This window comes from Oncorhynchus keta, unplaced genomic scaffold (genome assembly GCF_023373465.1).
Source record: "Oncorhynchus keta strain PuntledgeMale-10-30-2019 unplaced genomic scaffold, Oket_V2 Un_contig_21492_pilon_pilon, whole genome shotgun sequence".
Classification (NCBI taxonomy): domain Eukaryota; kingdom Metazoa; phylum Chordata; class Actinopteri; order Salmoniformes; family Salmonidae; genus Oncorhynchus; species Oncorhynchus keta.
In genome coordinates this window covers 1-122,025 of record NW_026282477.1, presented here as the reverse complement: position 1 = coordinate 122,025, position 122,025 = coordinate 1, and the positions used below count along the sequence as shown (strand labels likewise).

Here is a 122,025-nt window from a genome sequence, read left to right as displayed (position 1 = left end):
ACAGTGGGTTAACTACCTTGTTCAGGGGCAGAACGACAGATGTTTACCTTGTCAGCTCTGGGATTCGGTCCAGAAACCTTTCGGTTACTGGCCCTACACTCTAACCACTAGGTTACCTGCCTCCTCTACACTCTAACCACTAGGTTACCTGCCTCCTCTACACTCTAACCACTAGGTTACCTGCCTCCTCTACACTCTAACCACTAGGTTACCTGTCTCCTCTACACTCTAACCACTAGGTTACCTGCCTCCTCTACACTCTAACCACTAGGTTACCTGTCTCCTCTCTACACTCTAACCACTAGGTTACCTGCCTCCTCTACACTCTAACCACTAGGTTACCTGCCTCCTCTACACTCTAACCACTAGGTTACCTGCCTCCTCTACACTCTAACCACTAGACTACCTGCCTCCTCTACACTCTAACCACTAGGTTACCTGCCTCCTCTACACTCTAACCACTAGGTTACCTGCCTCCTCTACACTCTAACCACTAGGTTACCTGCCTCCTCTACACTCTAACCACTAGGTTACCTGCCTCCTCTACACTCTAACCACTAGGTTACCTGCCTCCTCTACACTCTAACCACTAGGTTACCTGCCTCCTCTACACTCTAACCACTAGACTACCTACCTCCTCTACACTCTAACCACTAGGCTACCTGCCTCCTCTACACTCTAACCACTAGGTTACCTGCCTCCTCTATAATATAACCATAATAATATATGCCATTTAGCAGACTTTTATCCTCGACTTACAGTCATGTGTGCATACATTCTACGTATGGTGGTACCTCGCCCACTACCCTGGCGTTACAAGCGCCATGCTCTACCACTAGCTTACCTGCCTCCTCTACACTCTAACCACTAGACTACCTGCCTCCTCTACACTCTAACCACTAGACTACCTGCCTCCTCTACACTCTAACCACTAGGTTACCTGCCTCCTCTACACTCTAACCACTAGGTTACCTGCCTCCTCTACACTCTAACCACTAGGTTACCTGCCTCCTCTACACTCTAACCACTAGGTTACCTGCCTCCTCTACACTCTAACCACTAGGTTACCTGCCTCCTCTACACTCTAACCACTAGGTTACCTGCCTCCTCTACACTCTAACCACTAGGCTACCTGCCTCCTCTACACTCTAACCACTAGGTTACCTGCCACCCCGTCTTCTACAGGACTGTGTGAACACAAACCTCTGGTCTTAATCACACACTGCAGCCGCAGCGGTGTTTCACCCTTTGACCCTGACATCCCTGGACACGCCCACAGGTGGCGTTGGTGATGACCACGTGGTTCTTACCTCAGGGAATGGTACTCTGGAGTGCAGGGGCATGCAGCGTCGGTGGGGGCAGTGGTGTCTGTGGTACCTTCTGCGTATGTTCAACATTTCTGGAGAGAGAGAGAGATTAAGGGTCCATTTGAATTAGGACTAAAGGTCAGAAATACCACGTAGTCGCTGCCTGGCCTGCACTCTACCTTCTGTAGTCCATTTGAGCATGTCAACAGCTTTTTTTCCATCTACGTAACATTGCAAAAATCAGAAACTTTCTGTCCAAAAATGATGCAGAAAAATTAATCCATGCTTTTGTCACTTCTAGGTTAGACTACTGCAATGCTCTATTTTCCGGCTGCCCGGATAAAGCACTAAATAAACTTCAGTTAGTGTTAAATACGGCTGCTAGAATCCTGACTAGAACCAAAAAATTTGATCATATTACTCCAGTGCTAGCCTCTCTACACTGGCTTCCTGTCAAAGCAAGGGCTGATTTCAGGGTTTTACTGCTAACCTGCAAAGCATGACATGGGCTTGCTCCTACCTACCTCTCTGATTTGGTCCTGCCGTACATACCTACACGTACGCTACGGTCACAAGACGCAGGCCTCCTAATTGTCCCTAGAATTTCTAAGCAAACAGCTGGAGGCAGGGCTTTCTCCTAAAGAGCTCCATTTTTATGGAATGATCTGCCTACCCATGTAAGAGACGCTACCTGCCTGTTGTCAACCTTTAAGTCTTTACTGAAGACTCATCTCTTCAGTGGGTCATATGATTGAGTGTAGTCTGGCCCAGGAGTGGGAAGGTGAACGGAAAGGCTCTGGAGCAACGAACCGCCCTTGCTGTCTCTGCCTGGCCGGTTCCCCTCTTTCCACTGGGATTCTCTGCCTCTAACCCTATTACAGGGGCTGAGTCACTGGCTTACTGGGGCTCTCTCATGCCGTCCCTGGAAGGGTGAGTCACTGATGTGGTCATCCTGTCTAGGTTGGCGCCCCCCTTGGGTTGTGCCATGGCAGAGATCTTTGTGGGCTATACTCAGCCTTGTCTCAGGATGGTAAGTTGGTGGTTGAAGATATCCCTCTAGTGGTGTGGGGGGCTGTGCTTTGGCAAAGTGGGTGGGGTTATATCCTTCCTGTTTGGCCCTGTCTGGGGTGTCCTCGGATGGGGCCACAGTGTCTCCTGACCCCTCCTGTCTCAGCCTCCAGTATTTATGCTGCAGTAGTTTATGTGTCGGGGGCTAGGGTCAGTTTGTTATATCTGGAGTACTTCTCCTGTGTGAATCTAAGTGTGCGTTCTCTAATTCTCTCCTTCTCTCTTTCTTTCTCTCTCTCTCGGAGGACCTGAGCCCTAGGACCATGCCCCAGGACTACCTGACATGATGACTCCTTGCTGTCCCCAGTCCACCTGACCGTGCTGCTGCTCCAGTTTCAACTGTTCTGCCTTATTACTATTTGACCATGCTGGTCATTTATGAAGACATTTGAACATCTTGGCCATGTTCTGTTATAATCTCCACCCGGCACAGCCAGAAGGGACTGGCCACCCCACATAGCTTGGTTCCTCTCTAGGTTTCTTCCTAGGTTTGGCCTTTCTAGGGAGTTTTCCTAGCCACCGTGCTTCTACACCTGCATTGCTTGCTGTTTGGGGTTTGAGGCTGGGTTTCTGTACAGCACTTTGAGATATCAGCTGATGTACGAAGGGCTATATAAATACATTTGATTTGATGGTTAAGGCCAGAGACATGTTGGTCACTGAGCTGTTGTAAGTTCTCCAGTTATAGCTAGGCTACTACAACTAGTCTTAGTTTATCAGTCTACCTGCCTGTTGTTAATTTATCAGCCAGGTTCAGTCTACCTGCCTGTTGTTAATTTATCAGCCAGGTTCAGTCTACCTGCCTGTTGTTAATTTATCAGCCAGGATCAGTCTACCTGCCTGTTGTTAATTTATCAGCCAGGTTCAGTCTACCTGCCTGTTGTTAATTTACCAGCCAGGTTCAGTCTACCTGCCTGTTGTTAATTTATCAGCCAGGTTATCAGTCTACCTGCCTGTTGTTAATTTATCAGCCAGTTCAGTCTACCTGCCTGTTGTTAATTTATCAGCCAGGTTCAGTCTACCTGCCTGTTGTTAATTTATCAGCCAGGTTCAGTCTACCTGCCTGTTGTTAATTTATCAGCCAGGTTCAGTCTACCTGCCTGTTGTTAATTTATCAGCCAGGTTCAGTCTACCTGCCTGTTGTTAATTTATCAGCCAGGTTCAGTCTACCTGCCTGTTGTTAATTTATCAGCCAGGTTCAGTCTACCTGCCTGTTGTTAATTTATCAGCCAGGTTCAGTCTACCTGCCTGTTGTTAATTTATCAGCCAGGTTCAGTCTACCTGCCTGTTGTAAATTTATCAGCCAGGTTCAGTCTACCTGCCTGTTGTTACCTGCCTGTTGTTAATTTATCAGCCAGGTTCAGTCTACCTGCCTGTTGTTAATTTACCAGCCAGGTTCAGTCTACCTGCCTGTTGTTAATTTACAGCCAGGTTCAGTCTACCTGCCTGTTGTTAATTTATCAGCCAGGTTCAGTCTACCTGCCTGTTGTTAATTTACCAGCCAGGTTCAGTCTACCTGCCTGTTGTTAATTTATCAGCCAGGTTCAGTCTACCTGCCTGTTGTTAATTTATCAGCCAGGTTCAGTCTACCTGCCTGTCGTGCATTTATCAGCCAGGTTCAGTCTACCTGCCTGTTGTTAATTTATCAGCCAGGTTCAGTCTACCTGCCTGTTGTTAATTTACCAGCCAGGTTCAGTCTACCTGCCTGTTGTTAATTTATCAGCCAGGTTCAGTCTACCTGCCTGTTGTTAATTTATCAGCCAGGTTCAGTCTACCTGCCTGTTGTTAATTTATCAGCCAGGTTCAGTCTACCTGCCTGTTGTTAATTTATCAGCCAGGTTCAGTCTACCTGCCTGTTGTTAATTTATCAGCCAGGTTCAGTCTACCTGCCTGTTGTTAATTTATCAGCCAGGTTCAGTCTACCTGCCTGTTGTTAATTTACCAGCCAGGTTCAGTCTACCTGCCTGTTGTTAATTTATCAGCCAGGTTCAGTCTACCTGCCTGTTGTTAATTTATCAGCCAGGTTCAGTCTACCTGCCTGTTGTTAATTTATCAGCCAGGTTCAGTCTACCTGCCTGTTGTTAATTTATCAGCCAGGTTCAGTCTACCTGCCTGTTGTTAATTTATCAGCCAGGTTCAGTCTACCTGCCTGTTGTTAATTTATCAGCCAGGTTCAGTCTACCTGCCCATAAACCTCTTAGTTCCTTTGTATCCTTCCTTCCACATCCTGCCTCACCTGCAGGGAACCTCTGTAGGGTAATTGTACCTGCCCGGTGGACCACCTGTATTCCCTATTAGGATATAGCTACTATAGTGTAGGCTATAAGCCCATTGACCTCTGAAGATAACCAGCGGTCTCTTTCTCTAATAAACCACCGTTTTAATGATGACTTTAAACCTCCCGCTGCCATAAAGCGCCTTTCTACCGCCTGTTCCGAGGACAGACCGGCAGGAAGAGATAAAAACTCACCGATGCCTTTATGACCGAAAGTGAACCCCCCCGCAATGGGCTCTCTCTCCCTCTCTCTCTTCTTCTTCCCCCCCAATGGGCTCTTCTTCCTCCCCCTCTTCTTCCTCCCCCTCTTCCCTGGGCTCTCTCTCCCTCCCTCTCTTCCCTTCTTCTTCCCCCCCCCCAATGGGCTCTCTCTCCTCCCTCCCTTCCCTTCTCTTCCCTCCCTCCCTCCCTCCCTTCCTTCTCTTCCTCCCCCCTCTTCCCTTTTCCTTCCTTCCTTCCCCACCCCCACCCCACCCCCTGTACCCCTCCCCTCTCTTCCTTCTCCTCCCTCCCTCCCTCTCTTCCCTTCTACCCCCCACCCCCCGTACCCCTCCCCTCTCTTCCCTTCTCCTCCCTCCCTCCATCTCTTCCCTTCTACCCCCCACCCCACCCCGGCCCTCCCCTCTCTTCCCTTCTCCTCCCTCCCTCCCTCCCTCCCTCTCTTCCCTTCTACCCCCCCACCCCCACCCCACCCCCATGTACCCCTCCCCTCTCTTCCCTTCTCCTCCCTCCCTCCCTCTCTTCCCTTCTCCCCCCACCCCACCCCCCTGTACCCCTCCCCGGATTATTCTCCTTTCCAGGCGCTCCGTGTTAATCAGGCTCGCGCATTAGCATTCCGTTATACACGGTGATTAACAATATCGCAGCGCGCGGAACTCCGCCGACCAGACAATAGACCGGTGGACCTGCGGCTGAGCCCCGGTCTCTCTCACTCACCCCCACCCAGTCATAAAGGCCCTGTAAAGTATCGGGTCGCAGAGTGTTCTGGTGAATTAACGCACTTCAGCCAAATCTCGACTCATTACTGCAGTGACTGCACGCACTAAATCACCCGAGGTCGTAAACCCGTGGCGGTATAGCGCACGCTGCAGCTGTGTTTCCATCACTCGGCCCTAATTCTATAGGCCTACGCTCCAATTATTGTTGTGTTATGTAAACTTTAGATTGAAATCCATCCAATCAGAAGACCAGGATGTTGTATAGGCCATGTTGATATAGATATAGTTCTATGTTGATGTAATAGGCTCTATAGTGTGTAATATAGTGTGATGTAATATAGTGTGATGTGTGAATATAGTTCTAGAGTGGAATGTAATATAGTGTGATGTAATATAGGTCTATAGTGGAATGTAATATAGTGTGATGTAATATAGGTCTATAGTGGAATGTAATATAGTGTGATGTAATATAGGTCTATAGTGTAATATAGTTCTATAGCAGAGTGTAATATAGTGTGATGTAATATAGGTCTATTGGAATGTAATATAGTGTGATGTAATATAGGTCTATAGTGGAATGTAATATAGTGTGATGTAATATAGGTCTATAGTGGAATATAGTTCTATAGTGTGATGTAATATAGGTCTATAGTGTAATATAGTTCTATAGTGTGATGTAATATAGGTCTATAGTGTGAATGTAATATAGTTCTATAGTGATGTAATATAGGTCTATAGTGGAATGTAATATAGTGTGATGTAATATAGGTCTATAGTGGAATGTAATATAGTGTGATGTAATATAGGTCTATAGTGTAATATAGTTCTATAGCAGAGTGTAATATAGTGTGATGTAATATAGGTCTATAGTGTAATATAGTTCTATAGTGTGATGTAATATAGGTCTATAGTGGAATGTAATATAGTGTGATGTAATATAGTTCTATAGTGTAATATAGTGTGATGTAATATAGTTCTATAGTGTAATATAGTTCTATAGTGTGATGTAATATAGTTCTATAGTGTGATGTAATATAGGTCTATAGTGTAATATAGTTCTATAGTGTGATGTAATATAGGTCTATAGTGTAATATAGTTCTATAGTGTGATGTAATATAGGTCTATAGTGTAATATAGTTCTATAGCAGAGTGTAATATAGTGTGATGTAATATAGGTCTATAGTGTAATATAGTTCTATAGTGTGATGTAATATAGTTCTATAGTGTAATATAGTTCTATAGTGTAATATAGTTCTATAGTGTGATGTAATATAGTTCTATGTCTATAGTGTAATATAGTTCTATAGTGTGATGTAATATAGGTCTATAGTGTAATATAGTTCTATAGTGTGATGTAATATAGGTCTATAGTGTAATATAGTTCTATAGTGTGATGTAATATAGTTCTATAGTGTAATATAGTTCTATAGTGTAATATAGTTCTATAGTGTGATGTAATAGAGTTCTATAGTGTAATATAGTTCTATAGTGTGATATAGTTCTATAGTGGAATGTAATATAGTGCGATGTAATATAGTTCTATAGTGTAATATAGTGTGATGTAATATAGTTAATAGAGTTCTATAGTGTAATATAGTTCTATAGTGTAATATAGTTCTATAGTGTGATGTAATATAGGTCTATAGTGTAATATAGTTCTATAGTGTGATGTAATATAGTTCTATAGTGTAATATAGTTCTATAGTGTAATATAGTTCTATAGTGTGATGTAATATAGTTCTATAGTGTAATATAGTTCTATAGTGTGATGTAATATAGGTCTATAGTGTAATATAGTTCTATAGTGTGATGTAATATAGGTCTATAGTGTAATATAGTTCTATAGTGTGATGTAATATAGTTCTATAGTGTAATATAGTTCTATAGTGTAATATAGTTCTATAGTGGTCTCACTGTATTGTAATGTCTTTGTGCTGTCCTACCTGGTCTCACTGAATAGGAAGGGTCTGGAGCTCCTAGAACAGTTACTAGCTCTGGGCAGGATGCTGTGGTGCTGTGATCCCTCATGGCTGGATAGGAAGGGTCTGGAGCTCCTCTCTCTACCCAGGAATCAGTCTCTCTCTCTGGGCAGGATGCTGTGGTGCTGTGGGTCCCTCTCAGGATAGGAAGGGTCTGGAGCTCCTCTCTCTACCCAGGAATCAGTCTCTCTTTCTCTGGGCAGGATGCTGTGGTGCTGTGGGTCCCTCTCAGGATAGGAAGGGTCTGGAGCTCCTCTCTCTACCCAGGAATCAGTCTCTCTTTCTCTGGGCAGGATGCTGTGGGTCCCTCTCAGGATCTCTTCTCTGTTAATGAATGTGTGTCTTCAGTGTGTGTGTCCGTCGTGGGTGTTTGTCCAGAGAGTGATTGTCTCTGTGAATGAGAGCAAAGTGACAAAGCTCCCTCCACCCCTCTGCCTCTTATACAGCCTGCCCTGCCCCCGACTGTTCCTTCTATTGACACCACATGTAGTAGGTGATGCTGACAGGAAGCCCCCACCCCCCACATGTGCCTTCAGAAAGTTTTCACACCCCTTGACTTTTTCATCATTTTGTGGTGTTAAAGCCTAGTGCTAGCCATATTAATACCTATGCAAAGTGAGGGTTCATTAGCGTGTGTGCTAACGGCCGGCTCTGCAGTTTGTGGCTGTCCATTCACATGCTATATGTCCCATTACATGTGAATGAGGATTAGAGAAACCGCAGGACACTAATGGATCTCAGACACAAGATGCCCGACAAGACTTTGAACAAATACCTGGAACCATTAGACCGCTCTACAAAATCAATACACCCTTAACCCTGTACCATCAATACACCCTGTACCATCAATACACCCTTAACCCTGTACCATCAATACACCCTTAACCCTGTACCATCAATACACCCTGTACCATCAATACACCCTGTACCATCAATACACCCTGTACCATCAATACACCCTGTACCATCAATACACCCTGTACCATCAATACACCCTGTACCATCAATACACCCTGTACCATCAATACACCCTGTACCATCAATACACCCTGTACCATCAATACACCCTGTACCATCAATACACCCTGTACCATCAATACACCCCTAACCCTGTACCATCAATACACCCTGTACCATCAATACACCCTGTACCATCAATACACCCTGTACCATCAATACACCCTGTACCATCAATACACCCTGTACCATCAATACACCCTGTACCATCAATACACCCCTAACCCTGTACTATCTATCAATACACCCTGTACCATCAATACACCCTGTACCATCAATACACCCTGTACAATAACCCTGTACCATCAATATACCCTGTACCATCAATACACCCTGTACCATCAATACACCCTTAACCCTGTACCATCAATACACCCTGTACCATCAATACACCCTGTACCATCAATACACCCTGTACCATCAATACACACCGTGTACCATCAATACACCCTGTACCATCAATACACCCTGTACCATCAATACACCCTTACCACCCTGTACCATCAATACACCCTGTACCATCAATACACCCTGTACCATCAATACACCCTGTACCATCAATACACCCTGTACAATACACCCTGTACCATCAATACACCCTGTACCATCAATACACCCTGTACCATCAATACACCCTGTACCATCAATAATACCCCTGTACCATCAATACACCCTGTACCATCAATACACCCTGTACCATCAATACACCCTGTACCATCAATACACCCTGTACCATCAATACACCCTGTAACAATAACCCTGTACCATCAATACACCCTGTACCATCAATACACCCTGTACCATCAATACACCCTGTACCATCAATACACCCTGTACCATCAATACACCCTGTACCATCAATACACCCTGTACCATCAATACACCCTTAACCCTGTACCATCAATACACCCTGTACCATCAATACACCCTGTACCATCAATACACCCTGTACCATCAATACACCCTGTACCATCAATACACCCTTAACCCTGTACCATCAATACACCCTGTACCATCAATACACCCTTAACCCTGTACCATCAATACACCCTGTACCATCAATACACCCTGTACCATCAATACACCCTGTACCATCAATACACCCTTAACCCTGTACCATCAATACACCCTGTACCATCAATACACCCTTAACCCTGTACCATCAATACACCCTGTACCATCAATACACCCTGTACCATCAATACACCCTGTACCATCAATACACCCTGTACCATCAATACACCCTGTACCATCAATACACCCTGTACCACCCTGTACCATCAATACACCCTGTACCATCCCTGTACCATCAATACACCCTTCAATACCCTGTACCATCAATACACCCCTTAACCCTGTACCATCAATACACCCCCTGTACCACAATACACCCTGTACCATCAATACACCCTGTACCATCAATACACCCTTAACCCTGTACCATCAATACACCCTTAACCCTGTACCATCAATACACCCTGTACTATCAATACACCCTGTACCATCAATACACCCTGTACCATCAATAACCCTGTACCATCAATACACCCTGTACCACAATACACCCTGTACCATCAATACACCCCCTGTACCATCAATACACCCTGTACCAATACACCATTACACCTGTACCATCAATACACCCTGTACCATCAATACACCCTGTACCATCAATACACCCTGTACCATCAATACACCCTGTACCATCAATACATCAATACACCCTGTACCATCAATACACCCTGTACCATCAATACACCACCATCAATACACCCTGTACCATCAATACACCCTGTACCATCAATACACCCTGTACCATCAATACACCCTGTACCATCAATACACCCTGTACCATCAATACCCCTGTACCATCAATACACCTACAATAACCCTGTACCATCAATACACCCTGTACCATCAATACACCCTGTACCATCAATACGACCTGTACCATCAATACACCCTGTTACCACCCTCAATACACCCTGTACCATCAATACACCCTGTAGCATCAATACACCCTGTACCATCAATACACCCTGTACCATCAATACACCCTGTACCATCAATACACCCTGTACCATCAATACACCCTGTACCATCAATACACCCTGTACCATCAATACACCCTGTACCATCAATACACCCTGTACCATCAATACACCCTGTACTATCAATACACCCTGTACCATCAATACACCCTGTACCATCAATACACCCTGTACCATCAATACACCCCTGTCAATACAATACCATCAATACACCCCATCAATACACCCTGTACCATCAATACCCAATAACCCTGTACCATCAATACACCCTGTACCATCAATACACCCTGTACCATCAATACACCCTGTACCACACCCTGTACCATCAATACCCCTGTACCATCAATACACCCTCATGTACTATCACCATCAATACACCCTGTACCATCAATACACCCTGTACTATCAATACACCCTGTACCATCAATACACCCTGTACCATCAATCAATCAATACACCCTGTACTATCAACCATCAATACACCCTGTACTATCAATACACCACCATCAATAACCCTGTACTATCAATACACCCTGTACATTCAATACACCCTGTACCATCAATACACCATCAATACTGTACCATCAATACACCCTGTACCATCAATACACCCTGTACCCTCAATACACCCTGTACCATCAATACACCCTGTACTATCAATACACCCTGTACCATCAATACACCCTGTACCATCAATACACCCTGTACCATCAATACACCCTTAACTCTGTACTATCAATACACCCTGTACCATCAATACACCCTGTACCATCAATACACCCTGTACCATCAATACACCCTTAACCCTGTACCATCAATACACCCTGTACCATCAATACACCCTGTACCATCAATACACCCTGTACCATCAATACACCCTGTACCATCAATACACCCTGTACCATCAATACACCCTGTACCATCAATACACCCTGTACCATCAATACACCCTGTACCATCAATACACCCTGTACCATCAATACACCCTGTACCATCAATACACCCTGTACCATCAATACACCCTGTACCATCAATACACCCCTGTACCATCAATACACCCTTAACCCTGTACCATCAATACACCCTGTACCATCAATACACCCTGTACCATCAATACACCCTGTACCATCAATACACCCTGTACCATCAATACACCCTGTACTTAACCCTGTACCATCAATACACCCTGTACCATCAATACACCCTGTACCATCAATACACCCTGCCATCAATACACCCTGTACCATCAATATACCCTGTACCATCAATACACCCTGTACAAATCAATACACCCCCTAACCCTGTACCATCAATACACCCTGTACCATCAATCAACACCCTGTACCATCAATACACCCTGTACCATCAATACACCCTGTACCATCAATACACCCTGTACCATCAATACACCCTGTACCATCAATACACCCTGTACCATCAAATACCCTGTACTCAATACACCCTGTACCATCAATACACCATTAACCCTGTACCATCAATACACCCTGTACCATCAATACACCCATTAACCCTGTACCATCAATACACCCTGTACCATCAATACACCCTGTACCATCAATACACCCTGTACCATCAATACACCCCTGTACCATCAATACACCCTGTTCCATCAATACACCCTTAACCCTGTACCAGAATACACCCTGTACCATCAATACACCCTGTACCATCAATACACCCTGTACCATCAATACACCCTGTACCATCAATATACCCTGTACCATCAATACACCCTGTAGCATCAATACACCCCTTAACCCTGTACCATCAATATACCCTGTACCATCAATACACCCTGTACCATCAATACACCCCATCAATAACCCTGTACCATCAATACACCCTGTACCATCAATACACCCTGTACCATCAATACACCCTGTACCATCAATACACCCTGTAGCATCAATACACCAGTACCATCAATACACCCTGTACCATCAATACACCCTGTACCATCAATACACCCTGTACCATCAATACACCCTGTACCATCAATACACCCTTAACCCTGTACCATCAATACACCCTGTACCATCCACCCTGTACCATCAATACACCCTGGAACCCTGTACCATCAATACACCCTGTACCATCAATACACCCTGTACCATCAATACACCCTGTACCATCAATACACCCTTAACCCTGTACCATCAATACACCCTGTACCATCAATACACCCTGTACTAAATACACCCTGTACCATCCACCCTGTACCATCAATACACCCTGTACCATCAATACACCCTGTACCATCAATACACCCTGTACTATCAATACACCTGTACCATCAATACACCCTGTACCATCAATACACCCTGTACCATCAATACACCCTGTACCATCAATACACCCTGTACCATCAATACACCCTGTACCATCAATACACCCTTAACCCTGTACCATCAATACACCCCCATCAATACACCTGTACTATCAATACACCCTGTACCATCAATACACCCTGTACCATCAATACACCCTGTACCATCAATACACCCTGTACCTCAATACACCCTGTACCATCAATACACCCTGTAGCATCAATACACCCTTAACCCTGTACCATCAATATTGTACCATCAATACACCCTGTACCATCAATACACCCTGTACCAGGAATACACCCTGTACCATCAATACACCCTGTACATCAATCAATAATACACCCTGTACATCAATACACCCTGTACCATCAATACACCCTGTACCATCAATACACCCTGTACCATCAATACACCCTGTACCATCAATATACCCTGTACCATCAATACACCCTGTACAGATCAATACACCCTTAACCCTGTACCATCAATACACCCTGTACCATCAATATACCCTGTACCATCAATACACCCTGTACCATCAATACACCCTAACCCTGTGCCATCAATACACCCTGTACCATCAATACACCCTGTACCATCAATACACCCTGTACCATCAATACACCCTTAACCCTGTACCATCAATACACCCTGTACCATCAATACACCCTGTACCATCAATACACCCTGTACCATCAATACACCCTGTACCATCAATACACCCTGTACCATCAATACACCCTGTAGCATCAATACACCCTGTACCATCAATACACCCTGTACCATCAATACACCCTGTACCATCAATACACCCTTAACCCCCTGTACCATCAATACACCCTGTACCATCAATACACCCTCAATAACCCTGTACCATCAATACACCCTGTACCATCAATACACCCTGTACCATCAATACACCCTGTACCATCAATACACCCTTAACCCTGTACCATCAATACACCCTGTACCATCAATACACCCTTAACCCTGTACCATCAATACACCCTCAACCCTGTACCATCAATACACCCTGTACCATCAATACACCCTTAACCCTGTACCATCAATACACCCTTAACCAATGTACTGTAGCATCAATACACCCTGTAACCCCATCAATATACCCTGTACCATCAATACACCCTGTGGACCATCAATATACCCTGAACCCTGTACCATCAATACACAACCCTGTACCATCAATACACCCTGTACCATCAATACACCCTGTACCATCAATACACCCTGTACCATCAATACACCCTTAGTAGGATCAATACACCCTGTACCATCAATACACCCTGTACCATCAATACACCATTAACCCTGTACCATCAATACACCCTGTACCATCAATACACCCTGTACCATCAATACACCCTGTACCATCAATACACCATTAACCCTGTACCATCAATACACCCTGTACCATCAATACACCCTGTACCATCAATACACCCTGTACCATCAATACACCCTGTACCATCAATACACCCTGTACCATCAATACAATACATCAATACACCCTGTACCATCAATACACCCTGTACTATCAATACACCCTGTACCATCAATACACCCTGTACCATCAATACACCCTGTACCATCAATACACCCTTAACAATACCTGTACCATCAATACACCCTGTACCATCAATACACCCTGTACCATAATACTGGTCAATACACCCTGTACCATCAATACACCCCCTTGTACCATCAATACACCCTGTACCATCAATACACCCTGTACCATCAATACACCCTGTACCATTAACCCTGTACTATCAATACACCCTGTACCATCAATACACCATTAACCCTGTACTCAATACACCCTGTACCATCAATACACCCTGTACCATCAATACACCATTAACCCTGTACCATCAATACACCCTGTACTATCAATACACCATTAACCCTGTACTATCAATACACCCTGTACCATTCAATACACCCTGTACCATCAATACACCCTGTACCATCAATACACCCTGTACCATCAATACACCCTGTACCATCAATACACCCTCAATACACCCTGTACTATCAATACACCCTGTACCATCAATACACCCTGTACCATCAATACACCCTGTACCATCAATACACCTGTATCAATACACCCTTCATACACCCTGTACCATCAATACACCCTGTACCATCAATACACCCTGTACCATCAATACACCCTGTACCATCAATACACCCTGTACCATCAATACACCCTGTACCATCAATACACCCTGTACCATCAATAATACACCCTGTAGCCATCAATAATACACCCTGTACCATCAATACACCCTGTACCATCAATACACCCTGTACCATCAATACACCCTGTACCATCAATACACCCTGTACCATCAATACACCCTGTACCATCAATACACCCTGTACCATCAATACACCCTGTACCATCAATACACCCTGTACCATCAATACACCCTGTACCATCAATACACCCTTAACCCTGTACCATCAATACACCCTGTACCATCAATACACCCTGTACCATCAATACACCCTGAACCCTGTACCATCAATACACCCTGTACTAAATACACCCTGTAGCATCAATACACCCTGTACCATCAATACACCCTGTACCATCAATACACCCTGTACCATCAATACACCCCTTAACCCTGTACCATCAATACACCCTGTACCATCAATACACCCTGTACCATCAATACACCTGTACCATCAATACACCCTTACCATCAATACACCCTGTACCATCAATACAATCAATACACCTGTACCATCAATACACCCTTAACCCTGTACCATCAATACACCCTGTACCATCAATACACCCATGTACCATCAATACACCCTGTACTCAATACAATACACCTGTAGCCATCAATACACCCTGTACCATCAATACACCCTGTACCATCAATACACCAATACACCCTGTACCATCAATACACCCTGTACTATCAATACATGCCCTGTACCATCAATACCCTGTACCATCAATACACCCTGTACCATCAATACACCCTGTACCATCAATACACCCTACCATCAATACACCTGTACCATCAATTAATACACCCTGTACCATCAATACACCCTACACCCTGTACCATCAATACAATCAATACACCCTGTACCATCAATACACCCTGTACTATCAATACACCCTGTACCAATACAATACACAATACCTGTACCATCAATACACCCTGTACTCATCAATACACCCTGTACCATCAATACACCCTGTACCATCAATACACCCTGTACCATCAATACACCCCTGTACCATCAATACACCCTGTACCATCAATACACCCTGTACCATCAATACACCCTGTACCAATACACCCTGTACCATCAATACACCCTGTACCATCAATACACCCTGTACCATCAATACACCCTGTACCATCAATCAATCAATACACCCTGTAATCAATACACCCTGTACCATCAATACACCCTGTACCATAATACAAGATCAATACACCCTGTAGGTCAATACACCCTGTACCATCAATACACCCTGCCATCAATACACCCTGTACCATCAATACACCCTGTACCATCAATACACCCTGTACCATCAATACACCCTGTACCATCAATACACCCTGTACCATCAATACACCCTGTACCATCAATACACCCTGTAACCCCCTGTACCATCAATACACCCTGTACCATCAATACACCCTGTACCATCAATACCCTTAACCCTGTACCATCAATACACCCTGTACCATCAATACACCCTGTACCATCAATACACCCTGTACCATCAATACACCCTGTACCATCAATACACCCTGTACCATCAATACACCAATACTGTACCATCAATACACCCTCAATAACCCTGTACCATCAATACACCCTGTACCATCAATACACCCTCCATCAATACACCCTGTACCATCAATACACCCTGTACCATCAATACACTGTACCATCAATACACCCTGTACCATCAATACACCCTTAAATACCCTGTACCATCAATACACCCCCTGTACCATCAATACACCCAATGTACCATCAATACACCCTGTACCACAATACACCCCTGTACTATCATACAATCACACCCTGTACCAATACACCCTGTACCATCAATACACCCTGTACCATCAATACACCCTGTACTATCAATACACCCTGTACCATCAATACACCCTGTACCATCAATACAATGTACCATCAATACCCCTGTACTATCAATACACCCTGTACTATCAATACCCCTGTACCATCAATACACCCTGTACCATCAATACACCCTGTACCATCAATACACCCTGTACTATCAATACACCCTGTACCATCACACCCTGTACCATCAATACACCCTGTAGGACACCCTGTACCATCAATACACCCTGTACCATCAATACACCCTGTACCATCAATACACCCTGTACCATCAATACACCCTGTACCATCAATACACCCTGTACTATCAATACACTCAATACACCCTGTACTATCAATACACCCTGTACCATCAATACACCCTGTACCATCAATACACCCTGTACCATCAATACACCCTGTACCATCAATACACCCTGTACTATCAATACACCCTGTACCATCAATCAATACACCCTGTACCATCAATACACCCTGTACCATCAATACACCTGTACCATCTGTACCATCAATACACCCTGTACCATCAACCCTGTACCATCAATACACCCTGTACTACCATCAATACACCCTGTACCATCAATACACCCTGTACCATCAATACACCCTGTACCATCAATACACCCCTGTACTATCAATACACCCTGTACCATCAATACACCCTGTATCAATACACCCTGTACCATCAATACACCCTGTACCATCAATACACCCTGTACCAATACACCCTGTACCATCACACCCTGTACCATCAATACACCCTGTACCATCAATACACCCTGTACCATCAATACACCCTGTACCATCAATCAATCAATACACCCTGTACCATCAATACCTGTACCATCAATACACCCTGTACTATCAATACACCCTGTACCATCAATACACCCTGTACCATCAATACACCCTGTACCATCAATACACCCTGTACCATCAATACACCCTGTACCATCAATACACCCTGTACCATCAATACACCCTGTACCAATCAATATCAATACCCTGTACCATCAATACACCCTGTACCATCAATACACCCTGTACCAATACACCCCCTGTACCATCAATACACCCTGTACCATCAATACACCCTGTACCATCAATACACCCTGTACCATCAATACACCCTTAACCCTGTACCATCAATACACCCTGTACCATCCCTGTACCATCAATACACCCTGTACCATCAATACACCCTGTACCATCAATACACCCTGTACCATCAATACACCCTGTACCATCAATACACCCTGTACCATCAATACACCCTGTACCATCAATACACCCTGTACCATCAATACACCCTGTACCATCAATACACCCTGTACCATCAATACACCCTGTACCATCAATACACCCTGTACCATCAATACACCCTGTACCATCAATACACCCTGTACCATCAATACACCCTGTACCATCAATACACCCTTAACCCTGTACCATCAATACACCCTGTACCATCAATACACCCTGTACAATACCCATGTACCATCAATACACCCTGTACCATCAATACACCCTGTACCATCAATCACCCTGTACCATCAATACACCCTGTACTATCCCTGTACCATCAATACACCCTGTACCATCAATACACCCTAATCAATACACCCTGTACCATCAATACACCCTGTAACCATCAATACACCCTGTACCATCAATACACCCTGTACCATCAATACACCCTGTACCATCAATACACCCTGTACCATCAATACACCCTGTACCATCAATACACCCTGTACCATCAATACACCCTGTACCATCAATACCCTGTACCATCAATACACCCTGTACCATCAATACACCCTGTACCATCAATACACCCTTAACCCTGTACCATCAATACACCCTGTACCATCAATACACCCTGTACCATCAATACACCCTGTACCATCAATACACCCTGTACCATCAATACACCCTGTACCATCAATACACCCTGTACCATCAATACACCCTGTACCATCAATACACCCTGTACCATCAATACACCCTGTACCATCAATACACCCTGTACCATCAATACACCCTGTACCATCAATACACCCTGTACCATCAATACACCCTGTACCATCAATACACCCTGTACCATCAATACACCCTTAACCCTGTACCATCAATACACCCTGTACCATCAATACACCCTGTACCATCAATACACCCTGTACCACAATACCATCAATACACCTGTACCATCAATACACCCTTAACCCTGTACCATCAATACACCCTGTACCATCAATACACCCTGTACCATCAATACACCCTGTACCATCAATACACCCTGTACCATCATCACCATCAATACACCCTGTACCATCAATACACCCTGTACCACCCTGTACCATCAATACACCCTGTACCATAATACACCCTTAACCCTGATCAATACACCCTTAACCCTGTACCATCAATACACCCTGTACCATCAATACACCCTGTACCATCAATAACCCTGTACCATCAATCACCTATGGTAATATCACCTCAGAGGAGGGAGTCACCTGTACCATCAATACACCCTGTACCATCAATACACCTAGAGGGAGGGAGTCACCTATGGTAGATCACCTAGAGGAGGGAGTCCATGGTAGATCACCTAGAGGGAGGGAGTGGTAGTCACCTATGAGATCACCTATAGGGAGGGAGTCACCTATGGTAGATCACCTAGAGGGAGGGAGTCACCTATGGTAGATCACCTAGAGGGAGGGAGTCACCTATGGTAGATCACCTAGAGGAGGGAGTCACCTATGGTAGATCACCTAGAGGGAGGAGTCACCTATGGTAGATCACCTAGAGGGAGGGAGTCACCTATGGTAGATCACCTAGAGGGAGGGAGTCACCTTTGGTAGATCACCTAGAGGGAGGGAGTCACCTATGGTAGATCACCTAGAGGGAGGGAGTCACCTATGGTAGATCACCTAGAGGGAGGGAGTCACCTATGGTAGATCACCTAGAGGGAGGGAGTCACCTATGGTAGATCACCTAGAAGGACGGAGTCACCTAAGGTAGATCACCTAGAGGGAGGGAGTCACCTATGGTAGATCACCTAGAGGGAGGGAGTCACCTATGGTAGATCACCTAGAGGGAGTCACCCATGGTAGATCACCTAGAGGGAGGGAGGGAGTCACCTATGGTAGATCACCTAGAGGGAGGGAGGGAGTCACCTATGGTAGATCACCTAGAGGGAGGGAGGGAGTCACCTATGATAGATCACCTAGAGGGAGGGAGGGAGTCACCTATGGTAGATCACCTAGAGGGAGGGAGTCACCTATGGTAGATCACCTAGAGGGAGGGAGTCACCTATGGTAGATCACCTAGAGGGAGGGAGTCACCTATGGTAGATCACCTAGAGGGAGGGAGTCATCTATGGTAGATCACCTAGAGGGAGGGAGTCACCTATGGTAGATCACCTAGAGGGAGGGAGTCACCTATGATAGATCACCTATAGGGAGTCACCTATGATAGATCACCTAGAGGGAGTCACCTATGGTAGATCACCTAGAGGGAGGGAGTCACCTATGATAGATCACCTATAGGGAGTCACCTATGATAGATCACCTAGAGGGGAGTCACCTATGGTAGATCACCTAGAGGGAGGAGTCACCTATGATAGATCACCTAGAGGGAGTCACCTATGGTAGATCACCTAGAGGGAGGGAGTCACCTATGGTAGATCACCTAGAGGGAGGGAGTCACCTATGGTAGATCACCTAGAGGGAGGGAGTCACCTATGATAGATCACCTATAGGGAGGGAGTCACCTATGGTAGATCACCTAGAGGGAGGAGTCACCTATGGTAGATCACCTAGAGGGAGGAGTCACCTATGGTAGATCACCTAGAGGGAGGGAGTCACCTATTGGTAGATCACCTATAGGGAGGGAGTCACCTATGGTAGATCACCTAGAGGGAGGGAGTCACCTATGGTAGATCACCTAGAGGGAGGGAGTCACCTATGGTAGATCACCTAGAAGGACGGAGTCACCTAAGGTAGATCACCTAGAGGGAGGGAGTCACCTATGGTAGATCACCTAGAGGGAGGGAGTCGCCTATGGTAGATCACCTAGAGGGAGTCACCCATGGTAGATCACCTAGAGGGAGGGAGGGAGTCACCTATGGTAGATCACCTAGAGGGAGGGAGGGAGTCACCTATGGTAGATCACCTAGAGGGAGGGAGTCACCTATGGTAGATCACCTAGAGGAGGGAGTCATCTATGGTAGATCACCTAGAGGGAGGGAGGGAGTCACCTATGGTAGATCACCTAGAGGGAGGGAGTCACCTATGGTAGATCACCTAGAGGGAGGGAGTCACCTATGGTAGATCACCTAGAGGGAGGGAGGGAGTCACCTATGATAGATCACCTAGAGGGAGGGAGTCACCTATGGTAGATCACCTAGAGGGAGGGAGTCACCTATGGTAGATCACCTAGAGGGAGGGAGTCGCCTATGGTAGATCACCTAGAGGGAGGGAGTCGCCTATGGTAGATCACCTAGAGGGAGGGAGTCACCTATGGTAGATCACCTAGAGGGAGTCACCTATGGTAGATCACCTAGAGGGAGGGAGTCACCTATGGTAGATCACCTAGAGGGAGGGAGTCACCTATGATAGATCACCTAGAGGGAGGGAGGGAGTCACCTATGGTAGATCACCTAGAGGGAGGGAGGGAGTCACCTATGGTAGATCACCTAGAGGGAGGGAGTCACCTATGGTAGATCACCTAGAGGGAGGGAGTCACCTATGGTAGATCACCTAGAGGGAGGGAGTCACCTATGATAGATCACCTAGAGGGAGGGAGTCACCTATGGTAGATCACCTAGAGGGAGGGAGTCACCTATTGGTAGATCACCTAGAGGGAGGGAGTCACCTATGGTAGATCACCTAGAGGGAGGGAGTCACCTATGGTAGATCACCTAGAGGGAGGGAGTCACCTATGGTAGATCACCTAGAGGGAGGGAGGGAGTCACCTATGATAGATCACCTAGAGGGAGGGAGGGAGTCACCTATGGTAGATCACCTAGAGGGAGGGAGTCACCTATGGTAGATCACCTAGAGGGAGGGAGTCACCTATGGTAGATCACCTAGAGGGAGGGAGTCACCTATGGTAGATCACCTAGAGGGAGGGAGTCACCTATGGTAGATCACCTAGAGGGAGGGAGTCATCTATGGTAGATCACCTAGAGGGAGGGAGTCATCTATGGTAGATCACCTAGAGGGAATGTTTCCCAAGGAGATTGGCATTTTTATTACTTGATGATGTTTGCAAAAATGTTGCTCTGACTGCCACACATTCCTCATGGAACTGAACAAAACACACACACACACACACACACACACACACACACACACACACACTGAGGCTGTGCTACAGAGAAGCTTTTGTCTTGAAAACGTTTATATTCCCTAATTTGCATATGTTAATGAGACATCTTTGTAATTCAGAACCACCTGGTATCAATGAGGACCTCACTGGTAATCTCTCTTTCTCTGTGTGTCTCTCTCTCGCTCTCTCTCTCTCTCTTTCTCTCTTTCTCTCTCTCAATTCAATTCAAGGGCTTTATTGGCATGAGAAACGTGTTAACATTGCCAAATGTTTCTCTCCTCTCTCTCTCTCTCTCTCTCTCTCTTTGTCTCTCTCTTTTTCTCTCTCTCTCTCTCTCTCTTTTTCTCTCTCTCTCTCTCTCTCTCTTCACTCTCTCTCTCTTTATGTGTGTCTGTCTCTCTCTCTGTGTGTGTGTGTGCCCTGTCTCTCTCTCTCTCTCTCTCTCTCTCTCTCTCTCTCTCTCACACTCTCTCTCTCTCTCTCTCTCTCTCTCCCTGTCTCTCTCTCTCTTTTTCTCTCTCTCTGTCCCTGTCCCTGTCCCTCTCTCTCTCTCTCTCTCTCTCTCTCTCTGTGTCCCTGTCTCTCTCTCTCTTTTTCTCTCTCTCTGTCCCTGTCCCTGTCCCTCTCTCTGTGTCCCTGTCTCTCTCTCTCTTTTTCTCTCTCTCTGTCCCTGTCCCTGTCCCTCTCTCTCTCTCTCTCTCTCTCTCTCTCTGTGTCCCTGTCTCTCTCTCTCTTTTTCTCTCTGTCCCTGTCCCTGTCCCTCTCTCTCTCTCTTTTCTCTCTCTCTGTCCCTCTCCTCTCTCTCTTTCTCTCTCTCTCTCTCTCTCTATATATATATACAGTGTTGTAATGATGTGCAAATAGTTAAATTACAAAAGGTAAAATAAATAAACATAAATATGGGTTGTTGTTCACTGGTTGCCCTTTTCTCGTGGCAACAGGTCACACATCTTGCTGCTGTGATGTCACACTGTGGAGTTTCACCCAGTAGATATGGGAGTTTATCAAAATTGGATTTGTTTTGGAATTCTTTGTGGTTCTGAGTAATCTGAGGGAAATATGTGTCTCTAATATACATTGGGCAGGAGGTTAGGAAGTGCAGCTCAGTTCCACCTCATTTTGTGGCCAGTGAGCACATAGCCTGTCTTCTCTTGAGAGCCATGTCTGCCTACAGCGGCCTTTCTCAATAGCAAGGCTATGGTTACTGAGTCTGTACATAGTCAAAGCTTTCCTTGAATTTGGGTCAGTCACAGTGGTCAGGTATTCTGCCACTCTCTGTTTAGGGACAAATAGCATTCTAGTTTGCTCTGTTTTTTTTGTTAATTCTTTCCAATGTGTCAAGTAATTATCTGTTTGTTTTCTCATGATTTGGTTGGGTCTAATTGTGTTGCTGTCCTGGGGCTCTGTGGGGTCTGTTTGTGTTTGTGAACAGAGCCCCAGGACCAGCTTGCTTAGGCACTATTTTCCACGTTCATCTCTCAGTCATCTCTTTGTTATGGAAGGTTTGGGAATCGCTTCCTTTTAGTTATAGAATTTAATGGCTCTTTTCTGCTCTGCATTATTTGGTGTTTTACGTTGTACACTGAGGATATTTTTGCAGATTTCTGTATCCAGAGTCTCAATTTGGTGTTTGTCCAATTTTGTGAATTCTTAGTTGGTGAGCGGACCCCAGACCTCACAACCATAAAGCGCAATGGGCTCTCTCTCCCTCTCTCTCTTCCCTTCTTCTTCCTCTCTCTCTCTCTCTCTCTCTTCCTCCCTCTCTCTCCTCCTTCTCCTTCCTTCCTTTCCCTCCCTCTCTCCCTCGCTCTCTTCCCTTCTCCCTCCCTCCCTCCCTCCCTCTTCTTCCCTTCTCCCTCCCTCCCTCCCTCCCTCCCTCGCTCTCTTCCCTTCTCCCTCCCTCCCTCCCTCCCTCTATACACGTATAGAGATTGTGTGTGTTGTAATGTTTGCTCTCCGAAGGGATTAGACATCCTTACAGGGATTACTCTGACTTCTCAAACACTCCCCACGGCTGCAGAACACACACACACACAGCTCTGACCCCCACACCTGCCCTTTGACCCCTCTTTAGTTTCTAACCTACTCAGCCAGTCAGATTGTGTGTGAGCCTTAGAGAACGCTGTCTGTCAGCTAACTCGTGTGTGTGTGTGTGTGTGTGTGTGTGTGTGTGTGTGTGTGTGTGTGTGTGTGTGTGTGTGTGTGTGTGTGTGTGTGTGTGTGTGTGTGTGTGTTGTGTGTGTGTGTGTGTGTGTGTGTGTGTGTGTGTGTGTGTGTGTGTGTGTGTGTGTGTGTTGATTGTGGTCAGATGGGCCAGTCCGATTCCCCATCATTAGGCTCAGAGTGCTGCTGTTGTCCTGCCAACAAGGGCGTCAGTCCTAACTATTGTCAAGGGGCCTAGTCAGGCTAATGAGTCTTAAGACCCTTCATCTCTGATTGGCCAATACAGAAACCAATAGACGCACATTCAATACGTACAGACACACAGACACATACAGACTCGATACACACAGTCTGAGATTTCATACCAACTATATAGTAATATATATATATATATATACATTGGGCAGGAGGTTAGGAAGTGCAGCTCAGTTCCACCTCATTTTGTGGGCAGTGAGCACATAGCCTGTCTTCTCTTGAGAGCCATGTCTGCCTACGGCGGCCTTTCTCAATAGCAAGGCTATGCTCACTGAGTCTGTACATAGTCAAAGCTTTCCTTAAGTTTGGGTCAGTCACAGTGGTCAGGTATATATATATATTACTATATAGTTGGTATGAAATCTCAGACTGTGTGTATCGAGTCTGTATGTGTCTGTGTGTCTGTACGTATTGAATGTGCGTATATAATAATCATATCAATGTCACATTATTTACTATTTAAACGTTAAATCGCTGTAAAAGTACCACAAGACACAAGGATCAACAATTAGTTATAAAAAGTAAGTGATATTGTCAAGTCGATATTTGTGAAATAATATTTTTATTTTATTTTAACAGACATTGTTGATTGTACATTAAAATATGTTATTGATTCTTAACATTGCCAACTGTTTTTATTTAGAAAAAAAATCTACCTTTTGTGATTAGGAGGCTGTTAATTGTTATGATCTCAAATCGGTGACAGGGTATTGGTACCACCTAGTGGTCATCAACAGTACTACACCCCCAGAGATATACAGGGTATTGGTTCCACCTAGTGGTCATCAACACTACTACACCCCCAGAGAGATACAGGGTATTGGTACCACCTAGTGGTCATCAACAGTATTACACCCCCAGAGAGATACAGGGTATTGGTTCCACCTAGTGGTCATCAACACTACTACACCCCCAGAGAGATACAGGGTATTGGTACCACCTAGTGGTCATCAACAGCATTACAGTCTCCTCAGAGAGATACAGGGTATTGGTTCCACCTAGTGGTCATCAACAGTACTACACCCCCAGAGAGATACAGGGTATTGGTACCACCTAGTGGTCATCAACAGTATTACACCCCCAGAGATATACAGGGTATTGGTACCACCTAGTGGTCATCAACACTACTACACCCCTAGAGAAATACAGGGTATTGGTACCACCTAGTGGTCATCAACAGTATTACAGTCTCCTCAGAGAGATACAGGGTATTGGCACCACCTAGTGGTCATCAACACTACTACACCCCCAGAGAGATACAGGGTATTGGCACCACCTAGTGGTCATCAACACTACTACACCCCCAGAGAGATACAGGGTATTGGTACCACCTAGTGGTCATCAACAGTATTACAGTCTCCTCAGAGAGATACAGGGTATTGGCACCACCTAGTGGTCATCAACACTACTACACCCCCAGAGAGATACAGGGTATTGGTACCACCTAGTGGTCATCAACAGTATTAGTCTCCTCAGAGAGATACAGGGTATTGGTACCACCTAGTGGTCATCAACAGTACTACACCCCCAGAGAGATACAGGGTATTGGTTCCACCTAGTGGTCATCAACACTACTACACCCCCAGAGAGATACAGGGTATTGGTACCACCTAGTGGTCATCAACAGTACTACACCCCCAGAGATATACAGGGTATTGGTTCCACCTAGTGGTCATCAACACTACTACACCCCCAGAGAGATACAGGGTATTGGTACCACCTAGTGGTCATCAACAGCATTACAGTCTCCTCAGAGAGATACAGGGTATTGGTTCCACCTAGTGGTCATCAACACTACTACACCCCCAGAAAGATACAGGGTATTGGTACCACCTAGTGGTCATCAACAGTATTACACCCCCAGAGAGATACAGGGTATTGGTTCCACCTAGTGGTCATCAACAGTACTACACCCCCAGAGATATACAGGGTATTGGTTCCACCTAGTGGTCATCAACACTACTACACCCCAGAGAGATACAGGGTATTGGTACCACCTAGTGGTCATCAACACTACTACACCCCCAGAGAGATACAGGGTATTGGTACCACCTAGTGGGCATCAACACTACTACACCCCCAGACAGATACAGGGTATTGGTACCACCTAGTGGTCATTAACAGTATTACAGTCTCCTCAGAGAGATACAGGGTATTGGTACCACCTAGTGGTCATCAACACTACTACACCCCCAGAGAGATACAGGGTATTGGTACCACCTAGTGGTCATCAACACTACTACACCCCAGAGAGATACAGGGTATTGGTTCCACCTAGTGGGCATCAACAGTATTACAGTCTCCTCAGAGAGATACAGGGTATTGGTACCACCTAGTGGGCATCAACAGTATTACAGTCTCCTCAGAGAGATACAGGGTATTGGTACCACCTAGTGGTCATCAACAGTATTACAGTCTCCTATTACAGAGAGAGATACAGGGTATTGGTACCACCTAGTGGTCATCAACAGTATTACAGTCTCCTCAGAGAGATACAGGGTCATCAACACTGAGATACAGGGTATTGGTACCACCTAGTGGTCATCAACAGTATTACAGTCTCCTCAGAGAGATACAGGGTATTGGCACCACCTAGTGGTCATCAACACTACTACACCCCCAGAGAGATACAGGGTATTGGTACCACCTAGTGGTCATCAACACTACTACACCCCCAGAGAGATACAGGGTGTTGTTACCACCTAGTGGTCATCAACAGTATTACAGTCTCAGAGAGATACAGGGTATTGGTACCCTATTGGTCCTTCTGTAGCTCAGTTGGTAGAGCATGGCGCTTGTAACGCCAGGGTCAGTGGGTTCGATCAGAGAGATACGGGACCACCCATACGTAGAATGTATGCACACATGACTGTAAGTCGCTTTGGATAAAAGCGTCTGCTAAATGGCATATATTATTATTATTATATTATGGTACCACCTAGTGGTCATCAACAGCACTACAGTCCCAGAGAGACACAGGGTATTGGCACCACCTAGTGGTCATCAACAGTACTACAGTTTCAGCTAGACACAGGGTATTGGAACCACCTAGTGGACACCAACAGTACTACAGTTTCAGCTAGATACAGGGTATTGGAACCACCTAGGGACACCAACAGTACTACAGACTCAGATAGATACAGGGCATTGGAACCACCTAGGGGTGATCAACAGTACTACAGACTCAGATAGATACAGGGTATTGGTACCACCTAGGGGTGATCAACAGTACTACAGACTCAGACAGATACAGGGTATTGGAACCACCTAGAGGTGATCAACAGTACTACAGACTCAGATAGATACAGGGTATTGGAACCACCTAGAGGTGATCAACAGTACTACAGACTCAGATAGATACAGGGTATTGGAACCACCTAGGGGTGATCAACAGTACTACAGACTCAGATAGATACAGGGTATTGGAACCACCTAGTGGACACCAACAGTACTACAGACTCAGATAGATACAGGGTATTGGAATCACCTAGTGGTGACCAACAGTACTACAGACTCAGATAGATACAGGGCATTGGAACACCTAGGGGTGATCAACAGTACTACAGACTCAGATAGATACAGGGCATTGGAACTACCTAGGGGTGATCAACAGTACTACAGACTCAGATAGATACAGGGTATTGGAACCACCTAGGGGTGATCAACAGTACTACAGACTCAGATAGATACAGGGTATTGGAACCACCTAGGGTGATCTACAGTACTACAGACTCAGATAGATACAGGGTATTGGAACCACCTAGGTAGGGTGATCAACAGTACTACAGACTCAGATAGATACAGGGTATTGGAACCACCTAGGTAGGGGTGATCAACAGTACTACAGACTCAGACAGATACAGGGTATTGGAACCACCTAGAGGTGATCAACAGTACTACAGACTCAGATAGATACAGGGTATTGGTACCACCTAGTGGTCATCAACAGTATTGCAGCCTCCTCAGAGACACAAGGCAGGTTAAAACACAATAGTGGTATTTCGGATTAACCAACATCGAATTTACATTGTCACATACAGTTGAAGTGGGAAGTTTACATACACCTTAGCCAAATACATTTAAACTCAGTTTTTTCACAATTCCTGACATTTAATCCTAGAAAATTCCCTGTCTTAGGTCAGTTAGGATCACCACTTTATTTAAAGAATGTGAAATGTCAGAATAATAGTAGAGAGAATGGTTAATTTCAGCTTTGGTTTCTTTCATCACATTCCCAGTGGGTCAGAAGTTTACATACACTCAATTAATATTTGGTAGCATTGCCTTTAAATTGTATATTTAGGTCAAACATTTCAGGTAGCCATCAACCAGCTTCCCACAATAAGTTGGGTGAATTTTGGCCCATTCCTCCTGACAGAGCTGGTGTAACTGAGTCAGGTTTGTAGGCCTCCTTACTCGCAAACACTTTTCAGTTCTGCCCACAAATGTTCTATAGGATTGAGGTCAGAGCTTTGTGATGGCCACTCCAATACCTTGACTTTGTTGAAGCCATTTTGCCACAACTTTGGAAGTATGCTTGGGGTCATTGTCCATTTGGAAGGCCCACTCTGTCAATCACAACATTCTTATTGGCAGACTCGACAGCCTTGGTTTCTCAAATGATTGCCTTGCCTGGTTTACCAACTACTTCTCTGACCATTTGGAAGACCCATTTGCGACTAAGCTTTAACTTCCTAACTAATATCTTGAGATGTTGCTTCAGTATATCCACATAATTTTCCATCCTCATGATGCCATCTATTTTGTGAAGTGCACCAGTCCCTCCTGCAGCAAAGCACCGCCACAACATGATGCTACCACCCCCGTGCTTCACGGTTGGGATGGTGTTCTTCGGCTTGCAAGCCTCCCCTTTTCCTCCAAACATAACAATGGTCATTAGGGCTAAACAGTTCTATTTTTGTTTCATCAGACCAGAGGACATTTCTCCAAAAGTACGATCTTTGTCCCCATGTGCAGTTGCAAACTGTAGTCTGGCTATTTTATGGTGGTTTTGGAGCAGTGGCTTCTTCCTTGCTGAGCGGCCTTTCAGGTTATATCGATATAGGACTCGTTTTACTGTGGATATAGATAGTTTTGTACCTGTTTCCTCCAGTATCTTCACAAGGTCCTTTGCTGTTGTTCTGGGATTGATTACATTTACATTTACATTTAAGTCATTTAGCAGACGCTCTTATCCAGAGCGACTTACAAATTGGTGCATTCACCTTATGACATCCAGTAGAACAGTCACTTTACAATAGTGCATCTAAATCTTAAAGGGGGGTGAGAAGATGTTGTAGAGCATGAACCTACAGGAACGGGCCACCGCCTTGATGTTAGTTGAGAACGACAGGGTGTTGTCCAGGATCACGCCAAGGTTCTTAGCGCTCTGGGAGGAGGACACAATGGAGTTGTCAACCGTGATGGCGAGATCATGGAACGGGCAGTCCTTCCCGGGAGGAAGAGCAGCTCCGTCTTGCCGAGGTTCAGCTTGAGGTGGTGATCCGTCATCCACACTGATATGTCTGCCAGACATGCAGAGATGCGATTCGCCACCTGGTCATCAGAAGGGGGAAAGGAGAAGATTAATTGTGTGTCGTCTGCATAGCAATGATAGGAGAGACCATGTGAGGTTATGACAGAGCCAAGTGACTTGGTGTATAGCGAGAATAGGAGAGGGCCTAGAACAGAGCCCTGGGGGACACCAGTGGTGAGAGCGCGTGGTGAGGAGACAGATTCTCGCCACGCCACCTGGTAGGAGCGACCTGTCAGGTAGGACGCAATCAAGCGTGGGCCGCGCCGGAGATGCCCAACTCGGAGAGGGTGGAGAGGAGGATCTGATGGTTCACAGTATCGAAGGCAGCCGATAGGTCTAGAAGGATGAGAGCAGAGGAGAGAGAGTTAGCTTTAGCAGTGCGGAGCGCCTCCGTGATACAGAGAAGAGCAGTCTCAGTTGAATGACTAGTCTTGAAACCTGACTGATTTGGATCAAGAAGGTCATTCAGAGAGAGATAGCGGGAGAGCTGGCCAAGGACGGCACGTTCAAGAGTTTTGGAGAGAAAAGAAAGAAGGGATACTGGTCTGTAGTTGTTGACATCGGAGGGATCGAGTGTAGGTTTTTTCAGAAGGGGTGCAACTCTCGCTCTCTTGAAGACGGAAGGGACGTAGCCAGCGGTCAGGGATGAGTTGATGAGCGAGGTGAGGTAAGGGAGAAGGTCTCCGGAAATGGTCTGGAGAAGAGAGGAGGGGATAGGGTCAAGCGGGCAGGTTGTTGGGCGGCCGGCCGTCACAAGACGAGAGATTTCATCTGGAGAGAGAGGGGAGAAAGAGGTCAGAGCACAGGGTAGGGCAGTGTGAGCAGAACCAGCGGTGTCGTTTGACTTAGCAAATGAGGATCGGATGTCGTCGACCTTCTTTTCAAAATGGTTGACGAAGTCATCTGCAGAGAGGGAGGAGGGGGGAGGGGGAGGAGGATTCAGGAGGGAGGAGAAGGTGGCAAAGAGCTTCCTAGGGTTAGAGGCAGATGCTTGGAATTTAGAGTGGTAGAAAATGGCTTTAGCAGCAGAGACAGAGGAGGAAAATGTAGAGAGGAGGGAGTGAAAGGATGCCAGGTCCGCAGGGAGGCGAGTTTTCCTCCATTTCCGCTCGGCTGCCCGGAGCCCTGTTCTGTGAGCTCGCAATGAGTCGTCGAGCCACGGGGCGGGAGGGGAGGACCGAGCCGGCCTGGAGGATAGGGGACATAGAGAGTCAAAGGATGCAGAAAGGGAGGAGAGGAGGGTTGAGGAGGCAGAATCAGGAGATAGGTTGGAGAAGGTTTGAGCAGAGGGAAGAGATGATAGGATGGAAGAGGAGAGAGTAGTGGGGAGAGAGAGCGAAGGTTGGGACGGCGCGATACCATCCGAGTAGGGGCAGTGTGGGAGGTGTTGGATGAGAGCGAGAGGGAAAAGGATACAAGGTAGTGGTCGGAGACTTGGAGGGGAGTTGCAATGAGGTTAGTGGAAGAACAGCATCTAGTAAAGATGAGGTCGAGCGTATTGCCTGCCTTGTGAGTAGGGGGAAGGTGAGAGGGTGAGGTCAAAAGAGGAGAGGAGTGGAAAGAAGGAGGCAGAGAGGAATGAGTCAAAGGTAGACGTGGGGAGGTTAAAGTCGCCCAGCACTGTGAGAGGTGAGCCGTCCTCAGGAAAGGAGCTTATCAAGGTATCAAGCTCATTGATGAACTCTCCGAGGGAACCTGGAGGGCGATAAATGATAAGGATGTTAAGCTTGAAAGGGCTGGTAACTGTGACAGCATGGAATTCAAAGGAGGCGATAGACAGATGGGTAAGGGGAGAAAGAGAGAATGACCACTTGGGAGAGATGAGGATCCCGGTGCCACCACCCCGCTGACCAGAAGCTCTCGGGGTGTGCGAGAACACGTGGGCGGACGAAGAGAGAGCAGTAGGAGTAGCAGTGTTGTCTGTGGTGATCCATGTTTCCGTCAGTGCCAAGAAGTCGAGGGACTGGAGGGAGGCATAGGCTGAGATGAACTCTGCCTTGTTGGCCGCAGATCGGCAGTTCCAGAGGCTACCGGAGACCTGGAACTCCACGTGGGTCGTGCGCGCTGGGACCACCAGATTAGGTGGCCGCGGCCACGCGGTGTGGAGCGTTTGTATGGTCTGTGCAGAGAGGAGAGAACAGGGATAGACAGACACATAGTTGACAGGCTACAGAAGAGGCTACGCTAATGCAAAGGAGATTGGAATGACAAGTGGACTACACGTCTCGAATGTTCAGAAAGTTAAGCTTACGTAGCAAGAATCTTATTGACTAAAATGATTCAAATGATACAGTATTGCTGAAGTAGGCTAGCTGGCAGTGGCTGCGTTGTTGACTTTGTAGGCTAGCTGGCAGTGGCTGCGTTGTTTACACTACACTAATCAAGTCGTTCCGTTGAGTGTAATAGTTTCTGCAGTGCTGCTATTCGGGGCTAGCTGGCTAGCTAGCAGTGTTGTTTACGTTACGTTGCGTTAAAAGAACGACAATAGCTGGCTAGCTAACCTAGAAAATCGCTCTAGACTACACAATTATCTTTGATACAAAGACGGCTATGTAGCTAGCTGTGTAGCTAGCTACGATCAAACAAATCAAACCGTTGTACTGTAATGAAATGAAATGAAAATGTGATACTACCTGTGAATGCGACCGGGTTGTTGAGTCCTATTCGGTAGACGTTAGGTTGTTGGGTCCTATTCGGTAGACGTTGGCTAGCTGTCGGCTAGCTGTTGGCTAGCTGTTGGCTAGCTGTTGGCTAGCTAGCAGAGTCTCCTACGTTAAGGACGACAAATAGCTGCGACTAAGTATGTTCATCTCTAGGAGACAGAACGTGTCTGCTTCCTGAGTGGTATGATGGCTGCGTGGTCCCATGGTGTTTATACTTGCGTACTATTGTTTGTACAGATGAATGTGGTACCTTCAGGCATTTGGAAATTGCTCCCAAGGATGAACCAGACTTGTGGAGGTCTACAATTTTGTTTCTGAGGTCTTTGCTGATTTCTTTTGATTTTCCCATGATGTCAAGCAAAGAGACACTGAGTTTGAAGGTAAGCCTTGAAATACACCCACAAGTCCACCTCCAATTGACTCAAATGATGTCAATTAGCCTATCAGAAGCTTCTAAAACCATGACATAATTTTCTGTAATTTTCCAAGCCATTTAAAGACACAGTCAACTTAGTGTATGTAAACTTCTGACCCCCATGGAATAGCGATACAGTGAATTATTAGTGAAATAATCTGTCTGTAAACAATTGTTGGAAAAATTACTTGTGTCATGCACAAAATAGATGTCCTAACCGACTTGCCAAAACTGTAGCTTGTCAACAAGACGTGTGCAGTGGTTGAAAAACAAGTTTTAAAGACTCCAACCTAAGTGTATGTAAACTTCTGACTTCAACTGTCCTTCCTTTTCTATTACACCTCTATTGAATGATACCAAATCATGGACATTAGAGAGAGAAGAATATAATAAAATAGTTTATTATCCATCAGGAAACAGACAGACAGACAGACAGACAGACAGACACTACATTATCCATCAGGAAACAGAAAGATAGACAGACACTACATTATCCATCAGGAAAAAGACAGACACTACATTATCCATCAGGAAACAGAAAGATAGACAGACACTACATTATCCATCAGGAAAAAGACAGACAGACAGACACTACATTATCCATCAGGAAACCGACAGACAGACAGACACTACATTATCCATCAGGAAACAAACAGACAGACAGACACTACATTATCCATCAGGAAACCGACAGACAGACAGACACTACATTATCCATCAGGAAACAGTGTTTAGGGTTCTTCCTGAGGCCAGTTTGGGACAGTGTTTAGGGTTCTTTCTGAGAGGCCAGTTTGGGACAGTGTTTAGGGTTCTTTCTGAGAGGCCAGTTTGGGACAGTGTTTAGGGTTCTTTCTGAGAGGCCAGTTTGGGACAGTGTTTAGGGTTCTTTCTGAGAAGCCAGTTTGAGACAGTGTTTAGGGTTCTTTCTGAGAGGCCAGTTTGGGACAGTGTTTAGGGTTCTTTCTGAGGCCAGTTTGGGACAGTGTTTAGGGTTCTTTCTGAGAGGCCAGTTTGGGACAGTGTTTAGGGTTCTTTCTGAGAGGCCAGTTTGGGACAGTGTTTAGGGTTCTTTCTGAGAGGCCAGTTTGGGACAGTGTTTAGGGTTCTTTCTGAGAGGCCAGTTTGGGACAGTGTTTAGGGTTCTTTCTGAGAGGCCAGTTTGGGACAGTGTTTAGGGTTCTTTCTGAGAGGCCAGTTTGGGACAGTGTTTAGGGTTCTTTCTGAGAGGCCAGTTTGGGACAGTGTTTAGGGTTCTTTCTGAGGCCAGTTTGGGACAGTGTTTAGCGTTCTTTCTGAGAAGCCAGTTTGGGACAGTGTTTAGGGTTCTTTCTGAGAGGCCAGTTTGGGACAGTGTTTAGGGTTCTTTCTGAGGCCAGTTTGGGACAGTGTTTAGGGTTCTTTCTGAGGGGCCAGTTTGGGACAGTGTTTAGGGTTCTTTCTGAGAGGCCAGTTTGGGACAGTGTTTAGGGTTCTTTCTGAGAGGCAAGTTTGGGACAGTGTTTAGGGTTCTTTCTGAGAGGCCAGTTTGGGACAGTGTTTAGGGTTCTTTCTGAGAGGCCAGTTTGGGACAGTGTTTAGGGTTCTTTCTGAGAGGCCAGTTTGGGACAGTGTTTAGCGTTCTTTCTGAGAGGCCAGTTTGGGACAGTGTTTAGGGTTCTTTCTGAGAGGCCAGTTTGGGACAGTGTTTAGGGTTCTTTCTGAGAGGCCAGTTTGGGACAGTGTTTAGGGTTCTTTCTGAGAGGCCAGTTTGGGACAGTGTTTAGGGTTCTTTCTGAGAGGCCAGTTTGGGACAGTGTTTAGGGTTCTTTCTGAGAGGCCAGTTTGGGACAGTGTTTAGGGTTCTTTCTGAGAGGCCAGTTTGGGACAGTGTTTAGGTTCTTTCTGAGGCCAGTTTGGGACAGTGTTTAGGGTTCTTTCTGAGAGGCCAGTTTGGGACAGTGTTTAGGGTTCTTTCTGAGAGGCCAGTTTGGGACAGTGTTTAGGGTTCTTTCTGAGAGGCCAGTTTGGGACAGTGTTTAGGGTTCTTTCTGAGAGGCCAGTTTGGGACAGTGTTTAGGGTTCTTTCTGAGAGGCCAGTTTGGGACAGTGTTTAGGGTTCTTTCTGAGGCCAGTTTGGGACAGTGTTTAGCGTTCTTTCTGAGAAGCCAGTTTGGGACAGTGTTTAGAGAGAGCCAGGGTTCTTTCTGAGAGGCCAGTTTGGGACAGTGTTTAGGGTTCTTTCTGAGGCCAGTTTGGGACAGTGTTTAGGGTTCTTTCTGAGGGGCCAGTTTGGGACAGTGTTTAGGGTTCTTTCTGAGAGGCCAGTTTGGGACAGTGTTTAGGGTTCTTTCTGAGAGGCAAGTTTGGGACAGTGTTTAGGGTTCTTTCTGAGAGGCCAGTTTGGGACAGTGTTTAGGGTTCTTTCTGAGAGGCCAGTTTGGGACAGTGTTTAGGGTTCTTTCTGAGAGGCCAGTTTGGGACAGTGTTTAGCGTTCTTTCTGAGAGGCCAGTTTGGGACAGTGTTTAGGGTTCTTTCTGAGAGGCCAGTTTGGGACAGTGTTTAGGGTTCTTTCTGAGAGGCCAGTTTGGGACAGTGTTTAGGGTTCTTTCTGAGAGGCCAGTTTGGGACAGTGTTTAGGGTTCTTTCTGAGAGGCCAGTTTGGGACAGTGTTTAGGGTTCTTTCTGAGAGGCCAGTTTGGGACAGTGTTTAGGGTTCTTTCTGAGAGGCCAGTTTGGGACAGTGTTTAGGGTTCTTTCTGAGGCCAGTTTGGGACAGTGTTTAGGGTTCTTTCTGAGAGGCCAGTTTGGGACAGTGTTTAGGGTTCTTTCTGAGAGGCCAGTTTGGGACAGTGTTTAGGGTTCTTTCTGAGAGGCCAGTTTGGGACAGTGTTTAGGGTTCTTTCTGAGAGGCCAGTTTGGGACAGTGTTTAGGGTTCTTTCTGAGGCCAGTTTGGGACAGTGTTTAGGGTTCTTTCTGAGAGGCCAGTTTGGGACAGTGTTTAGGGTTCTTTCTGAGAGGCCAGTTTGGGACAGTGTTTAGGGTTCTTTCTGAGAGGCCAGTTTGGGACAGTGTTTAGGGTTCTTTCTGAGAGGCCAGTTTGGGACAGTGTTTAGGGTTCTTTCTGAGAGGCCAGTTTGGGACAGTGTTTAGGGTTCTTTCTGAGAGGCCAGTTTGGGACAGTGTTTAGGGTTCTTTCTGAGAGGCCAGTTTGGGACAGTGTATAGGGTTCTTTCTGAGAGGCCAGTTTGGGACAGTGTTTAGGGTTCTTTCTGAGAGGCCAGTTTGGGACAGTGTTTAGGTTCTTTCTGAGAGGCCAGTTTGGGACAGTGTTTAGGATTCTTTCTGAGAGGCCAGTTTGGGACAGTGTTTAGGGTTCTTTCTGAGAGGCCAGTTTGGGACAGTGTTTGGGGTTCTTTCTGAGAGGCCAGTTTGGGACAGTGTTTAGGGTTCTTTCTGAGAGGCCAGTTTGGGACAGTGTTTAGGGTTCTTTCTGAGAGGCCAGTTTGGGACAGTGTTTAGGGTTCTTTCTGAGGCCAGTTTGGGACAGTGTTTAGGGTTCTCCCTGAGGCCAGTTTGGGACAGTGTTTAGGGTTCTTTCTGAGAGGCCAGTTTGGGACAGTGTTTAGGGTTCTTTCTGAGGCCAGTTTGGGACAGTGTTCAGGGTTCTTTCTGAGAGGCCAGTTTGGGACAGTGTTTAGGGTTCTTTCTGAGAGGCCAGTTTGGGACAGTGTTTAGGGTTCTTTCTGAGAGGCCAGTTTGGGACAGTGTTTAGGGTTCTTTCTGAGAGGCCAGTTTGGGACAGTGTTTAGGGTTCTTTCTGAGGCCAGTTTGGGACAGTATTTAGCGTTCTTTCTGAGAAGCCAGTTTGGGACAGTGTTTAGGTTCTTTCTGAGAGGCCAGTTTGGGACAGTGTTTAGGGTTCTTTCTGAGGCCAGTTTGGGACAGTGTTTAGGGTTCTTTCTGAGGGGCCAGTTTGGGACAGTGTTTAGGGTTCTTTCTGAGGCCAGTTTGGGACAGTATTTAGCGTTCTTTCTGAGAAGCCAGTTTGGGACAGTGTTTAGGGTTCTTTCTGAGAGGCCAGTTTGGGACAGTGTTTAGGGTTCTTTCTGAGGCCAGTTTGGGACAGTGTTTAGGGTTCTTTCTGAGAGGCCAGTTTGGGACAGTGTTTAGGTTCTTTCTGAGGCCAGTTTGGGACAGTATTTAGCGTTCTTTCTGAGAAGCCAGTTTGGGACAGTGTTTAGGGTTCTTTCTGAGAGGCCAGTTTGGGACAGTGTTTAGGGTTCTTTCTGAGGCCAGTTTGGGACAGTGTTTAGGTTCTTTCTGAGGGGCCAGTTTGGGACAGTGTTTAGGGTTCTTTCTGAGAGGCCAGTTTGGGACAGTGTTTAGGTTCTTTCTGAGAGGCCAGTTTGGGACAGTGTTTAGGGTTCTTTCTGAGAGGCCAGTTTGGGACAGTGTTTAGGGTTCTTTCTGAGGCCAGTTTGGGACAGTGTTTAGGGTTCTCCCTGAGGCCAGTTTGGGACAGTGTTTAGGGTTCTTTCTGAGAGGCCAGTTTGGGACAGTGTTTAGGGTTCTTTGTGAGGCCAGTTTGGGACAGTGTTCAGGGTTCTTTCTGAGAGGCCAGTTTGGGACAGTGTTTAGGGTTCTTTCTGAGAGGCCAGTTTGGGACAGTGTTTAGGGTTCTTTCTGAGAGGCCAGTTTGGGACAGTGTTTAGGGTTCTTTCTGAGAGGCCAGTTTGGGACAGTGTTTAGGGTTCTTTCTGAGGCCAGTTTGGGACAGTATTTAGCGTTCTTTCTGAGAAGCCAGTTTGGGACAGTGTTTAGGGTTCTTTCTGAGAGGCCAGTTTGGGACAGTGTTTAGGGTTCTTTCTGAGGGCCAGTTTGGGACAGTGTTTAGGGTTCTTTCTGAGGGGCCAGTTTGGGACAGTGTTTAGGTTCTTTCTGAGGCCAGTTTGGGACAGTATTTAGCGTTCTTTCTGAGAAGCCAGTTTGGGACAGTGTTTAGGGTTCTTTCTGAGAGGCCAGTTTGGGACAGTGTTTAGGGTTCTTTCTGAGGCCAGTTTGGGACAGTGTTTAGGGTTCTTTCTGAGAGGCCAGTTTGGGACAGTGTTTAGGGTTCTTTCTGAGGCCAGTTTGGGACAGTATTTAGCGTTCTTTCTGAGAAGCCAGTTTGGGACAGTGTTTAGGGTTCTTTCTGAGAGGCCAGTTTGGGACAGTGTTTAGGGTTCTTTCTGAGGCCAGTTTGGGACAGTGTTTAGGGTTCTTTCTGAGGGGCCAGTTTGGGACAGTGTTTAGGGTTCTTTCTGAGAGGCCAGTTTGGGACAGTGTTTAGGGTTCTTTCTGAGAGGCCAGTTTGGGACAGTGTTTAGGGTTCTTTCTGAGAGGCCAGTTTGGGACAGTGTTTAGGGTTCTTTCTGAGGCCAGTTTGGGACAGTGTTTAGGGTTCTTTCTGAGAGGCCAGTTTGGGACAGTGTTTAGGGTTCTTTCTGAGAGGCCAGTTTGGGACAGTGTTTAGGGTTCTTTCTGAGAGGCCAGTTTGGGACAGTGTTTAGGTTCTTTCTGAGAGGCCAGTTTGGGACAGTGTTTAGGTTCTTTCTGAGAGGCCAGTTTTCGACAGTGTTTAGGGTTCTTTCTGAGGCCAGTTTGGGACAGTGTTTAGGGTTCTTTCTGAGAGGCCAGTTTGGGACAGTGTTTAGGGTTCTTTCTGAGAGGCCAGTTTGGGACAGTGTTTAGGGTTCTTTCTGAGAGGCCAGTTTGGGACAGTGTTTAGGGTTCTTTCTGAGAGGCCAGTTTGGGACAGTGTTTAGGGTTCTTTCTGAGAGGCCAGTTTGGGACAGTGTTTAGGGTTCTTTCTGAGAGGCCAGTTTGGGACAGTGTTTAGGGTTCTTTCTGAGAGGCCAGTTTGGGACAGTGTTTAGGGTTCTTTCTGAGAGGCCAGTTTGGGACAGTGTTTAGGGTTCTTTCTGAGAGGCCAGTTTGGGACAGTGTTCAGGGTTCTTTCTGAGAGGCCAGTTTGGGACAGTGTTTAGGGTTCTTTCTGAGAGGCCAGTTTGGGACAGTGTTCAGGGTTCTTTCTGAGGGGCCAGTTTGGGACAGTGTTCAGGGTTCTTTCTGAGAGGCCAGTTTGGGACAGTGTTCAGGGTTCTTTCTGAGAGGCCAGTTTGGGACAGTGTTTAGGGTTCTTTCTGAGAGGCCAGTTTGGGACAGTGTTTAGGGTTCTTTCTGAGAGGCCAGTTTGACGATGACACGTTGCTTCCTCTCTGGTCTCCTTCGGAACCTCTTCTCTTCACACACAGCTTCCTCTGCCACACACCACACACCACACCACACACCACACACCACACCACACCACACCACACACCACACCACACCACACACACACCACACACCACACACCACACACCACACCACACACCACACACCACACACCACACACACCACACACCACACACACCACACACCACACACCACACACACACACACACACCACACACCACACACACCACACACCACACACACCACACACCACACACACCACACACACCACACACCACACACACCACACACACACACACCACACACCACACACACACACACACACCACACACCACACACACACACACACACACACCACACACCACACACACCACACACACACACACCACACACCACACACCACACACACACCACACACCACACACCACACACACACCACACACCACACACACACACACACACACCACACACCACACACCACACACACACACACACACACACACACACACACACACCACACACCACACACCACACACACCACACACACCACACACCACACACACACCACACACACCACACACACACCACACACACATTAACAGAAATCTTTATACTTTTATTGAACCATTATTTAACCAGGTGTGTGTGTGTGTACCTGTGTCTGGCTGAGTACAGACTGAGGCCAGGCTGAAGAGAGAGAATATGATGAAGGCGATCATGATGAAGGTCAACTCCAGACCAGAGAACGGCAGCTCCATCTATACAAATCCACATATTAATTTGACAGGAACTATAATGGCAGATAGTGTTGGAGCTAGGAGCACAAGCATTTCACTACTCTACTTATTAACCATCAGCAATATCCCCAGTTACTACTCCTGCAATAACATCTGATAAACATGTGACCGATTTGATTTGGTCATACCATTATTAACCACACCATGTTACAATATCCCCAGTTGTTGCTGGGAAGCAGGTAGCCTGCCGGGTAGGAGCATTGGGACGCTAACCGAATGGTTGCCGGATTGAATCCCAGAGCCAACAAGGTAAAATCTGTCGCTCTGCCCTCAGAAAGGCAGTTAACCCCAACAACAACTGCTCGGGTGCCAATGACGTTGACGTCGATTAAGGGAGCCCCCACACCTCTCTGATTCAGAGGAAGAAACATTTCAGTTAAGTGCATTCAGTTGAACAACTAACTAGGCATCTTCCCCCCTTTCCCTAAGTGCCTTGTGCATCTCTGAGGATGGCTGTAGTGCTGTTGATGACCACTAGGTGGTACCAATACCCTGTATCTCTCTGAGGATGGCTGTTGTACTGTTGATGACCACTAGGTGGTACCAATACCCTGTATCTCTCTGAGGATGGCTGTTGTACTGTTGATGACCACTAGGTGGTACCAATACCCTGTATCTCTCTGAGGATGGCTGTTGTACTGTTGATGACCACTAGGTGGTACCAATACCCTGTATCGCTCTGAGGGTGTAGTACTGTTGATGACCACTAGGTGGTACCAATACCCTGTATCTCTCTGGGGGTGTAGTAGTGTTGATGACCACTAGGTGGTACCAATACCCTGTATCGCTCTGAGGGTGTAGTAGTGTTGATGACCACTAGGTGGTACCAATACCCTGTATCTCTCTGGGGGTGTAGTAGTGTTGATGACCACTAGGTGGTACCAATACCCTGTATCTCTCTGAGGGTGTAGTCCTGTTGATGACCACTAGGTGGTATCAATACCATATTTTATCCCTTCATGGAGACATTGGCTGTGTCCGAATACCTGTACGTGGGTCCTAAGGAGCCTTTTGGACCCAGACTTGGCACTCCAGTACCACTTCCCGAGTGGCAGCAGAGAGAACAGTCTATGACTGGGGTGGCTGGAGTCTTTGACAATATTTAGGGCCTTCCTCTGACACCGCCTGGTATATAGGTCCTGGATGGCAGGAAGCTTGGCCCCAGTAATGTACTGGACCGTACGCACTACCCTCTGTAGCGCCTTGCGGTCGGATGCTGAGCGGTTGCCGTACTGTACCAGGCAATGATGCAACCAGTCAGGATGCTCTCGATGGTACAGTTGTATAACCTTTTGAGGATCTGAGAACCCATGCCAAATCTTTTCAGTCTCCTGAGGGGGAAAAGGTGTTGTCGTGCCCTCTTCACAACTATCTTGGTGTGTTTGGACCATAATAGTTTGTTGGTGATGTGGACACCAAGGAGTCGTGGGTGAACAGGGTTTATAGGAGGGGACTAAGCACGCTCCCCTGAGGGGCCCCCGTGTTGAGGATCAGCGTGGCAGATGTGTTGTTGCCTACCCTTACCACCTGGAGGTGGCCCATCAGGAAGTCCAGGATCCATTGTAGAGGGAGGTATTAAATCTCAGGGTCCTTAGCTTAGGGATGAGCTTTGAGGGCACTATGGTATTAAACGCTGAGCTGTAGTCAATCAGAGCCGGTGTCGTAAGATTCAATCTTAGTCCTGGATTTACGCCTTGCCTGTTTGATGGTTCGTCAGAGGGCATAGTGGGATTTTTTTAAAAACGTCCAAAGTTGTGTCCCGCTCCTTGAAAGCGGCAGCCTTTAGCTCAGTGCGGATGTGTCCTGTAATTCATGGCTTCTGGTTGGGATATGTACATACGGTCACTGTGTGGACGACGTCATCGATGCACTTATGGATGAAGCCTGTTTGCTAGCAAAACAGTCCTGTAGCTTAGCATCTGTGTCATCTGACCATTTCTGTATTGAGCGAGTCACTGGTACTTCCTGCTTTAGTTTTTGCTTGTAAGCAGGAATCAGGAGGATATAATTATGGTCAGATTTGCCAAATGGAGGGCGAGGGAGAGCTTTATATGCATCGCTGTGTGTGGAGTAAAGGTGGTCTAGAGATATTTTTTCTCTGGTTGCACATGTGACATTTGGTAGAAATGAGGTAAAACGGATGTAAGTTTTCCTGCATTAAAGTCCCCGGCCACTAGGAGCACCGCTTCTGGATGAGCATGTTCTTCTTTGCTTATGGCCTTAAACAGCTGGCTGAATGCGGTCTTAGTGCCAGCATCGATTTGTGGTGGTAAATAGACGGCTACGAAAATATAGATGAAAACTTTCTTGGTAGATAGTGTGGTCCACAACGTATCATGAGGTACTCTACCTCAGGCCAGCAAAACCTTGAGACTTCCTTAATAGATTGCGCACCAGCTGTTGTTGACAAATAGACACAGACCACCACCTCTCGTCTTAGGTAGCTGTTCTGTCTGTCCCTCTCCATCTCCCTGACCGCCTTCCTCTGATCAAGACATCAACCGTCCCTCTCCATCTCCCTGACCAACTTCCTCTGATCAAGACATGAACCGTCCCTCTCCATCTCCCTGACCGCCTTCCTCTGATCAAGACATCAACTGTCCCTCTCCATCTCCCTGACCGCCTTCCTCTGATCAAGACATCAACTGTCCCTCTCCATCTCCCTGACCGCCTTCCTCTGATCAAGACATCAACTGTCCCTCTCCATCTCCCAGACCGACTTCCTCTGATCAAGACATCAACTGTCCCTCTCCATCTCCCTGACCGCCTTCCTCTGATCAAGACATCAACTGTCCCTCTCCATCTCCCTGACCGCCTTCCTCTGATCAAGACATCAACTGTCCCTCTCCATCTCCCTGACCGCCTTCCTCTGATCAAGACATCAACTGTCCCTCTCCATCTCCCTGACCGACTTCCTCTGATCAAAACATCAACTGTCCCTCTCCATCTCCCTGACCGCCTTCCTCTGATCAAGACATCAACTGTCCCTCTCCATCTCCCTGACCGCCTTCCTCTGATCAAGACATCAACTGTCCCTCTCCATCTCCCTGACCGCCTTCCTCTGATCAAGACATCAACTGTCCCTCTCCATCTCCCTGACCGCCTTCCTCTGATCAAGACATCAACCGTCCCTCTCCATCTCCCTGACCGCCTTCCTCTGATCAAGACATCAACTGTCCCTCTCCATCTCCCTGACCGCCTTCCTCTGATCAAGACATCAACTGTCCTTCTCCATCTCCCTGACCGCCTTCCTCTGATCAAAACATCAACTGTCCCTCTCCCTGACCACCTTCCTCTGATCAAGACATCAACCGTCCCTCTCCATCTCCCTGACCGCCTTCCTCTGATCAAGACATCAACTGTCCCTCTCCATCTCCCTGACCGACTTCCTCTGATCAAGACATCAACTGTCCCTCTCCATCTCCCTGACCACCTTCCTCTGATCAAGACATCAACTGTCCCTCTCCATCTCCCTGACCGCCTTCCTCTGATCAAGACATGAACCGTCCCTCTGCTGGGTTTTCCACCCTCAACAGTTTCCTGTGTGTATCAAGAATGGTCCATAACCCAAAGGACATCCAGCCAACTTGACACAACTTTGGGAAGCTTTGGAGTCAACAGCCATCTCTGTGGAGCCCTTTCTGAGGACAAAACTAAATATTAGGAAGTTGTTCCTAATGTTTTGTCCACCCAGTGTATGTCCACTATAACCCCTCTATCTACTGTACTGTGGTTGAGATACAATCATCATGTAACCCACCCAGTGTATATCCACTATAACCCCTCTATCTACTGTACTGTGGTTGAGATACAATCATCATGTAACCCACCCAGTGTATATCCACTATAACCCCTCTATCTACTGTACTGTGGTTGAGATACAATCATCATGTAACCCACCCTGTGTATATCCACTATAACCCCTCTATCTACTGTACTGTGGTTGAGATACAATCATCATGTAACCCACCCTGTGTATGTCCACTATAACCCCTCTATCTACTGTAATGTGGTTGAGATACAATCATCATGTAACCCACCCTGTGTATGTCCACTATAACCCACTGAATGGGTATCTATAACCACTGAACGGGTATCTAACCACTGAATGGGTATCTAACCACTGAATGGGTATCTAACCACTGAATGGGTATCTATAACCACTGAACGGGTATCTAACCACTGAATGGGTATCTAACCACTGAATGGGTATCTAACCACTATCTAACCCCTGAACGGGTATCTAACCCACTGAATGGGTATCTATAACCACCACTGAATGGGTATCTGAATGGGTATCTAACCACTGAATGGGTATCTAACCACTGAACGGGTATCTAACCACTGAATGTATCTAACCACTGAAACCACTGAATGGGTATCTAACCACTGAATGGGTATCGAATGGGTATCTAACCACTGAATGGGTATCTAACCACTGAATGGGTATCTAACCACTGAACCTAACCACTGAATGGGTATCTAACCACTGAATGGGTATCTAACCACTGAACCTAACCACTGAATGGGTATCTAACCACTGAATGGGTATCTAACCACTGAACGGGTATCTAACCACTGAATGGGTATCTAACCACTGAATGGGTATCTAACCACTGAATGGGTATCTAACCACTGAACCTACCACTGAATATCTAACCACTGAATGGTATCTAACCACTGAACCACTGAATGGGTATCTAACCACTGAATGGGTATCTAACCACTGAATGGGTATCTAACCACTAACCAACCACTGAATGGGTATCTAAACCACTGAATGGGTATCTAACCACTGAATGGGTATCTAACCACTGAATGGGTATCTAACCACTGAATGGGTATCTAAACCACTGAATGGGTATCTAACCACTGAATGGGTATCTAACCACTGAATGGGTATCTAAATGGGTATCCCACTGAATGGGTATCTAACCACTGGGTATCTAACCACTGAATGGGTATCTAACCACTGAATGGGTATCTAACCACTGAATGGGTATCTAACCACTGAATGGGTATCTATGAATGGGTATCTAACCACTGAATGGGTATCTAACCACTGAATGGGTATCTAACCACTGAATGGGTATCTAACCACTGAATGGGTATCTATAACCACTGAATGAATGGTATCTAACCACTGAATGGGTATCTAAACCACTGAATGGGTATCTAAACCACTGAATGGGTATCTAACCACTGAATGGGTATCTAACCACTGAATGGGTATCTATAACCACTGAATGGGTATCTATAACCACTGAATGGGTATCTAACCACTGAATGGGTATCTAACCACTGAATGGGTATCTAACCACTGAATCTAACCACTGAATGGGTATCTAACCTAACCACTGAACGGGTATCTAACCACTGAACGGGTATCTATAACCACTGAATGGGTATCTAACCACTGAATGGGTAACCACTCTATAACCACTGAATGGGTATCTATAACCACTGAACGGGTATCTATAACCACTGAATGGGTATCTAACCACTGAATGGGTATCTAACCACTGAATGGGTATCTAACCACTGAACGGGTATCTAACCACTGAATGGGTATCTAACCACTAACCACTGAATGGGTATCTAACCACTGAATGGGTATCTAACCACTGAAACCACTGGGGTATCTAACCACTGAATGGGTATCTAACCACTGAATGGATATCTAACCACTGAATGGGTATCTATAACCACCACTGAACGGGTATCTATAACCACTGAATGGGTATCTAACCACTGAATGGGTATCAATGAATGGGTTCTAACCACTTATCTATAACCACTTGGGTATCAAACCACTGAATGGGTATTTAATTTGAATGGGTATCTATAACCACTGAATTATCTAACCACTGAATGGGTATCTAACCACTGATGAATATCTGATTAACCACTGAATTATCTAAACAACGTATCTAACCACTGAACGGGTATCTAACCACTGAACGGGTATCTATAACCACTGTGGGTATCTAAACCAATGGATATCTAACCACTGAATGGGTATCTATAACCACTTATCTATAACCACTGAATGATCTAACAGTGGGTATCTAACCACTGAACGGGTATCTAACCACTGAACGGGTATCTATAACCACTGAATGGGTATACTGAATGGGTATCTAACCACTGTTATTAACCACTGAATGGGTATCTAACCACTGAATGGGTATCTAACCACTGAATGGGTATCTATAACCACTGAACGGGTGAATGGTTATCTCTATAACCACTGAATTGGTATCTAACCACTGTTTAAACCGAACGCTATTTGTGATAGTTATTCCACAACAATGGGTTTTAAACCAACGCTGATTTGTGATACAGTTATTCTATACAACTGAACGGGTATTGTAGTTATAAACCACTTTTAAACGAACGCTATTTGTGATAGAATATAGCTGATTTAACCACTGAATGGTTCTTGGTATCCCCCCTAACCATTCCTGAAACGGCCCTGTTCTAACCACCAGGTTGGTTTATGACTTTATCTATGACTGCTCTATCTTCTGAATGGATCACCACTATAACAATATTCCTATTCCAGTGTGTGTGAGACAGAGATAGTTACTTCACTTGCTTTAACCAATGTTTACACTAATGCTTCCCATAACAATAAAGCCCTTAAATGAGATCTAACCACTGAGAGAGATCTATAGAGAGAGGGAGAGAGAGAGATGAGAGAGAGAGAATGAGAGAAGAGAATGAGAGAGAGAGAATGAGAGATAGAGAATGAGAGAGAGAGAGAGAGAGAGAGAGAGAGAGAGAGAGAGAGAGAGAGAGAGAGAGAGAGAGAGAGAGAGAGAGAGAGGAGAGAAGAGAGAGAGAGAGAGAGAGAGAGAGAAAGAGAGAAAGAGAGAGAGAGAGAGAGAGGGAGAGAGAGAGAGAGAGAGAGAGAGAGAGAGAGAGAGAGAGAGAGAGAGAGAGAGAGAGAGAGAGAGAGAGAGAGAGAGGAGAGGTTACCACGAGGGTACAGAGAGAGACAGTTAATTATAATCTTACTTTCTGTGGAAATGAGTCTGATCCAGTAGTTAGTAGAGTAGTCTGATCCAGTAGTTAGTAGTTTTTTAGACCGGTAGTTAGTAGTCTGATCCAGGTGTGTTTTAGACCAGTAGTTAGTGGAGTAGTCTGATCCAGGTGTGTTTTAGACCGGTACTTAGTAGAGTAGTCTGATCCAGTAGTTAGTAGAGTAGTCTGATCCAGGTGTGTTTTAGACCAGTAGTTAGTAGAGTAGTCTGATCCAGGTGTGTTTTAGACCAGTAGTTAGTAATCTGATCCAGGTGTGTTTTAGACCAGTAGTTAGTAGAGTAGTCTGATCCAGGTGTGTTTTAGACCAGTAGTTAGTAGAGTAGTCTGATCCAGGTGTGTTTTAGACCAGTAGTTAGTAGAGTAGTCTGATCCAGGTGTGTTTTAGACCAGTAGTTAGTAGTCTGATCCAGGTGTGTTTTAGACCGGTAGTTAGTAGAGTAGTCTGATCCAGGTGTGTTTTAGACCAGTAGTTAGTAGAGTAGTCTTATCCAGGTGTGTTTTAAACCGGTAGTTAGTAGTCTGATCCAGTAGTTAGTAGAGTAGTCTGATCCAGTAGTTAGTAGAGTAGTCTGATCCAGTAGTTAGTAGAGTAGTCTGATCCAGGTGTGTTTTAGACCAGTAGTTAGTAGAGTAGTCTGATCCAGGTGTGTTTTAGACCAGTAGTTAGTAGAGTAGTCTGATCCAGGTGTGTTTTAGACCAGTAGTTAGTAGTCTGATCCAGGTGTGTTTTAGACCAGTAGTTAGTAATCTGATCCAGGTGTGTTTTAGACCAGTAGTTAGTAGAGTAGTCTGATCCAGGTGTGTTTTAGACCAGTAGTTAGTAGTCTGATCCAGGTGTGTTTTAGACCAGTACTTAGTAGAGTAGGTCAATCCAGGTGTGTTTTAGACCGGTAGTTAGTAGAGTAGTCTTATCCAGGTGTGTTTTAGACCAGTAGTTAGTAATCTGATCCAGGTGTGTTTTAGACCAGTAGTTAGTAGAGTAGTCTGATCCAGGTGTGTTTTAGACCAGTAGTTAGTAGTCTGATCCAGGTGTGTTTTAGACCAGTACTTAGTAGAGTAGTCTGATCCAGGTGTGTTTTAGACCAGTAGTGAGTAGAGTAGTCTGATCCAGGTGTGTTTTAGACCAGTAGTTAGTAGTCTGATCCAGGTGTGTTTTAGACCAGTAGTTAGTAGTCTGATCCAGGTGTGTTTTAGACCAGTAGTTAGTAATCTGATCCAGGTGTGTTTTAGACCAGTAGTTAGTAGTCTGATCCAGGTGTGTTTTAGACCAGTAGTTAGTAGAGTATTCTGATCCAGGTGTGTTTTAGACCAGTAGTTAGTAGTCTGATCCAGGTGTGTTTTAAACCGGTAGTTAGTAGTCTGATCCAGGTGTGTTTTAGACCAGTAGTTAGTAGTCTGATCCAGGTGTGTTTTAGACCAGTAGTTAGTAGTCTGATCCAGGTGTGTTTTAGATTAGTAGTTAGTAGTCTGATCCAGGTGTGTTTTGGACCAGTAGTGAGTAGAGTAGTCTGATCCAGGTGTGTTTTAGACCAGTAGTTAGTAGTCTGATCCAGGTGTGTTTTAGACCGGTAGTTAGTAGAGTAGTCTGATCCAGGTGTTTTAGACCAGTAGTTAGTAGTCTGATCCAGGTGTGTTTTAGACCGGTAGTTAGTAGAGTAGTCTGATCCAGGTGTGTTTTAGACCAGTAGTTAGTAGTCTGATCCAGGTGTGTTTTAGACCAGTAGTTAGTAGTCTGATCCAGGTGTGTTTTAGACCGGTAGTTAGTAGAGTAGTCTGATCCAGGGGTGTTTTAGACCGGTAGTTAGTAGAGTAGTCTGATCCAGGTGTGTTTTAGACCAGTAGTTAGTAGAGTAGTCTGATCCAGGTGTGTTTTAGACCGGTAGTTAGTAGAGTAGTCTGATCAAGGTGTGTTTTAGACCGGTAGTTAGTAGAGTAGTCTGATCAAGGTGTGTTTTAGACCAGTAGTTAGTAGAGTAGTCTGATCCAGGTGTGTTTTAGACCGGTACTTAGTAGAGTAGTCTGATCCAGGTGTGTTTTAGACCAGTAGTTAGTAGAGTAGTCTGATCCAGGTGTGTTTTAGACCAGTAGTTAGTAGAGTAGTCTGATCCAGGTGTGTTTTAGACCAGTAGTTAGTAGAGTAGTCTGATCCAGGGGTATTTTAGACCAGTAGTTAGTAGAGTAGTCTGATCCAGGGGTGTTTTAGACCGGTAGTTAGTAGAGTAGTCTGATCCAGGTGTGTTTTAGACCAGTAGTTAGTAGTCTGATCCAGGTGTGTTTTAGACCAGTAGTTAGTAGAGTAGTCTGATCCAGGTGTGTTTTAGACCAGTAGTTAGTAGTCTGATCCAGGTGTGTTTTAGACCAGTACTTAGTAGAGTAGGTCAATCCAGGTGTGTTTTAGACCGGTAGTTAGTAGAGTAGTCTTATCCAGGTGTGTTTTAGACCAGTAGTTAGTAATCTGATCCAGATGTGTTTTAGACCAGTAGTTAGTAGAGTAGTCTGATCCAGGTGTGTTTTAGACCAGTAGTTAGTAGTCTGATCCAGGTGTGTTTTAGACCAGTACTTAGTAGAGTAGTCTGATCCAGGTGTGTTTTAGACCAGTAGTTAGTAGAGTAGTCTGATCCAGGTGTGTTTTAGACCAGTAGTTAGTAGTCTGATCCAGGTGTGTTTTAGACCAGTAGTTAGTAGTCTGATCCAGGTGTGTTTTAGACCAGTAGTTAGTAATCTGATCCAGGTGTGTTTTAGACCAGTAGTTAGTAGTCTGATCCAGGTGTGTTTTAGACCAGTAGTTAGTAGAGTATTCTGATCCAGGTGTGTTTTAGACCAGTAGTTAGTAGTCTGATCCAGGTGTGTTTTAAACCGGTAGTTAGTAGTCTGATCCAGGTGTGTTTTAGACCAGTAGTTAGTAGTCTGATCCAGGTGTGTTTTAGACCAGTAGTTAGTAGTCTGATCCAGGTGTGTTTTAGACCAGTAGTTAGTAGAGTAGTCTGATCCAGGTGTGTTTTAGACCAGTAGTTAGTAGTCTGATCCAGGTGTGTTTTAGACCAGTAGTTAGTAGAGTAGTCTGATCCAGGTGTGTTTTAGACCAGTAGTTAGTAGTCTGATCCAGGTGTGTTTTAGACCGGTAGTTAGTAGAGTAGTCTGATCCAGGTGTTTTAGACCAGTAGTTAGTAGTCTGATCCAGGTGTGTTTTAGACCGGTAGTTAGTAGAGTAGTCTGATCCAGGTGTGTTTTAGACCAGTAGTTAGTAGTCTGATCCAGGTGTGTTTTAGACCAGTAGTTAGTAGTCTGATCCAGGTGTGTTTTAGACCGGTAGTTAGTAGAGTAGTCTGATCCAGGGGTGTTTTAGACCAGTAGTTAGTAGAGTAGTCTGATCCAGGTGTGTTTAGACCAGTAGTTAGTAGTCTGATCCAGGTGTGTTTTAGACCGGTAGTTAGTAGAGTAGTCTGATCCAGGTGTGTTTTAGACCGGTAGTTAGTAGAGTAGTCTGATCAAGGTGTGTTTTAGACCGGTAGTTAGTAGAGTAGTCTGATCCAGGTGTGTTTTAGACCGGTAGTTAGTAGAGTAGTCTGATCCAGGTGTGTTTTAGACCAGTAGTTAGTAGAGTAGTCTGATCCAGGTGTGTTTTAGACCAGTAGTTAGTAGAGTAGTCTGATCCAGGTGTGTTTTAGACCAGTAGTTAGTAGAGTAGTCTGATCCAGGGGTATTTTAGACCAGTAGTTAGTAGAGTAGTCTGATCCAGGTGTGTTTTAGACCAGTAGTTAGTAGAGTAGTCTGATCCAGGTGTGTTTTAGACCAGTAGTTAGTAGTCTGATCCAGGTGTGTTTTAGACCAGTAGTTAGTAGTCTGATCCAGGTGGGTTTTAGACCAGTAGTTAGTAGAGTAGTCTGATCCAGGGGTGTTTTAGACCAGTAGTTAGACTGGTCTGATCCAGGTGTGTTTTAGACCAGTAGTTAGTAGAGTAGTCTGATCCAGGTATTTTAGACCAGTAGTTAGTAGAGTAGTCTGATCAAGGTGTGTTTTAGACCGGTAGTTAGTAGAGTAGTCTGATCCAGGTGTGTTTTAGACCGGTACTTAGTAGAGTAGTCTGATCCAGGTGTGTTTTAGACCGGTAGTTAGTAGAGTAGTCTGATCCAGGTGTGTTTTAGACCAGTAGTTAGTAGAGTAGTCTGATCCAGGTGTGTTTTAGACCAGTAGTTAGTAGAGTAGTCTGATCCAGTAGTTAGTAGAGTAGTCTGATCCAGGTGTGTTTTAGACCAGTAGTTAGTAGAGTAGTCTGATCCAGTAGTTAGTAGAGTAGTCTGATCCAGGTGTGTTTTAGACCGGTAGTTAGTAGAGTAGTCTGATCCAGGTGTGTTTTAGACCAGTAGTTAGTAGAGTAGTCTGATCCAGGTGTGTTTTAGACCGGTAGTTAGTAGAGTAGTCTGTGTTAAGACCAGAACATACATGTGTGTGCTAACGTTGTGAGAGAACAGCCACTCCTCCGGCTTGATCCTGGAGGCTCCACAACATCCTGAAGCAAAGTACACACCTCCACTTAAATAGACTGAACACACCCTTCCTTCACTTATACAGACTGAACACACCCTTCCTTCACTTAAATAGACTGAACACACCCTTCCTTCACTTATACAGACTGAACACACCCTTCCTTCACTTAAACAGACTGAACACACCCTTCCTTCACTTATACAGACTGAACACACCCCTCCTTCACTTATACAGACTGAACACACCCTTCCTTCACTTATACAGACTGAACACACCCTTCCTTCACTTATACAGACTGAACACACCCCTCCTTCACTTATACAGACTGAACACACCCTTCCTTCACTTATACAGACTGAACACACCCCTCCTTCACTTATACAGACTGAACACACCCCTCCTTCACTTATACAGACTGAACACACCCCTCCTTCACTTATACAGACTGAACACACCCTTCCTTCACTTAAACAGACTGAACACACCCCTCCTTCACTAACACAGACTGAACACACCCCTCCTTCACTTAAATAGACTGAACACACCCCTCCTTCACTAACACAGACTGAACACACCCTTCCTTCACTTAAATAGACTGAACACACCCTTCCTTCACTTATACAGACTGAACACACCCTTCCTTCACTTATACAGACTGAACACACCCCTCCTTCACTTATACAGACTGAACACACCCTTCCTTCACTAACACAGACTGAACACACCCCTCCTTCACTAACACAGACTGAACACACCCTTCCTTCACTTATACAGACTGAACACACCCTTCCTTCACTTAAACAGACTGAACACACCCTTCCTTCACTTATACAGACTGAACACACCCTTCCTCCTCCACTTATACAGACTGAACACACCCTTCCTTCACTTATACAGACTGAACACACCCCTCCTTCACTTAAATAGACTGAACACACCCTCCTTCACTTATACAGACTGAACACACCCCTCCTTCACTTAAACAGACTGAACACACCCCTCCTTCACTTAAACAGACTGAACACACCCTTCCTTCACTTATACAGACTGAACACACCCTTCCTTCACTTAAACAGACTGAACACACCCCTCCTTCACTTAAACAGACTGAACACACCCTTCCTTCACTAATACAGACTGAACACACCCTTCCTTCACTTAAACAGACTGAACACACCCTTCCTTCACTAATACAGACTGAACACACCCTTCCTTCACTTAAACAGACTGAACACACCCTTCCTTCACTTAAACAGACTGAACACACCCTTCCTTCACTTATACAGACTGAACACACCCCTCCTTCACTTATACAGACTGAACACACCCTTCCTTCACTTATACAGACTGAACACACCCCTCCTTCACTAACACAGACTGAACACACCCTTCCTTCACTTATACAGACTGAACACACCCTTCCTTCACTTATACAGACTGAACACACCCTTCCTTCACTTATACAGACTGAACACACCCTTCCTTCACTTAAACAGACTGAACACACCCCTCCTTCACTTATACAGACTGAACACACCCCTCCTTCACTTACACAGACTGAACACACCCTTCCTTCACTTATACAGACTGAACACACCCTTCCTTCACTTATACAGACTGAACACACCCTTCCTTCACTAACACAGACTGAACACACCCTCCTTCACTTATACAGACTGAACACACCCTTCCTTCACTAACACAGACTGAACACACCCCTCCTTCACTTATACAGACTGAACACACCCTTCCTTCACTAACACAGACTGAACACACCCCTCCTTCACTTATACAGACTGAACACACCCTTCCTTCACTTATACAGACTGAACACACCCTTCCTTCACTAACACAGACTGAACACACCCCTCCTTCACTTATACAGACTGAACACACCCTCCTTCACTTATACAGACTGAACACACCCCTCCTTCACTAACACAGACTGAACACACCCCTCCTTCACTTAAACAGACTGAACACACCCCTCCTTCACTTATACAGACTGAACACACCCCTCCTTCACTAACACAGACTGAACACACCCCTCCTTCACTAACACAGACTGAACACACCCTTCCTTCACTTATACAGACTGAACACACCCTTCCTTCACTAACACAGACTGAACACACCCCTCCTTCACTTATACAGACTGAACACACCCTTCCTTCACTTAAATAGACTGAACACACCCTTCCTTCACTTAAACAGACTGAACACACCCTTCCTTCACTTAAACAGACTGAACACACCCCTCCTTCACTAACACAGACTGAACACACCCTTCCTTCACTTAAACAGACTGAACACACCCTTCCTTCACTAACACAGACTGAACACACCCCTCCTTCACTTATACAGACTGAACACACCCCTCCTTCACTTATACAGACTGAACACACCCCTCCTTCACTAACACAGACTGAACACACCCTCCTTCACTAACACAGACTGAACACACCCTTCCTTCACTTAAATAGACTGAACACACCCCTCCTTCACTAACACAGACTGAACACACCCTTCCTTCACTTATACAGACTGAACACACCCCTCCTTCACTAACACAGACTGAACACACCCTTCCTTCACTTAAACAGACTGAACACACCCCTCCTTCACTTATACAGACTGAACACACCCCTCCTTCACTTACACAGACTGAACACACCCCTCCTTCACTAACACAGACTGAACACACCCTTCCTTCACTTATACAGACTGAACACACCCCTCCTTCACTAACACAGACTGAACACACCCCTCCTTCACTTAAACAGACTGAACACACCCCTCCTTCACTTATACAGACTGAACACACCCCTCCTTCACTAACACAGACTGAACACACCCTTCCTTCACTTAAACAGATGCTATTGGTCACATACACGTGGTTAGCAGATGCTATTGGTCACATACACGTGGTTAGCAGATGTTATTGGTCACATACACATGGTTAGCAGATGTTATTGGTCACATACACGTGGTTAGCAGATGTTATTGGTCACATGGTTAGCAGATGTTATTGGTCACATACACCTGGTTAGCAGATGTTATTAGTCACATACACGTGGTTAGCAGATGCTATTGGTCACATACACGTGGTTAGCAGACATTATTGGTCACATGGTTAGCAGATGTTATTGGTTCCATACACCTGGTTAACAGATGTTATTGGTTCCATACACCTGGTTAGCAGATGTTATTAGTCACATACACGTGGTTAGCAGATGTTATTGGTCACATACACCTGGTTAGCAGATGTTATTAGTCACATACACATGGTTAGCAGATGTTATTGGTCACATACACGTGGTTAGCAGATGTTATTGGTCACACACACATGGTTAACAGATGCTATTGGTCACATACACGTGGTTAGTAGATGTTATTGGTCACATACACATGGTCAGCAGATGTTATTGGTCACATGGTTAGCAGATGTTATTGGTCACATGGTTAGCAGATGTTATTGGTCACATACACGTGGTTAGCAGATGTTATTGGTCACATACACATGGTTAGCAGATGTTATTGGTCACATACACATGGTTAGCAGATGTTATTGGTCACATACACGTGGTTAGCAGATGTTATTGGTCACATACACATGGTTAGCAGATGTTATTGGTCACATACACGTGGTTAGCAGATGTTATTGGTCACATACACGTGGTTAGCAGATGTTATTGGTCACATACACATGGTTAGCAGATGTTATTGGTCACATACACATGGTTAGCAGATGCTATTGGTCACATACACATGGTTAGCAGATGTTATTGGTCACATACACGTGGTTAGCAGATGCTATTGGTCACATGGTTAGCAGATGTTATTGGTCACATGGTTAGCAGATGTTATTGGTCACATGGTTAGCAGATGTTATTGGTCACATACACGTGGTTAGCAGATGCTATTGGTCACATACACGTGGTTAGCAGATGTTATTGGTCACATACACGTGGTTAGCAGATGCTATTGGTCACATACACATGGTTAGCAGATGTTATTGGTCACATACACATGGTTAGCAGATGTTATTGGTCACATACACATGGTTAGCAGATGTTATTGGTCACATACACATGGTTAGCAGATGTTATTGGTCACATACACATGGTTAGCAGATGTTATTGGTCACATACACATGGTTAACAGATGTTATTGGTCACATACACATGGTTAACAGATGTTATTGGTCACATGGTTAACAGATGTTATTGGTCACATACACATGGTTAACAGATGTTATTGGTCACATACACATGGTTAACAGATGTTATTGGTCACATACACATGGTTAACAGATGTTATTGGTCACATACACATGGTTAACAGATGTTATTGGTCACATACACATGGTTAACAGATGTTATTGGTCACATACACATGGTTAGCAGATGTTATTGGTCACATACACATGGTTAGCAGATGCTATTGGTCACGTACACGTGGTTAGCAGATGTTATTGGTCACATGCACATGGTTAGCAGATGTTATTGGTCACATACACGTGGTTAGCAGATGTTATTGGTCACATACACATGGTTAGTAGATGTTATTGGTCACATACACATGGTTAGCAGATGTTATTGGTCACATACACATGGTTAGCAGATGCTATTGGTCACATGGTTAGCAGATGTTATTGGTCACATGGTTAGCAGATGTTATTGGTCAAATACACATGGTTAGCAGATGCTATTGGTCACATGGTTAGCAGATGTTATTGGTCACATGGTTAGCAGATGTTATTGGTCACATACACGTGTTTAGCAGATGTTATTGGTCACATGGTTAGCAGATGTTATTGGTCACATGGTTAGCAGATGTTATTGGTCACATACACATGCTTAGCAGATGTTATTGGTCACATACACGTGTTTAGTAGATGTTATTGGTCACATACACATGGTTTGCAGATGCTATTGCGGGTGTTGCGAATAAACTTATTCCAGGGGTTTTCTTTATTTTTTATATTTTCTTTGCTTTGCACACTCTTGGCATTCTCTCAAACAGCTTCACGAGTCATCAAGGCAAAGAAAGGGTGGCTACTCTGAAGAATCTCACATAAAACATATTTTGGTTTGTTTTACACTTTTTTGGTTACTGCATGATTCCATATGTGTTTTTTTAAGTTTGAAGTCTTCACTATTATTCTGCAATGTAGAAAATAGTAAAAAAAAAACCTTGAAAAATTCTAATAATCTTGTCATTCTTGATCATCGGATTGTCATTCTAGATATCTGATTGTCATTCTTGATCATCTGATTGTCATTCTAGATCATCTGATTGTCATTCTAGATCATCTGATTGTCATTCTAGATCATGTGGTTGTCATTCTAGATCATCTGATTGTCATTCATCGGAGATCATGATCATCGGTTGTCATTTTTGATCATCGGATTGTCATTCTAGATAATCTGGTTGTCATTCTAGATCATCGGATTGTCAAAATCATCGGATTGTCATTCTAGATCATCGGATTGTCATTCTAGATCATCTGATTGTCATTTGCTGGTTAGGGGTTAGGGTTAGGGGTTAGGGTTAGGGTTAGGGGTTAGGGTTAGGGTTGGTTAGGGTTAGGGTTAGGGGTTAGGGTTAGGGGGGGTTAGGGTTAGGGTTAGGGGTTAGGGTTAGGGGTTAGGGGTTAGGGGTTAGGATTAGGGTTAGGGGTTAGGGTTAGGGTTAGGGTTAGGGCCCACCTGCCAACAAATGTCTGTCTACGCTGCTGGTTTGGGTGAGATCGTTTTGGACTAGACTGAGCATCAAACTGGAAGGACTGGGCTTGTTTTAAGGGCTAGGTAACCAGTGTGTGTAAGCTGATTATCAGTCGTCAGGCTAATTTGAGCGTTAAGCCTGATGGGCCATATGCTGATTGACGCAGCACCCTGAGTCTCCTCCCCCTCAGCCAGACACTCACCTGTTCCTCCCCAGTTAATCTATTATCTCTCTCCCTCCCTCTCTCCGTCTCTCTGGGGGTGGAGGGGTGTTGTTGACTTCTGAGTTGGCATGACGATCTGACACCCTGCCGTCCATAGCCTTCTGTCCGTTTCCACGGTGACCTGATCCCATTCCGCTATTCTGTTCTCCGAGTTCTGGACCTGTGGAGCACAGAGTGGATAACCGCTGTATACACACAGAGTGAGTTCAGAGAGAGGAGAGATCTGGGAACGCAGTGAGGATGCCAGTGCAGCAGATCTCCGTGGTCCCCGCTCGGGAGATGGCCAATAACGGCCGGAGCGCCCCTCGCTCCAAAGACAAGACCGAGGTAAGCCCCTGAACTATAACCTCTGACCCCTAAGCCCTGACCTTAACCTGAACACAGACTCTGTGGAGCTCTCTCAATGAACTGTGGGTCCTTTCTGCTGTGTGTGTGTGTGTGGGGGAGGGGCAGGTTCTATGAGAAGAGGGGTGGAAGTCCTATCTATACCCAGTAGTGTGTGTTGGCTCTCTGTCCTGAGGGGAGGGTTATTCTATAACTCCTATCTATACCCAGTAGTGTGTGTTGGCTCTCTGTCTTGAGGGGAGGGTTATTCTATATCTTCCTATCTATACCCAGTAGTGTGTGTTGGCTCTCTGTCCTGAGGGGAGGGTTATTCTATAACTCCTATCTATACCCAGTAGTGTGTGTTGGCTCTCTGTCCTGAGGGGAGGGTTATTCTATAACCTCCTATCTATACCCAGTAGTGTGTGTTGGCTCTCTGTCCTGAGGGGAGGGTTATTCTATATCTTCCTATCTATACCCAGTAGTGTGTGTTGGCTCTCTGTCCTGAGGGGAGGGTTATTCTATAACTCCTATCTATACCCAGTAGTGTGTGTTGGCTCTCTGTCCTGAGGGGAGGGTTATTCTATAACCTCCTATCTATACCCAGTAGTGTGTGTTGGCTCTCTGTCCTGAGGGGAGGGTTATTCTATAACCTCCTATCTATACCCAGTAGTGTGTGTTGGCTCTCTGTCCTGAGGGGAGGGTTATTCTATAACTCCTATCTATACCCAGTAGTGTGTGTTGGCTCTCTGTCCTGAGGGGAGGGTTATTCTATAACCCAGTTCCTATCTATACCCAGTAGTGTGTGTTGGCTCTCTGTCCTGAGGGGAGGGTTATTCTATAACCTCCTATCTATACCCAGTAGTGTGTGTTGGCTCTCTGTCCTGAGGGGAGGGTTATTCTATAACTCCTATCTATACCCAGTAGTGTGTGTTGGCTCTCTGTCCTGAGGGGAGGGTTATTCTATAACCTCCTATCTATACCCAGTAGTGTGTGTTGGCTCTCTGTCCTGAGGGGAGGGTTATTCTATAACTCCTATCTATACCCAGTAGTGTGTGTTGGCTCTCTGTCCTGAGGGGAGGGTTATTCTATAACTCCTATCTATACCCAGTAGTGTGTGTTGGCTCTCTGTCCTGAGGGGAGGGTTATTCTATAACCTCCTATCTATACCCAGTAGTGTGTGTTGGCTCTCTGTCCTGAGGGGAGGGTTATTCTATAACCTCCTATCTATACCCAGTAGTGTGTGTTGGCTCTCTGTCCTGAGGGGAGGGTTATTCTATAACCTCCTATCTATACCCAGTAGTGTGTGTTGGCTCTCTGTCCTGAGGGGAGGGTTATTCTATAACCTCCTATCTATACCCAGTAGTGTGTGTTGGCTCTCTGTCCTGAGGGGAGGGTTATTCTATAACCTCCTATCTATACCCAGTAGTGTGTGTTGGCTCTCTGTCATTCAATTCCTTTTTGACAGCATTCCTTTTGATTTCAACAAAACCTTCATTTAGGACATAGAGGTGCTGAAAGTTGACCCGTTTTGCAAACCCCACCATATCATGACACATCCAACCTAAAAGCTTACAAACAGGGTTGTCAAACTGTTTTATAATTTATTTTGAAAAAGGTCAAACTGTTTGCAACAGGGTATATTGCTGCTCTACTAATGTAAAAATTAAAGAATCTAATTACACATTTTTGTACAAATGTTATTGTGAGTAGAGGAGTGAGACTTCATAGAATGAATACAGACTTTTCTCCTGACTGTAAAATCTATACCTCTGAATAGACATTTCTCCTGACTGTAAAATCTATACCTCTGAATAGACATTTCTCCTGACTGTAAAATCTATACCTCTGAATACAGACATTTCTCCTGACTGTAAAATCTATACCTCTGAATAGACATTTCTCCTGACTGTAAAATCTATACCTCTGAATAGACATTTCTCCTGACTGTAAAATCTATACCTCTGAATAGACATTTCTCCTGACTGTAAAGTCTATACCTCTGAATAGACATTTCTCCTGACTGTAAAATCTATACCTCTGAATACAGACATTTCTCCTGACTGTAAAATCTATACCTCTGAATAGACATTTCTCCTGACTGTAAAATCTATACCTCTGAATAGACATTTCTCCTGACTGTAAAATCTATACCTCTGAATAGACATTTCCTCGATGATAAAAATTTCAGTCTCTCGATGTGCAAAACTGATAGAGACATACCCCAAGCGACTAACAGCTGTAATCGCAGCAAAAGGTGGCGCTACAAAGTATTAACTTAAGGGGGCTGAATAATTTTGCACGCCCAATTTTTCAGTTTTTGATTTGTTAAAAAAGTTTTAAATATCCAATAAATGTCGTTCCACTTCATGATTGTGTCCCACTTGTTGTTGATTCTTCACAAAAAATACAGTTTTATATATTTATGTTTGAAGCCTGAAATGTGGCAAAAGGTCGCAAAGTTCAAGGGGGAGTCGAATACTTTCGCAAGGCACTGTATATATATATATAAATCTTCTCTCTGCCGTCTCTCTCCTCTTTCTCTCTCTACAGAGTATTAAAGGTCCAGGTCGGTCAGGCAGTCGATCCAGCAACATCTTGAAGGTATTGATTGGTTGATTGTTTGATTGGTCGACAGCAGTCACTGCTGATTGGTTAGAGGTGAAGACGTGTGCTGTGATTGGTTGTTGAAGTGAAGGAGTGTGCTGTGATTGGTTGTTACAGGCCAGCAGTTCTACAACAGGATTGGCTCCTGGCAGTGTTTCCAGGACAACTCCCTCCTCTCAGGACATCTGCAGGTGAGACTGTTACCCAGCGGTGCCTTCAGTTGGCTTGAACGTTTGCTAAAAGTTGCGGAACGGTTTGTACTGAAGGACACGTTTCCCCAAAACGTTTTAGAGCTCATAAAGAACCAGACATACACAACATATCTTCTGTGTCTTTACTAAGGAGCGTAGTTACAGTCACATGTTAAGGTTAGATTTTGGCTGTATAAGCAAATTTAGATTTCAAGAGTCTGAATAAGTTTACAGTTTAGATTAAGAGTCTGAATAAGTTTACAGTTTAGATTAAGAGTCTGAATAAGTTTACAGTTTAGATTAGGAGTCTGAATAAATTTACAGTTTAGATTAAGAGTCTGAATAAGTTTACAGTTTAGATTAAGAGTCTGAATAAGTTTACAGTTTAGATTAAGAGTCTGAATAAGTTTACAGTTTAGATTAAGAGTCTGAATAAGTTTACAGTTTAGATTAAGAGTCTGAATAAGTTTACAGTTTAGATTAAGAGTCTGAATAAGTTTACAGTTTAGATTAAGAGTCTGAATAAGTTTACAGTTTAGATTAAGAGTCTGAATAAGTTTACAGTTTAGATTAAGAGTCTGAATAAGTTTACAGTTTAGATTAAGAGTCTGAATAAATTTACAGTTTAGATTAAGAGTCTGAATAAGTTTACAGTTTAGATTAAGAGTTTCAATAAATTTACAGTTTAGATTAAGAGTCTGAATAAGTTTACAGTTTAGATTAAGAGTCTGAATAAGTTTACAGTTTAGATTAAGAGTCTGAATAAGTTTACAGTTTAGATTAAGAGTCTGAATAAATGTACAGTTTAGATTAAGAGTCTGAATAAATTTACAGTTTAGATTAAGAGTCTGAATAAGTTTACAGTTTAGATTAAGAGTCTGAATAAGTTTACAGTTTAGATTAAGAGTCTGAATAAGTTTACAGTTTAGATTAAGAGTCTGAATAAGTTTACAGTTTAGATTAAGAGTCTGAATAAGTTTACAGTTTAGATTAAGAGTCTGAATAAGTTTACAGTTTAGATTAAGAGTCTGAATAAGTTTACAGTTTAGATTAAGAGTCTGAATAAGTTTACAGTTTCACACCTATAGGTGATGTCTATGTTAGTCTGGTTGATTCCTCTAGCAGGCCCACTCAGGAAGTCTCTGACCAGACACCTTCACACCTATAGGTGATGTCTATGTTGGTCTGGTTGATTCCTCTAGCTGGCCCATCAGGTAGCTAACAGCCTGGTCTGGTTGATTCCTCTAGCTGGCCCATCAGGTAGCTAACAGCCTGGTCTGGTTGATTCCTCTAGCTGGCCCATCAGGTAGCTAACAGCCTGGTCTGGTTGATTCCTCTAGCTGGCCCATCAGGTAGCTAACAGCCTGGTCTGGTTGATTCCTCTAGCTGGCCCATCAGGTAGCTAACAGCCTGGTCTGGTTGATTCCTCTAGCTGGCCCATCAGGTAGCTAACAGCCTGGTCTGGTTGATTCCTCTAGCTGGCCCATCAGGTAGCTAACAGCCTGGTCTGGTTGATTCCTCTAGCTGGCCCATCAGGTAGCTAACAGCCTGGTCTGGTTGATTCCTCTAGCTGGCCCATCAGGTAGCTAACAGCCTGGTCTGGTTGATTCCTCTAGCTGGCCCATCAGGTGGCTAACAGTCCGGTCTGGTCGATTCCTCTACCAGGAATAGTGTTACCCAGGGATAGTGTTACCCAGGGATACTGTTACCCAGGGATAGTGTTACCCAGGGATACTGTTACCCAGGGATACTGTTGGTCTGGTTGATTCCTCTAGTGTTACCATCAGGGATAGTGTTACAGCCTGGTCTGGTTGATTCCTCTAGCTGGTCCATCAGGGATAGTGTTACCCAGGTCTAGTGTTACCCAGGGATACTGTTACCCAGGCATACTGATAGTGTTACCCAGGGGGATACTGTTACCCAGGGATGTTACCCAGGGATACTGTTACCCAGTAGCTAACCCAGGGATAGTGTTACCCAGGGATACCATCAGGGATAGTTACCCAGTGTTACCCAGGATACTGTTACCCAGGGATACTGTTACCAGGATACTGTTACCCAGGGATACTGTTACCCAGGGATAGTGTTACCCAGGGATAGTGTTACCCAGGGATACTGTTACCCAGGGATACTGTTACCCAGTTACCCCAGGGATACTGTTACCCAGGATACTGTTACCCAGGGATAGTGTTACCCAGGGATAGTGTTAACTCCCAGGGATACTGTTACCCAGGGATACTGTTACCCAGGGATACTGTTACCCAGGGATACTGTTACCCAGGGATACTGTTACCCAGGGATAGTGTTACCCAGGGATACTGTTACCCAGGGATACTGTTACCCAGGGATAGTGTTACCCAGGGATAGTGTTACCCAGGGATACTGTTACCCAGGGATACTGTTACCCAGGGATAGTGTTACCCAGGGATAGTGTTACCCAGGGATACAGTTACCCAAGTATAGTGTTACCCAGGGATACAGTTGCCCTCATGCTGTCTTTTCATCTCTCTGTCTGTTTCCCGAGTGTGTGTGTGTGTGTCTCCCTGTGTCTCTCTTTGTGTGTGTGTCTGTGTCTCTCTGTGTGTGTGTGTCTGTGTCTCTCTTTGTGTGTGTGTGCGTGTGCGTGTGTGTGTGTATAGGCCGGTGCCGCTGGGTTGTGTAGAGGAAGGTTGTGACACAGCAGTGATGAAGCTGAGCGGCACGGCATTAGGCTCCTCTCAGACCGCGTTAGGCTCCTCCCAGCAGGGCCAAACCAGGAAGAAGAAGAAACCAAACAGGAAGAGAGACTCCTGCTCCGCCCCCGATGCCCCAGCGACCGCACAAGATGACCCGGTCCAACACAGCTCTGACCGCAGCTCTGACCGCATCGGAGAGAGGGGGGAGAGGAGGAGGGAGAGGAGAGGGGAGAGGAGGAGGGAGAGGAGAGGGGAACACCCCGCACCGTAGCGCCGCCCCTCCTGAATCTGATTCGTCGTCTGACGGGGAGGCGGGGCGAGAGGCCAGAAGCTGGAGCAGGGAGAAAGCCAAGAGGGGACGACGACGCAGTGGGAGTAGCAGGGAGAGGGGAGGGGGAGAGGGGATGGAGCTGCAGTCTGTAGGGTCTGGTGAGGGGAAGGAGAACCAAGAGAAAGAGGTTCCACAGGAGAACGGTTCCGGAGTGAAGAACCGGCGATCAGGAGGAGGAGGAGGGGAGGAGAGCAGGCGGAGCTCCCAGCGCAGGGAGGAGGCGGGGTCTAAGTTCCGTAGCCCCGGCGGTAGCTCATCATTGGCTGAGGATGGAGAGAGGGAGGGACAGATCACTAAGAATTACCAGGAGACCGGGTCAGTGGGTGGAGACATGTCCGCGCCGTCGCCACAGAGATATGGGGGCTGCAACGCCCCCGAAGGCTCCGATGACGAGCCAGAGGTCTGCAGGTAGGTGTGTGTGTGTCTCTCTGTGTGTGTCTGTGTGTGTGTGTGTGTGTGTGTGTCTCTGTGTGTGTGTGTCTGTGTGTCTCTGTGTGTGTCTGTGTGTGTGTGTGTGTCTCTGTGTGTGTGTGTCTCTGTGTGTGTGTGTCTCTGTGTGTGTGTGTTCATCTGTGTGTGTGTGTGTGTGTGTTCACATGTGTGTGTTCATCTGTGTGTGTGTCTCTGTGTGTGTGTGTCTCTGTGTGTGTGTGTCTCTGTGTGTGTGTGTGTCTCTGTGTGTGTGTGTGTCTCTGTGTGTGTGTGTCTCTGTGTGTGTGTGTTCATCTGTGTGTGTGTCTCTGTGTGTGTGTGTCTCTGTGTGTGTGTGTCTCTGTGTGTGTGTGTTTCATCTGTGTGTGTGTGTGTGTTCACATGTGTGTGTTCATCTGTGTGTGTGTCTCTGTGTGTGTGTGTGTGTCTCTGTGTGTGTGTGTCTCTGAGTGTGTGTTCATCTCTGTGTGTGTGTTCACGTGTGTGTGTTCATCTCTGTGTGTGTGTGTGTGTGTGTGTGTGTGTCTCTGTGTGTGTGTGTGTGTGTGTGTGTCTCTGTGTGTGTGTGTGTGTGTGTGTGTGTGTGTGTGTTCACGTGTGTGTGTGTCATCTGTGTGTGTGTGTGTGTGTGTGTGTGTGTGTGTGTGTGTGTGTGTGTGTGTGTGTGTGTGTGTGTGTGTGTGTGTGTGTGTAGGATCTGCCACTGTGAAGGAGACGAGGAGTGTGTGTGATAACTCCGTGCCGCTGTACAGGCAGCATGAGGTTTGTTCACCAGGACTGTCTCAACCAGTGGATCAAGTCATCAGACACACACTGCTGTGAGCTGTGCCAATACAACTTCATCATGGAGACTCACCTTAAACCTCTACGTAAGGTACAGAGACCTCAAACACCTGACCTGTATATACACTAACACACTCAACACATCTAACTGGTCACCTCAACACATCAACACATCTAACCTCTATACACCTCAACACACCTAACCTCTACACATCTAACCCTACACATCTAACCTCTATACACCTCAACACACCTAACCTCTACACATCTAACCTCTACACATCTAACCTCTACACATCTAACCTCAACACATCTGACCCTAACATCTGACCTCTACACATCTAACCTCTACACATCTACACACCAACACATACCTCTACACATCTGACCTCTACACATCTAACCTCTACACATCTAACCTCTACACATCTAACCTCTACACATCTGACACCTCAACACACATCTAACCTCTACACATCTAACCTCTACACATCTAACCTCTACACATCTAACCTCTACACATCTAACCTCTACACATCTAACCTCTACACATCTAACCTCTACACATCTAACCTCTACACATCTAACCTCTACACATCTAACCTCTATACACCTCAACACACCTAACCTACACATCTAACCTCTACACATCTAACCTCTACACATCTGACCTCTATCTGACACACATCTAACCTCAACACAACCTCTAACATAGTGTTACCTGGATAGTGTTATCTAACCTCTACACATCTGACCTCTACACATCTAACCTCTACACATCTAACCTCAACACATCTAACCTCAACACATCTAACCTCAACACATCTAACCTCAACACATCTATCTACACATCTAACCTCTATACACCTCAACACATCTGACCTCAACACATCTAACCTCTCTAACCTCAACACATCTAACCTCTACACATCTAACCTCAACACATCTGACCTCTATACACCTCAACACATCTAACCTCTACACATCTAACCTCACACATCTCCTCTAACACAACACACCTAACTGACACATCTAACCTCACACATCTAACCTCTAACATCTAACCTCTACACATCTAACCTCTACACATCTAACCTCTACACATCTAACCTCTACACATCTAACCTCTACACATCTAACCTCTACACATCTAACCTCTACACATCTAACCTCTACACATCTAACCTCTACACATCTAACCTCAACACATCTGACCTCTATACACCCCTCAACACATCTCAACACATCTGACCTCTACACATCTAACCAACACATCTAACCTCACATCTAACCTCAACACATCTAACCTACACATCTAACCTCAACACATCTAACCTCTACCTCTAACCTCTACACTAACCTCTACACATCTAACCTCTACACATCTAACATCTAACCTCAACACATCTAACCTCTAACACATCTAACCTCTACCTCTATACACCTCAACACACCTCTAACCTCTACACATCTAACCTCTACACATCTGACACATCTAACCTCTACACATCTAACCTCTACACATCTAACCTCAACACATCTGACCTCAACACATCTGACCTCTAACATCTGACTCAACACATCTAACCTCTACACATCTAACCTCTACACATCTAACACATCTGACCTCTATACATCTAACCTCTACACATCTGACCTCTATACATCTAACCTCTACACATCTAACCTCTACACATCTAACCTCAACACATCTGACCTCTACACACTAACCTCAACACATCTGACCTCTATCTAACCTCTACACATCTCAACACATCTGACCTCTATACACCCCCTCAACACATCTGACCTCAACACATCTGACCTCTACACATCTAACCTCTACACACACACATCTAACCTCTATCTGACCTCTATACAACACATCTGACCTCTACACATCTAACCTCTACACATCTAACCTCTACATCTAACCTCAACACATCTAACCTCTAAACATCTGACCTCTACACATCTAACCTCAACACATCTAACCTCTACATCTAACCTCTACACATCTAACCTCTACACATCTAACCTCTACACATCTAACCTCTACTCACCTAACCTCTACACATCTAACCTCTACACATCTAACCTAATATAATATAATATAATATATGCACCGCTCAACACATCATGTGTGCACCTCTATACACCTCCCTGGCGTTACACATCTGAGCCTCTATACACTACACATCTCACATCTAACACATCTGAATACACCTCTAACACACTAACCTCAACACATCTAACCTAACTCTATACATCTAACCTCTACACATCTGACCTCTACACATCTAACCTCTACACATCTAACCTCTACACACCTCTACACATCTAACCTCACATCTAACCTCTACACATCTAACCTCTATACATCTGACCTCTATACATCTGACCTCTATACATCTGACCTCTATACATCTGACCTCTACACATCTGACCTCTACACATCTGACCTCTATACATCTGACCTCTATACATCTGACCTCAACACATCTGACCTCTACACATCTAACCTCAACACATCTGACACCTCTACACATCTAACCTCAACACACAACCTCATCTAACCTCTATACATCTCTACACATCTAACCTCTACACATCTAACCTCTACACATCTAACCTCTACACATCTGACCTCTATACATCTGACCTCTACACATCTGACCTCAACACATCTGACCTCTATACACCCCTCAACACATCTGACCTCTACACACCTCAACACATCTAACCTCTATACACCTCTACACATCTGACCTCTATACACCTCAACACATCTGACCTCTATACACCTCTACACATCTGACCTCTATACATCTAACCTCTACACATCTAACATCTACACATCTAACCTCAACACATCTAACCTCTACACATCTGACCTCTACACATCTAACACACATCTAACCTCAACACATCTAACCTCTACACATCTAACACACATCTAACCTCTACACATCTAACCTCAACACATCTAACCTCTGATCTACACACATCTGGACACATCTAACCTCTACACATCAACCTCTACACATCTAACCTCTACACATCTAACCTCAACACATCTAACCTCAACACAGCTGACCTCTATACACCCCTCAACACATCTGACCTCTATACACCTCAACACATCTAACCAGACACACCTCAACACATCTAACCTCTATGCACCTGTCTATACACCTCTACACATCTGACCTCTACACACCTCAACACATCTGACCTGTATATACCCTCAACACATCTGACCTCTACACACTAACCATCTAACCTCAACACATCTAACCTGGAGCTCTAACCCATGCTCTCACATCTAACCTCTACACATGAGGGGACACATCTAACCTCTACACACCTCAACACATCTAACCTGCACCTCAACACATCTAACCTCAGACACCCCTCAACACATCTGACCTCTACACACCTCAACACATCTGAGCTGTATATACCCAACACATCTGCCTCTCACCTCAACACCAACCTCTACACACCCTCAACACATCTAACCTCTATACATCTGACCTCACACATCTAACCTCTATACACCTCACACATCTACACACCTCAACACATCTAACCTCTACACTCAACACATCTAACCTCTATACACCTGTCTAACCTCTAGACACCTCAACACATCTAACCTCTGCACACCTCTACACATCTAACCTCTACACACCCTCCACATCTGTCAGACACCATCTAACCTCTATACACCTCTACACATCTAACTGCCCATCTGCCTCTCACCCCTCAACACATCTAACCTGATACACCTCAACACATCTAACCTCTATACACCTCAACACATCTAACCCTATGCCTCAACACATCTAACCTCTATACACCTCTACACATCTAACCTCTATACACCTCTACACATCTAACCTCTACACACACCTCAACACATCTAACCTCTACACACAACTGTCAGACACACACAACTCAACACATGGGACCTCAGTGGAGCTGCCCATGCTACACACAACTCAACACATCTAACCTCTACACACAACTGAACACATGGGACTCAGTGGAGCTGCCCATGCTGTCAGACACCATGAGGGGACTCAGTGGAGCTGCCCATGCTGTCAGACACCATGATGGGACTCAGTGGAGCTGCCCATGCTGTCAGACACCATGAGGGGACTCAGTGGAGCTGCCCATGCTGTCAGACACCATGAGGGGACTCAGTGGAGCTGCCCATGCTGTCAGACACCATGATGGGACTCAGTGGAGCTGCCCATGCTGTCAGACACCATGATGGGACTCAGTGGAGCTGCCCATGCTGTCAGACACCATGATGGGACTCAGTGGAGCTGCCCATGCTGTCAGACACCATGATGGGACTCAGTGGAGCTGCCCATGCTGTCAGACACCATGATGGGACTCAGTGGAGCCGCCCATGCTGTCAGACACCATGAGGGGACTCAGTGGAGCTGCCCATGCTGTCAGACACCATGAGGGGACTCAGTGGAGCTGCCCATGCTGTCAGACACCATGATGGGACTCAGTGGAGCTGCCCATGCTGTCAGACACCATGATGGGACTCAGTGGAGCTGCCCATGCTGTCAGACACCATGAGGGGACTCAGTGGAGCTGCCCATGCTGTCAGACACCATGATGGGACTCAGTGGAGCTGCCCATGCTGTCAGACACCATGAGGGGACTCAGTGGAGCTGCCCATGCTGTCAGACACCATGATGGGACTCAGTGGAGCTGCCCATGCTGTCAGACACCATGATGGGACTCAGTGGAGCTGCCCATGCTGTCAGACACCATGATGGACTCAGTGGAGCTGCCCATGCTGTCAGACACCATGAGGGGACTCAGTGGAGCTGCCCATGCTGTCAGACACCATGATGGGACTCAGTGGAGCTGCCCATGCTGTCAGACACCATGATGGGACTCAGTGGAGCTGCCCATGCTGTCAGACACCATGAGGGGACTCAGTGGAGCTGCCCATGCTGTCAGACACCATGAGGGGACTCAGTGGAGCTGCCCATGCTGTCAGACACCATGATGGGACTCAGTGGAGCTGCCCATGCTGTCAGACACCATGAGGGGACTCAGTGGAGCTGCCCATGCTGTCAGACACCATGAGGGGACTCAGTGGAGCTGCCCATGCTGTCAGACACCATGAGGGGACTCAGTGGAGCTGCCCATGCTGTCAGACACCATGAGGGGACTCAGTGGAGCTGCCCATGCTGTCAGACACCATGAGGGGACTCAGTGGAGCTGCCCATGCTGTCAGACACCATGAGGGGACTCAGTGGAGCTGCCCATGCTGTCAGACACCATGAGGGGACTCAGTGGAGCTGCCCATGCTGTCAGACACCATGAGGGGACTCAGTGGAGCTGCCCATGCTGTCAGACACCATGATGGGACTCAGTGGAGCTGCCCATGCTGTCAGACACCATGAGGGGACTCAGTGGAGCTGCCCATGCTGTCAGACACCATGAGGGGACTCAGTGGAGCTGCCCATGCTGTCAGACACCATGATGGGACTCAGTGGAGCTGCCCATGCTGTCAGACACCATGAGGGGACTCAGTGGAGCTGCCCATGCTGTCAGACACCATGAGGGGACTCAGTGGAGCTGCCCATGCTGTCAGACACCATGAGGGGACTCAGTGGAGCTGCCCATGCTGTCAGACACCATGAGGGGACTCAGTGGAGCTGCCCATGCTGTCAGACACCATGAGGGGACTCAGTGGAGCTGCCCATGCTGTCAGACACCATGAGGGGACTCAGTGGAGCTGCCCATGCTGTCAGACACCATGATGGGACTCAGTGGAGCTGCCCATGCTGTCAGACACCATGAGGGGACTCAGTGGAGCTGCCCATGCTGTCAGACACCATGAGGGGACTCAGTGGAGCTGCCCATGCTGTCAGACACCATGAGGGGACTCAGTGGAGCTGCCCATGCTGTCAGACACCATGAGGGGACTCAGTGGAGCTGCCCATGCTGTCAGACACCATGAGGGGACTCAGTGGAGCTGCCCATGCTGTCAGACACCATGAGGGGACTCAGTGGAGCTGCCCATGCTGTCAGACACCATGAGGGACTCAGTGGAGCTGCCCATGCTGTCAGACACCATGAGGGACTCAGTGGAGCTGCCCATGCTGTCAGACACCATGAGGGGACTCAGTGGAGCTGCCCATGCTGTCAGACACCATGAGGGACTCAGTGGAGCTGCCCATGCTGTCAGACACCATGAGGGACTCAGTGGAGCTGCCCATGCTGTCAGACACCATGAGGGGACTCAGTGGAGCTGCCCATGCTGTCAGACACCATGATGGGACTCAGTGGAGCTGCCCATGCTGTCAGACACCATGATGGGACTCAGTGGAGCTGCCCATGCTGTCAGACACCATGATGGGACTCAGTGGAGCTGCCCATGCTGTCAGACACCATGAGGGGACTCAGTGGAGCTGCCCATGCTGTCAGACACCATGATGGGACTCAGTGGAGCTGCCCATGCTGTCAGACACCATGAGGGACTCAGTGGAGCTGCCCATGCTGTCAGACACCATGAGGGGACTCAGTGGAGCTGCCCATGCTGTCAGACACCATGAGGGGACTCAGTGGAGCTGCCCATGCTGTCAGACACCATGATGGACTCAGTGGAGCTGCCCATGCTGTCAGACACCATGAGGGGACTCAGTGGAGCTGCCCATGCTGTCAGACACCATGATGGGACTCAGTGGAGCTGCCCATGCTGTCAGACACCATGATGGGACTCAGTGGAGCTGCCCATGCTGTCAGACACCATGATGGGACTCAGTGGAGCTGCCCATGCTGTCAGACACCATGAGGGGACTCAGTGGAGCTGCCCATGCTGTCAGACACCATGAGGGGACTCAGTGGAGCTGCCCATGCTGTCAGACACCATGATGGGACTCAGTGGAGCTGCCCATGCTGTCAGACACCATGAGGGGACTCAGTGGAGCTGCCCATGCTGTCAGACACCATGAGGGGACTCAGTGGAGCTGCCCATGCTGTCAGACACCATGATGGGACTCAGTGGAGCTGCCCATGCTGTCAGACACCATGAGGGGACTCAGTGGAGCTGCCCATGCTGTCAGACACCATGAGGGGACTCAGTGGAGCTGCCCATGCTGTCAGACACCATGAGGGGACTCAGTGGAGCTGCCCATGCTGTCAGACACCATGAGGGGACTCAGTGGAGCTGCCCATGCTGTCAGACACCATGAGGGGACTCAGTGGAGCTGCCCATGCTGTCAGACACCATGAGGGACTCAGTGGAGCTGCCCATGCTGTCAGACACCATGAGGGGACTCAGTGGAGCTGCCCATGCTGTCAGACACCATGAGGGACTCAGTGGAGCTGCCCATGCTGTCAGACACCATGAGGGGACTCAGTGGAGCTGCCCATGCTGTCAGACACCATGAGGGACTCAGTGGAGCTGCCCATGCTGTCAGACACCATGAGGGACTCAGTGGAGCTGCCCATGCTGTCAGACACCATGAGGGGACTCAGTGGAGCTGCCCATGCTGTCAGACACCATGAGGGGACTCAGTGGAGCTGCCCATGCTGTCAGACACCATGAGGGGACTCAGTGGAGCTGCCCATGCTGTCAGACACCATGAGGGGACTCAGTGGAGCTGCCCATGCTGTCAGACCATGATGGTTCAGATACATAGATACCTGTCTATGACACACTCTTTCTCACCTTTTCTCTCCCTCAGTGGGAGAAGCTCCAGATGTCGACCAATGAGAGGAGGAAGATCTTATGCTCCCTGATGTTCCACCTGGTGGCCATTGGTTGTGTTCTCTGTTCCGTATACGTCCTCGTCAACAGAACCCTCCACGAGATCAACCTGGGACGCAACACCGGTCAGCACCTCCACCCTGACCTTAACCCAACCTCTATACAACCCCGACCTAACCTCTGTACAACCACAACCCTGACCCAACCTGTATACAACCCTGACCTAACCTCTATAGAACCCTGACCTAACCTCTATACAACCACAACCTTAACCCAACCTCTATACAACCCTGACCTAACCTCTGTACTACCACAACCCTAATCCAACCTCTATACAACCCTGACCTAACCTCTATACAACCACAACCTTAACCCAACCTCTATACAACCCTGACCTAACCTCTGTACAACCACAACCCTAATCCAACCTCTATACAACCCTGACCTAACCTCTGTGTACAACCACAACCCAACCTCTTTACAACCCTGACCTAACCTCTGTACAATCACAACCTTAACCCAACCTCTATACAACCCTGACCTAACCTCTATACAACCGCAACCTTAACCCAACCTCTATACAACCCTGACCCAACCTCTATACAACCACAACCCTGACCTAACCTCTGTACAACCACAACCCTGACCCAACCTCTATACAACCCTGACCTAACCTCTGTACAACCACAACCCTGACCTAACCTCTGTACAACCACAACCCTGACCCAACCTCTATACAACCCTGACCTAACATCTGTACAACCACAACCCTAACACAACCCTGACCTAACCTCCGTACAACCACAACCTTAACCCAACCTCTATACAACCCTGACCTAACCTCTGTACAACCACAACCTTAACCCAACCTCTATACAACCCTGACCTAACCTCTGTACAACCACAACCCAACCTCTTTACAACCCTGACCTAACATCTGTACAACCACAACCCTAACACAACCCTGACCTAACCTCTGTACAAACACAACCCTAACCCAACCTCTATACAACCCTGACCTAACCTCTGTACAACCACAACCCTAACCCAACCTCTATACAACCCTGACCTAACATCTGTACAACCACAACCCTAACACAACCCTGACCTAACCTCCGTACAACCACAACCTTAACCCAACCTCTATACAACCCTGACCTAACCTCTGTACAACCACAACCCTAACCCAACCTCTATACAACCCTGACCTTACATGACCTGTACAACCACAACCCTAACACAACCCTGACCTAACCTCCGTACAACCACAATCTTAACCCAACCTCTATACAACCCTGACCTAACATCTGTACAACCACAACCCTAACCCAACCTCTATACAACCCTGACCTAACCTCTGTACAACCACAACCCTGACCTAACCTCTGTACAATCACAACCCTGACCTAACCTCTGTACAACCACAACCCTAACACAACCTCTATACAAGCCTGAGCTAACCTCTGTACAACCACAACCTTAACCCAACCTCTATACAACCCTGACCTAACCTCTGTACAACCATAACCTTAACCCAACCTCTATACAACCCTGACCTAACCTCTATACAACCACAACCTAAACCTAACCTCTATTCAACCCAACTTCTTACATTACTGTGTTTTCAGATGAGAATATAGTGACATTACTGTGTTTACAGGAGAATATAGTAACATTACTGTGTTTTCAGGAGAATATAGTAACATTTCTGTGTTTTCAGGAGAATATAGTGACATTACTGTGTTTACAGGAGAATATAGTAACATTACTGTGTTTTCAGGAGAATATAGTGACATTACTGTGTTTTCAGATGACAGAATATAGTAACATTACTGTGTTTACAGGAGAATATAGTAACATTTCTGTGTTTTCAGGAGAATATAGTGACATTAGTGTGTTTTCAGATGAGAATATAGTAACATTACTGTGTTTACAGGAGAATATAGTAACATTACTGTGTTTTCAGGAGAATATAGTGACATTACTGTGTTTACAGGAGAATATAGTAACATTACTGTGTTTTAGATGAGAATATAGTAACATTTCTGTGTTTTCAGGAGAATATAGTAACATTACTGTGTTTTCAGATGAGAGGAGAATATAGTAACATTACTGTGTTTTCAGGAGAATATAGTAACATTACTGTGTTTTCAGATGAGAATATAGTAACATTACTGTGTTTTCAGATGAGAATATAGTAACATTACTGTGTTTTAGATGAGAATATAGTAACATTACTGTGTTTTCAGATGAGAATATAGTAACATTACTGTGTTTTCAGATGAGATGAGAATATAGTAACATTACTGTGTTTTCAGGAGAATATAGTAACATTACTGTGTTTTCAGGAGAATATAGTAACATTACTGTGTTTTCAGATGAGAATATAGTAACATTACTGTGTTTACAGGAGAATATAGTAACATTACTGTGTTTTCAGATGAGAATATAGTAACATTACTGTGTTTTCAGATGGGAATATAGTAACATTACTGTGTTTACAGGAGAATATAGTAACATTACTGTGTTTTCAGATGAGAATATAGTAACATTACTGTGTTTTCAGATGAGAATATAGTAACATTACTGTGTTTTCAGGAGAATATAGTAACATTACTGTGTTTTCAGATGAGAATATAGTAACATTACTGTGTTTAGAGGAGAATATAGTAACATTACTGTGTTTTCAGATGGGAATATAGTAACATTACTGTGTTTTCAGGAGAATATAGTAACATTACTGTGTTTTCAGATGAGAATATAGTAACATTACTGTGTTTTCAGGAGAATATAGTAACATTACTGTGTTTACAGGAGAATATAGTAACATTACTGTGTTTTCAGATGAGAGAGAATATAGTAACATTACTGTGTTTTCAGATGAGAATATAGTAACATTACTGTGTTTTCAGGAGAATATAGTAACATTACTGTGTTTTCAGGAGAATATAGTAACATTACTGTGTTTTCAGGAGAATATAGTAACATTACTGTGTTTTCAGGAGAATATAGTAACATTACTGTGTTTTCAGTATAGTAACATTACTGTGTTTTCAGATGAGAATATAGTAACATTACTGTGTTTTCAGATGAGAATATAGTAACATTACTGTGTTTTCAGGAGAATATAGTAACATTACTGTGTTTTCAGGAGAATATAGTAACATTACTGTGTTTTCAGATGAGAATATAGTAACATTACTGTGTTTTCAGATATAGTAACATTACTGTGTTTTCAGATGAACATTACTGTGTTTACAGGAGAATATAGTAACATTACTGTGTTTTCAGATGAGAATATAGTAACATTACTGTGTTTTCAGATGAGAATATAGTAACATTACTGTGTTTTCAGGAGAATATAGTAACATTACTGTGTTTTCAGATGAGACATTACTGTGTTTTCAGATGAGAGAGAATATAGTAACATTACTGTGTTTTCAGGAGAATATAGTAACATTACATTACTGTGTTTTCAGATGAGAATATAGTAACATTACTGTGTTTTCAGGAGAATATAGTAACATTACTGTGTTTTCAGGAGAATATAGTAAAATTACTGTGTTTACAGGAGAATATAGTAACATTACTGTGTTTTCAGGAGAATATAGTAACATTACTGTGTTTTCAGGAGAATATAGTAACATTACTGTGTTTTCAGATGAGAATATAGTAACATTACTGTGTTTTCAGATGAGAATATAGTAACATTACTGTGTTTTCAGATGAGAATATAGTAACATTACTGTGTTTTCAGGAGAATATAGTAACATTACTGTGTTTACAGGAGAATATAGTAACATTACTGTGTTTTCAGGAGAATATAGTAACATTACTGTGTTTTCAGGAGAATATAGTAACATTACTGTGTTTTCAGGAGAATATAGTAACATTACTGTGTTTTCAGGAGAATATAGTAACATTACTGTGTTTTCAGTGTTTTCAGGAGAATATAGTAACATTACTGTGTTTTCAGGAGAATATAGTAACATTACTGTGTTTTCAGGAGAATTTTACTGTGTTTACAGGAGAATATAGTAACATTACTGTGTTTTCAGGAGAATATAGTAACATTACTGTGTTTTCAGGAGAATATAGTAACATTACTGTGTTTTCAGGAGAATATAGTAACATTACTGTGTTTTCAGGAGAATATAGTAACATTACTGTGTTTTCAGGAGAATATAGTAACATTACTGTGTTTTCAGGAGAATATAGTAACATTACTGTGTTTTCAGGAGAATATAGTAACATTACTGTGTTTTCAGATGAGAAGAATATAGTAACATTACTGTTTTCAGTTTTACTGTGTTTACAGGAGAATATAGTAACATTACTGTGTTTTCAGGAGAATATAGTAACATTACTGTGTTTTCAGGAGAATATAGTAACATTACTGTGTTTTCAGGAGAATATAGTAACATTACTGAGAATATAGTAACATTACTGTGTTTTCAGATGAGAATATAGTAACATTACTGTGTTTTATAGTAACAGATGAGAATATAGTAACATTACTGTGTTTACAGGAGAATATAGTAACATTACTGTGTTTTCAGGAGAATATAGTAACATTACTGTGTTTTGAGGAGAATATAGTAACATTACTGTGTTTTCAGGAGAATATAGTAACAGTGTTTACAGGAGAATATAGTAACATTACTGTGTTTTCAGGAGAATATAGAACATTACTGTGTTTTCAGGAGAATATAGTAACATTACTGTGTTTTCAGATGAGAATATAGTAACATTACTGTGTTTTCAGGAGAATATAGTAACATTACTGTGTTTACAGGAGAATATAGTAACATTACTGAGAATATAGTAACATTACTGTGTTTTCAGGAGAATATAGTAACATTACTGTGTTTACAGGAGAATATAGTAACATTACTGTGTTTTCAGATGAGAATATAGTAACATTACTGTGTTTTCAGATGAGAATATAGTAACATTACTGTGTATTCAGGAGAATATAGTAACATTACTGTGTTTACAGGAGAATATAGTAACATTACTGTGTTTACAGGAGAATATAGTAACATTACTGTGTTTTCAGGAGAATATAGTAACATTACTGTGTTTTCAGATGAGAATATAGTAACATTACTGTGTTTTCAGATGAGAATATAGTAACATTACTGTGTTTTCAGGAGAATATAGTAACATTACTGTGTTTTCAGGAGAATATAGTAACATTACTGTGTTTACAGGAGAATATAGTAACATTACTGTGTTTTCAGGAGAATATAGTAACATTACTGTGTTTTCAGGAGAATATAGTAACATTACTGTGTTTTCAGGAGAATATAGTAACATTACTGTGTTTACAGGAGAATATAGTAACATTACTGTGTTTTCAGGAGAATATAGTAACATTACTGTGTTTTCAGGAGAATATAGTAACATTACTGTGTTTTCAGGAGAATATAGTAACATTACTGTGTTTTCAGGAGAATATAGTAACATTACTGTATAGTAACATTACTGTGTTTTCAGGAGAATATAGTAACATTACTGTGTTTACAGGAGAATATAGTAACATTACTGTGTTTTCAGGAGAATATAGTAACATTACTGTGTTTTCAGGAGAATATAGTAACATTACTGTGTTTTCAGGAGAATATAGTAACATTACTGTGTTTACAGGAGAATATAGTAACATTACTGTGTTTTCAGATGAGAATATAGTAACATTACTGTGTTTTCAGGAGAATATAGTAACATTACTGTGTTTTCAGGAGAATATAGTAACATTACTGTGTTTTCAGATTATAGTAACATTACTGTGTTTTCAGAGAATATAGTAACATTACTGTGTTTACAGGAGAATATAGTAACATTACTGTGTTTACAGGAGAATATAGTAACATTACTGTGTTTTCAGTGTTTACTGTGTTTTCAGGAGAATATAGTAACATTACTGTGTTTTCAGGAGAATATAGTAACATTACTGTGTTTACAGGAGAATATAGTAACATTACTGTGTTTTCAGGAGAATATAGTAACATTACTGTGTTTTCAGGAGAATATAGTAACATTACTGTGTATTCAGGAGAATATAGTAACATCACTGTGTTTACAGGAGAATATAGTGACATTACTGTGTTTTCAGATGAGAGGAGAATATAGTAACATTACTGTGTTTACAGGAGAATATAGTAACATTACTGTGTTTTCAGGAGAATATAGTAACATTACTGTGTTTTCAGGAGAATATAGTAACATTACTGTGTTTTCAGATGAGAGGAGAATATAGTAACATTACTGTGTTTACAGGAGAATATAGTAACATTACTGTGTTTACAGATGAGAATATAGTAACATTACTGTGTTTTCAGGAGAATATAGTAACATTACTGTGTTTACAGGAGAATATAGTAACATTACTGTGTTTTCAGATGAGGGGAGAATATAGTAACATTACTGTGTTTTCAGGAGAATATAGTAACATTACTGTGTATTCAGGAGAATATAGTAACATTACTGTGTTTTCAGATGACAGGAGAATATAGTAACATTACTGTGTTTTCAGGAGAATATAGTAACATTACTGTGTTTTCAGATGAGAATATAGTGACATTACTGTGTTTTCAGGAGAATATAGTAACATTACTGTGTTTTCAGATGAGAGGAGAATATAGTAACATTACTGTGTTTTCAGGAGAATATAGTAACATTACTGTGTTTTCAGATGAGAATATAGTAACATTACTGTGTTTACAGGAGAATATAGTAACATTACTGTGTTTTCAGGAGAATATAGTAACATTACTGTGTTTTCAGATGAGAGGAGAATATAGTAACATTACTGTGTTTACAGGAGAATATAGTAACATTACTGTGTTTTCAGGAGAATATAGTAACATTACTGTGTTTTCAGGAGAATATAGTAACATTACTGTGTTTTCAGATGGGAATATAGTAACATTACTGTGTTTACAGGAGAATATAGTAACATTACTGTGTTTACAGGAGAATATAGTAACATTACTGTGTTTTCAGGAGAATATAGTAACATTACTGTGTTTTCAGGAGAATATAGTAACATTACTGTGTTTACAGGAGAATATAGTAACATTACTGTGTTTTCAGATGGGAATATAGTAACATTACTGTGTTTACAGATGAGAGGAGAATATAGTAACATTACTGTGTTTTCAGGAGAATATAGTAACATTACTGTGTTTTCAGATGGGAATATAGTAACATTACTGTGTTTTCAGGAGAATATAGTAACATTACTGTGTTTACAGGAGAATATAGTAACATTACTGTGTTTTCAGATGGGAATATAGTAACATTACTGTGTTTACAGGAGAATATAGTAACATTACTGTGTTTACAGGAGAATATAGTAACATTACTGTGTTTTCAGGAGAATATAGTAACATTACTGTGTTTTCAGGAGAATATAGTAACATTACTGTGTTTTCAGATGGGAATATAGTAACATTACTGTGTTTTCAGGAGAATATAGTAACATTACTGTGTTTTCAGGAGAATATAGTAACATTACTGTGTTTACAGGAGAATATAGTAACATTACTGTGTTTTCAGGAGAATATAGTAACATTACTGTGTTTTCAGATGGGAATATAGTAACATTACTGTGTTTTCAGGAGAATATAGTAACATTACTGTGTTTTCAGATGGGAATATAGTAACATTACTGTGTTTTCAGGAGAATATAGTAACATTACTATGTTTTCAGATGAGAATATAGTAACATTACTATGTTTTCAGATGAGAATATAGTGACATTACTGTGTTTTCAGGAGAATATAGTAACATTACTGTGTTTTCAGATGAGAATATAGTAACATTACTGTGTTTTCAGGAGAATATAGTAACATTACTGTGTTTTCAGATGAGAGGAGAATATAGTAACATTACTGTGTATTCAGGAGAATATAGTAACATTACTGTGTTTTCAGGAGAATATAGTAACATTACTGTGTTTTCAGGAGAATATAGTAACATTACTGTGTTTTCAGGAGAATATAGTAACATTACTGTGTATTCAGGAGAATATAGTAACATTACTGTGTTTTCAGGAGAATATAGTAACATTACTGTGTTTTCAGATGAGAATATAGTAACATTACTGTGTTTTCAGATGAGAATATAGTAACATTACTGTGTTTTCAGGAGAATATAGTAACATTACTGTGTTTTCAGATGAGAATATAGTAACATTACTGTGTTTTCAGGAGAATATAGAGAATATAGTAACATTACTGTGTTTAGGAGAATATAGTAACAGGAGAGAATATAGTAACATTACTGTGTTTTCAGAGAATATAGTAACATTACTGTGTTTAAGAATATAGTTTTCAGGAGAATATAGTAACATTACTGTGTTTACAGGAGAATATAGTAACATTACTGTGTTTTCAGATGAGAATATAGTAACATTACTGTGTTTTCAGATGAGAGGAGAATATAGTAACATTACTGTGTTTTCAGGAGAATATAGTAACATTACTGTGTTTACAGGAGAATATAGTAACATTACTGTGTTTACAGGAGAATATAGTAACATTACTGTGTTTTCAGGAGAATATAGTAACATTACTGTGTTTTCAGGAGAATATAGTAACATTACTGTGTTTACAGGAGAATATAGTAACATTACTGTGTTTTCAGGAGAATATAGTAACATTACTGTGTTTTCAGGAGAATATAGTAACATTACTGTGTTTTCAGGAGAATATAGTAACATTACTGTGTTTTCAGGAGAATATAGTAACATTACTGTGTTTTCAGGAGAATATAGTAACATTACTGTGTTTTCAGGAGAATATAGTAACATTACTGTGTTTTCAGGAGAATATAGAGAATATAGTAACATTACTGTGTTTTCAGGAGAATATAGTAACATTACTGTGTTTTCAGGAGAATATAGTAACATTACTGTGTTTTCAGATGAGAGAGAATATAGTAACATTACTGTGTTTTCAGGAGAAGAACATTACTTTGTTTTCAGGAGAATATAGTAACATTACTGTGTTTTCAGGAGAATATAGTAACATTACTGTGTTTACAGGAGAATATAGTAACATTACTGTGTTTTCAGGAGAATATAGTAACATTACTGTGTTTTCAGGAGAATATAGTAACATTACTGTGTTTTCAGGAGAATATAGTGACATTACTGTGTTTTCAGGAGAATATAGTAACATTACTGTGTTTTCAGATGAGAATATAGTAGCATTACTGTGTTTTCAGATGAGAATATAGTAGCATTACTGTGTTTTCAGGAGAATATAGTAACATTACTGTGTTAACAGGAGAATATAGTAACATTACTGTGTTTTCAGGAGAATATAGTAACATTACTGTGTTTTCAGGAGAATATAGTAACATTACTGTGTTTTCAGGAGAATATAGTAACATTACTGTGTTTTCAGATGAGAATATAGTAACATTACTGTGTTTTCAGGAGAATATAGTGACATTACTGTGTTTACAGGAGAATATAGTAACATTACTGTGTTTTCAGAAGAATATAGTAACATTACTGTGTTTTCAGGAGAATATAGTAACATTACTGTGTTTTCAGGAGAATATAGTAACATTACTGTGTTTTCAGGAGAATATAGTAACATTACTGTGTTTACAGGAGAATATAGTAACATTACTGTGTTTACAGGAGAATATAGTAACATTACTGTGTTTTCAGATGAGAATATAGGAGAATATAGTACTGTGTTTTCAGGAGAATATAGTAACATTACTGTGTTTACAGGAGAATATAGTAACATTACTGTGTTTTACAGGAGAATATAGTAACATTACTGTGTTTACTGTGTATTTACTGTGATGAGGAGAATATAGTAACATTACTGTGTTTACAGGAGAATATAGTAACATTACTGTGTTTACAGGAGAATATAGTAACATTACTGTGTTTTCAGATGAGAGAGATATAGTAACATTACTGTGTTTACAGGAGAATATAGTAACATTACTGTGTTTCCAGGAGAATATAGTAACATTACTGTGTTTTCAGGAGAATATAGTAACATTACTGTGTTTTCAGATGAGAGGAGAATATAGTAACATTACTGTGTTTTCAGATGAGAATATAGTAACATTACTGTGTTTTAGATGAGAATATAGTAACATTACTGTGTTTTCAGGAGAATATAGTAACATTACTGTGTTTTCAGGAGAATATAGTAACATTACTGTGTTTTCAGGAGAATATAGTAACATTACTGTGTTTTCAGATGAGAATATAGTAACATTACTGTGTTTTCAGGAGAATATAGTAACATTACTGTGTTTTCAGGAGAATATAGTAACATTACTGTGTTTTCAGGAGAATATAGTAACATTACTGTGTTTACAGGAGAATATAGTAACATTACTGTGTTTTCAGATGAGAGGAGAATATAGTAACATTACTGTGTTTTCAGGAGAATATAGTAACATTACTGTGTTTACAGGAGAATATAGTAACATTACTGTGTTTTCAGATGAGAATATAGTAACATTACTGTGTTTTCAGGAGAATATAGTAACATTACTGTGTTTACAGGAGAATATAGTAACATTACTGTGTTTTCAGGAGAATATAGTAACATTACTGTGTTTTCAGGAGAATATAGTAACATTACTGTGTTTTCAGATGAGAATATAGTAACATTACTGTGTTTTCAGATGAGAATATAGTAACATTACTGTGTTTACAGGAGAATATAGTAACATTACTGTGTTTTCAGGAGAATATAGTAACATTACTGTGTTTACAGGAGAATATAGTAACATTACTGTGTTTTCAGGAGAATATAGTAACATTACTGTGTTTTCAGGAGAATATAGTAACATTACTGTGTTTTCAGGAGAATATAGTAACATTACTGTGTTTACAGGAGAATATAGTAACATTACTGTGTTTACAGGAGAATATAGTAACATTACTGTGTTTTCAGGAGAATATAGTAACATTACTGTGTTTTCAGATGAGAATATAGTAACATTACTGTGTTTACAGTAACATGAGAATATAGTAACATTACTGTGTTTTCAGGAGAATATAGTAACATTACTGTGTTTTCAGGAGAATATAGTAACATTACTGTGTTTTCAGGAGAATATAGTAACATTACTGTGTTTTCAGGAGAATATAGTAACATTACTGTGTTTTCAGGAGAATATAGTAACATTACTGTGTTTTCAGATGAGAATATAGTAACATTACTGTGTTTACAGGAGAATATAGTAACATTACTGTGTTTTCACAGGAGAATATAGTAACATTACTGTGTTTAGGAGAATATAGTAACATTACTGTGTTTACAGGAGAATATAGTAACATTACTGTGTTTCAGGAGAATATAGTAACATTACTGTGTTTTCAGGAGAATATAGTAACATTACTGTGTTTTCAGGAGAATATAGTAACATTACTGTGTTTAGATGAGAGCTATAGAATGTAACATTACTGTGAGGAGAGAATATAGTAACATTACTGTGTTTTCAGGAGAATATAGTAACATTACTGTGTTTTCAGAATATAGTAACATTACTGTGTTTTCAGGAGAATATAGTAACATTACTGTGTTTTCAGGAGAATATAGTAACATTACTGTGTTTACAGGAGAATATAGTAACATTACTTTGACAGATGAGAATATAGTAACATTACTGTGTTTTCAGGAGAATATAGTAACATTACTGTGTTTTCAGGAGAATATAGTAACATTACTGTGTTTACAGATGAGAATATAGTAGATATAGTGACATTACTGTGTTTTCAGGAGAATATAGTAACATTACTGTGTTTTCAGGAGAATATAGTAACATTACTGTGTTTACAGGAGAATATAGTAACATTACTGTGTTTTAGATGAGAATATAGTAACATTACTGTGTTTTCAGGAGAATATAGTAACATTACTGTGTTTTCAGATATAGAACATTACTGTGCTTTCAGTTACTGTGTTTTCAGGAGAATATAGTGACATTACTGTGTTTTCAGGAGAATATAGTAACATTACTGTGTTTACAGGAGAATATAGTAACATTACTGTGTTTTCAGATGAGAATATAGTAACATTACTGTGTTTTCAGGAGAATATAGTAACATTACTGTGTTTACAGATGAGAATATAGTAACATTACTGTGTTTACAGATGAGAATATAGTAACATTACTGTGTTTTCAGGAGAATATAGTAACATTACTGTGTTTTCAGGAGAATATAGTAACATTACTGTGTTTACAGGAGAATATAGTAACATTACTGTGTTTACAGGAGAATATAGTAACATTACTGTGTTTTCAGATGAGAATATAGTAACATTACTGTGTTTTCAGATGAGAATATAGAGATTATATAGTAACATTACTGTGTTTTCAGGAGAATATAGTGACATTACTGTGTTTTCAGATGAGAATATAGTAACATTACTGTGTTTTCAGGAGAATATAGTAACATTACTGTGTTTTCAGATGAGAGGAGAATATAGTGACATTACTGTGTTTTCAGGAGAATATAGTAACATTACTGTGTTTTCAGATGAGAATATAGTAACATTACTGTGTTTTAGATGAGAATATAGTAACATTACTGTGTTTTCAGATGAGAGGAGAATATAGTAACATTACTGTGTTTTCAGATGAGAGGAGAATATAGTAACATTACTGTGTTTTCAGGAGAATATAGTGACATTACTGTGTTTTCAGGAGAATATAGTAACATTACTGTGTTTTCAGATGAGAGGAGAATATAGTGACATTACTGTGTTTTCAGATGACAGGAGAATATAGTAACATTACTGTGTTTACAGGAGAATATAGTAACATTTCTGTGTTTTCAGGAGAATATAGTGACATTAGTGTGTTTTCAGATGAGAATATAGTAACATTACTGTGTTTACAGGAGAATATAGTAACATTACTTATAGTAACATTACTGTGTTTTCAGTGTTTTCAGGAGAATATAGTAACATTACTGTGTTTTCAGAGAGAATATAGTAACATTACTGTGTTTTCAGGAGAATATAGTAACATTACTGTGTTTACAGGATATAGTAACATTACTGTGTTTTCAGATGAGAATATAGTAACATTACTGTGTTTTCAGGAGAATATAGTAACATTACTGTGTTTTCAGGAGAATATAGTAACATTACTGTGTTTTCAGGAGAATATAGTAACATTACTGTGTTTTCAGGAGAATATAGTAACATTACTGTGTTTACAGGAGAATATAGTAACATTACTGTGTTTTCAGATGAGAATATAGTAACATTACTGTGTTTACAGGAGAATATAGTAACATTACTGTGTTTTCAGGAGAATATAGTAACATTACTGTGTTTTCAGGAGAATATAGTAACATTACTGTGTTTACAGGAGAATATAGAACATTACTGTGTTTTCAGGATAATATAGTAACATTACTGTGTTTTCAGATGAGAATATAGTAACATTACTGTGTTTTCAGGAGAATATAGTAACATTACTGTGTTTACAGGAGAATATAGTAACATTACTGTGTTTTCAGGAGAATATAGTAACATTACTGTGTTTTCAGGAGTAATATAGTAAGTAACATTACTGTGTTTTCAGGAGAATATAGTAACATTACTGTGTTTTCAGGAGAATATAGTAACATTACTGTGTTTTCAGGAGAATATAGTAACATTACTGTGTTTTCAGATGAGAATATAGTAACATTACTGTGTTTTCAGGAGAATATAGTAACATTACTGTGTTTTCAGGAGAATATAGTAACATTACTGTGTTTACAGGAGAATATATAACATTACTGTGTTTTCAGGAGAATATAGTAACATTACTGTGTTTTCAGATGAGAATATAGAACATATGTGTTTTCATTACTGTGTTTTCAGGAGAATATAGTAACATTACTGTGTTTACAGGAGAATATAGTAACATTACTGTGTTTTCAGATGAGAGAGAATATAGTGACATTACTGTGTTTACAGGAGAATATAGTAACATTACTGTGTTTACAGGAGAATATAGTAACATTACTGTGTTTTCAGATGAGAGGAGAATATAGTGACATTACTGAGGAGAATATAGTAACATTACTGTGTTTTGATGATGAGGAGAATATAGTAACATTACTGTGTTTTTCAGGAGAATATAGTAACATTACTGTGTTTTCAGGAGAATATAGTAACATTACTGTGTTTTCACATTACTGTGTTTTCAGGAGAATATAGTAACATTACTGTGTTTTCAGGAGAATATAGTAACATTACTGTGTTTTCAGAGAATATAGAACATTACTGTGTTTTCAGGAGAATATAGTAACATTACTGTGTTTACAGGAGAATATAGTAACATTACTGTGTTTTCAGGAGAATATAGTAACATTACTGTGTTTACAGGAGAATATAGTAACATTACTGTGTTTACAGGAGAATATAGTAACATTACTGTGTTTACAGGAGAATATAGTAACATTACTGTGTTTTCAGATGAGAATATAGTAACATTACTGTGTTTTCAGGAGAATATAGTAACATTACTGTGTTTTCAGGAGAATATAGTAACATTACTGTGTTTTCAGGAGAATATAGTAACATTACTGTGTTTACAGGAGAATATAGTAACATTACTGTGTTTTCAGGAGAATATAGTAACATTACTGTGTTTTCAGATGAGAATATAGTAACATTACTGTGTTTTCAGATGAGAATATAGTAACATTACTGTGTTTTCAGGAGAATATAGTAACATTACTGTGTTTTCAGGAGAATATAGTAACATTACTGTGTTTTCAGGAGAATATAGTAACATTACTGTGTTTTCAGGAGAATATAGTAACATTACTGTGTTTACAGATGAGAATATAGTAACATTACTGTGTTTTCAGGAGAATATAGTAACATTACTGTGTTTTCAGGAGAATATAGTAACATTACTGTGTTTTCAGGAGAATATAGTAACATTACTGTGTTTTATAGTAACATTACTGTGAGGAGAATATAGTAACATTACTGTGTTTTCAGGAGAATATAGTAACATTACTGTGTTTACAGGAGAATATAGTAACATTACTGTGTTTTCAGGAGAATATAGTAACATTACTGTGTTTTCAGGAGAATATAGTAACATTACTGTGTTTTCAGGAGAATATAGTAACATTACTGTGTTTTCAGGAGAATATAGTAACATTACTGTGTTTTCAGATGAGTTTTCAGGAGAATATAGTAACATTACTGTGTTTTCAGGAGAATATAGTAACATTACTGTGTTTTCAGATGAGAATATAGTAACATTACTGTGTTTTCAGATGAGAATATAGTAACATTACTGTGTTTTCAGGAGAATATAGTAACATTACTGTGTTTACAGGAGAATATAGTAACATTACTGTGTTTTCAGATGAGAATATAGTAACATTACTGTGTTTTCAGGAGAATATAGTAACATTACTGTGTTTTATAGAATATAGTAACATTACTGTGTTTACAGATGAGAATATAGTAACATTACTGTGTTTTCAGGAGAATATAGTAACATTACTGTGTTTACTGTGTTTTCAGGAGAATATAGTAACATTACTGTGTTTTCAGGATGAGATATAGTAACATTACTGTGTTTTCAGGAGAATATAGTAACATTACTGTGTTTTCAGGAGAATATAGTAACATTACTGTGTTTTCAGGAGAATATAGTAACATTACTGTGTTTTCAGGAGAATATAGTAACATTACTGTGTTTACAGGAGAATATAGTAACATTACTGTGTTTTCAGGAGAATATAGTAACATTACTGTGTTTTCAGGAGAATATAGTAACATTACTGTGTTTTCAGGAGAATATAGTAACATTACTGTGTTTTCAGGAGAATATAGTAACATTACTGTGTTTTCAGATGAGAATATAGTAACATTACTGTGTTTACAGGAGAATATAGTAACATTACTGTGTTTTCAGGAGAATATAGTAACATTACTGTGTTTTCAGGAGAATATAGTAACATTACTGTGTTTTCAGATGAGAATATAGTAACATTACTGTGTTTTCAGGAGAATATAGTAACATTACTGTGTTTACAGGAGAATATAGTAACATTACTGTGTTTTCAGGAGAATATAGTAACATTACTGTGTTTTCAGGAGAATATAGTAACATTACTGTGTTTTCAGGAGAATATAGTAACATTACTGTGTTTTCAGGAGAATATAGTAACATTACTGTGTTTACAGGAGAATATAGTAACATTACTGTGTTTACAGGAGAATATAGTAACATTACTGTGTTTTCAGGAGAATATAGTAACATTACTGTGTTTTCAGGAGAATATAGTAACATTACTGTGTTTTCAGGAGAATATAGTAACATTACTGTGTTTACAGGAGAATATAGTAACATTACTGTGTTTTCAGATGAGGAGAACATTACTGTGTTTTTCAGGAGAATATAGTAACATTACTGTGTTTTACTGACAGGAGAATATAGTAACATTACTGTGTTTACAGATGAGAAATATAGTAACATTACTGTGTTTTCAGGAGAATATAGTAACATTACTGTGTTTTTTCAGAGGAGAATATAGTAACATTACTGTGTTTTCAGGAGAATGAACATTACTGTGTTTACAGGAGAATATAGTAACATTACTGTGTTTTTTCAGGAGAATATAGTAACATTACTGTGTTTTCAGATGAGAATATAGTAACATTACTGTGTTTTCAGATGAGAATATAGTAACATTACTGTGTTTTAACATTACTGTGTTTTAGGAGAATATAGTAACATTACTGTGTTTTCAGATGAGAATATAGTAACATTACTGTGTTTTCAGGAGAATATAGTAACATTACTGTGTTTTCAGGAGAATATAGTAACATTACTGTGTTTTCAGATGAGATATAGTAACATTACTGTGTTTTCAGGAGAATATAGTAACATTACTGTGTTTTCATGAGAATATAGTAACATTACTGTGTTTTCAGGAGAATATAGTAACATTACTGTGTTTTCAGGAGAATATAGTAACATTACTGTGTTTTCAGGAGAATATAGTAACATTACTGTGTTTTCAGGAGAATATAGTAACATTACTGTGTTTTATAGTAACATTACTGTGTTTTCAGAGAATATAGTAACATTACTGTGTTTTCAGGAGAATATAGTAACATTACTGTGTTTAGGAGAATATAGTAACATTACTGTGTTTTCAGGAGAATATAGTAACATTACTGTGTTTTCAGGAGAATATAGAATATAGGAGAATAACAACATTACTGTGTTTTCAGGAGAATATAGTAACATTACTGTGTTTTCAGGAGAATATAGTAACATTACTGTGTTTTCAGGAGAATATAGTAACATTACTGTGTTTTCAGGAGAATATAGTAACATTACTGTGTTTTCAGGAGAATATAGTAACATTACTGTGTTTTCAGATGAGAATATAGTAACATTACTGTGTTTTCAGGAGAATATAGTAACATTACTGTGTTTACAGGAGAATATAGTAACATTACTGTGTTTACAGGAGAATATAGTAACATTACTGTGTTTTCAGGAGAATATAGTAACATTACTGTGTTTTCAGGAGAATATAGTAACATTACTGTGTTTACAGGAGAATATAGTAACATTACTGTGTTTTCAGATGAGAGGAGAATATAGTAACATTACTGTGTTTACAGGAGAATATAGTAACATTACTGTGTTTACAGGAGAATATAGTAACATTACTGTGTTTTCAGGAGAATATAGTAACATTACTGTGTTTCCAGGAGAATATAGTAACATTACTGTGTTTTCAGATGAGAGGAGAATATAGTAACATTACTGTGTTTTCAGGAGAATATAGTAACATTACTGTGTTTTGAGGAGAATATAGTAACATTACTGTGTTTTCAGATGAGAATATAGTAACATTACTGTGTTTTCAGATGACAGGAGAATATAGCAACATTACTGTGTTTTCAGATGAGAGGAGAATATAGTAACATTACTGTGTTTTCAGGAGAATATAGTAACATTACTGTGTTTTCAGGAGAATATAGTAACATTACTGTGTTTTAGATGAGAATATAGTAGCATTACTGTGTTTTAGATGAGAATATAGTAACATTACTGTGTTTTCAGATGAGAATATAGTAACATTACTGTGTTTTCAGATGAGATGAGAATATAGTAACATTACTGTGTTTACAGGAGAATATAGTAACATTACTGTGTTTTCAGGAGAATATAGTAACATTACTGTGTTTTCAGGAGAATATAGTAACATTACTGTGTTTTCAGATAGTAACATTACTGTGTTTTCAGGAGAATATAGTAACATTACTGTGTTTTCAGGAGAATATAGTAACATTACTGTGTTTTCAGGAGAATATAGTAACATTACTGTGTTATAGTAACATTACTGAGTTTACAGGAGAATATAGTAACATTACTGTGTTTACAGGAGAATATAGTAACATTACTGTGTTTACAGGAGAATATAGTAACATTACTGTGTTTTCAGATGAGAGGAGAATATAGTGACATTACTGTGTTTTCAGGAGAATATAGTAACATTACTGTGTTTTCAGGAGAATATAGTAACATTACTGTGTTTTCAGATGTGTTTAGAGGAGAATATAGTAACATTACTGTGTTTTCAGGAGAATATAGTAACATTACTGTGTTTTCAGGAGAATATAGTAACATTACTGTGTTTTCAGGAGAATATAGTAACATTACTGTGTTTACAGGAGAATATAGTAACATTACTGTGTTTTCAGGAGAATATAGTAACATTACTGTGTTTTCAGATGAGAGATATAGTAACATTACTGTGTTTTCAGGAGAATATAGTAACATTACTGTGTTTTCAGGAGAATATAGTAACATTACTGTGTTTACAGGAGAATATAGTAACATTACTGTGTTTTCAGGAGAATATAGTAACATTACTGTGTTTTCACATGAGAGGAGAATATAGTAACATTACTGTGTTTTCAGGAGAATATAGTAACATTACTGTGTTTTCAGATTATACATGTTTTCATGGTACAGAGAATATAGTAACATTACTGTGTTTTCAGGAGAATATAGTAACATTACTGTGTTTTCAGATGAGAATATAGTAACATTACTGTGTTTTCAGGAGAATATAGTAACATTACTGTGTTTTCAGATGAGAATATAGTAACATTACTGTGTTTTCAGATGAGAATATAGTAACATTACTGTGTTTTCAGGAGAATATAGTAACATTACTGTGTTTTCAGGAGAATATAGTAACATTACTGTGTTTTCAGGAGAATATAGTAACATTACTGTGTTTTCAGGAGAATATAGTAACATTACTGTGTTTTCAGATGAGAATATAGTAACATTACTGTGTTTTCAGGAGAATGAGAACATTACTGGAGAATATAGTAACATTACTGTGTTTTCAGGAGAATATAGTAACATTACTGTGTTTTCAGATGAGAATATGTGTTTTCAGTAACATTACTGTGTTTTCAGGAGAATATAGTAACATTACTGTGTTTTCAGGAGAATATAGTAACATTACTGTGTTTACAGGAGAATATAGTAACATTACTGTGTTTTCAGGAGAATATAGTAACATTACTGTGTTTTCAGGAGAATATAGTAACATTACTGTGTTTTCAGATGAGAATATAGTAACATTACTGTGTTTTCAGGAGAATATAGTAACATTACTGTGTTTTCAATGAGAGAGAATATAGTAACATTACTGTGTTTAGGTGTGTTTTCAGGAGAATATAGTAACATTACTGTGTTTTCAGGAGAATATAGTAACATTACTGTGTTTACAGGAGAATATAGTAACATTACTGTGTTTTCAGGAGAATATAGTAACATTACTGTGTTTACAGCTCTATAGTAACATTACTGTGTTTTCAGGAGAATATAGTAACATTACTGTGTTTTCCTATAGTAACATTAGGAGAATATAGTAACATTACTGTGTTTTCAGGAGAATATAGTAACATTACTGTGTTTTCAGGAGAATATAGTAACCCTGTGTTTTCAGGAGAATATAGTAACCTGGATACAGAAATATAGTAACATTACTGTGTTTACAGGTGTTTTTTCAGGAGAATATAGTAACATTACTGTGTTTTCAGGAGAATATAGTAACATTACTGTGTTTTCAGATGAGAATACTAACTGACTGTGTTTTCAGGAGAATATAGTAACATTACTGTGTTTTCAGGAGAATATAGTAACATTACTGTGTTTTCAGGAGAATATAGTGACATTACTGTGTTTTCAGGAGAATATAGTAACATTACTGTGTTTACAGGAGAATATAGTAACATTACTGTGTTTTAGATGAGAATATAGTAACATTACTGTGTTTTCAGATCTAGAGCTGTGTTTACAGGAGAATATAGTAACATTACTGTGTTTACAGGAGAATATAGTAACATTACTGTGTTTAGAGAATATAGACCAGGATATAGTAACATTACTGTGTTTACAGAGGAGAATATAGTAACATTACTGTGTTTAGAGGAGAATATAGTAACATTACTGTGTTTAATGACAGGAGAATATAGTAATCATTACTGTGTTTTCAGGAGAATATAGTAACATTACTGTGTTTTGATGAGAATATAGTAACATTACTGTGTTTTCAGGAGAATAATTACTGTGTTTTCAGGAGAATAACATTACTGTGTTTTCAGGAGAATATAGTAACATTACTGTGTTTTCAGGAGAATATTGTAATGCACCTGTTTTCAGATAGTAACATTACTGTGTTTTCAGGAGAATATAGTAACATTACTGTGTTTACAGGAGAATATAGTAACCTTACAGTTTTCAAGAATGAGCCAATGTAGTAGCATCTGTGTGTTTTCAGCTGAGAATATAGTAACATTACTGTGTTTCTGGATAGAATATAGTAACCACTCTGTTTGAACTGAGAATATAGTAACTTACTGTGTTTTCAGGAGAATATAGTAACATGTACTGTTACTGTTTTCAGATGAGAATATAGTAACATTACTGTGTTTTCAGGAGAATATAGAACAGACTCTGTGCTCTCAGAACCTGAGAGGAGTAGCTGTGTTTTCTTAGCCTAGAGCATTACAGTGTTTTCAGATGAGACAAAACCTAGCACACCTTGTGTTCTCAGACGACAGTGAGTCATACTGATGAGTACTACTGCTGGACAGTCTGGAGGCCTCTGGACCTATCTGAACAGAATTGTATTTATGTTAGTATTTAGTCTCTCTCTGTCTGGACAGGATAAACTCTGAACCTGTAACCCATGTCTATGTCTGTGTGTCTCTCTACCTCTGATGTCTGAACTCTCTCTACCTCTCTCTGCTGGACAGGATCTCTCTGGACCTTTACAAGTCTAACTGAACCTGTCTAACCCACTATGACCTCTACACCTCTACACCCTCTGTCTGTCTGTCTGGATTCTACAACTCTGAGAGCTCTCTGGACTCTATACCTGATGTCTCTAACCTCTAACCTCTGCCCTGCACCTGTCTACCTCTACAAGTCTCTCTCTGACCTCTGTCTGTTAGAGTGTCTACAAGATGACTAGCTGACTGTCTGCTCACTATGTACCCTTCTGTCTACAGCTCTCCTGTCAGAGCTCTTCTGTGAAGAGCTCTCTCTCTCTGACCTCACACCCCTCTACAAGTCTACCTGACAGAGCACCTGTCTGTCTGTCACTATGATGTCTCTCTACCTCTATCACCTCAACCTACCTCTACACCTGTCTCTACCTCTATGACTACCTCTGTCACTCTCTCTAACCTCTAACCTCTGTCTCTACCTCTAGTCTGTCACTACCTCTACAAGTCTCTCTGAAAGATGTCTGTCTGTCTGTCACTACCTCTACAAGTCTATCTAACTATGATGTCTGGATGAAGCTGGTCATCGTGGCTGATCTGGCTGTCAGGTGGACTGGTGTTCATGTCTCCAGTGTAAAGTGTACTGGTTGCTATGGAGACTGACTGAAAGCCTTCAATCGCATCATCACTGTGCAGAACTGTCCCTAGAACTACCGCCCACCAATGCCGCGCTGGCCAATGATGAATCACCTGAGGCTGGAAGTCCTGTCATATGTCTACAAGTCTATCTGAAGAGCCGCCCCTGACTATGGTTACAGATGGACTCCGACCTCTACGGAGGAAAACCCCGTCTGACACACCCACCACACACACACACACTTCACACAACACTCACACACAGCTCTGGTAATGCACCCTCTATAGCCTATCAGAGCCCAGCACACCAAAGAGTCATAATGTGACTGGCCAATAAGAGCTCTGTTATAGAAGCAGCCTGTAGCTGGCCAATCAGAGCGTCTGTTACTAGAAGCAGCTGAGATTAGGGTACAGAGCGTACAACTGTTATAGAAGCAGCTGAGATTAGCCAATCAGAGCTGTTACAGAAGCAGACTGGATAGCAACCTGAGCATCTGTTATACAAGCTGACTGAGATTACCTGAGCTGGAACAGCTGTGGATTAGCAACTGTTTACAACCTGTGGTTACAACTCAGAGCTGATACAGTATTGACTATAAACCCTGGGAGTAGCTGATGCTGAACCAAGTGTTCACTACAGCTGAACAAAACCCTGCACACCCTGCAGCTCTCATGGAGGAACTGAGTCTAGAGCAATGTACAATCTGACTGATGTTAACTGTCTGCCTAGTCTCTCTCTGCTGACAGGATACAACCTAACTGGAACCCTGGGTCCACTACAGCTCTGACTGGTACAACTATGTAATGTTAGTATTTACTCTCTACAACTGGACAGGATACAACCTGGACTAACCCTACTGGATAAACCTACTACCCTGGATACAAGGTCTCACTGGAGGAAGACTGGATAGAGCTGTATTTGAGTCCCACTACAACTCTGCTGGACAGGATGAGCTGGATACTGGACCTGGACAACCTACTGGGTACAACCTGACTGGAACAGAGACTAACCCACCCTGCTGGACACCTTGCAGTCAACCTGACTGGTTAGAGTCATACTGGCTACATATGTGGATATGTTAGACTGGTCTACTCCTGCTGGACAGGACTGGCTCTTGACCTAACCTAACTGGATACACCCTGACTGGCACACCTGACTTGCAGCTACAACCTGACTGGAGGAGGGTTAGAGTCATAGAGCATAATTTATGGATACAACCTGATCTCTCTCTGCTGGACAGGATAGTAGCCTGACTAACATCCTGACCCTGGTACCCTGACTGGATACAACCTGACTGGGTACAACCTGACTGGGTACAACCTGACTGGGTACAACCTGACTGGATACAACCTGACTGGATACAACCTGACTGGGTACAACCTGACTGGATACAACCTGACTGGATACAACCTGACTGGATACAACCTGACTACAACCTGACTGGGTACAACCTGACTGGGTACAACCTGACTGGATACAACCTGACTGGATACAACCTGACTGGGTACAACCTGACTGGATACAACCTGACTGGGTACAACCTGACTGGATACAACCTGACTGGATACAACCTGACTGAATACAACCTGGCTACAACTGACTGGGTACAACCTGACTGGATACAATCTGACTGGACTGGGTACAACCTGACTGGATACAACCTGGATACAACCTGACTGGGTACAACCTGACTGGATACAACCTGAACCTGGATACAACCTGACTGGATACAACCTGACTGGGTACAACCTGGGATACAACCTGACTGGATACAACCTGACTGGGCACAACCTGACTGGGTACAACCTGACTGGACTGGATACAACCTGACTGGATACAACCTGACTGGATACAACCTGACTGGGTACAACCTGACTGGATACAACCTGACTGGATACAACCTGACTGGATACAACCTGACTGGGTACAACCTGACTGGATACAACCTGACTGGATACAGTACACCTGACTGGATACAACCTGACTGGGTACAACCTGACTGGATACAACCTGACTGGATACAACCTGACTGGATACAACCTGACTGGATACAACCTGACTGGATACAACCTGTGGGATTACAACCTGACTGGGTACAACCTGACTGGGTACAACCTGACTGGATACAACCTGACTGGGTACAACCTGACTGGGCACAACCTGACTGGGTACAACCTGACTGGATACCCTGACTGGGCACAACCTGACTGGGTACAACCTGACTGGGTACAACCTGACTGGATACAACCTGACTGGGACAACCTGACTGGATACAACCTGACTGGGATACAACCTGACTGGATACAACCTGACTGGATACAACCTGACTGGGTACAACCTGACTGGATACAACCTGACTGGGTACAACCTGACTGGATTACTGACTGGGTACAACCTGACTGGATACAACCTGACTGGGTACAACCTGACTGGATACAACCTGACTGGGTACAACCTGACTGGGCAACCTGGATACAACCTGACTGGATACAACCTGACTGGGTACAACCTGACTGGATACAACCTGACTGGGTACAACCTGACTGGATACAACCTGACTGGATACAACCTGACTGGATACAACCTGACTGGGTACAACCTGACTGGATACAACCTGACTGGGTACAACCTGACTGGGTACAACCTGACTGGGTACAACCTGACTGGATACAACCTGACTGGATACAACCTGACTGGATACAACCTGGACTGGATAACCTGACTGGATACAACCTGACTGGGTACAACCTGACTGGGCACAACCTGACTGGGTACAACCTGACTGGGTACAACCCGATAGTAGAGTTACTGACTGGACACAAACTAGCCATGTTCAAGACAACTCAGAACCTAAAGATGTGCTTACTTTTATTTTGCGTAGAGCTTCCTATTGATCCTCTGATCTCAAACGTAAAGGGTTTCCAGGTTGAACACTTCAGAGTTTCCTGGTTCCAAGTTGCCTTGAACACAGCAACGGACACATTCTGATTTCTATGTTTAAAGAGTATCTTCAATGAAACAGAACAACAGTATCGGTCTGTATTTAGGTTTATTAGATGTCTGTATTGGGGACACACACACACACACACACACACACACACACACACACACACACACACACACACACACACACACACAGGTTGTCTTAACCCCAATCAGGTAGGATGGCTGACACCCCAGAGTCTCTAACATGCAAAGCATTATGGGGCATCTTCCTGGGCGTCTGAATCTGAGTCCTTCATTAAGGCCTCCTCCCCTCTCCTCCGGTCCCTCCTCCTCCTCTCCTCCAGCGGTCTCTTCCTCCTCCTCCTCTCCTCCAGCGGTCTCCTCCTCCTCTGGTCCCCTCCTCCTCCTCCTCCCTCCAGTCTCCTCCTCCTCCTCTCCTCCTCCTGTTCTGTCCGTCCCTCGGGTAAGAGAACTTCCTCATCTTGATGTTGGGAAGCTTCTTTAGATCGCCGCTCCACTCCCTGAAACCAACCAATCACAGATCAAAACCACGGAATCATCCAATCACAGATCACAATGGAATCATCCAATCACTGCTCAACAATGGAATCATCCAATCACAGCTCAGAACAATGGAATCATCCAATCACAGCTCAGAACAATGGAATCATCCAATCACAGCTCAGAACCATGGAATCATCCAATCACAGCTCAGAACCATGGAACTGTGGGGTTCCCTAGGGTCATGATAGAGGCTGTACCAAATGATTGATGTATTATAATAATTGATTATGTTGTATTAATAGAAGGGGAGGGGCTAGTCACATTTATAGGGTCTGGACTACAGATGAACAATATATATATTCATGATAAAAGGTTTAATATTGTTCCACAGTTTATTTCTAGTCTCTGCCTCTTATAACGAACACTGAAGACACTGAGACAGAACTCTGCAGTGTCTGAGAGACGTGTGACTGAGACAGAACTCTGCAGTGTCTGAGACGTGTGACTGAGACAGAACTCTGCAGTGTCTGAGAGACGTGTGACTGAGACAGAACTCTGCAGTGTCTGAGAGACGTGTGACTGAGACAGAACTCTGCAGTGTCTGAGAGACGTGACTGAGAAGAACTCTGCAGTGTCTGAGAGACGTGTGACTGAGACAGAACTCTGCAGTGTCTGAGAGACGTGTGACTGAGACAGAACTCTGCAGTGTCTGAGAGACGTGTGACTGAGACAGAACTCTGCAGTGTCTGAGAGACGTGTGACTGAGACAGAACTCTGCAGTGTCTGAGAGACGTGTGACTGAGACAGAACTCTGCAGTGTCTGAGAGACGTGTGACTGAGACAGAACTCTGCAGTGTCTGAGAGACTGAACAGAGACAGAACTCTGCAGTGTCTGAAGACTGTGTGACTGAGACAGAACTCTGCAGTGTCTGATCACGTGTGACTGAGACAGAACTCTGCAGTGTCTGGAAACATGCGTGCTGACTGAGACAGAACTCTGCAGTGTCTGAGAGACGTGATGACTGAGACAGAACTCTGAAGTGTCAGAGCGTGTAACTGAGACAGAACTCACAGCTTTACTGCCAATCAGATGTCTGAGACAGAACTCTGCAGTGTCTGAGAGACGTGTGACTGAGACAAAACCTGCAGTGTCTGAGAGACGTGTGACAGACAGAACTCTGCAGTGTAAGAGATGACTAGTCAGACACTCCACTATAAATCAACTGGGGACATTTCCTGCTGAGCCTTTAGATAACACTGAACAGACTGTTTGTACAAGCTGCGGTGGCATGGGGCTTGGTCTCATGAGTAGAAGGTAATGACGTAGGCAGTGACATCACTAAGATATATGAATGCAGGAATAATAAAACAACTCAAATCCTTTTCTATTTTGCAGAAATGACTCTGGAAACATGCGTGCTCTGTTCCCGCTGTCAACTTCTGTCTGCAATTGCATTAATAAAGTTTTTTTAAAGATGTTGTCTGAACGCTAATTTCACCAATGAGCCAATGATTGACAAGGAACAAGGAACAGAACCACAACAGAATCAACCAATCAGGTGAGAGAATGTTTCAGAGGTAAAATGTAACGAACAGAGCTGTTTTTCATGAATCATCACAGCTCTACTGGCAACAACCAATCAGATCACAGCTCTACTGGCAACAGAGCAATCAGATCACAGCTCCAGCCAGAGTTGGGTTGTCATTGGTCGTCCCACTCACCTGAAGGTCTTGAGATGTTTAGAGTTGATGATGTCTGGAATCTCTGAGGAGAGAAGAGTCCACACTGTCAGGGTTCTGTGTGTGCATATCCTTCCTGTGTCCTGGATGTGTGTGTGTGAGACTGACCCCAGCTAACCGTTGCCATGGTACAGAGCAGGTCTCTCGCTCAACAGTCTGTTTGATGACGGTCTCCCTGCTGCCATGGAGACAGGCCTGACCCCTTTGATCCCGTTGCCTTCTGGTCCAACTCCCCAGTCAAACCTTGCAGGTACCACACACTAAACACAGACACAGTAACCTGCTAACTCCCATGCAAAACATCTCTGCAGGTACAGCCAGAAACACTACCACACCCACAGCTGAACAGAGCATAAACACAGACACACATTTTAAACACTTTATTTGAATGCTTTGCCCTAATCACTGTACAAACAAAGCAGTATCCAAACATTTCAAAAGTCCCTGTCTGCATGTCCCTAGTCCCACTACAGGAAACACCTCCTTTTCCAAGCAGCTAGGCTGCCCACTACAGCTGAACAGAGCAGTAACCTAGCTAACTGCTTTGCCCTAGTCCCACTACAGCTGAACAGAGCAGTACCCTAGCTAACTGCTCTGCCCTAGTCCCACGACAGCTGAACAGAGCAGTAACCTAGCTAACTGCTTTGCCCTAGTCCCACTACAGCTGAACAGAGCAGTACCCTAGCTAACTGCTCTGCCCTAGTCCCACTACAGCTGAACAGAGCAGTAACCTAGCTAACTGCTTTGCCCTAGTCCCACTACAGCTGAACAGAGCATTACCTAGCTAACTGCTTTGCCCTAGTCCCACTACAGCTGAACAGAGCAGTAACCTAGCTAACTGCTTTGCCCTAGTCCCACTACAGCTGAACAGAGCAGTAACCTAGCTAACTGCTTTGCCCTAGTCCCACTACAGCTGAACAGAGCAGTAACCTAGCTAACTGCTTTGCCCTAGTCCCACTACAGCTGAACAGAGCAGTAACCTGAGCTAACTGCTTTGCCCTAGTCCCACTACAGCTGAACAGAGCAGTAACCTAGCTAACTGCTTTGCCCTAGTCCCACTACAGCTGAACAGAGCAGTAACCTAGCTAACTGCTTTGCCCTAGTCCCACTACAGCTGAACAGAGCATTAACCTAGCTAACTGCTTTGCCCTGCCCTAGTCCCACTACAGCTGAACAGAGCAGTAACCTAGCTAACTGCTTTGCCCTAGTCCCACTACAGCTGAACAGAGCAGTAACCTAGCTAACTGCTTTGCCCTAGTCCCACTACAGCTGAACAGAGCATTACCTAGCTAACTGCTTTGCCCTAGTCCCACTACAGCTGAACAGAGCAGTACCTAGCTAACTGCTTTGCCCTAGTCCCACTACAGCTGAACAGAGCAGTAACCTAGCTAACTGCTCTGCCTAGTCCCACTACAGCTGAACAGAGCATTAACCTAGCTAACTGCTTTGCCCTAGTCCCACTACAGCTGAACAGAGCAGTAACCTAGCTAACTGCTTTGCCCTAGTCCCACTACAGCTGAACAGAGCAGTAACCTAGCTAACTGCTTTGCCCTAGTCCCACGTACAGCTGAACAGAGCAGTAACCTAGCTAACTGCTTTGCCCTAGTCCCACTACAGCTGAACAGAGCAGTAACCTAGCTAACTGCTTTGCCCTAGTCCACTACAGCTGAACAGAGCATACCTAGCTAACTGCTTTGCCCTAGTCCCACTACAGCTGAACAGAGCAGTAACCTAGCTAACTGCTTTGCCCTAGTCCCACTACAGCTGAACAGAGCAGTAACCTAGCTAACTGCTTTGCCCTAGTCCCACTACAGCTGAACAGAGCAGTAACCTGGCTAACTGCTTTGCCCTAGTCCCACTACAGCTGAACAGAGCAGTAACCTAGCTAACTGCTTTGCCCTAGTCCCACTACAGCTGAACAGAGCATTAACCTAGCTAACTGCTTTGCCCTAGTCCCACTACAGCTGAACAGAGCATTACCTAGCTAACTGCTTTGCCCTAGTCCCACTACAGCTGAACAGAGCATTAACCTAGCTAACTGCTTTGCCCTAGTCCCACTACAGCTGAACAGAGCAGTAACCTAGCTAACTGCTTTGCCCTAGTCCCACTACAGCTGAACAGAGCAGTAACCTAGCTAACTGCTTTGCCCTAGTCCCACTACAGCTGAACAGAGCAGTAACCTAGCTAACTGCTTTGCCCTAGTCCCACTACAGCTGAACAGAGCAGTAACCTAGCTAACTGCTTTGCCCTAGTCCCACTACAGCTGAACAGAGCAGTAACCTAGCTAACTGCTTTGCCCTAGTCCCACTACAGCTGAACAGAGCAGTAACCTAGCTAACTGCTTTGCCCTAGTCCCACTACAGCTGAACAGAGCAGTAACCTAGCTAACTGCTTTGCCCTAGTCCCACTACAGCTGAACAGAGCAGTAACCTAGCTAACTGCTTTGCCCTAGTCCCACTACAGCTGAACAGAGCAGTAACCTAGCTAACTGCTTTGCCCTAGTCCCACTACAGCTGAACAGAGCAGTAACCTAGCTAACTGCTCTGCCCTAGTCCCACTACAGCTGAACAGAGCAGTAACCTAGCTAACTGCTTTGCCCTAGTCCCACTACAGCTGAACAGAGCATTACCTAGCTAACTGCTCTGCCCTAGTCCCACTACAGCTGAACAGAGCAGTAACCTAGCTAACTGCTTTGCCCTAGTCCCACTACAGCTGAACAGAGCATTAACCTAGCTAACTGCTTTGCCCTAGTCCCACTACAGCTGAACAGAGCAGTAACCTAGCTAACTGCTTTGCCCTAGTCCCACTACAGCTGAACAGAGCAGTAACCTAGCTAACTGCTTTGCCCTAGTCCCACTACAGCTGAACAGAGCATTACCTAGCTAACTGCTTTGCCCTAGTCCCACTACAGCTGAACAGAGCAGTAACCTAGCTAACTGCTTTGCCCTAGTCCCACTACAGCTGAACAGAGCATTAACCTAGCTAACTGCTTTGCCCTAGTCCCACTACAGCTGAACAGAGCAGTAACCTAGCTAACTGCTTTGCCCTAGTCCCACTACAGCTGAACAGAGCAGTAACCTAGCTAACTGCTTTGCCCTAGTCCCACTACAGCTGAACAGAGCATTACCTAGCTAACTGCTTTGCCCTAGTCCCACTACAGCTGAACAGAGCAGTAACCTAGCTAACTGCTTTGCCCTAGTCCCACTACAGCTGAACAGAGCAGTAACCTAGCTAACTGCTTTGCCCTAGTCCCACTACAGCTGAACAGAGCAGTATAGTACCTAGCTAACTGCTCTGCCCTAGTCCCACTACAGCTGAACAGAGCATTACCTAGCTAACTGCTTTGCCCTAGTCCCACTACAGCTGAACAGAGTATTACCTAGCTAACTGCTTTGCCCTAGTCCCACTACAGCTGAACAGAGCATAACCTAGCTAACTGCTTTGCCCTAGTCCCACTACAGCTGAACAGAGCAGTAACTAGCTAACTGCTTTGCCCTAGTCCCACTACAGCTGAACAGAGCATACCTAGCTAACTGCTTTGCCCTAGTCCCACTACAGCTGAACAGAGCATTACCTAGCTAACTGCTTTGCCCTAGTCCCACTACAGCTGAACAGAGCAGTAACCTAGCTAACTGCTTTGCCCTAGTCCCACTGCAGCTGAACAGAGCAGTAACCTAGCTAACTGCTTTGCCCTAGTCCCACTACAGCTGAACAGAGCATTAACCTAGCTAACTGCTTTGCCCTGTCCCACTACAGCTGAACAGAGCAGTAACCTAGCTAACTGCTTTGCCCTAGTCCCACTACAGCTGAACAGAGCAGTAACCTAGCTAACTGCTTTGCCCTAGTCCCACTACAGCTGAACAGAGCAGTAAACCTAGCTAACTTGTGTAGCCTAGTCCCAACAGTGAATAGTAACACGGGTAGCTAACTGCTTTGCCAGGTAGTCCCACTACAGCTGAACAGAGCAGTAACCTGACTAACTGCTTTGCCCTAGTCCCACTACAGCTGAACAGAGCATTAACCTAGCTAACTGCTTTGCCAGTCCCACTACAGCTGAACAGAGCATTCCTAGCTAACTGCTTTGAACTACAGCTTTGCCCTAGTCCCACTACAGCTGAACAGAGCACGGGTACCTAGCTAACAGGTGCTGTTTGCCCTAGTCCCACTACAGCTGAACATAGCACGGGTACCTAGCTAACTGCTTTGTCCTAGTCCCATACAGCTGAACAGAGCAGTACCTAGCTAACTGCTTTGCCCTAGTCCCAAATACAGCTGAACAGAGCAGTACCTGTTTGCTAATATGCTTTGCCCTAGTCCCACTACAGCTGAACAGAGCAGGTAACCTGTTTGCTGAATATGACTTTGCCCTAGTCCCACTGACAGCTGAACAGACATTACCTAGCTAACTGCTGTTTGGTGAATATAGTCCCACTACAGCTGAACAGGCATGTACCTAGCTAACTGCTTTGCCCTAGTCCCACTACAGCTGAACAGGCAGTAACCTACTATGTGACAGGTAACTGTTTTGCCCTAGTCCCTGACAGCTATGTGACAGGCAGTCCTGTTTGCTAACTAGACACGGGTGACCTAGTCCCAGGTGTCCAGCTGAACAGAGCAGTACCTGTTTGGTGAATATAGACACGGGTACTGAGTGACTGTCTTTGCCCTAGTGAATACAGCTGAACAGAGCAGTAAATATAGACCGGGTACTAGCTCTCTATGTGACAGGTGTCCTGTACAGCTGAAATAGACAGGCATTGACCTCTCCTAACAGGTGTTTGGTAACACCTATACAGCTGAAACAGAGCAGTACCTAGCTAACTGCTTTGCCCTAGTCCCACTACAGTGACAGGTGTCCTAGCTCCAACCTACTAACCTCTAGCTAAATGCTTGGTTTCTAGAACAGTATAGTACACCTAGCTAAATGCTGATTTCTAGCTCCTGTCAGTAATAGAACGGGTACTGACCTAGCTAACAGGTGTCCTGTTTGTTATAGACAACAGGTACTGACCTCTCTATGTGACAGGTGTCCTGTTTGGTGAATATAGACACCTACTGACTCTCTATGTGACAGGTGTCCTGTGGTGAATATCACGGGTACTGACCTCTCTATGTGACAGGTGTCCTGTTTGGTGAATATAGACACAGGTCCCACTACGCTGACCTCTATGTGACAGGTGTCCTGTTTGGTGAATATAGACACGGGTACTGACCTCTCAGTATGTGACAGGTGTCCTGTTTGGTGAATATAGACACGGGTACTGACCTCTCTATGATTACTGGTGTCCTGTTTGGTGAATATAGACACGGGTACTGACCTCTCTGTGTGACAGGTGTCCTGTTTGCTGAATATAGACACATCCTGACAGGTGTCCTGTTTGGTTATAGACACGGGTACTGACCTCAGGTATAGACACGGGTGACAGGCAGGTGTCCTGTTTGGTGAATATGACACTACTGTGTTCTCTAGCTGTGACAGGTGTAACCTGTTTGCTTGTACTGACCTCTATGTTTCTAGCTCCTGTTTGGTATAGTAACAGGGTACCTGACCTAATGCTTGTGACTGTCCTGTCCACTACAGCTGAATATAGACTTGGTACTGAGCTCCTATGTGACAGGTAGTCCTAGTTAGTTTGCTCTCTAGAGCTATCCTGGCTGAACCGACAGGTTTGACCTCTTAAAATAATTGAGTGATGACAGGTGTCAAATCTGTTTGGTGAATATAGACAGGAATAGTTAACCCACTGCTATTGACAGGTGTCCTGTTTGGAATGAATATAGACACGGGTACTGACCTCTCTATGTGACAGGTGTCCTGTTTGGTGAATATAGACACGGGTACTGACCTCTCTATGTGACAGGTGTCCTGTTTGGTGAATATAGACACGGGTACTGACCTCTGTGTGACAGGTGTCCTGTTTGGTGAATATAGACACGGGTACTGACCTCTCTATGTGACAGGTGTCCTGTTTGGTGAATATAGACACGGGTACTGACCTCTCTATGTGACAGGTGTCCTGTTTGGTGAATATAGACACGGGTACTGACCTCTCTATGTGACAGGTGTCCTGTTTGGTGAATATAGACACGGGTACTGACCTCTCTATGTGACAGGTGTCCTGTTTGGTGAATATAGACACTGGGTACTGAATATAGACACGGGTACTGACCTCTATGTGACAGGTGTCCTGTTTGGTGAATATAGACACGGGTACTGACTGTTTGGTGAATATAGACACGGGTACTGACCTCTCTATGTGACAGGTGTCCTGTTTGGTGAATATAGACACGGGTACTGACCTCTCTATGTGACAGGTGTCCTGTTTGGTGAATATAGACACGGGTACTGACCTCTCTGATGTGACAGGTGTCCTGTTTGGTGAATATAGACACGGGTACTGACCTCTCTATGTGACAGGTGTCCTGTTTGGTGAATATAGACACGGGTACTGACCTCTCTATGTGACAGGTGTCCTGTTTGGTGAATATAGACACGGGTACTGACCTCTCTATGATGTGACAGGTGTCCTGTTTGGTGAATATAGACACGGGTACTGACCTCTCTATGATGTGACAGGTGTCCTGTTTGGTGAATATAGACACGGGTACTGACCTCTCTATGTGACAGGTGTCCTGTTTGGTGAATATAGACACGGGTACTGACCTCTCTGTGACAGGTGTCCTGTTTGGTGAATATAGACACGGGTACTGACCTCTCTATTATGTGACAGGTGTCCTGTTTGGTGAATATAGACACGGGTACTGACCTCTCTATGACAGGTGTCCTGTTTGGTGAATATAGACACGGGTACTGACCTCTCTATGTGACAGGTGTCCTGTTTGGTGAATATAGACACGGGTACTGACCTCTCTATGTGACAGGTGTCCTGTTTGGTGAATATAGACACGGGTACTGACCTCTCTATGTGACAGGTGTCCTGTTTGGTGAATATAGACACGGGTACTGACCTCTCTATGTGACAGGTGTCCTGTTTGGTGAATATAGACACGGGTAGACAGGTGTCGTTTGGTGAATGACCTACTGAATATACTATGATGACAGGTGTCCTGTTTGGTGAATATAGACACGGGTACTGACCTCTATGTGACAGGTGTCCTGTTTGGTGAATATAGACACGGGTAGACACGGGTACAGGTGTCCTGAATATAGACACGGGTACTGACTCTCTGATGTGACAGGTGTCCTGTTTGGTGAATATAGACACGGGTACTGACCTCTCTATGTGACAGGTGTCCTGTTTGGTGAATATAGACCTCTACAGGTGTCCTGGTAATATAGACACGGGTACTGACCTCTCTATGTGACAGGTGTCCTGTTTGGTGAATATAGACACGGGTACTGACCTCTCTGTGATGACAGGTGTCCTGTTTGGTGAATATAGACACGGGTACTGACCTCTCTATGATGTGACAGGTGTCCTGTTTGGTGAATATAGACACGGGTACTGACCTCTCTATGTGACAGGTGTCCTGTTTGGTTTGAATATAGACACGGGTACTGACCTCTCTATGTGACAGGTGTCCTGTTTGGTGAATATAGACACGGGTACTGACCTATGTGACAGGTGTCCTGTTTGGTGACAGGTGTCCTGTTTGGTGAATATAGACACGGGTACTGACCTCTCTATGTGACAGGTGTCCTGTTTGGTGAATATAGACACGGGTACTGACAACTATGTGACAGGTGTCCTGTTTGGTGAATATAGACACGGGTACTCACAACATAACACCTCTCTATGACATGACAGGTGTCCTGTTTGGTGAATATAGACACGGGTACTGACCTCTCTGTGTGACAGGTGTCCTGTTTGGTGAATATAGACACGGGTACTGACCTCTCTATGACAACAGGTGTCCTGTTTGGTGAATATAGACACGGGTACTGACCTCTCTGAATATAGACACGGGTGTGACAGGTGTCCTGTTTGGTGAATATAGACACGGGTACTGACCTCTCTGATGTGACAGGTGTCCTGTTTGGTGAATATAGACACGGGTACTGACCTCTCTATGTGACAGGTGTCCTGTTTGGTGAATAGACACGGGTACTAGACTCTATGACAGGTGTCCTGTTTGGTGAATATAGACACGGTACTGACCTCTCTATGATGTGACAGGTGTCCTGTTTGGTGAATATAGACACGGGATACTGACCTCTATGTGACAGGTGTCCTGTTTGGTGAATATAGACACGGGTACTGACCTCTCTATGTGACAGGTGTCCTGTTTGGTGAATATAGACACGGGTACTGACCTCTCTGTGACAGGTGACAGGTGTCCTGACAACTATGGTGAATATTTGGTGAATATAGACACGGGTACTGACCTCTCAATGTGACAGGTGTCCTGTTTGGTGAATATAGACACGGGTACTGACCTCTCTATGATGTAGACAGGTGTCCTGTTTGGTGAATATAGACACGGGTACTGACACTATGTGACAGGTGTCCTGTTTGGTGAATATAGACACGGGTACTGACCTCTATGTGACAGGTGTCCTGTTTGGTGAATATAGACACGGGTACTGACAACTATGTGACAGGTGTCCTGGGTGACACGGGTACCTCTCTATGATGACAGGTGTCCTGTTTGGTGAATATAGAGCACGGGATACTGACCTCTCTATGTGACAGGTGTCCTGTTTGGTGAATATAGACTACTGACCTCTATGTGACAGGTGTCCTGTTTGGTGAATATAGACACGGGTACTGACCTCTCTATGTGACAGGTGTCCTGTTTGGTGAATATACTACCTCTATGGGTACTGACTGACCTCTCTCTATGATGTGACAGGCATCCTGTTTGGTGAACTACTGTCTTCTCAGAGTCCAGCTGGCTCTGAAACCACTGCAGCTTATCACCTACACACACAGACAATAGAAGGTAAGAGGGGGTACACCCTACCGTTGTACTCATCAACACACACTGAATATACTGTGATATGTGGTTGTCTCACCTAGCTATCTGAATATACTAACTACTGTGATATGTGCTTGTCCCACCTAGCTATCTGAATATACTAACTACTGTAATATGTGGTTGTCCACCTAGCTATCTGAATATACTAACTACTGTGATATGTGGTTGTCTCACCTAGCTATCTGAATATGCTAACTACTGTGATATGTGGTTGTCTCACCTAGCTATCTGAATATACTAACTACTGTGATATGTGGTTGTCTCACCTAGCTATCTGAATATACTAACTACTGTGAATTGACAACATGGTAGCAGCACAACATGTCAACAACATGGTAGCAGCACAACATGACTAACTCATGGTAGCAGCACAACATGACAACATGGTAGCAGCACAACATGACACAACATGGTATATACACAACATGACAACAACATGGTAGCAGCACAACATGACAACAACATGGTAGCAGCACAACATGACAACAACATGGTAGCAGCACAACATGACAACAACATGGTAGCAGCACAACATGACAACAACATGAGCAACAACATGATTACTACATCACAACATGGTAGCAACACAACATGACAACAACATGGTAGCATCACAACATGGTAGCAACACAACATGACAACAACATGGTAGCAACACAACATGTCAACAACATGGTAGCAACACAACATGACAACAACATGGTAGCAACACAACATGACAACAACATGGTAGCAACACAACATGACAACAACATGGTAGCAACACAACATGACAACAACATGGTAGCAGCACAACATGACAACAACATGGTAGCAACACAACATGACAACAACATGGTAGCAGCACAACATGACAACAACATGGTAGCAACACAACATGACAACAACATGGTAGCAGCACAACATGACAACAACATGGTAGCAACACAACATGACAACAACATGGTAGCAACACAACATGACAACAACATGGTAGCAGCACAACATGACAACAACATGGTAGCAACACAACATGACAACAACATGGTAGCAACACAACATGACAACAACATGGTAGCAACACAACATGACAACAACATGGTAGCAACACAACATGGTAGCAACACAACATGACAACAACATGGTAGCAACACTACATGGTAGCAACACTACATGGTAGCAACACTACATTGTAGCAACACAACATGACAACAACATGGTAGCAACACTACATGGTAGCAACACAACATGACAACAACATGGTAGCAACACAACACAACAACATGGTAGCAACACAACATGACAACAACATGGTAGCAACACAACATGACAACAACATGGTAGCAACACAACATGACAACAACATGGTAGCAACACAACATGACAACAACATGGTAGCAGCACAACATGACAACAACATGGTAGCAGCACAACATGACAACAACATGGTAGCAACACAACATGACAACAACATGGTAGCAGCACAACATGACAACAACATGGTAGCAACACAACATGACAACAACATGGTAGCAGCACAACATGACAACAACATGGTAGCAGCACAACATGACAACAACATGGTAGCAACACAACATGACAACAACATGGTAGCAACACAACATGACAACAACATGGTAGCAACACAACATGGTAGCAGCACAACATGAACAACAACATGGTAGCAGCACAACATGACAACAACATGGTAGCAGCACAACATGACAACAACATGGTAGCAGCACAACATGACAACAACATGGTAGCAGCACAACATGACAACAGCATGGTAGCAGCACAACATGACAACAACATGGTAGCAACACAACATGGTAGCAGCACAACATGACAACAACATGGTAGCAACACAACATGACAACAACATGGTAGCAGCACAACATGACAACAGCATGGTAGCAGCACAACATGACAACAACATGGTAGCAGCACAACATGACAACAACATGGTAGCAGCACAACATGACAACAACATGGTAGCAGCACAACATGTCAACAACAGGGTAGCAGCACAACATGACAACAACATGGTAGCAGCACAACATGACAACAACATGGTAGCAACACAACATGACAACAACATGGTAGCAGCACAACATGACAACACAGCATGGTAGCAACACAACATGACAACAACATGGTAGCAACACAACATGACAACAACATGGTAGCAACACAACATGGTAGCAACACAACATGACAACAACATGGTAGCAACACAACATGACAACAACATGGTAGCAACACAACATGACAACAACATGGTAGCAACACAACATGACAACAACATGGTAGCAGCACAACATGGCAACAACATGGTAGCAACACAACATGACAACAACATGGTAGCAGCACAACATGACAACAACATGGTAGCAACACAACATGACAACACAACATGTAGCAACACAACAACATGACAACAACACAACATGGTAGCAGCACAACATGACAACAGCATGGTAGCAACACAACATGGTAGCAACACAACATGGTAGCAGCACAACATGGAAGCAACACAACATGGTAGCAACACAACATGGTAGCAGCACAACATGACAACAACATGGTAGCAACACAACAACATGGTAGCAGCACAACATGACAACATGGTAGCAGCACAAAACACGATACAAACACAGACAACAGCACAAAAGGAAGAAGGTAGAGACAACAATACATCACGCAGCAGCCACAATTGTCAGTAAGACTGTCCATGATTGAGTCTTTGAATTAAGCTCTACAACAAAACTTTATCTGTGTTCAACAAGCTTTCTCTGCCCTTAACCTTGTTCTGAACACCTCCAAAACAACGGTCATGTGGTTTGGTAAGAAGAATGCCCCTCTCCCCACAGGGGTGATTACTACCTCTGAGGGTTTAGAGCTGGGTGATTACTACCTCTGAGGGTTTAGAGCTGGGTGATTACTACCTCTGAGGGTTTAGAGCTGGGTGATTACTACCTCTGAGGGTTTAGAGCGGGGTGATTACTACCTCTGAGGGTTTAGAGCGGGGTGATTACTACCTCTGAGGGTTTAGAGCGGGGTGATTACTACCTCTGAGGGTTTAGAGCGGGGTGATTACTACCTCTGAGGGTTTAGAGCTGGGTGATTACTACCTCTGAGGGTTTAGAGCGGGGTGATTACTACCTCGAGAGCTTGAGGTAGTCACCTCATACAAGTACTTGGGAGTATGGCTAGACGGTACACTGTCCTTCTCTCAGCACATATCAAAGCTGCAGGCTAAAGTTAAATCTAGACTTGGTTTCCTCCATCGTAATCGCTCCTCTTTAACCCCTGCTACCAAACTAACCCTGATTCAGATGACCAGCTGCCAAACTAACCCTGATTCAGATGACCAGCTGCCAAACTAACCCTGATTCAGATGACCAGCTACCAAACTAACCCTGATTCAGATGACCAGCTACCAAACTAACCCTGATTCAGATGACCAGCTACCAAACTAACCCTGATTCAGATGACCAGCTGCCAAACTAACCCTGATTCAGATGACCAGCCTACACATGCTAGATTACGTAGACATCGTTTATAGATCGGCAGGTAGGGGTGCTCTCGAGCGGCTAGATGTTCTTCACCATTCGGCCATCAGATTTGCCACCAATGTTCCTTATAGGACACATCACTGCTCTCTATACTCCTCTGTAAACTGGTCATCTCTGTTTACCCGTCGCAAGACCCACTGGTTGATACTTATTTATAAAACCCTCTGAGGCCTCACTCCCCCCTATCTGAGATATCTACTGCAGACCTCATCCTCCACATACAACATCCGTTCTGCCAGTCGCGTACTGTTAAAGGTCCCCAAAGCACACACATCCCTGGGTCGGTCGTCTTTTCAGTTCGCTGCAGCTAGCGACTGAACGAGCTGCAAAAAACACTCAAACCGGACGGTTTTAGCTCCATCTCTTCATTCAAAGACTCAATCATGGAGAGCCCCCATCCCCGCAGGAGGCCTTTTGCCTTTTGGTAGGTCGTCATTGTAAATAAGAATTTGTTCTTAACTGACTTGCCTAGTTAAATAAAGGTGAAATAAAAAAATAGACATATAATTGGATGAGAGTACTTCCTACTGCTTAAGCTATGTTGTTGATGCAAATTGAGAAGAGCGTGGGGCCTAGGATCGAGCCTTGGGGTACTCCCTTGGTGACAGGCTGAGACAGTTCAGTAACAGTCGTACAGTAACAACAGTAAAGTAACACAGTAATAGTAGTAACAGACTGTCAGACTCACCAATGCTGTTGAGACGAGTGGCCTTCTCACTCTTTTGTCTGGAGGCAGAGATACACACTTAACTTTATAAATATATAACAATATACAGGATCCTCTCTGTTCAAAACACAAACCATCTCCCTCCCTCCTTACCTCTCCTTCTTTCCCAGACGTATCTCCTGGCTGGCCAGGTAAGCAGCTTTCCTGCTATAGGGATGACACACCTTCTCCTTCTGAGTTGGTTTACCTTTCCCCGCCTTCGGCTACACACACACACACACGCACACGCACACACACACACACGACTGTTAGAACTCTGTCTTGCATTATTCTATACTGAACTAAAATATAAACGCAACATGTAAAGTGTTGGTACCATGTTTCATTAACTGAAATAAAAGATCCTAGATATGTCCATACGCAAGAAAGCGTATTTCCCAGTTAGTGAGTCTTTCTCCTTTGCCAAGATAATCCATCCAGCTGATAGGTGTGGCATATCAAGAAGCTGATTAAACGGCATGCTCATTACACAGGTGCACCTTGTGCTGAGGACAATAAAAGGTCACTCTAAAATATGAAGTTTTGTCACACAACACCACAGATGTCTGAAGTTGAGGGAGCGTGTAATTCACATGCTGAAATTTCCTCCAGGGCTGTTGCCTGAGAATTTAATGTTCATTTCTCTACCATAAGCCGCCTCCAACGTCATGTTAGAGAATTTGGCAGTAAGTCCAACCGGCATCACAACCGCAGACCACGTGTAACTACGCCAGACCACGTGTAACTACTCCAGACCACGTGTAACTACTCCAGACCACGTGTAACTACTCCAGACCACGTGTAACTACGCCAGACCACGTGTAACTACTCCAGACCACGTGTAACTACTCCAGACCACGTGTAACTACTCCAGACCACGTGTAACTACTCCAGACCACGTGTAACTACTCCAGACCACGTGTAACTACTCCAGACCACGTGTAACTACTCCAGACCACGTGTAACTACTCCAGACCACGTGTAACCACTCCAGACCACGTGTAACTACTCCAGACCACGTGTAACCACACCAGCCCAGGACATCCACATCCGGGTTCTTCACCTGTGAGATCGTCTGAGACCAGCCACCCGGACAGCTGATGAAACGGAGGAGTATTTCTGTCTGTAATAAAGCCCTTTGTGGGGAAAACTCATTCTGATTGGCTGGGCCTGGCTCCCCAGTGGGTGGAGCCCTCCCAGGCCCACCCATCGCTGCGCTCCTGCTCAATCATGTGAAATACTTACTTAAAAGCTTAAGTAAAATAAGAGTGACGAAAATATTTAATAAATAAACTAAAGTAAAAAAACAAAAACAATACTGAGTCTATCTGCGGGGGTACAGGTTAGTCGAGGTAATATGTGGGTAGGGGTAAAGTGACTACGTAATAAAAAGAGTATTCAATGCAAATAGTGGGGGGATAGAAGCTGTTAAGAAGCCTTAGGACCTGTTTTTTATTGAACTAGGCAAGTCCTAGACTTGGTGCTTGTGAAAGTCACGTGACATTCATAGATTAGGGCCTCATTTATTTATTTCAATTGACTGATTTCCTTAAATTAACTAACTCATGAATCGTTGAAATTGTTGCATTTTGCGTTAATATTTTTTTGCAGTATACATTCACTAGGTTGAAAGAGCGCTATAACATTATATACATCTAGGTTTAGCTAAATATATTTCTACATATCTAGATACATGTTAAGGATGTTAAATAATAAGTGTAATTTTACCATGTTTTAGTTGTATGTGCGAAGTTTGATCACCGGTTGAAAAAACGTGTTCTGTATTGACAACTCCGGCGGATGCTGCTGGTCCGTCGGACAACACTGTCCGTCATTTCCTCCGGCGGCCGAAAGAAAGGTTCCACAACCCGGAAGACAACAAGACCACGTTGTTTCCGAATCAAAACGTGTTGCGAACAGCAGAGTAACGTTACTGAGAGTAGCAGAGAGCAGACTGCCGAGAGAACAGCTTTGTAGCCTTAACTACTCGAACGTAAGTCCATCATCTACACGTTTGCAATATGATAAACAACATTGTAATAATGCCAACCGGTACAGTTGTCATTTCTCTTGCGTTCTGTGCAAGCAGTTTGGGCTCGTCGCGAACTGTGTGAAGACCATTTATTCAAAGACCGTAATTAATTTGCCAGAATTGTACATAATTATGACATAACATTGAAGGTTGTGCAATGTAACAACACTATTTAGACTATTTAGACTGAGGGATGCCACCCGTTAGATAACATACCAAACGGTTCCATATTTCACTGAAAGAATAAACGTCTTGTTTTCGAAATTATAGTTTCCAGATTTTACCATATTAATGACCTACGGCTCGTATTTCTGTGTGTATTATAATTAAGTCTATGATTTGATCGAGCAAACTGACTGAGCGGTGGTAGGCAGCAGCAGGCTCGTAAGCATTCATTCAAACAGCACTTTCCTGCGTTTGCCAGCAGCTCTTCGCTGTGCTTCAAGCACAGCGCTGTTTATGACTTCAAGCCTATCAACTCCTGAGATTAGGCTGGCAATACTAAAGTACCTATTAGAACATCCAATAGTCAAAGGTATATGAAATACAAATGGTATAGAGAGAAATAGCCCTATAATAACTACAACCTAAAACTTCTTCCCTGGGAATATTGAAGACCGACCGGTCTTCACACGACTCAACACTGCAGGCCAATCAGAGCAGATCACCACTCTGAGCGGTTCCACCTCCTCCACCCTGATTTGGTAACTGAACAGGTTACTGTTTGACTGAGCCATAGATACTAGATGATAGCTACTTTCTTGCTTAGTGGTTGTGTGGGCAGAGAATACAGGTCCAGATTGTACAGATCCACACTGTGGTTTGTGAGGCAACCAGGGGTGTATTCATTAGTGCACAAAGTACAACAACATTTTGCAACAAAACTAGGCCTAAGCGTTTCTTAGCCCTCACGCTTTGTTCAGTTTGCGTCTGTTAGCTTCCGTTCTGTGTGAGAGAGAGAGACAGAGAGTTCTGTCTGTTAGCTTCCGTTCTGTGTGGTTCCTAATGACTATTACCCAGCTGATTGTAGTTGTGCTGTCTTTGTCCCCAGGTGTGATAGTCTCTACCCAGCAACGGGATGGAGGCCCAACCAGAGGAGACGGCTTTGGTACCGGAGGTTCTTCAGAGCTCAGCAGAGACACACGGAGAGGAACTGGAACTGAACAACGGTACCAGCACCAAGCACCTGGAGGACGGATGCACAGCTGAGACAGAACCTCAGGGACTGACCTCCGGGACCTCAGACAGCCATTTACCGGGAGAGTTAACGGGAGGAGCAGAGGAGATGGAGGTTACAGAGTATCTCAGCTCTGTCTCGAGCTCCGAGCTGGGAGATGGAACCACACACCTTCCCCAGGACCTCTCCCGGGACCTCTCTCAGGACCTCTCTCAGGACCTCTCCCAAGACCCCTCCCAAGACCTCTCCCAGGACCCCTCCCAGGACCCCCCAGGACCTCTCCCAGGACCCCTCTCAGGACCCCCCCCAGGTACTGCTGACGTTACAGGACGGTGTCAGGGACCAGCAGGACAGCAGCAGCTCCTCAGACAGTGATTCAGACTCCTCTTCCTCCGGTGTGACGCTGGCTGTTGTGTTAGGTCAGGCAGATGAAGATGATGATGACGACGAAGGCTTCGGTCGGGCAAGGAAACCCTGTTCCATCAAAACCCTGGATGAGATCCTGCCTGAGGTACCCCTGGCCTCTAACCCCTGACCTCTCTCTAACCCCTGGCCTCTCTCTAACCCCTGGCCTCTCTCTAACCCCTGGCCTCTCTCTAACCCCTGGCCTCTCTCTAACCCCTGGCCTCTCTCTAACCCCTGGCCTCTCTCTAACCCCTGGCCTCTGTCTAACCCCTGGCCTCTCTCTAACCCCTGGCCTCTCTCTAACCCCTGACCTCTCTCTAACCCCTGGCCCCTCTCTAACCCCTGGCCCCTCTCTAACTCCTGGCCCCTCTCTAACCCCTGGCCCCTCTCTAACCCCTGGCCCCTCTCTAACCCCTGGCCTCTCTCTAACCCCTGGCCTCTCTCTCTAACCCCTGGCCTCTCTCTAACCCCTGGCCTCTCTCTAACCCCTGGCCTCTCTCTCTAACCCCTGGCCTCTCTCTAACCCCTGGCCTCTCTCTAACCCCTGGCCTCTCTCTAACCCTTGGCCTCTCTCTAAACCCTGGTCTCTCTCTAAACCCTGGCCTCTCTCTAACCCCTGGCCTCTCTCTAACCCCTGGCCTCTCTCTAACCCCTGGCCTCTCTCTAACCCCTGGCCTCTCTCTAACCCCTGGCCTCTCTCTAACCCCTGACCTCTCTCTAACCCCTGACCTCTACTCTGGAAATTCAGAACTTCATGTGAGTAAAAATAAAATGGGCGCCGTATTCAGGTAAACATGAAATATGTGTTTGTGTGTATAGGAGTTGCCTGCTGTCGAGGAGTTGACGGTTGTTCTACCAGAGGAGGCGGAGATACTGCCCCTAGGATCAGTCACCAGTATCATCCAACAGCTGGGTTAGTCCCTCCCCCTAGGACCAGTATCATCTAACAGCTGGGTTAGTCCCTCCCCCTAGGATCAGTCACCAGTATCATCCAACAGCTGGGTTAGTCCCTCCCCCTAGGACCAGTATCATCTAACAGCTGGGTTAGTCCCTCCCCCTAGGACCAGTATCATCTAACAGCTGGGTTAGTCCCTCCCCCTAGGACCAGTCACCAGTATCATCCAACAGCTGGGTTAGTCCCTCCCCCTAGGACCAGTCACCAGTATCATCCAACAGCTGGGTTAGTCCCTCCCCCTAGGACCAGTATCATCTAACAGCTGGGTTAGTCCCTCCCCCTAGGACCAGTATCATCCAACAGCTGGGTTAGTCCCTCCCCCTAGGACCAGTATCATCTAACAGCTGGGTTAGTCTGGGTTAGTCCCTCCCCCTAGGACCAGTATCATCTAACAGCTGGGTTAGTCCCTCCCCCTAGGACCAGTATCATCTAACAGCTGGGTTAGTCCCTCCCCCTAGGACCAGTATCATCTAACAGCTGGGTTAGTCCCTCCCCCTAGGACCAGTATCATCTAACAGCTGGGTTAGTCCCTCCCCCTAGGACCAGTATCATCCAACAGCTGGGTTAGTCCCTCCCCCTAGGACCAGTATCATCCAACAGCTGGGTTAGTCCCTCCCCCTAGGACCAGTATCATCCAACAGCTGGGTTAGTCCCTCCCCCTAGGACCAGTATCATCTAACAGCTGGGTTAGTCCCTCCCCCTAGGATCAGTCACCAGTATCATCCAACAGCTGGGTTAGTCCCTCCCCCTAGGACCAGTATCATCTAACAGCTGGGTTAGTCCCTCCCCCTAGGACCAGTCACCAGTATCATCCAACAGCTGGGTTAGTCCCTCCCCCTAGGACCAGTCACCAGTATCATCCAACAGCTGGGTTAGTCCCTCCCCTAGTCCCTCCCCCTAGGACCAGTATCATCTAACTGCTGGGTTAGTCCCTCCCCCTAGGACCAGTATCATCCAACAGCTGGGTTAGTCCCCCCCCTAGGACCAGTATCATCTAACAGCTGGGTTAGTCCCTCCCCCCTAGGACCAGTATCATCTAACAGCTGGGTTAGTCCCTCCCCCTAGGACCAGTATCATCTAACAGCTGGGTTAGTCCCTCCCCTAGACCCCCTCCCCTAGGACCAGTATCATCTAACAGCTGGGTTAGTCCCTCCCCCTAGGACCAGTATCATCTAACAGCTGGGTTAGTCCCTCCCCCTAGGACCAGTATCATCCAACAGCTGGGTTAGTCCCTCCCCCTAGGACCAGTATCATCCAACAGCTGGGTTAGTCCCTCCCCCTAGGACCAGTATCATCCAACAGCTGGGTTAGTCCCTCCCCCTAGGACCAGTATCATCCAACAGCTGGGTTAGTCCCTCCCCCTAGGACCAGTATCATCTAACAGCTGGGTTAGTCCCTCCCCCTAGGACCAGTCACCAGTATCATCTAACAGCTGGGTTAGTCCCTCCCCCTAGGACCAGTATCATCTAACAGCTGGGTTAGTCCCTCCCCCTAGGACCAGTATCATCCAACAGCTGGGTTAGTCCCTCCCCCTAGGACCAGTATCATCTAACAGCTGGGTTAGTCCCTCCCCCTAGGACCAGTATCATCTATCAGCTGGGTTAGTCCCTCCCCCTAGGACCAGTATCATCTAACAGCTGGGTTAGTCCCTCCCCCTAGGACCAGTATCATCTAACAGCTGGGTTAGTCCCTCCCCCTAGGACCAGTATCATCTAACAGCTGGGTTAGTCCCTCCCCCTAGGACCAGTATCATCTAACAGCTGGGTTAGTCCCTCCCCCTAGGATCAGTATCATCTAACAGCTGGGTTAGTCCCTCCCCCTAGGATCAGTATCATCTAACAGCTGGGTTAGTCCCTCCCCCTAGGACCAGTCACCAGTATCATCTAACAGCTGGGTTAGTCCCTCCCCTAGGACCAGTATCATCTAACAGCTGGGTTAGTCCCTCCCCCTAGGACCAGTCACCAGTATCATCTAACAGCTGGGTTAGTCCCTCCCCCTAGGACCAGTATCATCTATCAGCTGGGTTAGTCCCTCCCCCTAGGACCAGTATCATCCAACAGCTGGGTTAGTCCCTCCCCCTAGGACCAGTCACCAGTATCATCTAACAGCTGGGTTAGTCCCTCCCCCTAGGACCAGTATCATCTAACAGCTGGGTTAGTCCCTCCCCCTAGGATCAGTATCATCTAACAGCTGGGTTAGTCCCTCCCCCTAGGACCAGTCACCAGTATCATCTAACAGCTGGGTTAGTCCCTCCCCCTAGGACCAGTATCATCTAACAGCTGGGTTAGTCCCTCCCCCTAGGATCAGTATCATCTAACAGCTGGGTTAGTCCCTCCCCCTAGGACCAGTCACCAGTATCATCTAACAGCTGGGTTAGTCCCTCCCCCTAGGACCAGTATCATCTAACAGCTGGGTTAGTCCCTCCCCCTAGGACCAGTCACCAGTATCATCTAACAGCTGGGTTAGTCCCTCCCCCTAGGACCAGTATCATCTAACAGCTGGGTTAGTCCCTCCCCCTAGGACCAGTATCATCTATCAGCTGGGTTAGTCCCTCCCCCTAGGACCAGTATCATCTAACAGCTGGGTTAGTCCCTCCCCCTAGGACCAGTCACCAGTATCATCTAACAGCTGGGTTAGTCCCTCCCCCTAGGACCAGTATCATCTAACAGCTGGGTTAGTCCCTCCCCCTAGGACCAGTCACCAGTAAGTATCATCTAACAGCTGGGTTAGTCCCTCCCCCTAGGACCAGTCACCAGTATCATCTAACAGCTGGGTTAGTCCCTCCCCCTAGGACCAGTATCATCTATCAGCTGGGTTAGTCCCTCCCCCTAGGACCAGTCACCAGTAAGTATCATCTAACAGCTGGGTTAGTCCCTCCCCCTAGGACCAGTATCATCTAACAGCTGGGTTTGTCCCTCCCCCTAGGACCAGTCACCAGTATCATCTAACAGCTGGGTTAGTCCCTCCCCCTAGGACCAGTATCATCTAACAGCTGGGTTAGTCCCTCCCCCTAGGACCAGTATCATCTAACAGCTGGGTTAGTCCCTCCCCCTAGGACCAGTATCATCTAACAGCTGGGTTAGTCCCTCCCCCTAGGACCAGTATCATCTAACAGCTGGGTTAGTCCCTCCCCCTAGGACCAGTCACCAGTATCATCTAACAGCTGGGTTAGTCCCTCCCCCTAGGACCAGTATCATCTAACAGCTGGGTTAGTCCCTCCCCCTAGGACCAGTATCATCTAACAGCTGGGTTAGTCCCTCCCCCTAGGACCAGTCACCAGTAAGTATCATCTAACAGCTGGGTTAGTCCCTCCCCCTAGGACCAGTATCATCTAACAGCTGGGTTAGTCCCTCCCCCTAGGACCAGTATCATCTAACAGCTGGGTTAGTCCCTCCCCTGGGTTAGTCCCTCCCTAGGACCAGTATCATCTAACAGCTGGGTTAGTCCCTCCCCTAGGACCAGTATCATCTAACAGCTGGGTTAGTCCCTCCCCCTAGGACCAGTATCATCTAACAGCTGGGTTAGTCCCTCCCCCTAGGACCAGTCATCCAACAGCTGGACCAGTCACCAGTATCATCTAACAGCTGGGTTAGTCCCTCCCCTAGGACCAGTATCATCTAACAGCTGGGTTAGTCCCTCCCCTAGGACCAGTATCATCTAACAGCTGGGTTAGTCCCTCCCCCTAGGACCAGTATCATCTAACAGCTGGGTTAGTCCCTCCCCCCCCTAGGACCAGTATCATCTAACAGCTGGGTTAGTCCCTCCCCCTAGGACCAGTATCATCTAACAGCTGGGTTAGTCCCTCCCCCTAGGACCAGTATCACCAGTATCATCCCTAACAGCTCATTAACAGCTGGGTTAGTCCCTCCCCCTAGGACCAGTCACCAGTAACAGCTGGGTAACCCTCCCCCTGGGACCAGTATCATCTAACAGCTGGGTTAGTCCCCCCCTAGGACCAGTATCATCTAACAGCTGGGTTAGTCCCTCCCCTAGGACCAG

At 43.9% G+C, this 122,025-nt stretch overlaps 3 protein-coding genes and 1 pseudogene across 3 annotated transcripts; 3 read left to right on the top strand and 1 right to left on the bottom strand.

Annotated features, from left to right (window-relative positions):
• Positions 1 to 58,053: 58,053 nt before the first annotated feature.
• On the top strand, positions 58,054 to 64,587 carry LOC127921092 (5E5 antigen-like). The gene is made up of 5 exons (XM_052504953.1): positions 58,054 to 58,374; positions 60,925 to 60,975; positions 61,096 to 61,169; positions 63,809 to 64,046; positions 64,156 to 64,587. The coding sequence occupies exons 1-5, from the start codon at positions 58,288 to 58,290 to the stop codon at positions 64,585 to 64,587; spliced, it is 882 nt and encodes a 293-aa protein (XP_052360913.1). The 5' UTR covers positions 58,054 to 58,287.
• LOC127921091 (E3 ubiquitin-protein ligase MARCHF1-like) lies at positions 64,222 to 94,944 on the top strand. The gene is made up of 4 exons (XM_052504952.1): positions 64,222 to 64,583; positions 65,302 to 65,481; positions 73,118 to 73,265; positions 94,916 to 94,944. The coding sequence occupies exons 2-4, from the start codon at positions 65,365 to 65,367 to the stop codon at positions 94,942 to 94,944; spliced, it is 294 nt and encodes a 97-aa protein (XP_052360912.1). The 5' UTR covers positions 64,222 to 64,583; positions 65,302 to 65,364.
• Positions 94,945 to 98,439: 3,495 nt separating this feature from the next.
• On the bottom strand, positions 98,440 to 115,325 carry LOC118382851 (translation machinery-associated protein 16-like; annotated as a pseudogene).
• Positions 115,306 to 118,290, top strand: LOC127921090 (H/ACA ribonucleoprotein complex non-core subunit NAF1-like). Its single transcript, XM_052504951.1, has 3 exons — positions 115,306 to 115,450; positions 116,541 to 117,177; positions 117,891 to 118,290. The coding sequence occupies exons 2-3, from the start codon at positions 116,824 to 116,826 to the stop codon at positions 117,987 to 117,989; spliced, it is 453 nt and encodes a 150-aa protein (XP_052360911.1). The 5' UTR covers positions 115,306 to 115,450; positions 116,541 to 116,823; the 3' UTR covers positions 117,990 to 118,290.
• Positions 118,291 to 122,025: the final 3,735 nt, after the last annotated feature.

Excerpts from the sequence above, each read along its gene's own strand:
- LOC127921092 (XM_052504953.1), top strand. The coding sequence starts at position 58,288 with ATGCCAGTGCAGCAGATCTCCGTGGTCCCCGCTCGGGAGATGGCCAAT. Across the intron at positions 61,170-63,808 it reads TCCTCTCAGGACATCTGCAG|GCCGGTGCCGCTGGGTTGTG; the intron begins GTGAGACTGTTA and ends GTGTGTGTATAG. Across the intron at positions 64,047-64,155 it reads CTGACCGCATCGGAGAGAGG|GCGGGGCGAGAGGCCAGAAG; the intron begins GGGGAGAGGAGG and ends TCTGACGGGGAG.
- LOC127921091 (XM_052504952.1), top strand. The coding sequence starts at position 65,365 with ATGAGGTTTGTTCACCAGGACTGTCTCAACCAGTGGATCAAGTCATCA. Across the intron at positions 65,482-73,117 it reads ACCTTAAACCTCTACGTAAG|TGGGAGAAGCTCCAGATGTC; the intron begins GTACAGAGACCT and ends TCTCTCCCTCAG. Across the intron at positions 73,266-94,915 it reads CAACCTGGGACGCAACACCG|TCTGTCACTACCTCTACAAG; the intron begins GTCAGCACCTCC and ends CTCTACCTCTAG.
- LOC127921090 (XM_052504951.1), top strand. The coding sequence starts at position 116,824 with ATGGAACCACACACCTTCCCCAGGACCTCTCCCGGGACCTCTCTCAGG. Across the intron at positions 117,178-117,890 it reads TGGATGAGATCCTGCCTGAG|GAGTTGCCTGCTGTCGAGGA; the intron begins GTACCCCTGGCC and ends TTGTGTGTATAG.